The sequence below is a fragment of the Cantharellus anzutake genome, assembly GCF_015039405.1.
Source record: "Cantharellus anzutake strain C23 chromosome Unknown EI90scaffold_13, whole genome shotgun sequence".
Classification (NCBI taxonomy): domain Eukaryota; kingdom Fungi; phylum Basidiomycota; class Agaricomycetes; order Cantharellales; family Hydnaceae; genus Cantharellus; species Cantharellus anzutake.
In genome coordinates, this window is record NW_024066963.1 from 633,745 (window position 1) to 774,549 (window position 140,805).

Genomic DNA, 140,805 nt, shown 5'->3' on the forward strand with positions numbered 1-140,805 from the left:
CGGAGGCCCGGAGTCGGGAGCATAGGTGTTGCGTAATCGTCTGGAAGGTGCCGAGGTTGGGGTCGGACCCGGAATGTTCCGGAGTCGGACTGAAGGTGGTGTCCGAGCCGGAGGTGGGATAACCTCTTGGGAGTTGGCAAGGAGAAGGTGACGGAAGGGAAGTAGGGCTCCGGAAGTCGGAGTTCGGAGTTCCGGGAGCCCGGAGCGGAGGTCGGGATTGTATGGATATGACACTTCAAATGGATGGTGGCGGCGAGTATTTTTCTACCAAATTCACTGAATATCTAAAGAGTATCGGCATTGTTCATGAGAAGATGAATCCACACACACTGCAGGAAAATGGGGTAGCCGAAAGGGTCAACAGGACCCTGGTGACAATGAGTATTGCCATGTTGAAGAGCATTGAGTTGAAACTGGGCCGCTCTGCTTGGCCATACACATTGCAACATGCTGCACTAATAAAGAACGCCTCTCCCCACTCTGCATTACCTGACGACATCTCTCCCTATGAATGTTACTTTGGTAATAAACCAAACCTTTCAACACTACATACCTTTGGCTGCAAAGCCACACTCCACATTCATCACGACCTCCATCGTAAGCTGGATGACCGCTCCATTCCTGGCATTCACCTTGGATTGGCTCAAGGGAAGAAGGCATTTGTAATTTACGATCCCAAGACTCAGAAACTTCACGAGTCCAGGGATGTTCACTTCTTCAAAGAGTCGGATAAGGAATCAGAGTGCATGACAATTGAGGTAGAATCACCTGATTCCCCATCACATGTGATTGCTCCTGGGAAGAATGATGGAATGGATAAGGTTGAGGGAGATGGAAATGGAGGAGGGGAAGATCGAGAAGATTGAGAGGGAGAAAGGGGTGAGAGTGAGGATGAAGATGGATTAGATGGAGAGAACCCACTGACACCTGTCCCTGAACCCAATGTTCAACTGCTTGAACCACATCAATGTCATATCCGTACATACCCGATCCTGATCTAACTCCTGGACCCCCATCTTCACCACCTCCAGAGTCCTACCCTACCACCGTCCGTTCTGATATTCACCTTCGGACCTGACACCACTCCTCTCACCCCTCATGCTACCTCCACCCTTCTGTCCTTCTCCTACCCTATCTCCATCTGCTCCGATGCTCACCTCAGACTGAACACCACTCCTCTCGCTACCCTCCTCCTCTCACTCCTCCTCTCACTCCTCCTCTCACTCCTCCTCTTACCCCTCACTCCTCCTCCACCCTTCTGTCACTCTCCTACCCTTCTCCCATCCACTCCGATACTCACCTTCAGACCTGACACCTTTCCTCTCCTCCACTCCTCTCCCCTTTCCTCTGACCCTCTTCTGCCGACCCTCTGCCAAGTTACGACCTTCTGCTGCTGTCCCTTACCCTGTACTCGGACACTGCTCGTACCTTCGCTCCGAGATTCCATCATAGTTCCGACCTCGGACTTTGACTCCACCTCGGCTTAAGTCCATTGCATTGGTGACCTCATACTACGTAAACACCATTGCCAATATTCCTTGGACTTCCAACCCTGCCTCCGTAACCTCTGTAACCTCCATAACCTCTGTAATAACCTCTGAGCTCCATGGATCATACTCAGCACTTTCGCTGCTTGTAATGTATCTTTCATGTTTTCCCCTCATCCTTATTTGGACTACTGCTTCTTCCCATTCTAGCCAGTTAGTCATCATTTCACTTCACCTCATCCTCCTGCCCCTCTGGGCTTCACCCTCCCTATCTCCTTTTGGATGTACCACAGGTTCTGACCTATGACCTTTGGTACCACTCCGCTTTCATCTTCCCTTTGTCCCATTCGGATGCCTTTGTTCTGATTTGGATCCTCCTTGTTTTCCTTGTGCTTTCGCCCTCTCCATTATATACTGGCGCTTGTACATACTCATTTTAGGCCCTTAGTCTAAAATCGACCTGAAATGCCCCCTAGAGACTTCCTGCTCACCACCTCTGAAATTAAGGACCAAATGGACAAACAGCAATGGCACAGCGCTCTGCTTGAGTCGCTGAGGCCAAGGTCCCTCCTTGCTAAGTCTCCGGTTCCCCTCTGGAATCGTCTGCCCTTGCCCAGTTCTAACAGTCGATCAACACGTATACGTTGTGTGCCTATCCCGGATGACAACATCCGATATGAGGCCTCATCCTACAACAGAATGCAAAATGCCCCTGAGCTAGTGGGCGTAACTTGGGTGATGTCGGCAACAACAATGATACTGTGTACCTATAAGGAAGCTATGGATCGCCATGATTTGAATTTGTGGCTTGAGGCCTGCACTGAAGAGCTTAGTGCATTGAAGGAGACAGGGACTTACCTTCCCATATGAAAGAGTCAAGTTGACCCTCATAATGTTGTGGGATCTAAATGGGTATTCGCATTGAAGAAGGGGGCCAATGGGGAAATAGAGTGATACAAAGCTCACATCATCGTGAAGGGTTTTAGTCAAATTTATGCAATTGATTATGAGGAGACTTTCGCACCCATCGTTAAGTGGGCCTCCATATGGATTCTCCTCACATTAGGTGCCCATCTAGATCTGGAGATCCACCAGATGGATGTGAAGACTGCATTCCTAAATGGCAAACTCAAACACAACATTTTTATGCAACCCCCTCCTGGATCTATTGATTATGGGCAGAATGTCAGGGCACACCTGCGTGACCTGGGTCCACCTGGACCCACCTGGCCACACCACACCTGCTCCCCGCTGTCCAACCCTCTCCCTCCTCCTTCCTCCCTCTCTCCCCCTTTCCTTTCTCTCTTTCTTCTCCTTTCTTTATCTCATTCCTCCTATCTTCCTTTTCTTGTTTATTCCCTTCTATCTACACGGACCACCTTCCTTTGTATCAATGTACTATTGACCTGTCCGGCCCACACACCCCGGATGGCTTCCCGCTATGCCCAGCATGGGCGCACGCAGTGGACGCTCTTGGGATCCCCCATGGGGACACCCAGATGCCTGCAGCTGTCTCTGAGGACGACATGGCACTCATCATGTGACTCAAGCCACATGTACATAAATGTACCTGAAGTGGGAACCGAAGAAGTAACCTTCTTCTCACATTCTCCACTTCAGTCTAAGTGGCCAGGGACTGCTGTCCCTTCCCGGACCTGCCAGCACGCACGCCTGGTTCGCACCCTGCGAGGGCCCTTCTGCCGGGCGATACATCCGGACCCCCTCTACCCTGGACACGTCCCTGACACAGAAAGACGTAGTGTGGAAGCAGAAAAGTTTGTATGGTCTCAAACAAGCACCGCAAGCATGGTACACGAAAGCCAAAGAAGAGTTGAATAAACTCGGCTTCACCCGATCAAACTCAGATCATGCTGTCTTTATTTTTACTTATCGGGCAACCTTCTGTATCATTGCGCTCTATGTTGATGACTTGATGATCCTATCCAACCATCTCCCCCTCCTTCGAAAGAAGAAGAAGCAATTAATGTCCACATTCTGATGAAGGACTTGGGGGAGATTCACTGGTTTCTTGGACTGGAGATCACACACAATCACCAACAGTGACTACTCTTCATCTCTCAATCATGCTATATCACTGATGTCGTTGATCACTTTGGATTCAATGGCTCTCATAACGTCTCGACACCCATGTCCTCTAATGTAAAAAACCTGACCCTGACATCAACACCCACGCTATGCTCAGGACTCGCCCCAACATCAGTTTCGCCATTACCACACTAAGTCAGTACTCTTCTAATCCAGGAGAGGAACACTGGACTGCTGTCAACCAACTACTTTGCTACCTCAATGTGTCAAAACATCTCAAGTTAGTCTATGACAGTAATTCCACTAATGACAACAAAACCGGGTACTCAGATTCTAATTGAGATGGCGACTCAAGGGACTATTGGTCCATCTCCGGTTTCGTTTTTATTATGGCAGGAGCTGCTGTCAGCTGGAGTTCAAAGAAGCAAGCTTCGATTGCTCTTTCTAGCACAGAAGGCAAGTACATGGCTACAACACACATGGCTAAAGAGGCTCTTTGGATACAGCAGTTCCTCTGTGACATAAACCTACCCCTCACCGAACCGACAACCCTCTTAGTCGACAACCAAGGCGCAATCACGCTTGCAACAAATCCCACATTCCATGCCTGAATGAAGCATATCAGCATATGGCAACACTTCATCTGCAAACATGTTGAAAAATGCGAAATCTCTCTTGAGTACATACTGACCGATGATCAAGTTGCGGATGTTCTAACGAAAGCATCTTATGTCAAACATTCGAAATTCCGAGTTGCTATGGGATTGCATGAGCAGGTCCACATCAAGTGGGTGTGTTGAAATCTCGTTTTTTCTTGGTACACTGTGGACTGTCCATTGAGTCCATCAGACCATATTTCTTGTGCACGGACATTTCCTTGAAGGATTGCCTGATGCTTCCGTTTTTGGAGTCCATGTTGATGGACACAGTTGTGGATGGCTTAAAAGCCATGAGAATGAAAATTTTCTCTCTCTCACCCTCAGTTCATGTATCTAGAACTGAGTGCTTACATGATGCTAGTTCATAATTCCAATATCTCTTGTCTCATATGTCATCTCACATGTTTTAGCACCTTCATGTACTGTACTCACATGACCAACTACCTGTCACACATCATGCTAACAAAAAGGTCTGGCTCAAATTGCCACTTTGTCATGCATCACGCTGAGAAAAAGGTTGGGTGGCACAAAAACCTAATGCTGACCTAGTGGTTATGCAGATGAATTTGAAATTTCCTTTTTGGGGAATTTATACATTCAAAAATTGAAAATCGCCATTTCCATTTCTTCATCCAAATTACATGCCGGTCTGACTTGCCTTCTGCAGCCAAGGTTGCAGTCTTGAAGACTGGAGGATGAAGGGATTAAGGTATCTCATCCAGGAGGATATCAGACTCAGCTTCCTCAGTGTAAGTTGATACCACCTGCAGGCCACCATCAATCACCTCAAGCCCATCCACTGCATGCCCAGCCAGATGTTCAAAGACTTCTTCCACCATTACTGTCATGGCCATGCATTCTGGCCTGTTAGCCACCCATCCTGATGCTTCCCAAGCCTGTTCCTGCTGCACAAGTGTGAGCACAAGCCCTGACCTCATCCCTATCCTCCCTGAGGGCTCCCTGCTCACCCTCCCCACTTGCCTGTTGTAATATCAACAATCAGTTCCGACAGTGGAGTGGTGAGGGATATGATTGTTGGTGGTGGAAGTGAAGTTTGGGGACCCATCTTTTACACCCCATTTTCTTTCTTTGTGTGACAGGCCCACCACTGGTGTAGATTTGTCAGGGACAGCTCCGAAAGCGGCGAGGTCCCGGTGCAAGGGACTCGATGGGACAGATGTTAGCTATACATAGCGGCGGTCCCATTGTGGGGTGAGCATCCCTGACCACTTAGTCTGAAGTGGGAAGTTGAGAAGAAGGCTGCTTCTTCTGTTCCCACCCCAGGCGCTATTATATACATGCGGTGTAGGGAAAGTTCCGAGGACATCATCAACAACTAAAGAATGACCCTCACATGCATGGACACTTGACCCTTGTATGATAGCAAGTTGGAATGGGAGGAAAGAGTAATTGAAGGAGTTAATCAAGGTTGTGTGTATCACTTGGATTCAACACCATGTTGAAGGTCATGTGACAAGTTAAACACTTTAACTGGTAAGGTGACCACACTTCAGCCTCAGTCTTGGCACAAGTTTCCCTGTGCATGGACATTCACCAGATGTTCCCATGGCTGTGGAACAAGGGGGATCCAACATGCATTACATTTTTATGACATTTTTTTGGACTGTTTATGTTAAAACATACTTTGAAGAACATTTCCTCACATTCTTACACTATATGGATTATATGAACCTATGAACAACTACCTAGAAATATTTTCTAGACAGAACTATATGACACCCTAACTGAGTCATTTTTGACCAAGTCACTTTGGTTGAGTCATAATATGGTTGAGTCATTTCTTGAAAATAGAAATGCACAGCCTGAAACCAATTCAGACTGAGTCATACACAGCCCCATCACATCTAACCAAGTCATTTTGGTTGAGTCATATCTGACTAAGTCATCTGGGCAAGTCATTAGGACTTTCTAGAACAAAAGCTTGTAAATACTCTATTGCATGTAAATAGTGCAAAGCGTGGGAAAGAAAGGTCTTGAAAGGTATAAAAGGACCATGATTTCGCTCACTTTGCAGCCCCTCAGAGAAGTAAGAAAATAGAGTAATATTTCTCTCAAGCACTTCTGGTTCTCACTCCAGTGCGAAAAAGTGATAGAAACAGTTAAGATTGCCTCTGTTCAAAAGGCAGCAACAGTAAGAGAAGTAAGAAAATAGAGTAATATTTCTCTCAAGCACTTCTGAGTGCAAAAAAGTGATAAGACAGTTAAGTTTGCCACTGTACAAAAGGCAACAACAGTGTGATAAGTGAGATAGGAGATTTATAGGCGTCTAAGTAAGACACTTAGAAGCAGTTTGTTACTACTGAACAAAAAGTGACAGTGTGAAGGGAGAAAATAGTAGTATCTCTCCACACATAGGAGTAATCACTTCCTAAACTAAAAAGTGGTAGAATTAGGTGAATTCTGACTGAGAGCTGAACAGACCAGAGTCGGCTCAGACAGACAGAATTATTTGAACAGCTCTGCAGGGTGTTTGATTGTTTGATTTTTCTATAGCACACTAAACTGTTGAAAAAGCAACCAAAACACTAACACAGCACTGTACTCAACAGGTACACTCCCCCACAACCAGGAACAGGGAAAACTGCACTCTCAGTTCCGCTCCTTCAGTGGTTGGGGTCATGTGGGAGGAGCCACATCATCCCCACACACAGCTGCACTTCCCTGGGAATCTCCATGGGAGATCCTGGAGGTGTGTCGCTCTGTAAGTGGGAATGTGTGCAGCGAGTGTGGCGATCAGGGGAGTGGGGTTAGGTGTGCAGTGATACATAGAGAAGGGGAAGTCGACTGTGGAACAGAAATAGAAAGAAAGAAAAAAGGGAAAAGGAGAAAGGGGGATTGATAGCGGGGGGAGCAGAGTAGGGCGGCACAGTGTGGGGTCAGGTGGGGTGTGCCCTGACAAGATTCCGTATAAAAAGGGAGCTCTTTGGCTCCCTCTCCCTCAGATCTCTAATACAAGTCTGAGGTGAGAATATTTCTTATTGCTTTTACAATGTGTCTGATGATGTACTTAACCGACGCAGAACTTACATGTCATAGGTACAGTCTTAATCTAGATCTCTAATACGAGTCTGAGAACTTACATGTCATAGCCTTATAATTAAAAGGTTATGAGCCCAGAGATGGCCAACTCAAACAATTGTCAGGGGATGGTGTCAGGGCACACACCCTGACTAGCCCGGACCCGGACCCGCATCCGGACCCGCTTCCACCCAGTGCACTTCCCACACATGTGCATGCTTGTCAGGGCACACCCGCCTGACCCGGGCCCACCCGGGCCCACCCGGCCACACCACACCCGCTCCCCACTGTCTATCCCCCTCCCCCCTCCTTCCTCCCTCTCCTCCCCTTTCTTTTCCCTTTTCTTTCCCCTTTCTTTATTTCATTCTTCTCATCTTCCTCTTCCTGTTTATTTCTTTCTATCTACACGGACCACCTTCCTTTGTATCGATGTACTATTGACCCGTCCGGCCCACACACCCTGGACGGCTTCCCGCTGTGCCCAGCACGCGCGCATGTAGCGGACGCTCTCGGGATCCCCCACGGGGACACCCGGATGCCTGCGGCTGCCTCTGAGGATGACGTGGCACCTGTCATGTGACTCAAGCCGCATGTACATAAATGTACCTGAAGTGGGAACCGAAGAAGTAACCTTCTTCTCACATTCTCCACTTCAGGTAAGTAGTATAGTTTTCCCCTTTAATAATAATAACACATTCTCCACTTCAGTCTGAGTGGCCAGGGACCACTGTCCCGGATCGGGCCCGCCAGTATGCACGCCCGCTCCACACCCTGCGACGGCCTCAGTGCCGGATATTACCCCCGGGCCCTCTCGACCCCGGACGCGTCCCTGACAACGCTCCATGCGCCGCATGCTCTGGGCCCGGTTCCTACCCCTTCATGTGACTTCCAGGTATCCCCGGAAGTTTTGCTGATATTGGGGCCACTGTGGGAAGATGAGAAGTTAGCTTCCTTCTCATCTTCTTACCCACAGTAGAGTTGTGCCCTGGACAGGGCTGGTTACACTACAGGCTGTGGACCATAGGGGAGGGTCATGGGGACCTGGGAGTCGTCCCCTGACAGATGGATGCTGGGTCCCCATGACCCTGTCAGGGATGGCTTGAGGAAGGCAGAGGTAGCGGTGTAGCGCTCGGCGCTAGCGGCCTGGATGGTGGTGGGGCAGTGAGACGGTATAGTGGGCAGCCCTCACTCAGGCTTACGTCCCTGTGTGGCTTCTTAGGCTGAAGCAGGAAATGTATTGTTATTAGGGTGGGAAGCTAGACTAAACTAGGGTACTTGCCTGAAGTGGGAAATGAGAAGAAGGTTACTTCTTCAGTCCTGCTTTGGCTTAGTTTATATACATGTGTGAATGGGTCACGTGGAGGTGCCATGTCACCCTCAGATGAAGCCGGGTTACCATGGGTGGCTCCGTGGTCGATCCCGAGTGTTGGAGGGGAAGTACAAGTAGGAGTGCGCGGTGCGTCCGGCATTGCGGTGCCCCTACAGGGTGCTCAGTGTCAGACACGTCCATGCTACAAGGGTAGGAAAGAAAGAGAGATCGTCTGTATAAAGATAGAAAAGGAGAAGAAGGAAAGAAGAGAGAATGAGAGGATGAGACAAAAGGAAAAGGAGGTGGCAGCGGCAGTGGCGGCAGCGGCAGCATGCCCTGACAGACCCCTCTCTCTACAACCCACAACCTAACTGTGTCAGGGCACACCTGCCCCACCCAGCTCCACCTGGCTCCACCCGGCTCCACCCGGTTCCACTCCACCTGCTATCCCCTTCCCCCCTTCGTATTTCCTCCTCCTACTTCCCCCTCTTTCCATTCTTCCTCTGTATCATTCTTTATTCTTTCTATTCTATTTACATGGACGACTTTCCTTGATCAATGTACCATTGACCTGTCCACAGTCCATGCACGACACACCCAGCCCTGGAGGCTCCAGATGACCCCCAGGTGCACCCAGCATGTGTGCCTGCAGTGGATCTCTTCAGGATCCCCCACAGGGATACCTGGATGGCTGGGGCTGTGCATGAGGACGACGTGGCAATCCTCATGGGACCCAAGCACCATGTATATATAAACATACCTGGGGTGGAAACCAGAGAAGCAGTCTTCTTCTCACCATTGGACATCTGCCTGCACTGGACCCGCTGCCACACATGCCCGCTTCATACCCACCGGGCCCTCAGTGCTGGGCGATATACCCAGACGCTCTCAACCCCGGACTGGTCCCTGACAAACTGTAAACAGCCTAGTTTCAGGGCACAACTACTGTGGGTAAGAAAGTGAGAAGAAGGTTAATGTAAGGCCGGTTGGGGTGCCGGCCTTGGTGACTCCTCAATCCTCAGGCTGTCAAGAACATAGACTGTATGGAGCTAGTATTCAACAGGGGGGGAGGAGAGGAGCAGAGCTCCTTTTCCCAACCCTGGATGCTATAGATGTACATACAGGTGTTTTACATTGTTTATTACGAGAAATAATAAAGAATAAGAAATTGTCAGGGACTGGTCCGGGGTCGAGAGCGTCCGGGTATATCACCTGGCGCTGAGGGCCCAGTGGGGTATGGAGCGGGTGCATACAGCAACGGGTCCGGTGCAGGCAGGTGTCCCTGAAGTGGGAATGGTGAGAAGAAGACTGCTTCTCTGGTTCCCTGTCAGGGACTGACCCAGGGTCGAGAGTGTCTGGGTGTGTCACCTGGTGCTGAGGGCTCGGTAGGGTGTGACGCAGGCATGTGTAGCAATGGGCCCGATGCAGATAGATGTCCCTGGCCACTCAGGCTGAAGTGGGAAATGTGAGAAGAAGGCTACTTCTCAGTTCCCACTTAGGCTATGTTTATATACATGCAGTTGAGGCCATGTGGGAGGCGCCATGTCATCTACAGACACAGCCATGCCCATCCAGGTATCTCTGTGAGAGATCCTAGGAGCATCCGGTGCATGGGAAGTTGCCCAGTGCACCCGGGTCCGGGCGTGTTGCATCGCAGTTGAGTCAATGGTACATTGATATAAGGAAAGTCGTCCATGTAATGTAGAGGTACCAGGTGGAGGACGACTGGATTGGGTGGGTCCGGGCCAGGCGGAGCAGGGTCAGGTGGGTGTGCCCTGACACCCAGATGTAACACCCAGTAGAAGGACCCTCTCAGGGAGCGAAGTGGGTGTGCATGCTGATGGGCCCGATGTGGGACTGCAGTCCCTGGCCACTTAGACTGAAGTGGAAAATGTGAGAAGAAGGTTACTTCTTCAGTTCCCACTTCAGGTACATGCGGCTTGGGTCACATGACGGGTGCCATGTCATCCTTGGAGAGAGCTGCAGCCATCTGGGTGTCCCCATGGGGGATCCCAAGAGTGTCCGCTGCAGGCATGTGTGCTAGGCATAGTGGGAAGCTATCCGGGGTGTCTGAGCTGGACAGGCTAACAGTACAATGATACAAAGGAAAGTGGTCCATGTAAATAGAAAGAATAAACAGAAAGGGAGAATGAAACAAAGGAGAAAGAGGAAAGAGAGAAAAGGGAAGAAGGAGAAGGAGAAGAGGGAGGAAGGAGGAGGGAGAGGGATGGGTAACTGTCAGGGATGCATCCAGGGTAGAGGGGGTCTAGATGTATCGCCCAGCAGAGGGGCCCTTGCAGGGTGTAAACTGGGCATGCATACTGGCAGGTCTGGAAAGGGACAGCAGTCCCTGGCCACTCAGACTGAAGTGGAGAATGTGAGAAGAAGGTTACTTCTTTGGTTCCCACTTCAGGTACATTTATGTACATGCAGCTTGAGTCACATGATGGGTGCCACGTCATCCTCGGAGACAGCTGCGGCCATCTGGGTGTCCCTGTGGGGGATCCCAAGAGCATCCACTGCATGTGCGCATGCTGGGCACAGCAAGAAGCCATCCAGGGTGTCTGGGCCAGACGGGTCAATAGTACATTGATACAAAGGAAAGTGGTCCATGTAGATAGAAGGAATAAACAGGAAGAGAAAGATGAGAAGAATGAAATAAAGAAAGGAGAAGAAAGAGAGAGAAGAAAAAGGGAAAGAGGGAGGAGGGAGGAAGGAGAGGGATGGACAGCGGGGTAGCGGGTGAGGTGTGGCTGGGTGGGTCTGGGTGGACCTGGGTCAGGTGGGTGGGCCCTGACAGTAATGGGGGAGTGGGTGAGGTGGGCCTGGGTGGGCCCAGGTGGAGCTGGGTCAGGCAGGTGTGCCCTGACAAGACCTCAGTTTAGAGCGACTTTAGCTCCAGTTTAGAACTTTGCAATAGGGTGTTCACAGTGCTCTGGGCTGAAGTGCATCAAAAGTGCCTTGGTCCCAGCTCCCCTAAGTCCATTACCACGCTGTATTATGTAACAACTGCACAAGCTTGGGCAACTCTCTGAGTCGCATAAGTGCTGCATCCTTTGTGTGTTACTGCAATTTGATCCAACTGTCTGACAGCACCCTTCCTCCACCTTTGTTTTAATCCGTGTCTCACATTGTACATATGTTACTATGGCTGTCTCCCTGCACTTGCAGCAACTCTCAAAATGAACAATACCCCATCCAATCTGCCTGTTTATTGAAGCACCCTAGCTCACCAGTCACTGCCCAGTCCAATGTTGAGAATGAGTGACATTACAACCTATGATCATGTAGCTACAATACATGAACACAGGTTGGTTGGGATTGTGGAAAATATGAGTGGATGTTCCTTCACCTCAGTCTCATGTTGGAGAACTGGGGGAGGGGGCATGGATGTGGTATGAACGCAATGTTTGTGCTCTGTCATGAGGTCAAAGCGTCTGCAACATGGTAATTGCATGAAAGAGAACAAGGAGAAAGAGACAAGCCATGTACTCCATAAAGTAAATAAGCTATACATGCGGTCTCAGTCTTGAACAAGAGAACTGAGTTTATTGTTCCTTTACCTATATGCGCAGTCTGTAAATACAGTCAGAACTCACATACAAGGAATAAAGTAAAAGAAAAAGGATATCACCTCAGTCTCAAACAAGAGAACTGAGGGGGTGTGAAAAATTTCCATGCACAGTGTGTTTTATACACCTAGCACTAATATCGCTTATAGCGACTCCTGCTATAACCGGCAATGAAGAGCACATCAAGACAAAAAGGTATATATGATATCCTCAATTGATATCACGTCAATAAAGAAAATATCAGTATGCATGGACATTGATATTCCAATACTCCATGTCCCTAGCAGCCTATACTATGATAGTTCCCATTGAAGTCCAAGACCATGTTGGAGTCGGTGACAGTGGAGACAGTGGAGACAAGATGATGGTGATGGGGTTGATGAAAGCAGACAGGTGATCTGGGATGAGGAACTGTATAGTAGACACACTCTCAGGGCTCGCAGATTTATCAGCAGTAAGCCCGAGTTTAGATTCAGTTTAGAAAATTGTCAGGGGACAACTCCTGGGTCCCCATGACCCTCCCCTATGGTCCACAGTCTCTGGTGTAACCAGCCCTGTCCAGGGCACAACTGTCAGGGTCGTGCATGCTCACAACGAAGAAGGCCCCAGAAACCTAGTTGATATCAAAGCTGGGGGACATGCCCATGCCAGCACAAGGTCTTATATACACGATAGAGGCAGCTATCAGGCAACTAACTAATAACCGGTAGCAATGGATCAAAGAAGATAGAAGATCATGCAGCATCATAACTGACAGCTGCAGACTGGATCAAACTGGAGATCAAGAAGCGAAAAGAAGAAGAAGTTGATGGGAATACAGGTCATGTGGCAATGTGCTACTTTACGCTAGCGACCTGAAGATGTGCCCTGACAACAACCTACTGTGGGTCAGAGATGAGAAGGAAGTTAACTTCTCATCTTCCCACAGTGGCCACAATAGATCGCAAACTTCTGGAGATATCTGGAAGTCACATGAGACCTGAGACCCGAGGTCTGGGCCATCCGGCCACACTGAGCATCTGGCACAGGGCACGTGCAGGAAGTGCAACAGCCAGGTGCAGGTGCGAGTGTGGGTGTGGATGCGGGTATGGGCTAGGTCAGGGTGTGTGCCCTGACAAAAATTAACTTTAGGCCAATTGGGGCTCTTGAGCCCCAAGTCAAAGTGGCCGGTTTAGATGCAGTTTAGGTCCAGTTTTGTCACTCACGTGCCACTTTAGAAATTTCACTTTGGATCCAGTTTAGCCCACTTTAGTCAACTGTGAAACCCCCTATTGAAAAGTTGAAGAACAATGGAAAGAATTATTGGATTTGGTCCATCTGCTGCTGCATGGTGCTCATAGACAGAGGTCTCTGGAGCATTGTAAACCCTAAGGCAACAACCTCTAATCACCCCACTCCTATCTCTACTTCTGCTGCTGCTCCACTATCCCCATGGCTTCACAAACTCCTCTGCTCCACAAACATCTACAGCTCCCTCTCCAAACCCTACCCAAGTTTGGGATGAAAAGGATGAGAGAGCGCTAGTGCAGATCTGTCTCATGCTTGAAGAAAACCCACTTAACATTGCCAAAGACAAGAAAAGTGCAAATGAGGCTTGGGTAGCATTAGAGAAGCGCTTTGTCAGACAAGGGGCTCTGGATGCCTTGGACCTGGCTTATGATCTACACCACATCAAACTGGATGACTCCAAACCTTTGGAGCCTCAGATCAATCAGATGCGGATACTGTGCCAACAACTGGATTCACTCAGTGACACTATAACAGATGCAAAATTTGCACTGATTATTGCCAAAGCTCTTCCACCTGCATATAAACCACTCAAGACTATAGCTATAGCCAATACTCAGGATGCATTGACACTAGCTTGTGAAACCCTCATAGGCCAGATCATCAGAGAAGAAAAGTCTATTAAAAGCGAGGAGGCCAAGTGTGAGGCCCTGGCCCATGTCTATATTCTGCCCACAACATCAATTGATGTGTGTTGTTCGATAATTATGTCATGATGCTAATTTAGCGTTGTGGAAGCTTCTCTATTTATTTGTGCCAAGAATGCATTAGAATGTAGAAAAACCCTCGGGGTAGCTGTAAAAGGTGGATCAGCCTTTACTTCTACTGTTAGAACAAGCGGATTCGGACGACTCCGGAATGGAACCAGAGACTTAGCATGGAAGGACCTTGGCCTCAGTGACTCAGGCGGAGCGCTGTGCCATTGCTGGTTGTCCTAGGGGTCCCTAATTTCGGATCTAGCAGAGGGAAAGTCTCTTGGGGGGAATTCAGGTCGATTTTGAACTGAGGTTACAAGTTACTATGTACATTGTATGTAAGGAGGGGTCCGGAATCAAAAGGAGCGAGGGTACTCCAAAAGGAGACAAAGGGAGCTGAAAGGAGGGTCAACACCGAGGGTCAAGGGTTTGACTCAATGGTGTTTCTCAAAGGAGGAAGGAAGGAGGATGGGAGTGGGGAATGGCCAGCTGACTGAATAGAAAGGAAGCAGCAGCCCAAATAGGAATGAGAGAGTATAGCGGAATTGAATGGAGCTGTCAGAGACCAGGTCGAGATGAAGGAAAGTCTCCATGGCAGAGGGCCAAGGCCTCAGCGACTTATGCCAAGAGCGCTGTGCCAAGTAACACGTCCGTGCCCTAACTTACTAACTGGCAACCAGAACTGAAAGGGGGTAAACTCTAGTCAATTTTATTACTGAAGTGTAACCTATGTACAAGTTGGATATATATATGGTTACAGCGAAGACGGGTCCGCAAATGGCGGAGCTGAATGGAGCAGAGCTAATGGGGTTAAACATTAGCCGACTGAATATTACCGACGAGTCGGGTTGCAGGGTTAACGGAAAGGCAGGCGTTAACCCAGAAATGGAAAGGAGGGATAGGCCCGAAGGCAGGCTCTGCAGGGCAGGCGAGTGTATTGCCCAACGGAGGTGGGAGTGCGCTAGCAGACATAGGAGCTGTCCGGAAGTCTTTGGGGCTCCGTACATAGGGAGGCATAGGTAATAAATTGAAAGGAGGGGGTGGTGACCATCGAGGGGTACCAAGGGGATTGCGGAATACAGAAGCTCCGAGGTTAGTGGAGAAGGAGCGGAGGTAGACCGGAGGGATCGGAGGTACCAGAAGTCATTGGCCAGGGATGGATATGACAGGAGCAATGCAATAGTTGCAAGGTCCGACATAAGTCCGGAAAGTCCGAACTCGGAAGTTAAACTCCGGAATATTGGCAAACATAATTAAATGGAATGAGCTAACCAATACAATGGGTATAAGTGGAGGTGGGGTCAAAGTCCGAGGTCGGAGCTAAGACCGGGGGTTCCGGAGATGGAGACACAAATGGGATTCCGGAGCAGGGGTCCGGAGTCGGGAGCATAGGTTTTGCATACTCGTCTGGGAGGTGTCGAGGTTGAGGTCGGACTTGAAATGTCCCAGAGTCGGACCAAAGGTGGTGTCGGAGCTGGAGGTGGGATAACCTCTTGGGAGTCGGCAAGGAGAAGGTGACGGAAGGGAAGTAGGGCTCTGGAAGTCGGAGTTCGGAGTTCCGGGAGCCTGGAGTGGAGGTCGGGATTGTATGGATATGACAATCTCCTCATTTGAGGAGAAGTCCACTCTGATTCTGTCATGAGCGATCATTTCCCTCTTCCATTCGAGGGGAATGTAGTTTAGGAACCTGGCATTGAAGGATGCCTGGGCTGGCAGTGTCACCATCTGGGACGCTGCTTTAGACAGTTCTAAGTAGAACTGTTTTAGGCCTTTTTCTGCTTCGTATTTAACGTTGCAGTACTTCTTTGTCACGTTCAATGCAGCAGAGGCTTTAATGAAGGTTCTCATCAATATGTTGAGAACTTCGAGGAACATGCCCTCGTCTCCTCTGAGGAGAGTTTCATCTCGGAGTCTTATTCTGAGGTCGAATGCGGGTCCCCCTAATCCGCAAATCAAGCAGTCCAGATGGACTTCATCGAATTGGGGACCTTGGTATCCTTGCAAGGCGAGGAATCCCAGTAGTTCTGTGAATCACTGCCAGAACGATTCCATGTTGTTCTCCCCTGACAATTTCTTGTCAGGAAAAGCCAGCCCATTTTTTAGAGCTTCAGGCTTCACTCCCTCTGGGTAGGGAGTGAGTATTCTTCAGCCATTCTTATGGCCTTTTCATACCATTTCTCCAGGTACTCCTCTTGCTCCCCTGCCTTCACGGGGTCGCTATCCAATGGAGATCTCTCCTTTGGGGGGGTTTTCGCTGGGGGGAATCTTCCTTGCAGCATTTCTTTGGTTTCAGGCAAATTTGCCTGAAGTTGTATTTGGATTCTCTCATTGTTTTGAGAGAGTGTAGTTGTGTTACCTCTCTGTTCAAGAGGTTCATCGAAGGTGGACATTTGGCCAAACCTTTGGTATGTGCCGATTCTCCTCCTAATTTCTGAATGATGCCTTCTTTCGGCATTGTCTTCTCCTATCCTTGGGAGAAGCATCTCCTTAGCATCTCTGTTGAGTTGCTGGTGATACTCCAGTGTGCTTTCACTGGTGGTTCTTTTCGTGAATTTTTCACAAGTTCTGTTTTTGTCCTGGCCCGTGGCCCAGGGGTATTTTTTTTTTGTTTCCTCACTATTTTGTGAGAAGTTTATCTCCTTCAGCAAGTCTGTCTGCTTGCTGATTTTTTCAGTCAATGCGTCGATTGCGTTGGCCATTCTTTCTAGAGTTATCTGTCATATCCATACAATTCCGACCTCCGCTCCGGGCTCCCGGAACTCCGAACTCCGACTTCCGGAGCCCTACTTCCCTTCTGTCACCTTCTCCTTGCCAACTCCCAAGAGGTTATCCCACCTCCGGCTCGGACACCACCTTCGGTCCGACTCCGGAACATTCCAGGTCCGACCCCAACCTCAACACCTTCCAGACGAGTACGCAAAACCTATGCTCCCAACTCCGGACCTCCACTCCGGAATCCTGTGCGTCTCCGTCTCCGGAACCTCCGGTCTTAGCTCCGACCTCGGACTTTGACCCCACCTCCGCTTATACCCATTGTATTGGTTAGCTCATTCCATTTAATTACCTTTGCCAATATTCCGGAGTTTAACTTCCGAGTTTGGACTTTCCGGACTTACCTTGGACCTTGCAACTATTGCATTGTCCTATTCAATTCCGCTATTCTCCCTCATTCCTATTTGGGCTGCTGCTTCCTTTCTATTCAGTCAGCTAGCCATTCCCCACTCCCAACCTCCTTCCTTCCTCCTTGGGCCTTGGCCCTTCATTCCTCCTTTGAGAAACACCATTGAGTCAAACCCTTGACCCTCGGTGTTGTTCCTCTTTTCATCTCCCTTTGTCTCCTTTCATCCTACCCTCACTCCTTTTGATTCCGGACCCCTCCTTATATACAATGTACATAGTAACTTGTAACCTCAGTCCGAAATCGACATGAATTCCCCCCAAGAGACTTTCCCTCTGCTAGATCCGAAATTAGGACAACCAGCAATGGCACAGCGCTCCGCCTGAGTCGCTGAGGCCAAGGTCCTTCCACGCTAAGTCTCCGATTCCATTCCGGAGTCGTCCGAGTCCGCCCGATTCTAACATTATCTCTAGATGAGCCATGCTATTGTGGTTCATTTCCTCAATCTTTTTTTGGATCGAGTTTATTGCGTTTATTATGCACAATTCCTGGTTTTCCAGGAGGAAGTTTGGTTGGGCGAGCAGTGACTCTCCCCAGTTGACATTGCCGCTTCTGGGGGTTCCAGAAGGGGTTCTTGGAGTGAACACTCCATGCTCACTTTGTTTAGGCAAGGCTGTTGCAGAGAGTGCTTCCCTTTCATAGAGGGGTCTGTTCGCTGGTTTTTCCTTCTTTTCCATAAGGCTTCCTCAGTGAACTCCCTCATTTCGGTTCGCCTCCTCTTCATTATCTCAGAGACCTCCTCCCAGGTTGGCAACCTTGCCTTGTCTGGCATGGTGTGGGGTAGTGTAAACAGCAGAAGTTCTTTTGGAGCTTCCACACTGTGGGAGATCTTGCTCTCAGGGCGTTTTTTTGTGCCTTCTCAGGCTGGAAGCCTGAGAAGAAGTTGGTCTTCGTTTTCCGTCCTCCATTCGGACGGAACCTGGAACAAGTCCAGTAGTTTTTCAGATAGCCGACGCAGAGGCTCTTCCCTTTGTTTCCCTTTGTCTGCCTTTGGGGCTTGACTTGGGGACATGGGGGAGGACTCCAGGGGATAGTTGGGCCCTGGAGTTTCCTGCAACTCTATCTGATCAGCTTTTTGGGCTGATTGTTCGGTGCTTACATGTTTATCGTGCAAGTCAATCACCTCCTGAGGAGGTGAGGGATCTTCCCCAGCTTGGGTTAGATTGGTATGTCATAGAGTTCTAGGGGTATTGGGCCCTGCTGTCATATCCGTGCATACCGGACCCCAACCCGACTTCCGGACCTCCACCCTCTTCACCTCCGGAGTCATAACCTACCGCTGCCTTTCCGATACTCACCTTCGGTCTTGGCAACACACCCCTCCTCTTACCTCTCCGACCCCTTCTCCGTCCGTTCCGATACTCATCTCGGACCGAACATCGCCCTACTCGCCACCCTTCCTACAACTCCACTCCCCCCTCACCACACCTCCACCCTCCCGTCATCCCCTACGCTTTCTCCGTCCGTTCTGATATCCACCTTCGGACCTGACTACTCTTCCTTACCTGTCCCCTCTCTCCTTCCTCCGTCACTCCTCCGCCACCCTTCCGCCAAGTTACGACCATCTACCGCTGTTCCGTACTTCACACTCGGACACCGTTCGTACCTTACTCCAAGCCTCCGTCATAGTCCATACCTCGGACTTTGACTCCACCTCGGTCTTAGTCCATTGCATTGGTGACCTCATACTACGTAAACACCATTGCCAATATTCCTCGGACTTCCAACCCCGCCTCTGTAAGCTCCGTAAGCTCCGCAACCCCCGAGCTTCGCGGACCGCCTCCAGCACTCTCGCCGTTTGTAATGTATTTCTCGCAATTCCCCCTCATCCCTATTTGGACTACTGCTTCCTTCTATTCTAGCCAGTTAGTCATCACCCCCACTTCCCCTCATCCTCCTGCCCCTCTGGGCCTCGCCCACTCTACCTCCTTTCGGATGTATCACAGGTCTTGCCCTATGACCTTCGGTACCGCTCCGCTCCCTCTAACCCTTTGTTCCCGTTCGGACGTCTTCGTTCCGATTCGGTCACCCTTTGTTTCTCCTTGTGCTTTTGCCCCTTCCTTATATATATCGGCGCTTGTACATACTCATCTGGTTTCAGTCCGAAATCGACCTGAAATGCCCCCAAGAGACTTCCTGCTCACCTACTGTGAAATTAAGGACCAAATGGACAAACAGCAATGGCACAGCGCTCCACTTGAGTCGCTGAGGCCAAGGTCCCTCCACGCTAAGTCTCCGATTCCACTCCGGAGTCGTCCGTTTCTGCCCATCTCTAACACCTGCACTTACTCCACGTAAGTTTCTAAAACCTTCAGGGGCCAGCCCTGAGGTGGTTGCTTTTACCGGATCGTGTTGATCCTTGTTGTTGTCTGACAATGGCTGTTGATTTGAATCTCCCATGATGGGAGATTGCGGTTTCTTAATGAACTGCTCGTTCCTTTTTAACATTGCTGCAGACGCGACCTTGCCCTTGCAGGCATGTTTAGGCACCATTGGCACTACCGAGTCAGATTTTTGTGGGTTGTGTTGTAAAACACACCTCATACACTTAAAAAAGTGTGAGGTCTCAGTGGGTAGCTCAGCACACAGAGCTGTAAGTGATACAATGGTGTGTATTTTACGGTAGTGTGTAAGCAGTTACCTGGAGGTTACCACTTACCCACATGACCATATGTATCTTAATTACATATGGCTCGGGGTTTGGGGCTATTGCCCTGACAGAAGTGTCCTGTCACGACTGACAAATCCCAGGGCTCTGTCAGCAGCAAATCAATGCCAATAGGTGAATCTGTGGGGCCCGGCCTCTGTCCAGGGGCAGCCCTACCTCAGAGCTGGACACTTGCAGTGTCCCAGGCAGCCAGGTGCTGGATCCTATCCCAAGCTCCTCAAACTCACTAAGCGGGGATTGAGTTGTCATGTATTATGGAAGGTAGCTACAACTTGCCTAAGCAGGGATTGAGTTAAGAAGGGTAAGTTTCCCTATTCCCTGCTTGGCTGCTATAAAAGGGAAATGTACTGTACAGTTCGTAACGTTGTAACGGGTCTATCAATCTAGACTCGTGGCTCAGGTGTAGGGGGGGGTGGGTCTCTCTCTATCTCTCAGGTAGATGTGGGTCCTGCGAGTACGGTGCTGATACTCTGTCTAACCTCTAACTAACTGTCTGTACAGTTGTCATGGAAGAGTCCGATACAAATATAAAAGGAAAGTCACATGTGTGAATGAATGAAAATAGTAAGGAAAATAAAGAACAAGTTATATCTCCTCAACCACTCCACCAAATCCGACGATCTTGGACTCGTCAGAACCATCTCCACAGTCTCTACAACTCCTACTATTACCACGACTCACCAATCCTAGTCCCTGCTGCAGTAGGGGGTGAAATGTGTGATAAGTGTTGGTTTGACCTGCACGGACTTGTCCCCACAACAACGTGACTATGGGTAGAAGCCGAGCATGTTCCTGCAATGCGGAAAAGGTGTCACATGGGTTAAGGCGAGTTGCTCACCTTGACCCACATGATTTTTCCCACAGGTTCGCATGTGGGCTGTAGTTGGGAGAGATGTGTAAAGATGGGAGGATCAGGGAAGTGGGGGGAGGTCAGGGAAGGTGGTTCTGGGGTTGTATGGTCAGGTGTGGTTGCCCTGACAAAGTCTCTAGGGGGCATTTCAGGTCGATTTAAGACTGAAGGTCCAAAATGAGTATGTACAAGCACCAGTATATAATGGGGAGGGTGAAAGCACAAGGGAAACAAAGGGGGTCCAAACGGGAACAAAGGGATGACAGAAGCAGAGCGGTACCAAAGGTCATAGGGCAGAACCTGTGGTACATCCGAAAGGAGGTAGGGAGGGCAAAGCCCAGAGAGGCAGGAGGATGAGGTGAAGTGGGGATGATGACTAACTGGCTAGAATGGGAAGAAGCAGCAGTCCAAATAGGGATGAGGGGAAAACATGAAAGATACATTACAAGCGGCAAAAGTGCCAAGTATGATCCGTGGAGCTTGGGGGTTATGGAGCTTATGGAGGTTACAGAGGTGGGGATGAACATCCGAGGAATATTGGCAATGGTGTTTACGTAGTATGAGGTCACCAATGCAATGGACTTAAGCTGAGGTGGAGTCAAAGTCCGAGGTCGGAACTATGATGGAATCTTGGAGCGAAGGTACAAGCGGTGTTCAAGTACAGGGTACAGGACAGTGGCGGAAGGTCGTAACTTGCTGGAGGGTTGGCAGGAGAGGGTCAGAGGAAGGAGAGAGGAGAGAGAGGAACAGGGAGAGGAGTGGAGGAGAGGGAAGTTGTCAGGTCTGAAGGTGAGTATCAGAGCAGACGGGAGAAGGGTAGGAGAGTGATGGAAGGGTGGAGGTGTCATGAGGAGGAAGAGGAGGAGTGTGAGGAGGAGGGTGGTGAGAGGAGTGGTGTTCGGTCTGAGGTGAGTATCGGAGCGGATGAGGATAAGGTAGGAGAAGGACAGAAGGGTGGAGGTGGCATGAGGGGTGAGGGGAGGTGTGGTGTCAGGTCCGAAGGTGAATATTGGAATGGATGGTGGTAGGGTAGGACTCTGGAGGTGGTGAAGATGGGGGTCCAGGAGTCGGTTCGGGATCAGGTATGTACGGATATGACAGTATGCATGTGTGCAGCATATGCCCTTGGGATCCCCCATGGGGACACCCAGGTGACTGCAGCTGTATGTGGGGTGATGTGGCAGACCTCATGTGACCCAAGCTGCATGTATATAAACACACCTGGAGTGGGAACCGAAGAAGTAACCTTCTTCTCAACATTCCCACTTCACTCTAAGTGGCCAGGGACCATTGTCCCATGTCGGGCCCATCAGTACGCATGCCCATTCTGCACCCTGTGAAGGCCTCAGCACTGGGCAATACATCTGGGCCCCTTCAACCCTGGATGCATCCCTGAGAGTATTCCATGCCTGAGAATTCCCATTCTCAGTCAAATCTCCACCAAATTTCACACAATTGGTATCATTAGAAAGCTATGGATGAGGAGAGTCGAATGTGTCAGAGACTGGATGCAGGATGAGGGAGACGTCCCCATGGTGGAGGGCTTCGGCCTCAGCGACTTAGACCAAGAGTGCTGTGCCTAGTTACATGTCTGTGCCCAAATTTACTTAGCTGGCAACGAGAACTAGAAGGGGGATAACTCTAGTTGATTTTATCACTAGGGTGTAACCTATCTACAAGTCACTGTACTGGCACGACCAACAACCTCTTCCCACAGCCTCCAGGAGTTACCGGAGCCATAAATCAATTCAATTTTGTTGATTTTTAATTCAATCCAAGACCTTCGTGTGATGTGTGACAGGTTGTTGGTCATGTTAGTACAGTATGTATATATAGTTACATGGGGGGCAGGCCCATGAATGATGGGACCAAGTGGAGCCGAGCTAATGGGGTCACATGTTAGCTGACTGAATATTACCAATGAGTTGGGTTACGGGTTTAGTGGATTGATGGCTATAACCCAGAAATGGAAAGGAGGGATCAGCCCGAAGGTAGGCTTGCAGGGCAAGCAACTAAATTGCCCAGCAGAGGTGGGAGTGCACTAGCAGACATCAGAGCTGTCTGGAGGCCTTTGGGGCTCCATACTTAGCGAGGCGTAGGTAATATATTGGATTGAGGGGGTGGTGACCATCAGGGGAGTCAGAGGTGGTTGTGGAATCTGGAGGCTCCAAGATTAGTGATGAAGGAGCGGAGGTGATCTGGAAGGAGCGGAGGGAGTGGAGGGTGATGGCTATGACAGAATGGAATAAAGGGATGGAGTTTTGATGCAGTGTTTGGAGTGATATGAGGAAGTTTGTGTTTTTCTTTTCATTTTCTTTTGTTGATTGGAATTTTATTCTAAGCCAACGGCAGCCAAACCTTACCGCTGTTGTTGGTGGAGGCTTAGCTCAGCCAAACCCATATATTTCAGACTCTTTTCACAAGTTGTATGTTTGCTGTATGGGTATATGTACATAGCAATTGAAACGGAATAGACAATTCCCCCCTCTCCCTCCATTTTTGAAGTCTGTGTACTTAGTGTGTTGTGGGCAGCCACTCGACTGGTAAGGGCAACAGAGGCCCTTAGGGAAATCCACCACAACAAGAAATTGAAGATTACATAGTGTTACCTTGAGTTCTCCCCCTAGTTGATTTCATGGACCTGTCAATCATGACACCCCTAGCACCTACTTTTTCCCTAATCCTTTGGGGAGTGAGTGAGAGTGCTTTCCTACCATCTTCAGAGTTTTGCTCTCTGCTCCCACTTGCAATGCAAGGACATGCTGACCCAGACCCTGCAGTGGAACCTGGGGACAGGATTTATGCCTCTATCATCCCTCCAGGGTAGGGACACAAACTGAGAGCAACCACAACACCATCTCAGTGGATGGCCCAGGAAGCCCATGAACTAGAGGTGGAGCCTGTGCCATTTGAGATGCTAGTCCCAGAACAACGGTACCAGGACTTCTGAGACATATTCTCAAAGGAGGCCTTCAACCAGCTACCCCTGTGGAAGCCCTGGGACCACACAATAGACCTAGTGCCAGACACCAAACTCCCTAAGTCTCTCTTGGGTGTTCTCATTTGTCTTCTATTATGTATATAAGTCCTGTACTGTAGTTGATGGCACCTCAGTGCAAAATCAACAAGACTATCCCCCAGAGTTCATGCCCCTCGTTCTGAAGTTAAGGACCAAACTCTTAAGCGTTACCGAACATAGGCACAGCACTCCTCTCTGAGTCGCTGAGGCCATGGTCCTCCTGCCCATTCTCTACCTCCAGCCTCCTTGTCCAGGGACACTGCCCCTCCTTGCTGTGTCTTTGACAAGGGGGAGGAAAAGGAGGTACCAGGTGAGGTGGAGGTGGGTCAGGCAGGTGTGCCCTGACAAATACATATCTTGATTATCTGTGCACAGGGAAACTTGGACCAAATAATTCCAAGACTCCTCCAATGACTTCTTTAGCATTTATATCATTTAACTAGCCCATATTGTTATGGAAATGGGAGTTTCCCATTTTTAGCCTCTTATGGGCTCTATGCAGTACAATATCACGTGACATGTATATAATAAGAACCTAACCAACTATTACTACCCAAAAACCCCATGTTCATGTTACTGTAAACTCAACTGTTACAACACCTGTTACATTAACTGTAACATCTTCTCAACGTCATGGCTCCCTCCTGCACCTGAACGCTATAGAAATGGGCCAATTAGGCCTCATTTTTATAACACATATTCTCTCGGAATTTTACTGAGACTAGCTTGCATGTGAGCATCTGCATAGTTCATATCATCCCATGACTCCCATCATGCCTGATAATCAGAATATCTCCACAACCACTGAACCGATTAGGGTGAAATTCAACACTGAGTTTTTCTGGATTTAATGACTCCAAGATTGTCCTCTTCCATCAACTTTTGACCTTGTTCCCATGGTCATGGTCAAGTGCATGGACTTTGCACATGAGGACATCTCAGGTTGAATTTCTCCACCAAATCTCAACCAATTCCTTTGCAGAAAGGCTCTTCCGGTTCGTACGAAACCCTCTTTCTTCTTTCTTATTACTCCCCCTATAATTCCTTGTTCCTAATAATGTCAAGGGCAGGAGCCCAATTTTGACGTATTTGCTGCATAAGGTTCCATGAAATTGAGCACACCTGTTATGCACTCCTACAGTGCTGGCACCGGTGTGGGTGCAGCTGGGGGTTGGTTCTGGGCTTGGCTCTCCATGATGGCCTGCAGCTCTTGGAATTGGGACAGCAGCTCATCTGTCAGGGCACACACCCTGACTAGCCCGGACCTGGACCCGTGTCTGGACCCGCTTCCACCTGCTGCGCTTCCCGCATGCGTGCACGCTCTGCACACCACATGCTCCGGGCCCAGTTCCTACCCCTTCATGTGACTTCTGGGTATCCCCGGAAGTTTTGCTGATATTGTGGCCACTGTGGGAAGATGAGAAGTTAGCTTCCTTCTCATCTCCTTACCCACAGTAGGCAAGTGTATTCTACATTGCCTTTATCTATACATCTCCTTACCCACAGTAGATTGTGCCCTGGATAGGGCTGGCCAGACCTGAGGCTTTGGGCCATAGGGGAGGGTCATGGGGACCTGGGAGTCATCCCCTGACATCATCGTACTGCTCTTCAGTCACCATAGCAGGAGAGATAGGGGAGGCAGGGGAAATGAGGTTAAAGCCTTCTTCTGCTGTCAGGGACAGCTTGGAAAGTGGCAAAGTCCCAGCACAAGGGACTTGATGGGACAAGTGTCAGCTATGCATAGTGGCGGTCCTGTTGTGGGGTGAGCATCCCCAACCACTTGGTCTGAAGTTGTTAGAATGTGCGGATTCAGACGACTCCGGAATGGAATCGGAGACTTAGCATGGAAGGACCTCGGCCTCAGCGACTCAGGCGGAGCGCTGTGCCATTGCTGGTTGTCCTAGGGGTCCCTAATTTCGGATCTAGCAGAGGGAAAGTCTCTTGGGGGAATTCATGTCGATTTCGGACTGAGGTTACAAGTTACTAGGTACATTGTATATAAGGAGGGGTCCGGAATCAAAAGGAACAAGGGTAGGACGAAAGGAGACAAAGGGAGATGGAAAGAGGAACAACACCGAGGGTCAAGGGTTTGACTCAATGGTGTTTCCCAAAGGAGGAATGAAGGGCCAAGGCCCAAGGAGGAAGGAAGGAGGTTGGGAGTGGGGAATGGCTAGCTGACTGAATAGAAAGGAAGCAGCAGCCCAAATAGGAATGAAGGAGAGTAGCGGGATTGAATAGGACAATGCAATAGTTGCAAGGTCCGAGGTAAGTCCGGAAAGTCCGAACTCGGAAGTTAAACTCCGGAATATTGGCAAAGGTAATTAAATGGAATGAGCTAACCAATACAATGGGTATAAGCGGAGGTGGGGTCAAAGTCCGAGGTCGGAGCTAAGACCGGAGGTTCCGGAGACGGAGACGCAAACGGGATTCCGGAGTGGAGGTCCGGAGTCGGGAGCATAGGTTTTGCGTACTCATCTGGAAGGTGTTGAGGTTGGGGTCAGACCCGGAATGGTCCGGAGTCGGACCAAAGGTGGTGTCCGAGCCGGAGGTGGGATAACCTCTTGGGAGTCGGCAAGGAGAGTGACGGAAGGGAAGTAGGGCTCCGGAAGTCGGAGTTCGGAGTTCCAGGAGCCCGGAGCGGAGGTCGGGATTGTATGGATATGACAGAAGTGGGAAATTGAGAAGAAGGCTGCTTCTTCTGTTCCCACCCCAGGCACTATTATATATATGTGGTTAAGGTCACATGGAGGGAGTCACGTCATCTCCACACACAGCTGCACCTCTCTGGGTGTCTCTGTGGGAGATCCTGGAAGTGTGCCGCTGTGTGGGTGGAAATGTGCATGGCAGGTGCAGCGATTGGGGGAGTGGCATTAGGTGTGTAGTGATACATAGAGTCGACTGTAGAACAGAGATAGAGAGGAAGAAGGAACAGGAAAGAAGGAACAGGGAGTGATAGAAGGGGGAGTGGAGTAGGGCAGGGCAGTGTGGGATGTGGCATGGGGTCAGGTGGGGTATGCCTTGACACCAATTGATCAGCTGCTGTATTTAGCCTTGATGCAACATCCGCATTGGCAGAGTGAGCCTTCACATGATGAACAATGACATCCAGATTACTCAACACCTGTTCTAGCCAATGATCCCACAAGCACGCTGTAGGAGAAATAATGGTCACCCAATGAAAACTCATTATGGAAATATGTCAGATAAACCACAAAAAACCCCATACAACAAGTAGATATCAGAAAATAAAGGAACCTGAATTTTAACGAGTTTTTACGAATTATTACGACTACATACAATAAATTGGAAGAAAGAAAATTAATAAAAATACTTCAAGCTTAGCACCAACAAGATGGAATGCTTGGGAGAATTTATAGCGAATATTGAAGAAGGAACTAGGACAATCGAGCAAGATTTGACTATAAAACCAACCAGAGAACCTCCATGGAAACTACTTTCACACACCTGTCAGAGACCAGATTCGAGACAAGGGAGAGTCTCCATAGTGGAGGGCTTCAGCCTCAGCGACTTCTGCCAAGAGCGCTGTGCCTAGTGACACGTTGTTGTGGGGACAACTCCGTGTACCGCAAAAAGTCGGATTCTGCGGAATTTGGCCACCAACATATACCACATACCCTCTGACGCTCCCGATGTTCATTCTATCACTATCCAACACTCCACAAACTCATTCCTTATTTTTCCCTATTTTCCCCATCATTCCCGACAACCCCAAGCAAAATTCCCACGCCCAACCATGCCGCCAATTTCACCCCCTCTCCACATCTCAAGAACCACTGCACCAAATGGGATGAATAAGGGCTCGTTGGAAAGCTGGAGACGAGGAGGTTGCTGACGGGAGGATAGGAGGGTGCTGTGGCGAACTGTTGCGGAGTTAATCTTCACAATTCCCATTTCGGACCCGTTGTCACATTTTCCCCATTCACTCATATTTCTTTTATTGTTTCTTTGTTCCCAATTGGATATTCATCATTTACGGTTGCCTAACGGCCCGTTTACATTCCCCCAGTCCATTCATTTCATTTCCAACATATATAAACTAGATAACAGCTTGTACATAACAAGTTAGTATTGAATAGACCCGTGAAGGGACAAGCAGAAGTTGCATCCAAGTGGCAAAGACACCATCCACGACCCTAACGCCCCCTCTGAGCTAGTTGCTCACGTCTAAGACCCCTCACATCATAATACTCAGCCTTGACGTCCAAGAGAGACGTAGGTGAGTGTTTGTTTGAGGTTTTTGCAGACTCAGTAGCACCCATGGACCAAAACCCGGCCCAACGAACCACACCCGCGCACACTACCACCCTCCCCCTTCTCTCTGTCTCGAGTCTAGGCGATAGACCCGTTACAACGTCCGTGCCCTAACTTACTGACTGGCAATCAGAACCGAAGGGGGGGTAACTCTAGTTGATTTTATTACTGGAGTGTAACCTATGTACAAGTTGGATATATATGGTTACAGCGAAGACGGGTCCGCAATTGGTGGAGCCGAACGGAGCGGAGCTAACAGGGTTAAACATTAGCCGACTGAATATTACCGACAAGTCAGGTCGCGGGGTTAGCGGAAAGGCAGGCGATAACCCAGAAACAGAAAGGAGGGATAGGCCCGAAGGTGGGCTCTGCAGGGCAGGTGAGTGTATTGCCCAGTGGAGGCAGGAGTGCGCTAGCGGATGTCGGAGCTGTCCGGAAGTCTTTGGGGCTCCATACTTAGGGAGGCATAGGTAATAAATTGAAATGAGGGGGTGGTGACCATCAAGGGGTACCGAGAGGGTTGCGGAATACGGGAGCTCCGAGGTTAGTGAGGAAGGAGCGGAGTTAGACCGGAGGGATCGGAGGGACCGGAAGTCGATGGCTGGGGATGGATATGACAACACCCACACACATAGCCGAGGCTGGAAGTACCACTGAACAAGGATTCCTTAGGAACCAATGAAAAATTAAAAGTCGTGTTTATAATAGGGAATGTAGATGTCCCCAAACGGACCCAATGAATGTAATTTCAGGGAAAACTACCAATAGATGACAGAGATATGACCAAAACTCTCAGAAAACGAGGACAACGTTTAAAAGGAAAGCATGAAGAACAAGCAGTAACGACCAAGACGAGCTTGACGGCCCATTAGAAGGGAAGGGATCTATTCTTAATCCACCCAAATTTTCATAATAAAAGGTTCACGCATCAATGAGATATTCATTAACGGGATGAGTGACATCAAAGACATGGCTCAGGGAAAAGACGACGTTCACATAGGATCCATATTTAAAACACACAACGAAATTTACACGGAAATTATGATAAATCGGAAACTATAGTTATGCAAAGTTTCAGCCCAAACGGTCCAGCTGTTGCGAAGTTACACCAATGACAGGAATATAGAAATCCACATCATGCTTAAAGACATGTGAGGTCGGAACCAAGATCCGCACTTCAGCAGATGGTGAAGACCAATTTCTGTCCAAATAAGGAAGACCCCGCTCAAAACAAAGCACGGAAAGTACAAAACCACCTTAGATCATGAGGGAAAAATCTGAAATAAATCATGGAAGCCCATATTGAGGATACAAACACCTGCGCATACAATAAATTCCGAACAATTAAACAGAAATGGCACCCGCATACAAATGAGTATGAGAACAACACATGTGATTACTGAATGTGTGTGCGAACTTTTGCTAACTCGACAAATACCAAGAAATAGAGTACAACTTTAGTACCATTGGAAAGGTGGGAATAAATGGAAATTTATGATGCCGAGAACGTGAAAAACCATTCAGAAATGAATGAGATACAAAGACATGAAGCTAGTAATCTGAATACGTGCAGGAAGACAGCTTCTAGAGGTCCCAAGCCCCAAATAAAATACATAAAAATATGATATCTTGAGGACGACCTATTATAACAACGGGCAATACATATGAAGGACTGGGATGCAATAATACAAAGGGCAATCAGGGGAGATGGACAAAATCCATGAAATCCACTAAACTATGATGGACCATGGCAGGAATTTTAGGGAACGATATACAGTACTAATGAAGCAGAGAGCTATAACACATTCATTTGATCAATTCTTGACTACTAGCAACTTTTTCTTTCAGTTCTAAACCTGAATAATCCACTCATTTATCATTTCAAGTCTCATTTCAACTAAATGTCACCAGATAAAAATAGAATAAATCAGCTGAAGGTCTCAGCACAGCCGTACATGCAGTAATGTGAAGTTTGAGTTCAGAATGACTGAGTCATAGCAAACTAAATGGTAAATAAGAGGAATTTGACACTGCGACAAATGCAGCACAGTCAAGTTCTAATTAAACCATTAAAATAGCTTAGGCAAGGAAGGACAATAAGGATTCTAGGTGCAGTCTGACTGCAGTAGAACTATAGCGTGAAAATTTCATTTTTATTCAGTTTGAGGAAAATACACTGTAAATAAATCCTGTAAATACGAGGTAGAGCATGAAAAAGGAAGGCAACCCAAGGAGTATAAAAGGGAGACCCTTTCTGCGACTTTTTGCCCCCCTCAGAGAAGTAAGAAAATAGATTATTATTTTTCTCAAGCATTTCTGGTTATCACTCCAGTGCAAAAAAGTGATATACAGATAAGATTGCCACTGTAGTAAAAGGCAGCAAATAGGGAGAGGAATATTAAGTAAATATTTCAACAGGAGAGCTGGTTAACACTCCAGATTTCAAAGTGTAAACACAAAACAGTTATTTTGCTACTGTTAAAACAAGCAATAAAAATAACACAAAAATAAGACAAGGTCAAGGGACACTTCAGACACAATCTAAACCCATTAACTGAGTAGAATCTTTGAAAATTCACCAAGTAGAAGATTTAATTCAAGTTAAAATCCAAATTAAACGATCCTACACAGAATTACACCCAGACAAATTGAGAAATTACAATAGAGGAACAGCTCCACAGGGCTTTGTTCACCTGTAAGTCAATTCTCAGAAACTTTAGACTAACCCATAAAATAATATTAGCCAAAACACTCGGATTGGTACTATAATTACAATGAATTTAAGTAGTACACTTCCCCATCCTAACTAAAGAACCAGGGAACAGCTTGGTGGTGGTCTCGTTTGAACCTCCCAACTGACCTTCCTTCGTTCCCCCCCCCCAACACCGGTTTATAAGACCAGAAATTTGGAGGGAGAGTGCCTGAATGGAGATCTTGGATCAGCTGAACAGAGTGTAGGTGGTCTGAGAATATTACAACATTATCTGAAGTTTGATGATGTCAAAAACCCCGAAAGAGGGCATGAGTCCGAATGCAGGTGGGGCTCAACTAGAGGGGTTCCAAGAGCTCCGGTAGTGGATTGAAGCTTCTCCAGGAAGCCCAAGTCTGCTGGGTGGTACAAGAGGCTCTAAGAAGGATGTGGCCTCAGTGACTTGGAGGGAGCACTGTGCCTCTGTTACATCTCAGTTAGTCCATTTATTTCATGTGTCAGAGGTATCTTGTAGGAGGGGGGTCAGGATTCACTCATAGAGGGGCTTGGGGGTAACTTTTAGTCGAGATTAGAACCGAGGTACAAAGAGTTCTAATCTACAGGTATATATAGAAGGAGGAAGAGAAGGACTTTAGTCAAAGTCCGAGTGATACTGACAAACACTGAAAGGTGCTGAATGATATCCTTAACGGGGAACCGGGGTGTCGGGTCGAGGAGGGCGGAGTAGAAGGCTGGAGGATGAATGGGAACGAGAAATGGGTAAGAGGAGGTTAGCTGACTGAATGGAAAGAAGACAACAGTCATACTATAAATGGAAGGTGACTAATTTGTGATGACGTGAGTGGGGTCACCAGAGGATGCAGGTAGCACCGAAGGTGGAGTTACATATCCAAAGGATGTTGGGTGACTCCAATAAATGAAATGGGAGGGGGAATGGTTTAGAGGTATGTGTCAGGGCACAGCCTAACCAGCTACCCTGACTCCCTATGCCGGAAGGGAGTTGCCATAAGACGATCTGGAGTGATCTGAAGAATGCAGGTAATTTCGCTTAGCTCTTGCTTAGTGTCCCGCTTCTATCTTCCATCCACATGTCACCCCTTTCCCACACCTCGCTTACGATTATCCAAATGAATATCTATCTTTTCATGTCATCATTCTACCGGTTATTTCTTATCTCATTGTAGCCACACTCTAGTGGGTAGCGGTACCCATGTATATAACCCCTATCTCCACTGAGGGTGGCACCTCAGTGTTAACAATGACTAGGATTCTCAGGAACACCCTCTTCGTTGTGAACTGACATGCAGTCCCTGACAGTATGTCATGGGATGTCGGAGATCCATCATGAGGTCGGAGCAAATCCAGAGTCTCTGAATGTTCCAACTCAGGACCAAGCTTCTGGGATGGGAGTGGCCAAGGTAAAGTGTGCTGCAAACCAGGCCGGAGCTGAGACAGTTGGGAAGGAAGGTGACTTGGGAGGTGGGGAGTTATGGTGTAGGGGATGATGAGGTTGTTAGGAAGGTGTGATGAGGTGGGAGAGTACAGGGTCAGGATTCCGGGATATGACAGATGAGATAAAATGGTGGCCATTACTAGAGCCAATACTTCTGCATCAAGGCTGGAAGCATTGAGGCCAGTAATGTGAAGTGACAGGGATGAGGGACCCACTACAACACTGGACACCAAAGGACCCAGGTCTTGTATGGCTGAACCGTTGTAATGGGTCTATCCAACTAGACTCGTGGCTCAGGTCTGGGGGGGTAGGTCTCTCTCTATCTCTCAAGTAGGATGGTCCTTTTGAGTACAGTGCTGATACTCTGTCTAATCTTTAACTAACTGTCTGTACAGTTGTCATGGAAGAGTCCGATACAAATATAAAAGGAAAGTCACATGCGTGAATGAATGGAAATAGTAAGGAAACTAAAGAACAAGTCATATCTCCTCAACCACTCCACCAAATCGGACGATCTTCGACTCGTCAGAACCATCTCCACAGTCTCTACAACTCCTACTATTACCATGACTCACCAATCCTAGTCCCTGATGCAGTAGGGGGTGAAATGTGTGATAAGGGTTGGTTTGACCTGCATGGACTTGTCCCCACAACACCGTCTGTAGCCCAATAATTGTTGCAAGGGAATTCCAGGAGAGACTGGTTACTGAAGATTCAATTTGCTGCTCAAATACACTCCTCAGCCGACAAACGTTGTTCATCACAAGGAACTGTGAACTCTGAAGGACCGACTGACAATTGCCATAGATTGAGTGACAATAACCATGCTGACACTGTCACATAATTATAGCCCTGTGGAATGAATTGATGGAAAGGATTAGACACATTCACACAAAAGGTTTGAGGAAGTGAGGATAGTCCAGAGTATTGCCAAGATCCCCATGCAGACAGCTTTGCAAAGGGAGAACCCCAATGGGTGCAAAGTATTGAAGACAGAGGGGCAGAAGGGGAGAGTTTTGCAATGTGGGACAGTGAAACGTCACCCAAAACCAAATATGATTGATCAGAGGGGAGAACCTGAAGACCCAACTCTTTGATGTGTGGTGAAGGAGCAGAGCTGGATCACCTTATGTAACCAATTTCCTACGTCCAATAACGATATTAGAGTTGTGCTGATGTGCTTACTGACCGTGTTTTGGTTGCCAGATATATAATTGTTCACTGTATAAACTACAATAAACACCCCCCAACGATCTCACCTGACAAGTAGATCGTCTATGGATAAAATTCTATATTGACTTTACTATAATTTCTAGTCAATATTACACCTAAATATACCACTTTTCAGTAGGATGTGATTTTCCTGATAATTTACTGAAGAAAAACTACTAATAAAATAATTCTGCAATAAATGTTACTCAATACAGGAGTGACCAAACTGCTCTTTCTATCGCTTAGAGTGCGTGCTAGTTATCTGGCAGGTTCAGGATCGCTCACTTTTCTCCTGTGGTGTGATAACCAAGTATTGCTGAGAGATTATTCAATTAAGAAGTCCCTCCACCAAATTCTCACTAATTCTCACTATGACACCTTTATTTAGCTGTGTCTAACTGACCCTAACTCACGCTTAGAGTGACGTGTTAGTTTTATATTAGCTAACAACTAATATTTGCTTTTATCTTTTGGAGCAAACAAACCATCCACTGGTGAGGAGAATTAAACTTTTATTTCTACCTGAGGTTTGAGAGGGGGCAGAAGCGGCGGCCTTTTATGCTTTTCAGAGGCCTCTCTACTCCCACGCCTCGCACTAGTTACATGTGCTACATTTGTATTATAGATAGTTCTAGAATAATATAGGGGCTTGGGCTGTGTAAGCTTAATAATGGACTTAGGACATGACTCAGCAATAAGTAATACAGTTCTTTGTCTTTTGGGCCGATCTTAGCGGGGCCTTTTAGTGCTAAAGCTATGCTTTACACCACCTTAATTACGAATGGTTATCTTTAGAAATGACTTGGCTATAAAGGAACTTTCTAGACTGTTCTCTAATTCACCCCTTTTTGTGAAGCCACATCATTACCAATATTCTAGAGCCTTCCCAATTGATTAAAAGTTTTGTGGACTTTTGAATCACTTCATGCTTATGATCTGAGATCCAGATCATCAATCATTCCTTTGTTCCGATTTATTTGGGCTTAAAATCACAAAGTTTTGATGAATCATGGGAAAATACACAAGATCCAGTTTTTTAGCATTTTCTCCTCTTCTGATGTGATCAAAAAGTGTCCGTCCACGCTGGGAAATACTCTGCCATATGGCATTTGGTCCGCCAGACTTCTGGGCGCCAATATATTTTCCTTGAGTCACATTACTTTTTGTAAGAATTAGCAAATAAATATATATGAATTATAAAATGTTTCGCCGTTTGAGTGATATCTCCGTCAGTGTTGAAGCTTTTAGAATGAAACAAAACCGTGGATAAAGTTAAGAAACAGTCCTTTTAGATGGTAAAAAGACTACAGTCAAAAGTTTACTGGTTCTCGAGATATTCACATTTCTTTCCCAATGTTCCCTCTTATTCTGCCATCTATGTGCTATTTTCTTGTTGTAGGGATATACTCTTTGAATATTATATTTTCCTACACCTATGCCAGATTCTAGGCATGCTTGTAGTAGCTTAAATCTCATGCTACATGGGTGTGGATAATTATCTTCTAATGTCCATCCAGTCTCATAAAGATCATGAGATCTGTTAAACATTTGAACTTGTCACCTGATTGTTGACTATTCTGATACATCATTGTTTTATTCTTTGAATATTATTTCTCCTACAGTGTGCTTAGATGAGCACCTAGCCTCTGGTTCATTCATCCTGCTACTTCCACCCACATGGCACCAGTCCTCTGTGTCCACAAAAAGGATGGATCCCTCCATCTTTGCGTTGACTTCCGAGGGCTGAATAAGATCACCAAGAAAGATTGCTACCCACTTCCCCACATCTCAGACCTCCTTGACACACCTAGCCATGCCACTGTCTATACCAGACTTGACCTCCAGCATGCTTACCACCTGGTTCATATTGCAGCAGGTGACAAGTGGAAGACTTCCTTCTGCATGTACTATGGTTCTTACGAGTGGCCCATCATGCCATTTGGTCTCACAAATGCACCTGTGGCCTTCCAGTGATTTGTCAACACAATCTTTGCCAACCCCTTGGATGTTTCTGTGGTAGTCTACCCAGATGACATCCTTACCTATTCAGAAGACATGGCTTCACACCAGGAGCATGTCTGAGAAGTTCTTAGGAGACTCTGCAAACACAGCCTATATGCCAATCCAAAGAAATGCGAATTTCATATGGAATATCTCAGATATTGCCTTTCTCCCTCCAGACTCACCATGTCCATTGAGAAGGTCAAAGCCATCCAAGATTGGCCTGAGCCCCATAAAGTCAAGGATGTCCTTCCTTGGCTTCACTAACTTCTATCAGCATTTCATCCACCAATACTCTGACATTTGGTCCCCTTGACATGCCTCACACGTAAAGGAGCCCCCTGGCTCTTCTCTGATGACTGTCGTTGTAACGGGTCTATCCAGCTAGACTCGTAACTCAGGTCTGGGGGGGTAAGTCTCTCTCTAGTGTCAGACAGATGTAGTGGGGTCCTTGGGTACGGTGCTGATAACCCTCTCTAACTACTGTACAGCGGGTCCCGGAAGAGTCCGATACAAATAGAAAAGGAAAGTCACATGCATGAATGAATGAAAATAGTAAAGATAATAAAGAAAATGTCATACCTCCTCAACAACCCCACCAAATCCAACGATCTTAGACTCGTCAGAACCACCTCTACAACCTCTACAACTCCTACTATTACCCCCACTCACCAATCCTAATCCCTGATGCAGTAAAGGGTGAAGTGTGCAATGAGGCTCGTTTTAACCCTGTCACAACCCGACATATCCGTCACTTCCATCAATGCATCCTAGTGCCACTTGGCCTGTCCTGCCCACTATCTTCATCCATCCGTCCACCCGTCACCCTCATCCACACTTCCTCCCCCACATGCATACCTCCCAACCTAGGTTGCCCGCTTCGTTGTTGTCTGCTCACCAGCTGGACAGCTTGCTAGACGGCTGGATGGTCTTTTCTCTTTTGTCCACTTGCAGACTATTGTTCCTCCTTTTGTTTCTTGCTTTCCTTTTGTTGACCAAGTTTGCCAATATTAATTATTTGTTTCTTTCTTCATTCATTAATATCGCACTTGATCTGCCACTCCTTCTGGGCTGGTCTTATTTAGTTACTTGTGTTTATAATGCATGTAGGTTACACCAGATGTACCTCAGTTCGTATATCGACTTGGATTCCCCCTCTAAACTCTTATCCTCATCGTAAGGCTCCTGTCTGAAATTGGGACACCAACATAAGAACGAAGCGCAGCGCTCCACCCGAGTCACTGAAGCTAAAGTCCTGCCCCTCTGACCTTATGAGCCTGGATGACCTTGTGCACCTTGCGGGTCACCCGGATACGTGTCTGGCATGTTCCTGACAAACCCGCACAGACTTGTCCCCACAACATTGTTCTGCTTTCAACACTCTGAAAGAAGCCTTCACATCAGCCCCCATCCTGATGCATTGGGTACCCAACACCCCCCTCATTGTAGAAACTGACACCTCCAATTACATGATCTCCAGAATCCTCTCCATCCGTTGTGATGATGGAGAGATTTGCCCTGTCGCTTTCCACTTGAGAACCCTTTCGGTCCCAGAGCTCAACTACAACACCCATGATAAGGAACTGCTCACCATTCACAATGCATTCCGATCTTGGCATCACTACCTTGAAGGTTCCAGAACCCCAATCAATGTTGTCACTGACCACAAGAACCTTGAGTATTTCTCCACCACCAAACTCTTGACCTGGTGACAAGCCCACTGGTCAGAGTTCCTCTCCCAATTCCACATGACTGTCCAATTCTGTCCTGGAAGACTCAGAGTAAAACCAGATGCATTGACTAGATGCTGGGATGTCTATCCCAAAGAAGGGGATATGGACTATGCTTGCATCAATCTGCAGAACTTCCAACCAATATTCACTTCAGAGCAGCTCACTGCATCCTTACAAGCCACATTCTTAGCTGCCACAGTAATCAGGGCAGCTGTACTTGTCAACACAGAGGCTCTCCATCAAGACATCCTATCATCCCTCTCCTCTGACACCACAATCTCTCCTCATCTCGCTTCCCCCAACCTCCCCAATTCCCACTGGTCCATTGATGCTGAAGGCCTGTTAAGGCTGGACAACCGCATTTACATTCCGGACTCGAAATTACAAACACAACCACCAGCTCTCTGGACACTTTGGTCAAAACCAGACTCTGGAGCTAGTCCATCATGATTATACCTTGCCAGGTATTTGTACCTTTGTCAAGAACTACATGTCTTCTTGTACTTCTTGTGCCCACACCAAAGTTCCTCATCATAAGCCTTACAGCTTTGTAAGGGGTTGGTGTAGGTTCCAACCCCAGTTCTCCTCAATCCTCAGGTCATCAATAAAGTTGAGCTGTATGGAGCTTTAATTATCAACAATGGGGAGGAAAAGGAGTTCTGTTCCTTTTCCCAAATTCCCATGTTATTGTATATACATTGTTTATACATGTTTATTATGAGACACATATAGAATGAAGATAGGAATTAAGGGGTGGGGTTACCACTCCTTACAGGCTTACTCAAACAACTCCCTATCCCCAAATGCCCTTGGAACTCCATTGACATGGATTTCATCAAACAGCTACCCTCCTCTTCCAGATTCACTTCCATCTTGGTCATCGTGGACCACCTGTCCAAACAGTGCATCTTCATCCCTACCCACGATACCATCACCTCTCCAGAACTGGCCAAGCTATTCCTCCTCCACATGTTCCCCAAGCATGGAGTTCCTTCCCATGTCACCTCTGACAGGGGTCCGGAGTTTGTTTCTCATTTTTTCTGTTCACTTGGTAAAGCCCTCAACATCCACCTCCACTTCACCTCCAGTTACCATCCAGAAGGAGACAGACAGACCAAACGGATGAACCAGATGCTTAAGCAGTACCTGCACATCTATAGTAACTATCAGCAGGATAATTGGTCCGAACTCCTACCTCTTGCAGAGTTTGCATACAATAACGCTCCAAATGCCACCACAGGCGTCTCTCTGTTCTTTGCCAATAAGGGCTACCATCCAAACATCACTGTTCACCTGGAGCAAGACTTGACATCAGTATGCACCCAAGAGTACTTGGTGGATCTTGACTCCCTCCATCACTTCCTCTGCGAGGAAATGCACCATGCTCAGATCCATTACCAGGGCCCGGCAGACTCCCATCACAGTCCTTCCCCAGCTTTCAAGGTAGGAACTTTGGTCCATGTAAAGGCCAAGTATTTCCGCTCCACCCGACCTTCCAAAAAGCTCTCAGAGAAAAACCTCGGCCTGTTTGAGATCATCACCTGCATTGGAACCCACTCCCTCACTCTCTGCCTGCCAGAAAACATGCAAGCCATCCACCCAGTATTCTATGTCTCACAGATTGAACCCTCCATCCCAAACATCATTCTGAACCACCACCAACCACCTCCGCCTCCAATAGAAATCGAAGGCAAAATGGAGTTTGAGATTGAGGAGATACTCGACTCCAAGATCGACTGATGTGGATGCAACAAGCTGCTCTACCTGGTCAAGTGGTTAGGCTATGAAGGGACCAATGAGGAGACACAATGGCTCCTTGCTGGCAAACTCGATCACACCTCCAACCTCATCAAAGCAACTCTCGGTACCCAGAAAAGCCTAGACCTGAAACTCCTTAAGAATTCCGACCCCTCTCCATCTCTCCTTTCTCTCCACTCCTCATTTCCATTTTCATTTTTTTTCTGTAAGTACAGCTCCCTCAGCTTACTAATTCTAGGCCTTCAAGGGTTCAGGCCTAAGAAGGAGATACTGTCATATCCATCCACGGCCATCATCCTCCACTACCTCCAGTCCTTCCAGATTACCTCCACTCCTTCATCACTAACCTCAGAGCCTCCGTATTCTGCAATCACCTCCATCTCCCTTGATGGTCACCACCCCTTCAATTCAATATATTACCTTACACCTCCCTGAGTACAGAGTCCTGAAGGCCTCCAGACAGCTCTGATGTCAGCTAGCACACCCCTGCCTTGGCGGGGCAATTCACTTGCTGTCCTGCAAGTCTACCTTCAGGCCAATCCCTCCTTTCCATTTCTGGTTATAGCCCACCACCCTGCTAACCCTGTAACCCAACTCATTGGTAATATTCAGTCAGCTAACATGTAACTCTGTTAGCTCTGCTCTGCTCGGTCCCACCATTCACGGGCCTGCCCCCTATGTAACTATATATACATAACTTGTAGATAGGTTACACCCTAGTGATAAAATTGACTAGAGTTTCCCTCTTCTAGATCTCTTTGCCAGTTAGTAAGTTAGGGCATGGATGTGTAACTAGGCACAGTGCTCCTGGTTTAGTTGCTGAGGCCAAAGCCCTCCACCATGGGGACATCTCCTTCGTCCCACATCTGGTCTCTGACATCAACCACTGCCAAGATGACTGGGCAGACTGGGTCCTGCTAGCAGAGTTTGTCGAAATTGTATCCGGTGCGACTACTGGACTTATCCAGAGCTCCAATTCAAATGGCTTCAAATCCAGGTCACATGGCAAGGACATAAAATCATGGACAAGCCTCGTATTGAACCCAGGACATCTAGCGTGCATCCATACACTACTTGCCCCTGAGCCATGCCGGTATAGGCTGTTAAACTCTATACTATTGGGAACATATTATATTCTCCAACAGAGTTTGCCTATAATAACCATGTTGTAGGAGGGTAGCCATGGGCACCCCAACACCAGCTAAATATCAGGTCCTTCATGTCAGGGCACACACCCTGACCTAGTCCATACCCACATCCACACCCGCACTCACACCCACACCCACACCCACAACCAGCTGTTGCACTTCCCATGTGTGCCCTGTGCCAGACACTCCATGTGGCCGGATGCCCTGGGCCCCGGGTCTTGGGTCTCATGTGACTTCCGGGTATCCCCGGAAGTTTTTGATATTGTGGCCACTGTGGGAAGATGAGAAGATGAGAAATTAACTTCCTTCTCATCTCTGACCCACAGTAGGCAAGTTGTATATACATACTTTTATGACCATCTCTGACCCACAGTAGTAGGATTGTGCCCTGGATAGGGCTGGCTAGACTTGAGCTGTGGGCCATAGGGGAGGGTCATGGGGACCCAGGAGTCATCCCCTGACACTTCATGAGGAGTAAATGTTAGAAAAACATACAGTGGAAAATTGGCTAGGACTTAGGTGATGAGGTTATAGTATGGATGGTAGAGGACATCGAGGCAATTCCTACGCACGTTACGCGAGGAGAATAGGTGAAGTATTCACAGAGATATGTGGATTCCAGTTGTGTATCGCAATGTGTGTCACATGTTCATTGTGCATGCGTGAGAAATGGGGTCCCTGGCATCCCTCAGGCTTTAAAAAAATAGGAATAAATATTCATTGTTTATGGTATGGCTGCTCGGGAGGATGTGCCAATTTTGGGACCATGGAGACATGTGGTTGGAAAGTTAGGGAAAATGTGCTGGATATTCCCCACCTCAACGCTATCTCACTCAATTCTCCATCAAATTGGATGTGGTTTGTTGCGTTGGATAGCTGTAGTTTAGGCGAGTTGGTTGACATGAAGGGAGCGCAGTTGTGGTTGTGTTGAGTGGTTTGGGCTGGAGATGCAGGTTGGGTTTTCTGCAGCTACTTTCTATTGTTTTATATTTTGTTGCTTGTGATATTGTGTTTCCTTTTCTATTTTCTCTTGCGATGTGACCAGATGAGTCATATGGAACATGCTGGAAGCTTGCAGACGTGTTTGCAGGGTCATTTGTATATAATATTGGCTAGTTACATTTTGATACAGAGATTTCCCCTCCACTATGTTTAGATCTGGTCACCAAGTGAAGTGTGCTGGAGGTGTGGTCAAGTGCAGTAGTCTTGAGGGAGGCAAGGTAGCCTCACAGTGTCCTCAGGGAGATCCACACTGAGTTTTAAAGGACCCCAAGTCCCAGTTGAGTTTTGAGTTCAGTCTTGATTCTGTCCCAGGAAGCTGCTTGCTGGCCCCCTTTTTCATTTCTCATCCTGCTGGGTGGGAGTAGATGTGGTGTGAAGTAGTAGAGGTTCAGGTGGTGGTGGTGGTAGGTTGGTGTGCTGCTGTGCTGTGCATCCATTCCCAATCCTTTGCCCCCAATTGTCAGGGACTCGTCCAGGATCGAGGAGGACAATGGTCCCTGGCCACTTAGACTGAAGTGGAAAGTTGAGAAGAAGGCTACTTCTTTGGTTCCCACTTCAGGTTCATTAATATACATGTGGCTTGGGTCACATGACAGGTGCCACATCACCCTTGCACACAGCTGTAACCACCTGGGTGTCTCTGGGAGATCCTGAGGGCATCCGGTGCACATGCTGGGCACAGCGGGAAGTCACCTGAGGTGCCTGGGCCAGGTGTGTCATGGGTGCGCTGCAGATGGGTCAATGGTACATTGATACAAAGGAAGGTTGTCCATGTAGAATAAAGAGAAAATAAAGAAGTAAAATAGGAAGAAAGTGAGGAAGCAGGAATGAGGTGAGAAGAAGGAAAAGAGGGAGGAGGTGAGGAGGGATGGACGGTGGGGTACCGGGTCAGGTTGGGCCGGGTGGAGCCGGGTCAGGCGGGTGTGCCCTGACACCAATACCCCTCCTTGTGCTTCACTTCCCCACTTGCAGAGCCGCGTCCACTCCTCCACCCACCAAACCTGTCATATCCATCTATGGCCATTGTCCTCCACTACCTTCGATCCTTCCAGACTACCTCCACTCCTTTGTCACTAACCTCAGAGCCCCCATATTCCGCAATCACCTCTGACTCCCTTGATGGTCACCACCCCCTCAATTCAATATATTACCTATGCCTCCCTAAGTACGGAACCCCAAAGGCCTCTGGACAGCTCCAATGTCCACTAGCACACTCCCGCCCCCACTGGGCAATTCACTTGCTTGCCCTGCAAGTCTACCTTTGGGCCTATCCCTCCTTTCCATTTCTGGGTCATAGCCTGCTTCTCCGCTAACCCCATAACCCGACTCATCAGTAATATTCAGTTGGCTAACGTTTAACTCTGTTAGCTCTGCTCCGCTTGGTCCCGTCATTCACGGGCCCACCCTCACTGTAACGATATATACATAACTTGTAAATAGGTTACACCCTAGTGATAAAATTGACTAGAGTTAATCCCTTTAGTTCTCACTGCCAGTAAGTAAATTAGGGCACAGACGTGTAACTAGGCACAGCGCTCCTGGTCTGAGTCACTGAGGCTGAAGCCCTCCGCCACAGAGACATCTCCTTTGTCTCACATCTGGCCTGTAGAAGCCACTGATGCCTTCTCATCAAGGATGATGAAGATGCAGGAAGAGGTGAAGGCAGCACTAAAGCACGCGATGGACGAGATGGCCCACTACTATGATCAGAACCATGAGGCAGCCCCTATGTACCAAGAAGGTGACCGGGTCTGGCTCAGCACCCAGAATTACACAACTGACCACCCAACCAAGAAGCTGGACCATAGATGGACTGGCCCCTTCATGATTGTTAAAGTCATCTCCCCCACCGCTGTCAAACTCCAGCTCACCACCTGACAAAGAGAGATCCACCCAGTTGTATCCATGATGAACATCAGACTGCACTGCCCTGACAAAATCGCAGAATGCCCCACTGACCCCCACCTGGGCCCAGACCTTGTAGATGGAGAAGAGTATGAGGTCAAGAAAATCCTGGACTCTAAGTGGCTATGCCAAAAACTCCGGTACCTGGTAAAGTATACAGGCTGGCCACACTCGGAAAATCAATGGCTCACGCATGACCACCTGACCCATGCCTCCAACCTAGCTGAGGAGTTCCATCAAATGCACCCCCACACCCCATGGAGAGAAAAAGAGAACTGCCCAGCCACTTTGAGGCAAAGCAGCTTAAAGGGGGGTGATGTCAGGGCATACCCTGCCTGACCCCGCACCACATCCCATGCCACCCTGCCCTACTCCGCTCCCCCCACTATCACTCCCTGTTTCTCTATCTCTGTTCTTGTCAGGGCATACCCCACCTGACCCCACACTGCCACTACCCTACTCCACTCCCCCACTACCACTCCCCATTCCTCCTCCTTCCCTTTTCTTCTTCCTCTCTATTTCTGTTCCATGGTCGACTTCCCTTTTCTCAATGTATCACTACACATCTAATTGTCAGGGGACACGTGTGCTTGCACAGGTTGCTCTGATAACCTAGTTGTGATTAAAGCCAGGGGAAAGGGATGTCCCCATCTTAGGGTCAGCTATGTCATATCCTGGAATTCTGACCCTGCTCACTCCCACCACACCACACCTTCCTAACAACTTCACCATCCTGCCCACCATAACTCCCCACTCCCCAAGTCACCTTCCTTCTTAACTGTCTCAGCCCCAGCCTGTTTGTGGCACACCGAACCTTGGCCACTCCCATCCCGGAAGCTCGGTCCTGAGTCAGCACATTTGGAGACTCCGGATTTGCTCCAATGTCCTGATGGACCTCCGACATGTGACATACCCCTAAACCATTTCCCCACCCATTTCATTTATTGCAGTCACCCAACATCCTTTGGATACGTAACTCCACTTTCGGAGCCACCTGCATCCTTCGGTGACCCCACTCACATCATCACTTATTAGTCACCTTCCATTCATAGCACGACTATCTTCTTCTTACGATTCAGTTGGCTAACCCCCTCTTACCCATTTCTCGTTCCCATTCATCTTCCGGCCTCTTACTCCACCCTCCTTGATCCGACACCTCGGTTCCCCGTTAAAGATATCGTTTGGGACCTTTTGGTACCTCTTGGTATCATTCAGCACCTTTCGGTGTTTTTCTATTACCATTTGGACTTTGACTAAGTCCTTTCCATTCGTCCTTATAAATACCTGTAGAGTAGAACCTGTAGTTTTCCTTAGTTCTAATCTCAACTAAAATGTTACCCAAAGTCCCTCTGAAGTGAATCCGGACCCCTTTCTACAAGATACCTCAGACATAAGAAATACAAGGACTAACTGAGATGTAATGGAGGCACGGCACTCCCTCCGAGTCACTGAGGCCACATCCTTCTTAGAGCCTCTTGTACCATCCAGCAGAACTGGGCCTCCTGGAGAAGCTTCAGTTCACTACCAGAGCTCTCGGATCCCCTCTAGTTGAGCCCTGCCTGCATTTGGACTCACGCATTTTCCCCTATGATCCGGGTTTTTGACAAGCTATATACATGTAGAGTCCGGCAATAAGGAAACCAAATGGATTGCCGATAGAATCACATGATCATAGAATGTTCCAGAACAATGCCAGAGATGATCCAGGCCACTGGGGCTTAGGTAAGTGGAGTAGACGGGATTTGCCAGCATACTTCCCACGCACATATGCGCAGCCGGCATAGGGTCCAGGGTCATTGCTGATCCCTGACACTAATGCCACTCCCCCAACCACCACACCCACCATGCACATTTCTGCCCACACAGTGGCACACCTCCAGGATCTCCCATGGAGACACCCAGATGTCAGGGCATACACCCTGACCTAGCCCATTCCTGCATCCACACCTGCACTCGCACCCACACCTGCACCCACACCTGCCTGTTGCACTTCCCACACATGCCCTGGGCCCCGGGTCTCGGGTCTCATGTGACTTCCGGATATCTCCGGAAGTTTTTGATCTATTGTGGCCACTGTGGGAAGATGAGAAGTTAACTTCCTTCTCATCTCTGACCCACAGTAGGTTGTGCCCTAGATAGGGCTGGTTACACCTGAGGCTGTTGTCACAACCCAGCATTCCCTGGAGTCAGAGGACCTCCTCCCCGACCTTTTCCCATGCCTGAACACTCCCCACTTACTCCACTCACCACCCATCGCCATCTAACCACTTCCCACCACTTCTCCATGACCCCTCTACTAATTGTCATTGAATGACCTAGCGGTGCAGAGCGCCACGACCTTTTGTCCCGTGTTTTCTGCACCCTGTTATCTTGCAGCGAAGGTCATGTTTGACCTTTGCTGTCTTGAACACATGCTTCTTGTTTGTTTTCCTTCTTCTTTGCCTGCAATCTCTGTGAGATCTGGCAACTTATTCTCTATTCAGTTCCCTTGTTATGGAAATGGGAATTTCCCATTTTAGACTCTTATGGGTTCTGTATCATGTGATTTATATAGTAATATAGTTTAAGAAATGAATAATCAACAAAAACCCGCTGCCACACTACCTGTTCAACAACATGTTAAACCATCTGTGAAACAACCTGTAAACCCTTATGTCCAACCCCCTTCCCTATTCCTGCGCCAGAACGGACGAAAATGGGCGCTTCCGGCCCCATTTTTGTAACATCCCTAGTGCTTATATACAGCTTGTAACTATTGCTTGTACGGTAGTTCGAAATCAACTAGAACTTCTCCCTAAGCTTACATCTGTTCCCCGTAAGACCTCCACCTTCTAAAGTATCGGGACCGCGTCAAGAACGAGGCACAACGCTCCTCCCTGAGTCGTTGAAGCCAAAATCCCGGCCCGCTGAAGGAGAGAACGAAGGAAGGTCAGTTGGGAGGTTCAAACGAGACCACCACCAAGCTGTTCCCTGGTTCTTTAGTTAGGATGGGGAAGGTACTAGTATTATTTGTTGTAAATATAGTACCAATCTGAGTGTTTTGGCTAATTCTATTTTTATGGGTTAGTCTAAAATTTCTGGGAATTTGTCAGGGACCGGTCCGGGGTCAAGAGCATCCGGGTATATCGCCTGGCGCTGAGGGCCCGGTGGGGTATGAAGCAAGCATGTACAGCAATGGGTCCGGTGCAGGCAGATGTCCCTGAAGTGGGAATGGTGAGAAGAAGACTGCTTCTCTGGTTCCCACCCCAGGTATGTTTATATACATGGTGCTCAGGTCACATGAGAGTTGCCACATTGTCCCCATGCACAGCCCCAGCCACCTGGGTATCCCCATGGGGGATCCCAAAGGGATCCGCTGCAGGCATGTGTGCTGGGTGTACTGTCAGGGCCCGGCCTCAGACTCGGAGGCTCCCTGACCTCAACCCCCATCTGGCCTGTCCTCACACTATGCGGGGCATGAGATGAGAAGAAGGGTAAAGGTCTCATCTCCCCGCATGGTTGCTATATAAAGGAATGGGTCACATGCCCACAACTATACAGCTCTTAGAGTTGTGTAGTGTGACCCGGAGGGAACATCCAGGTGGCAGTGCCCAGTAAGTGTGGGAACGTTCTGGGCAAGTTGCTCGCCCAGAACTGTGGCTGTGACCCGTGGGAACATTCTGGGCGAGCTGCTCGCTCAGAAAGTTCCCACGCTATCCTGTGCACGTGTGTGTACACAACACACAAAGGCAACAACAAGGCAACAGTCAAAGAATAAAAGGGGGTAAAGTAGGTGGGGAGTCCGGGGCACCCTAAGGCAGGGTGCTGAACCCTGACATGTACCCAGGGGTCGTCCGGAGCATCCGGGGCTGGGTGCATCGTGCATGGGTTGTGGGTGGGTTAGTAGTACATCAATCAAGGAAAGTCATCTGTGTAAATAGAAATAGAAAGAATAGAGAATGAGACAGAGAAGAAATAGGAAGAGGGGGAAGTGGAGGGAGGAGGAGATAGGAAGGGGGAGAAGGGGGTAGCGGGTGGAGTGGAGCCGGGTGGAGCCAGGTGAGGTGGGTGTGCCCTGACAGAATTGACTTACAGATAAACTGAGCCCTGCAGAGCTGTTCCTTTATTGAAATTTCTTAATTTGTCTAGGTGTAATTCTGTGTAGTGTTGTTCAATTTGGAAATTAAATCTTCTACTTGGTGAACTTTCAAAGATTCTACTAAGTTCATGGATTTAGATTGTGTCTGGAGTGTCCCTTGAGTTTGTTTTATTTTTGTCTTATTTTATTGCTTGTTTTAACAGTAGCAAAATAACGGTTTTGTGTTTACACTTTGAAATCTGGAGTGTTAACCAGCTCTCCTGTTGAAATATTTACTTAATATTTCTCTCCTTAATTGCTGCCTTTTACTACAGTGGCAATCTTAACTGTATATCACTTTTTCATGCTGGAGTGACAACCAGAAATGCTTGAGAAAAATAATACTCTATTTTCTTACTTCTCTGAGGGGGGCGAAAAGTTGCAGAAAGGGTCTTCCTTTTATACTCCTTGGGTCGCCTTCCTTTTTCATGCTCTACCTCGTATTTACAGGATTTATTTACAGTGTATTTTTCTCAAACTGAATAAAGAATGAAATTTTCACGCTATAGTTCTACTGCGCTTTGCTGCACTGAACTGCAGTCAGACTGCGCCTAGAATCCTTATTGTCCTTCCTCACCTAAGCTATTTTAATTAAAACTTGACTGCGCTGCAATTGTCACAGTTTCCTATTTCGAATTCCTCATATTTACCATTAAATTTTGCTATGACTTGGTGATTCTGAATTCAAACTTCGCATTACTATGTGTACGGCTGTGCTGAGACCTTCAGCTGATTTATTCCATTTTTATTCAGCGACATTTAGTTAAAATGAGACTTGAAATGGTAAATGAGTGAATTATTCAGGTTTAAAACTAAAAGAAAAAGTTGCTAGTAGTCAAGAATTACTCAAACGAATGTATTATAGCTCTCCCCTTCATTAGAATATCGTTCCCTAAAATTCCCACCATGGTCCATCATAGTTTAGTGGTTTTCGTGGATTTCATTCATCTTCCCTGATTCCCCTTTGTATTATCACATCCTTATCCTCCATATGTATTGTTCGTTGTTATAGTAGGTCGTCCTCGGAGATATCATATTTTTATGTATTTTATTTAGGGCTCTGGACCTCTTGAAGCTGTCTTCCCACGCATTTTCAGGTTTCTAACTTCATGTCCTTGTATCTTATTCATTTCTGGATAGTTTTTCATGTTCTTGGTATCACAAATTTTCATTTATTCCCACCTTTCCAATGGTACTAAAGTTGTGCTCTATTTCCTGGTATTCGTTGAGTTAGCAAAAGTTCTCATGCACATTTGGTAATCACGTGCATCGTTCCCATAGTCGTTTGTATGCAGGCACCATTTCTGTTTAATTGTTCAGGATTTATGGTATGCATGGGTGTTTGTATCCTTCATATGGCTTCCGTGATTTATTTCAGATTTTTCCCTCATGATCTAAGGTTGTTTTGCACTTTCCGTGCTTTGTTTTGACTGGGCTCTTCCTTATTTGGATGGAAATTGGTCTTTTCGATCTGCCAAAGTGTGGATCTCAGTTCCAATGGGCTGGGTCCCTTCGCATTGCCACCCTCACGTGTCATTAAACATGATGTGGATTTCTATATTCCCATCATTGGTATAACTTTACAACGGCTGGACCGTTTGGGCTGAAAATTTGCATAACTATAGTTTCCTATTTTTCATAACTTCCGTGTAAATTTCGTTGTATGTTTTAATTATGGATCCTTCGTAAGCATCAGCTTTTCCCTGAGTCCGGACTTTTGATGTTGCTATTCCCATTATTGGATATCTCATTAATGTGTGATTCTTTTATCATGAGAATTTGGGTGGATTAAGATTAGATCCCTTCCTTTCTAATGGGTTATCAAGCTCGTCTCGGTCGTTACTGGTTGTTCTTCACGCTTGCTTTTAAAACGTTGTCCTCTTTTTCTGGGAGCTTTTGTCATATCTCCGTCATTTATGGGTAGTTTTCCCTGTAATTACTTTTATTGGGTCCGTTTGGGGGACATCTACATTTCTTATTATAAACACGACTTTGAATTTTGCATTAGTTCTTGAGGAATCCTTGTTCTGTGGTACTTCCATCCTTGGCTACGTGTGTGGACATGGGAAAGTAGTTTCCATGGAGGTTCTTTAATTGTTTTTATAGTCAAATCTTGGTCGATTGTCCTAATTCTTTGTTTAATATTTGCTATAAATTCCCCCGAGAATTTCGTCTTGTTGATGCTAAGCTTGAAGTATTTTTGCTAATTTTCTTTCTTTCAATTTATCACGTATTGTCGTAATAATTCATAAAAAATCGTTAGAATTCATTAAAATTCAGGTCCTTCTATTTTCTAATATCTACTTGTCGTATGAGGTTTTGTGATTTATCTGGCATATTTCCATAAGGGTTTTCATAGTGTGACCGTTATTTCTCCTACACCGCTTGCCTAAGTAGCCTCGACCTCGAGATCAGTGGGGTTATTCCTTGCTAAAGCTCGGTCATGGGTAGGACACCTGTATCACTAGCGGCCAACGTTCAGTCACCTACAGCTACCATCGGCGAAGCTTCACATGGTTCTGACAGCTGTGGACCATAGGGGAGGGTCATGGGGACCCAGGAGTCGTCCCCTGACACCAGAGAGGTGCAGCTGTGTGTGGAGATGATGTGGCTCCCTCCACATGACCTTAACCACATGTATATAATAGTGCCTGGGGAGAAGAAGCAGCCTTCTTCTCAATTTCCCACTTCAGACCAAGTGGTCAGGGATGCTCACCCCACAACAGGACCGCCGCTATGCATAGCCGACACTTGTCCCATCGAGTCCCTCATGCCGGGACTTTGCCACTTTCGGAGCTGTCCCTGATGCAGCCGATGTGCATTGTGTCCCATTGCATTCCACCTTTGCACCATTGTGTCAGGGACCTGTCCAGGGTTGAGGCAGTCTGGGCATAGCATCCGGTGCTGAGGACCTCATGGGGGTGGATCAGGCATGCATACCGGTGGGCCCGATGCAGGACAGCTGTCCCTGGCCACTTAGACTGAAGTGGGAATGATGAGAAGAAGGTTACTTCTTCAGTTCCCACCCCAGGTGTGTTTACATATATACATGTGGCTTGGGTCACATGAGGTCTGCCACATCACCCCACATACAGCCACAGTCATCCGGGTGTCCCCATGGGGGATCCTGAGGGTGTATGCTGCACGTGCACGTACTGGGTTGCACCCTGAGGCCATCTGGGGCTGGGTTTGTCATGCACATGTTGCAGGTGGGTCAATAGTACATGGATATAAAGGAAGGTCATCCATGTAAGATAGAAATAGAAATAGAGGAAGAGGTGGAGAGAAGGAGGAGCAGGAAAGGAGAACATGAAATAAAGAAAGGGGGAAGAGAGGGGGGCACCAGGTGGAGGCAGGTCGGGTGGGTGTGCCCTGACACATTGCCCTCTTTCATGATGGATGACTTCATGGTCTGGAATCCTGGTCGTGGGTTTGTACAGGCCAATTTAGTCTCTTATTGTGCCTCCCAGTTGACTGCAAGGACTCACCATGAGTTGTCAGCCAGGCTGGATTTTCATCTCCCAGATCCCAAGTTCTGTTCCTGCCCATCCTTCCCATATGAGAGATCCATCGGTGGCTACTCGGCATCTGTCCAGCTATACCTTTGATCTGGTCAGTTACCCTCTAATTCACTGTTGTTTTTCAGGGGACTGAGTCAGAGTGGCTGATGTCGCTTTGGTTACCAGTGTTCGGAATCTCCATGTCTGTCAGGGATCAGGAATGACCCTGGACCCTATGCTGGCTGCACATATGCACATGGGAAGTATTCTGGCAATTCCTGTCTACTCCACTTACCTAAGCCCTGGTGGCCCAGATCATCTCCGGCATTGTTCTGGAACATTCTATGATCATGTGATTCTATCGGCAATCTGTTTGGTTTCCTTATTGCCGGACTCTACATGTATATAGGATGGGGACATTCCTTTCCCCCAGCTTTAATCACAACTAGGTTATCGGAGCAACCTGCACAAGCACACACGTTCCCTGACAATGTCATCTTTTTGTCAAGTGTCCAGTTTTCGAGAGTTACCGGTTGTCCTCTTTGGCTGACATTGATTGTTTGTTGAAGGAGGTGATGGAGGATGTGCTGTTAGTGATGCAAGGTTCAATCTGTTGGTTGTCAGGGGACGACTCCCAGGTCCCCATGACCCTCCCCTATTGTTACAGATACAGAGTCTCCAACAACCATATCCATTGCATAGTCAAAGACCTCCCTTTTTCATCGCTCCCTCTCTCTCTCTCTTTCGCTCTCTATCCCGATACCTTACTATCCTTACCCATTCTACTCCATTCCCCCCCCCTCATGCAAAGCTTTCCCCATTGGGGTTTTGGTGCTGGCTGAGGTTGTTTGTGTTTCATGGGATTTCCCACAACCTTTCCTATTGTAGATAGTCACATGTCATGTACGGAAACTGCCGAAGGCGGTTCCCACGAACTACAACTACACTCTACAACTGTCTTGTGTGCCATCCCTTGTAACAACTCCCTCTTGTGACTCAACTGAACCTGTGTGCTTGTACAACTCTCAACATGTCCTATAAGTCTGGTTATATCGAGTCCTCTAGCGGTTCTCACTGTGAGAACTCGAAGTCGCAAGTCGAAGACTCTCAACTTGTGTATCATCCTATGGAACCTGTATCCTACGGGACTTCATCACTCAGCTCTCCCCCAGTGCCCAACGGACAATGTCATACAACGATCTTAGAGATTGTGAATACTCTGAGGCCCATATTCCCGTGATGCCGGTACGCTCGCTATGTTAGAACGTGCGGATTCGGACGACTCCGGAGTGGAATCGGAGACTTAGCATGGAAGGACCTTGGCCTCAGCGACTCAGGCGGAGCGCTGTGCCATTGCTGGTTGTCCTAGGGGTCCCTAATTTCGGATCTAGCAGAGGGGAAGTCTCTTGGGGGAATTCATGTCGATTTCGGACTAAACCAAAACGAGTATGTACAAGCGCCGATATATATAATGGAAGGGGCAAAAGCACAAGGAGAACAAAGGGTGACCGAATCGGAACGAAGACGTCCGAACGGGAACAAAGGGTAGAAGGAGCGGAGCGGTACTGAAGGTCATAAGGCAGGACCTGTGATATGTCCGAAAGGAGGTAGGGAGGGCGAGGCCCAGAGGGGCAGGAGGATGAGGGGAAGTGGGGATGATGACTAACTGGCTAGAATAGGAAGAAGCAGTAGTCCAAATAGGGATGAGGGGAAAACGCGAGAAATACATTACAAGCGGCGAGAGTGCCAAAGGTGATCCACAAAGCTTGGGGGTTGCGGAGCTTACGGAGGTTACGGAGGTGGGGTTGAAAGTCCGAGGGATATTGGCAATGGTGTTCACGTAGTATGAGGTCACCAATGCAATGGACTAAGACCGAGGTGGAGTCAAAGTCCGAGGTAGGGACTCTGATGGAGGCTCGGAGTAAGGTATGAGTGGTGTCCGAGTGCGAAGTACGGAACAGCGGTGGAAGGTCGTAACTTGGCGGAAGGGTGGCGGAGGAGTAACAGAGGGAGAAGAGAGGGGAAAGGTAAGGAAGAGGGAGTGGCGGAAAGGAGAGTAGTCAGGTCCGAAGGTGAGTATCGGAGCGGACAGGGGAAGCGTAGGGGGATGACGGGAGGGTGGAGGTGTTGTGAAGGGGGAGCGGAGTAGTAGGAGGGTGGCGAGTGGGGCGGTGTTCGGTCCGAGATGAGTATCGGAGCGGACAGAGATAGGGTCGGAGAGGTAAGGGGGAGGTGTGTTGCCAAGACCGAAGATGAGTATCGGAATGGCAGCGGTAGGTTATGACTCCGGAGGTGAAGAGGGTGGAGGTCCGGAAGTCGGGTCGGGGTCGGGTATGCACGGATATGACACGCTACATGAGTGCCAAGTAGCCGCCCATCCATCGTCTGTTCCCTCCCTTGTCAGTCATCGTACCTCCTCACTGTACACTCATGTTAACAACCCGCTACCAGTATGTTTGCGCTGCGAATGCCAAGTAACCGATGGCAACAATACAAAACCTTCACCTATCTTACGAGTCATGACCATGCACATGGTATGCTCCATTGAGGAGTGCCAAGTACCCGTGGCTGACCCGTCCATCCTGTTGTCTCCAATTACACACCATCAATTCCTTAATAGCTCACTCCATCATGAACTACAATCGATGGGAATTCAATCATCTGCTCTCATGCAAGACTGGGAACACTCATCGATTACACATCCCGTTATGGTACAGACTAGATACAACAATCATCATCCCTCTATAAGAATGGATCAAGAAGGGAGGAATTCTCCCCATCCTCGTAACACCTATGGTCCACAGAGTCTGGTGTAACCAGCCCTGTCCAGGGCACAACCTACTGTGGGTCAGAGATGAGAAGGAAGTTAACTTCTCATCTTCCCACAGTGGCCACAATAGATCGAAAACTTCCGGAGATATCCAGAAGTCACATGAGACCCGAGACCCGGGGCCCAGGGCATCCAGCCGCACGGAGCATCCGGCACAGGGTGCGCACAGGAAGTGCTGTCAGAATATCAACACTCATTGACAACAGCCGAGCTGCAGTGTGGATTGGGGAGTTTTTTACTTTAACTTAATATCATCATGACTAACAACAACTATATCCTTTTTGTTTCAGAATCGCGATACCACGCACTCCCAATTTTCTTTGTCTTATATTGCCAGTTGTCACTGGCAATTGCTTTAAGCAATATTGGCTCCAGTTGTATAAGTTACACTGGATGCCGTAATTTTTCTCCCTCCCTCGGTTCTCCATTACAAGACTGAGGTGATACCATTTTTTTCCTATCTGTTTACTAGTTCTCCATTACGAGACTGAGTTATGCATGATAGCTCCTATTTCATTAAGTGCAACATGTCAAAAACCCTGAAAGAGGGTGTGAGTCCAAATGCAGGTGGGGCTCAACTAGAGGGGTTCCAAGAGCTCCAGTAGTGGACTGAAGCTTCTCCAGGAAGCCCAAGTCTGCTGAGTGGTACAAGAGGCTCTAAGAAGGATGCGGCCTCAGCGACTCGGAGGGAGCGCTGTGCCTCCGTTACGTCTCAGTTAGTCCATTTATTTCATGTGTCAGAGGTATCTTGTAGGAGGGGGTCAGGATTCACTCATAGAGGGACTTGGGGTAACTTTTAGTCGAGATTAGAACTGGGGTACAATGGGTTCTAATCTACAAGTATTTATATATGGAGGAAGGAGAAGGACTTTAGTCAAAGTCTGAGTGATAATGGAAAACACTGAAAGTGTCAGAGACCAGACTTGAGATGAAGGAATGTCTCCGTAACGGAGGGCTTCGGCCTCAGCGACTTCTGCCAAGAGCGCTGTGCCTAGTGACACGTCTGTGCCCTAACTTACTGACTGGCAATTAGAACCTAGGGGGTAACTCTAGTTGATTTTTCTACTGGGGCGTAACCTATGTACAAGTAGGATATATATATGGTTACAGCGGAGACGGTTCCGCAATTGGCGGAGCCGAACAGAGCAGAGCTAACGGGGTTAAGACATTAGCTGACTGAATATTACCGACGAGTCGGTTCGCGGGGTTAGCGGAAAGGCAGGCGTTAACCCAGAAACGGAAAGGAGGGATAGGCCCGAAGGTGGGCTCTGCAGGGCAGGCGAGTGTATTGCCCAGCGGAGGTGGGGGTGCGCTAGCGGACGTCGGAGCTGTCCGGAAGTCTTCGGGGCTCCGTACTTAGGGAGGCATAGGTAATAAATTGAAATGAGGGGGTGGTGACCATCGAGGGACGCCGAGAGGATTGCGGGATACGGGGGCTCCGAGGTTAGTGAGGGAGGAGCGGAGTTGGATCGGAGGGACCGGAGGGACTGGAAGTCGATGGCCGGGGATGGATATGACAGAAAGGTGCCGAATGATACTGAAAGGTACCGAAAGGTCCCAAACAATATCCTTAACAGGGAACCAAGGTGTTGGGTCAAGAAGGCCAGAGTAGAAGGCCAGAGGATGAATGGGAATGAGAAATGGGTAAGAGGAAGTTAGCCGACTGAATGCAAAGAAGACAACAGTCGTACTATAAATGGAAGGCGACTAATTTGTGATGATGTGAGTGGGATCACCAGAGGATGTGGATAACTCCAAAGGTGGAGTTACATATCCAAAGGATGTTGGGTGACTCCAGTAAGTGAAATGGGAGGGGGAATGGTTTAGAGGTATGTCACAGGATGTCAGAGATCCATCAGGAGGTCGGAGCAAATCCAGAGTCTCTGAATGTTCCAACTCGGGACTGAGCTTCCGGGATGGGAGTGGCCAAGGTAAAGTGTGCCGCAAACCAGGCCGGAGCTGAGACAGTTGGGAAGGAAGGGGACTTGGGAGGTGAGTTATGGTGTAGGGGATGATGAGGTTGTTAGGAAGGTGTGATGAGGTGGGAGAGTATGGGGTCGGGATTCCAGGATATGACACAACAGCCAGGTGTGGGTGCAGGTGTGGGTGCGAGTGCAGGTGTGGATGCGGGTATGGGCTGGGTCAGGGTGTATGCCCTGACATTGGTGCATCCCATCGCTGCTTTCCAATGACACTTCACTCTCTTGGCCACATGGTTCTAATAGGTGGTTCTTGGGTCATACTCCTTTTTTGAAAATGGATTTCCCTGACCTTCCAGAATCTCTTGCAAATGCATTGTGTCACATATGGCATATTGCTTTCATACAACTGGTTGGTCATATTTGGGGCCATGTCCAAAGATCCTTTAATTCTCATATTTCTCATCCCCGGGTTGGTGTGTTCTAGTTGATCTGGATTCCTGCCGTGCTTGGTTTGTTATTTGGTGGATCGGTCAATGAGGCCTAACCACTTAGTTATGTCCTTAGCTGTATTTAGCGGAGTTGTCCGAATGATATTGTAATATTGTAATATTAAGTCACATGCTTCAACCATCGGTATGGGGAAGTCACCCCCCACTCAGCCTTTCGGACATTTCCGATAGGGTCTTAAACTTTGCTAGTTAGCCTCTGCAACTAATAAGGTTACTCAGTAAATGAATCAATGACTAGGTACAAGAAGCAAGCTAGGAAAGGGGGAACCATTGTGCAGCCAGGTCACACAGCATGTGTCCACTTCGAAGTCACCAAAAACATGCCCTCAACTTTGTAGTTCTCGTTCCCCATTGTCAGGGCACACACCCTGACTAGCCCGGACCCGGACCCGCATCCGGACCCGCTTCCACCCACCGCGCTTCCCACATGCATGCACGCTCTGCATGCTGCATGCTCCGGGCCTGGTTCCTACCCTTTCATGTGACTTCCGGGTATCCCTGGAAGTTTTGCTGATATTGTGGCCACTGTGGGAAGATGAGAAGTTAGCTTCCTTCTCATCTTCTTACCCACAGTAGGTTGTGCCCTGGATAGGGCTGGTTACACCACAGGGCTGTGGACCATAGGGGAGGGTCATGGGGACCCGGGAGTCATCCCCTGACACCTGTGGCCAGCCCTTGACTACTGCCTTGGCATGGTCCCTTAACTTAGCCTTTAGATTGGGGGGAGACTTTGAACCATCTCGACCTTCAGAAATGGCTAATATCTGTGCAACTTGTCCAGCTGCCATGCTTGTGCTACTCAGGACCTTCGTCATGGCTTTGCCACCGATCCATGTGCTTCTAATCTTGACACCAGGGGCGAAGACATCAATAGCAGGCCCATAGTTGGACTTGGGTGCCATTTTGTCTGTACACCCATCAATGTTGCCAATGGTGATAGCTTCAGCAACAGAGGAAGGACTCCAATCATTTGCATCCGTTCTTTCATTTCCTGCAGCTACTACAACATGCAGCCCATGGCCGATGGCATTCTTAACGGCATCATTACATGTGCAAGAATATGGGGCTGCTACAGCCATCACAGCGATGGATGGACGATCCATCAATTGATAGGAATAGTTGATTCCTGATATAGCATCAACGACTCATCCAACACCCGCATCAGACACAACTTTGACCAAAGTAACAGTGGCAGAACTCGCTAGGCTATTCCCCACCCCAATTGCTATCCCTGCAACATGCATGCCATGACCATTATGGTCCTTGGGGTTGTAACCTGGGCCGAAGGTCTGCACACAAAAGTAGGTATGAGTAATCCATATTGCTTGGAGGGATTCTTACACCACCCAGTTTAACACAGCCACCAAACCAGTCATGGTCAGGGTTCACTCCAGTATCTATCAAAAAAATATTTATTCCGATTCCGCCCCCCAAAGGGCTTCTTCCTTCAAGCCCAATTGGGTCAACTTCCATTTCAACCAAAACATCATTGGGCTCCATTGCATTCTCTTCATCCAGTTCATGGACATCATAGCCAATGGAAACAATTCCATCAGCTTCAACATACTCGATGTCAGGGCAATTGAGAATCTGAGTCAGGGGTGCTCCAGTTGCATGTGCAGAGTAGCCATTTAGGACTACAAACATGAGCGTAATGTGCAGGGAACATTCTCCAATAAACTTACTTGCTTCATGATACCAGTAACTGATTAAAAATTCTAACCCGGGGCTCCAGGCAGATATCTGAGTAATACTGTTGATATGTTCTTCCATATTTGTACCAGATTTCAACACCCTACAGAACGAGTCATCCAGTGTAATACTATGCCTGTGTGTAGGACATACACGATATACGAATCAGGAACCACTGGGTGGTCTGGCATCCTGATACAACCAATGGTGGCAGCGAGAGCTCTTCTGGTAGTGGAAGCAAATATAGTGGCTAGAATGATGCTGGTCATGAACTTCATTGCTTCAGCCAGCGAATGGGCTGTGAAGAAGTTAGAACTGGGGAACTGGGAAGGAAGGACCGACGCCAAGCTGAGAAGTTCTTCAAAGGGCCATACATATAGTGTACCAGCACTAGCGGATCGGATGACACTCGAATATCCGCAGATTTATCCGAAAATCCGCGGATGCGGATTTGGCTTTTGAGAAGTTAATATCCATGGTTTCTAATCCTCATATCTGCGAATTCAATGTCGCCCACTACCCTAGATATCCCTCCTATGTTTCCATATTTTTTCCAGTTTTTTTCAAGTCCTATCTAACCACACCGGCCTGTTATTTCCAAATTAGGCATCCAACATCGATGTTTTCCATCAGTTTTCCACCAATATGAACAAATTTGGTATTGCTAGAAAGCTCCCATCAAGGACATTCTAACAAAAGTGGTTGGTCTGCATATCTCGGAGCCTAGACTGCATATCCATGGATTTCTAACCACCAGAGATTCAATTTTTGTCAACTTTTTGTTTCAAATCTCCAAAAATCCGTGGATTCTAATCCTGATCTGATCTGCTAGGAGCCATATATACAACTTGATGCAGCTTAATTGTTTTGCTTGGAAACAGGCTGGGCATTGATTCCGACCACTTTGTGAGTAAGGGACTAAATGTTGACCTGTTTGGATGGCCTTATCCCTGTGAGAACTTATTCAATAGGTGCTAAGTAAATGTTTTGGTCACAAGTTTACTTAAACTGAGTCATCACTGGGGTTCTGACACTTCTCACGTTCATCAGGTGCCTTTCCCACCAAATCAATATGTTGTCCAAATTTATTGTTATACTGTACTGGCACAACAACAACCAGTCATGCATCATCCAGTTTGGAGCGTGACACCAGACATCTGACCGGCAAGCTTGAGTGATGCGTGACAGCCAACAGGCCGAGGCCAGAACTGCATGACACAACCCCTCTGGGTGTGCCCGGTGAAGGAGAGAATGAAGGAAGGTCAGTTGGGAGGTTCAAACGAGACCACCACCAAGCTGTTCCCTGGTTCTTTAGTTAGGATGGGGAAGTGTACTAGTAATATTTGTTATATTTATAGTACCAATCCGAGTGTTTTGGCTAATTCTATTTTTATGGGTTAGTCTAAAGTTTCTGGGAATTGACTTACAGATAAACCAAGCCCTGCGGAGCTGTTCCTTTATTGAAATTTCTTAATTTGTCTAGGTGTAATTCTGTGTAGCGTTGTTCAATTTGGAATTTAACTTGAGTTAAATCTTCTACTTGGTGAAGTTTCAACGATTCTACTTAGTTAATGGATTTGGATTGTGTCTGGAGTGTCCCTTGAGTTTGTTTTATTTTTGTCTTATTTTATTGCTTGTTTTAACAGTAGCAAAATAACTGTTTTGTGTTTACACTTTGAAATCTGGGGGGTGAAAAGTTGCAGAAAGGGTCTCCCTTTTATACTCCTTGGGTCGCCTTCCTTTTTCATGCTCTACCTCATATTTACAGGATTTATTCACAGTGTATTTTTCTCAAACTTAATAAAAAATGAAATTTTCATGCTATAGTTCTACTGCGCTTTGCTGCACTGAACTGCGGCTCTACTGCAGTCAGACTGCACCTAGAATCCTTATTGTCCTTCCTCGCCTAAGGTATTTTTAATGGTTAATTAGAACTTGACTGTGCTGCATTTGTCGCAGTTTCCTATTTCAAATTCCTCATATTTACCATTAAATTTGCTATGACTCGGTGATTCTGAATTCAAACTTCGCATTTATATGCATATGGCTGTGCTGAGACCTTCAGCTGATTTATTCCATTTTTATTCAGCGACATTTAGTTAAAATGAGACTTGAAATGGTAAATGAGTGAATTATTCAGGTTTAAAACTGAAATAAAAAGTTGCTAGTAGTCATGAATTGCTCAAACGAATGTATTATAGCTCTCCACTTCATTATAATATCATTCCCTAAAATTCCCACCATGGTCCATCATAGTTTAGTGGTTTTCGTGGTTTTCGTTCATCTTCCCTGATTCCCCTTTGTATTATCACATCCTAATCCTCCAGATGTATTGTTAGTTGTTATAGTAGGTCGTCCTCGAAGATATTATATTTTTATGTATTTTATTTAGGGCTCTGGACTTCTTTAAGCTGTATTCCCACATGTTTTCAGGTTTCTAACTTCATGTCCTTGTATCTCATTCATTTCTGGATGGTTTTTCACGTTCTTGGTATCATAAATTTTCATTTATTCCCACCTTTCCAATGGTACTGAATTTGTGTTCTATTTCCTGGTATTCGTTGAGTTAGTAAAAGTTCGCATGCACATTCAGTAATCACGTGCATTGTTCCCATAGTCGTTTGTATGCAGGCGCTGTTTCTGTTTAATTGTTCAGGATTTATGGTATGCACGGGTGTTTATATCCTTCATATGGGCTTCCGTGATTTATTTCAGATTTTTCCCTCATGATCTAAGGTTGTTTTGCACTTTCCATGCTTTGTTTTGACTGGGCTCTTCCTTATTTGGATGGAAATTGGTCTTCACGATCTGCTGAAGTGTGAATCTCAGTTCTGACGGCCGGTTCCCTTCGCATTGCCACCCTCACGTGTCATTAAACATGATGCAGATCTCTATATTCCCATCATTGGTATAACTTCACAACGGCTGGACTGTTTGGGCTGAAATTTTGCATAACTATAGTTCCCTATTTTTCATACTTTTGACGTCACTGTACCCATTATTGGATATCTCATTAATGTGTGATCCATTTATTATAAAAATCTCGGTGGACTAAGATTAGATCCCTTCCTTTCTAATGGGCCATCAAGCTCGTTTCGGTTGTTACTGGTTGTTCTTCGCGCTTGCTTTTAAAACGTTGTCCTCGTTTTCCAGGAGTTTTAGTCATATCTCCGTCATTTATGGGTAGTTTTCTCTGTAATTACTTTCATTGGGTCCGTTTGGGGGACATCTACATTTCCTATCATAAACACGACTTTGAATTTTGCATTAGTTCCTGAGGAATCCTTGTTCCGTGGTACTTCCATCCTCGGCTACATGTGCAGACATGGGAAAGTAGTTTCCATGGAGGTTCTCTGGCTATTTTTATAGTCAAATATTGGTTGATTGTCCTAATTCTTGGTTTAATATTTGCTATAAATTCCCCCGAGAATTCCATCTTGTTGATGCTAAGCTTGAAGTATTTTCTTTCTTCCATTTTATCATATGTAGTCATAATAATTCGTAAAATCTCGTTAAAATTCGTTAAAATTCAGGTCCTTCTATTTTCTCATATCTACTTGTCATATGGGGTTTTGTGATTTATCTGGCATATTTCCATAATGGGTTTCCATAGTGTGACCAGTATTTCTCCTACACCAGACAATGGGTTTTCTATTTTATATCCGAGAGAATTTGATAATATTTGAATTTTGAAATGGAAATTCTCATGTCCACGCGTCCAAATTTTCTGCACGGTATTATGGATGGATTTGTGCTTGCCAGCCATATTGCAGCTTGTGCTGGGGAAACTATCACATACAACAATACCCCTATATGTATTTCTCATTGGACCCTACTTCCCCCACGAAACCCTGTCAATCAGGGAATTCATCTCATTCAAGCTCCCTCCTGTTCAAACTTGCATAAAAAACCCAAGCTCACACCTCAGTAGCAAACCACCAACTATGGAAATCCTCTCAGAAGGTGACGTTCGCTTGGTGGATCATCCTAGCCCACTTAATATGAAGAAGCTCATTGCAAAGTTGGATGCAGATGATGAGAGCCTTCTTACCTCAGTTGAGATTGGCTCTTGCCACATCCCAATAATTATCCTTGAAATCTGGAGAATTCACCTCCATCTATGGGATCTCCAGAGCCTTTGGAAAGACTCACTTCAGCAGGCAGGGGATTTGGCAGTGCAGTGCCATAGTCAGTGGTCAGCCATAAAGGCAGCTCTGCAGAGACTTACTGTCAGGGTTCAGCACCCTGCCTTAGGGTGCCCCGGACTCCCCACCTACTTTACCACCTTTTATTCTTTGACTGTTGCCTTGTTGTTGCCTTTGTGTGTTGTGTACACGCGCATGCACGGGATAGCGTGGGAACTTTCTGAGCGAGCAGCTCACCCAGAATGTTCCCACGGGTCACAGCCACAGTTCTGGGCGAGCAACTCGCCCAGAACGTTCCCACGCTTACTGGGCACTGCCACCTGGATGTTCCCTCTGGGTCACACTACACAACTCCAGGAGCTGTATAGTTGTGGGCATGTGACCCATTCCTTTATATAGCAACCATGCGGGGAGATGAGACCTTTACCCTTCTTCTCATCTCATGCCCCACATAGGCAAGTGTATATATTATCTTTCCTTTTACTATACATCTCATGCCCTGCATAGTGTGAGGACAGGCCAGATGGGGGTTGAGGTCAGGGAGCCTCCGAGTCCAAGGCCGGGCCCTGACACTTACCTCATGCCAATGGAATGAAGAAATCCGAGGGTTTTCGAGCATTGGAAGGAGTGGTATTGGCATCTTGATGCGATATCTCTCCAACTCATGCCTAGTCACGACTGATATCATTCACCACATCAAGGTCTTGCAAAGCAATGTGGAAATGACAAACCCGATGGTCCGGCTCATGTCTCCACTTGAAACCCAACACATTGCTGCATGTGCCTCTCAGGGAAACACTACTCTGGGCACTTACAAGCACCTTCCAACATACAAAGGACTCCGTCACCTTGGAGGTGAACTCATATCTGGAGTGATCACTCACTGTGGCAGCGTCGTTCATGTTAATCAAAACCATTGGATTTCCTTCATAATCAGTTCGGAAGACTCCACCATCTATCTTGCCGACTCCCTCCATACTGGTCCATCAAAAGTAACAGTGGAAGCTACAGGGATTATTCAATGGTGGTTGAATGCATCCTATTTGTGTTCAAATAAGCCAGTGATATTGTTCCGAGTTGTTTCACTCACAATGGCATACCAAAATGATGCCACATCTTGCAGTTTTTTTGCATTGAATGCATTAGCAAACCATCTCCTCCTGACCCAATATCCACTTCACACAGACAGTGACGCAACTCACCTACAAGTCAACTTTTTAAATAATATTCTTGATTGTCACACAAAAACCGTGAGTGAAACCAGCCAAAGAAGAGCGAATCAAACTTACTAATTGGCACGCTAGCATACAACTCACCTTATGCCACCCAGTGAGGAGTTGCACTTGGAGGCTCCAGCCTTCAGCCATAAAACATGTAGGAAAAAGAGCCTGGGGGATCCTATGGAGGATGGAAAGACTGGACTGTTCTGCTACTTCCACCGAATAACCCACAAAGAATACCATGAACAAACCTTGGCCCAACTTGAAAACATGAATGAGAGAACCCAAGAACTGCAGAAGACCGCACAACTCAAGAAAATGAGGTGGCAGCAGCAGCAACGGGAGCTAGCTACTATAAGACAGCAGCGACACCGTGCAAGGCTGGCAGCAGAGAGACAGGTGTGTATAGATGACTTACATGTGGCACAAAAAATGCCTGATATTCACGCCTCAGGCCACACCACAAAACAGAGAATCCACAGTTGCTGAGATGTCCAGACCAAAAAGGGCAATTCAGCAGTGGCTAAAGGAACATAAGCAGCAGAAAGGAACATACTATCTGAAGCTCTCTAGGCAGAGAGTTCGTAAGTTTTCAGTAGCTACCAACTGGTTCCAACCAATGTTCTGGACGATAATTGGCAAGGTAGCAGAAACAGTCGGCCAGGAGATGAGCCTGACAAAGATAGTGAAAGGTTGTCAAAGAAGGAGTTGGAAGTTATTCCATCTACTAAGGGCCGAGGTAGTGGGGAAGTGGATTGATCAGAGTGGGTCACGGCCATGTTGGTTGACAGCTGTGCTTGCAAAGGTTGTGAAGGGAAACTGCCTAGGTGGCTCTATCACTCGAAAAGGAATGCTGGTTAGTGGACGATTAGCGTTTAACACTGATTTGGACTCACATAAATGATGTAGGCATCCTACCCAGAAATGATCGACAAGATCAAACAGATGCTATTGAACATTCGACAGGCAGGCACTGCTCTTGATGTCCACCAGATCCGTGGTGTGATTGTCACGCATATCCAGTACACTCACCCTGAGATATTCAGGACTGTCATCAAGAGAGATGGAAGTACATTTGCTGCAAGCATGAAGTGGGTTCGGAAGTTTATTGCTGAGGGGATGAACTGGACATTGTGTCGAGCAACACATGCCTCCAAGAAAATCCCCGCCAATGCCCAATATCAGCTTCATGCCTCACTCCCCTGCCATGCATACTCTGTCCATCACTATTCGATTCTGGGTAATCTGCGAGTCAACTCCAATCAAACACAAGTTATTTACCAGCAAGGCTCAGATTCAACTTACAAATGGAAAGGGTCTCAACAAGTTTCTACTGTTGGCCTGGATGAGAAGCGAGCATTCACCCTCAATGTGGCTATTTCTGCAAGTGGGGTTCTTCTGCCATTCCAGGCAATCTTTAAGGGGAAAACTAAGGCTAGTCTCCCTAGCATGAACTCACTCTCCCACAATGAAGCCACTCGACTTGGATTCTTCTTTGAGTTCTCAGGCACTGACAATTACTGGGCAAATCTGGGGACAATGAAGTCATTTGTTATTAATATTCTTGTCCCATACTTCACTGCTGAGAAGAAGCGTCTGTCGCTTGATCCACTACAAGAATGCATCTGGCAACTCGACGTCTGGTCTGTTCATGCATCCCTTGAGTTCCGAACTTGGATGTTTGACAACTATCATTGGATTATCCTTGATTACATCCCTGGAGGCTGCATGTGTCATATCCATTCCTGGCCATCGACTTCCGGTCCCTCCGATCCCTCCGGTCTACCTCCGCTCCTTCCTCACTAACCTCGGAGCTCCCATATTCCGCAATCCTCTCGGTACCCCTCGATGGTCACCACCCCCTCCTTTCAATTTATTACCTACGCCTCCCTAAGTATGGAGCCTGTCACGGCCGTGCATTCCGGCCCGTTCCCCGCCCGTCCCAATGCCGCCCGAGCCCGTTCCCGCTATGCGAGCATGAGCGCAAGCCCTGACCTCAGCCCTATCCTCCCTGAGGACTCCCTGCTCACTTCCCCACTTGCCCCTAGGCTCCCCTACACTTGGCCGACTCCCCTGCTGCTGAACCAACCTTCCCACCCTGAGTCCACCTCCGGCACTGTGCCCAGCGCGACTCCCCTACCCCGCCCACTTGGCCCCTACAGGGCCGCTATCATCCCCGTGCCCAACTCCGGCCCAACTCCGAGTCCAGCGCCGCTATGGTACCATCGCCGCTATCGCGGCCCTACGCTCTTTCCTTTATTTATCTGTTATTGTTTGTTTTGACCCTCGGTCATTGCCGGCCGCTATGCGGCCAACCCCGCTCCTTCTTCTTGTTTGCTTCCGGACCCTTCAGCCTCCGGCCCGGGTCCGCTCCCATTCATTTCTTCTTCCTATATATATCCTGTATGATACTTTATTGTACCTTAGCTCTAATATCGATTTGACCACGACCCCTAAGTCCTGACCCCAGCAAGGCAACCCCAGTGAGTCTGAAATGAGGGCCAAGAGACAGCTAGGGGGCACAGCACTCCCTTTAGAGTTGCTGAGGCCGAATGCCCTACCCTCGGGCCTTGTTCACAGCATCACGGCCATCGCGGCCTATAGCGGCCTGCAACGGCGACCTTCGGTGCCGACCCCGGACCAGTGTCTAACAGAGCCCCAAAGACTTCCGGACAGCTCCGACGTCCGCTAGCGCACTCCCACCTCCACTGGGCAATACACTCGCCTGCCCTGCAGAGCCCACCTTCGGGCCTATCCCTCCTTTCCGTTTCTGGGTTATTGCCTGCCTTTCCGCTAACCCCGTGACCCGACTCGTCAGTAATATTTGTTGGAATTTGTACACGTGGTCTTGGGAACCTAAATATGGACATTCTGGGAGTCGAACCGCAGAACCCTGCATAGGTACCAAGAGTGTGTTACCATTACACTAAATGCCTGCATTAGGCGGAGGTGGTTTCTTACACACCCCCTTCACATTGGATTGAGCCCATGATCCACATGTGACCCTAACCACCGGGCTTCCAACAGCCCGTGAGCCATCACCCCTTGAATTCATATTCAGGCTGGACTTACTGCTAATCTCCTACATGTCCCCACATCATGTGGTCTGAAGCAGCTGGATTTGGGTCCTTAGTGCTCTGAGCCACCCCCTGAAACTTTGTCAGGCCGGCTAATTTAATGCTTGACTTCACGTGCCCATCTCACGTGGCAGCAACCGGATTTGGGTGTGCTTGGTGACTTCCGTAGAATGTCCACCATGTTGGAATTTGTACACATGGTCTTGGGAACCTAAATGCTAAAATATGGATATTCTGGGAGTCGAACCGCAGAACCCTGCATAGGTACCAAGAGTGTGTTACCATTACACTAAATGCCTGCATTAGGTGGAGGTGGTTTCTTACACAATATTCAGTCAGCTAATGTTTAACCCCGTTAGCTCTGCTCCGTTCGGCTCCACCATTTGCGGACCCATCTTCGCTGTAACCATATATATATCCAACTTGTACATAGGTTACACTTCAGTAATAAAATCGACTAGAGTTATCCCCCTTCAGTTCTAATTGCCAGTTAGTAAGTTAGGGCATGGACATGTCACTAGGCACAGCGCTCTTGGCATAAGTCACTGAGGCCGAAGCCCTCCGCCACGGAGACTTTCCTTCATCTTGAACCTGGTCTCTGACAGCATGGGCCTTTGGCAACCATGTGATGTTGGTATTCAGTGCATGCTTAAGCTTGCTGTGAAGCATTCACAACAAACTGCTGTTGGAAAACAGCATGCTAGCGTGGCCGTGCGAGTTTTCATACAGCCACATTCCCACGGCCGAGCGAGGAACTCGCCTGGCCAGCCACATCTATTTATTCATTCTTTTGTATTCTTTTCGGACTATCCCACTCCCAAACTACGTGGGAATTACCGCTCTTTGAATCACTTTTTCCCTCAGTTCTCTTTCACATTATTTGCTTGAGACTGAGGTTAGCAACATCATTCCTTTATTTCAATCTATACTTATATACTGTATATTACCTCTAGTTGCCCCGCTTCGCTAGGTAATATATTCTAGTTCTCTTTTGCATTATTTGGTTGAGACTGAGTTGCCCTGCTTCGCTAGCAATCTCATATTACTTTAACTGCTATCATACATGAAGTCTACTCTCAATTGCAGGGAGGTGCTGGCCCATGCGATATCTTGCTTGACACAAGGCTTGGAACACTCAGAGACCGTGTTCCTGCAACTCTGGTTGATGTGTACTATTCAATAAATAACCCTCAACAAATCCAGAAGGCAAGTTACAGCTTCTAGTATACTTAATAACGTGGCCACATCTAATATTTTATAGGCTTTTGAACTGTGCCGTTCAGGTGAATTCAATCTTTCGCAGACTGGCCTTACATCTCCCTTGCTACAGGCTGTTCTCAATGATCTTCCACAACAGGACCCCACCCTTGCTCAAGCCATAGCCATGCCACGCAAGCATCCTACTGGTGACTGTGGGATTCATCCTAACTCTACTATGGTGGTACATGAAGGATAGTTCTCAGAAGCCATGGAGGATGATGTGGAGGTGATGTTGGAGGAAGTTTATGAACATCTTGACACCGGAACCTTGCCTGACGGCCTTGCCAATGTGAACGGTGGCCTTCAGTTGGGTTGGAATGCTGCTGAAGAGGACAATGTGGAATCCATTGGAGAATTCACTGTGGTAGTTGGGTCTGAAGTTGGTAGTGGTGAGTTGGGACAGGGTAAGCGGCTTAAACGGGCAAGAAACCTGGAGACAGAGATGGAAGGGTACCGCTTTTAACGATGTAGTTGCTGGTTTTTGAAAAATTTGAATTGAAAAATTGCACAGCCACTGGATCTACTCAAAGTGCGTGACACCGGACATTGGGCCGGCAGGCCTGTGTGATGCATGATAAATTCCAAAAGAATGCCAACCGGCAGGGTCAGCGTGATGCGTGACCAGTTGTTGGTCATGCCAGTACAGTATTGTTATATCACTCATCCATGCATCGCCGCTTTGAACAGCTGGCTTTGAGCTCCAAGTAGTTTGCCTTCCACCCGAATAGAGAGGGCTCCTTATGTATGCACATGCCGCTGGGAGCGCTGAAACCGTATCGAAGGTTGCGCTGAGCTACGTAAGACCGGGCTGGTGGGGTCACCAGGAAAGATATGGAGAATGCGCTCCTCCGTTGAGTCCGTAGTTCTTGGATACCCAACAATCACTCCTGGTATAATGGGCATAGAATTTTTGGGTAATTCTAGTTACTGGAGACTAATATTATCAAATGACAGCAGTGTATTGGCCGTTTCAAATGTGAGCGCTTTCTCCTCTTCATCAAGGAGCAGGGTGATTTTCTATCGGAATGAGAAGGACCCCACCATCAATTGAGTCATTCAGCATCGTGGGGACCTGAACGAGAAGAAACAAGTTTTCTTACATGTCCATGCATCTTGCTCAATGCCAATGTCGCACAAATTATGGAATGAAAGGAACATGTTACAAAAATGGGGCCGGAAGCACCCATTTTCGTCCATTCTGGCGCAGGAATAGGGAAGGGGGTTGGACATAAGGGTTTACAGGTTGTTTCACAGATGGTTTAACATGTTGTTGAACAGGTAGTGTGGCAGCGGGTTTTTGTTGATTATTGATTGGTTAAACTCTATTACTATACAAATCATGTGATACAGAACCCATAAGAGTCTAAAATGGGAAATTCCCATTTCCATAACAGAACACATCTCGGCGATCACCAAAAGAATGGGCCAGACCAAAGGAATCAACTGGCCAGCAAATATGGGCCTACACCACGTAATGGCAGCCCCACTAACCAAAATCAAAGATTCCAAAGGAAGGACAAAAGCGGGCGCGACCCGACTTTATAAAATCATCTCCACAGAATGCGCTTGGCTAGTGTGGAAGCTGAGGTGCAAAAGAGTCTTTGGTAACGAAGATGGCGAGGCCGGCAATATCCCCCCCCCAATGAAGCCATCGGCACCTTCCTAACCACCCTAAATGAAAGACTGAAGCAAGACAGATGCCTCACGAATAGGAAAAAATACCGCAAAAACGCAATATCAGGTAAACTTGTCCTACACACCTGGAGCGGAATCCTACAGAACGAGGCGCGCCTCCCTGAGAACTGGCTCAAGAGCAACGGGGTTTTAGTGGGTATACCCGACCCGCCAAGGTCAGGTGAGCCCCACACAGAGCATTTTATTAATGCCGGTGCGTAAAGCATTTCCCCGAGGTGGCAGTCTCAGTATCATACAGACGCGTCGTCCCGACCTTCCCGGAAGGACCAGCCTTCCCCCACAAACCCCCAGGCAATCTTTGCCCGCGAAAGCTACGGGGGTTCCACCAAAAAAAAAAGAAAGAAAGAAAGGAACACATCTCCCCATTCATTCATCGCAGCTTCGCATGACACCAGTTGGTGATACTTAGACAAAGAAGGATTGGTGCCATGATTCCGCTTCAGCAGTGCCTGCAGCATGCAGGGAGGACGGTGGGGTGGCTTGGTAGCTATACTGAGGCCAACTGGCTTTGGCTTCACGTGAGTGTGCAAGCCAGCCGCAATCGGACTGAACGACTGACCCCCCGCCTGTAACTCACGCATGCTGCCTGGTTAGAACTAGTCTCTGAACAGTTACTTCACTTCTTCGCCACTTGTAGTAATCTGTGCTTGCGTGAGTTCGCCCACCGTTGTGAGCCACCATCTGCTGTCTAACTTGGGCTTGTAGCCCTGCTTCAGCTTCGCTCGCCTCAGTTTTTGCACATAGATCTGATCTTGCGTCGCTGACTGCTTATGCCACTCGATGGAAACCCAGAACTTGCCGTTAGCAATTCCGAAGCACTCGCAGTGCTGCCACCATGCAACGACTCGACGAAGTTGTTCGTCGGCTCGCAAACCAAATTCCACCTCACGAAGCCTGAAGCATCCTCGACTTGCTGCCTGGGATGGTTGCCTAACCAGTATTCACCGTACCGAAGAAAGGGTCCTCCAAGCTCCGTCTTAGTGCAGGAGAGAAACCCCCGAACTCACTGATTCCAGGGGCTTCGTCACTCTCGACAATAACTATCAACCTTCGGACCGAAATGCGCAGAGTGGAGGCCGAAAACCAGTCTACCTCTGGGAATCCGATGCATCTCAGGAATGCAAGCAACCTTGATCGATGGCATGTTGACCGCTGCGCTGTCTTCGGTAATCAGGCATCAGGATAGCTATGGTGCTTGTTCTTTGGATTAGTTTGCTAGATTGCTATCCGCGTCTATGGCATCCCTGGTATTTTGCATCTTTCAGCCACGAACTGGTGCTCTATCCCCCTTATGGCTGGGTCAGGCCCAGGGATCGAGCACGATTTCTCACGCTTCTGGATGACATCGGGTTCCACACGAAGCCGGAAAACAATTCTATGTCTGGGAAACAGCTCGAAATTATCGGGTTCCTGGTTAACTATTTCGATGTCTGCCGAAGCGAAAGACAATTCATGCCGGCAACCACTGCGAATGTGGTTGCGGATCCTTGGGTATGCGAACTGAGCTTTCAATGTATCCCCCCTTCTAAACCCACACTCAACTCTTCCTACAGTAACATCGCAGACAAAACATTCATGAACCAATCGATTTGCGTGAACAAACAAGTGCGCAACGACTTGCTCTAGTTTGTGGACTCAGTGGATCATATGGAAGGCGTCCGGATTTCTGGGTGCCGAGTCTTGGGGATCCAAAGAAGGGGACGTGGAGCTTTGGTCTGATGCATGCAAAATTGGGTTGGCTTTCTGGGCAATTGTCCTCGCTGACTTCTCATTCAACATCTTTTACAACGAAGAAATAACTGTTTTCGCGGCCCTTGAATGGATAGCAACGCTCCTACCAAAACCTAAACGTGTTGCAATTCACACCGACTCGACAAATTTTTCAATTCGCTCCGTGCAACAGATCTGTACAACCTGACCTTGATGACTGCCATCACGATCTGTGTCGAATCACGATCTGTCGACAACGGTATTGACTAAATTGAGAATGTTCCACGTCGACGGAAAACGTAACATTATCGCTGGTGCTCTGTCAAGACGCAATTTCGAACTCGCGAAAAGTCTAGTGCCAAACATTATTATCATGCCTCCGGCGCTGCAGATGTCTTCGTTAATATCATATATCACCACTTTCTGCGACATTCGCAAATTCCCTGTGCGTCCTACACTAGACACGACGACATTCTATATCATGTTTGTGTGTGCCCACATTCAGCTGACCTCTGTGTCTTCTTACCTTTCTAGAACTTGCGCTGAGCTTGAATCCTACTGGCCCGATGTGCGAAATATCCGGGCCTCAAAGCTAGTCTCGCGCACTTTGGCCGGCTCTTCGAAGACGTTTCGAACTCCATCACGTAAACGTGCCCTCCCCAAGGATGATTGGCGGTCATTGCTCGGAGAACTGATGAACAATGATTCTCATCAATTGTGCAATTACCAGGCGATCTATCGTTAAATTCAACCCTATTCCCCCACTTTTCTCCATGCATAAAGCTTTAGCCTACTCCTTTACAAGTATTTCAAAACATTCCTACACGTTCTTGGTTTATTGGATGTTTGCGTAACACAGTCGCTTCGAACGATGTCGCTGAGCACTCCACAAATCTGCTATTCTGTCCGTGCAATGGCGTCCGCCACTGGCCCGTGCCCACTACCCGACTAGTTCAGACCAATTAGATCCCAAATGGTTCACAACACTGCACGACTTATTTATTGTTGGGAACCATGTATACCACATTCACAAACTTTTATTTACTAACGCGCGTAGAAAGGGATTGGATATTGGATTGTGAAAGAGGGGCGAGCATGGAGGCCCCTTGTACACAGGAAAGCAACGAAGGGCAATGAGAAGAATGCGTCCAGACGAGCACACTAGTTTAGTAAAGACTGACCTAAATAAAATGAATATGCGGCATCTGCACAATGATATTCATTGCCTTGAACTCTTCACTGACATCTTCATCGTTCTCCTTCAACATTTGACCGTCCTTATTCGGGATGTAAATTTTCTCATCAAGTGGCCTGACCCGCTTAGCCCAGTCTGGTGTTTCTTCAAAGACTTTCGGGCGTGCCTCGAGCTCAGAAAAATCAAGTACGATAGCAGGTGCGTCCCTGGGCAAGCCAGTCGCAATGCGTCGGTTGAAAGCGGCACACATCAACTGGGTAAGGACAGCAAGAACGGCAAGACGAACGGGGTCTGCGTCGTCTGCGTATGCGGGGTCAGGAAGGGAAGAGACGGCCCAGCCGGGGTGGGCGCAGCAGAAGTACTCGAGCTCGTTTCGGAATTGGACATTCCAATCGAGGATAAAGAACTCATAAAGACGGTAGAAGGAGGCTGAGGGGGTGTCGGGGTAGGAGCCACCGAGGAGACGGGAGAGGAGACGCGGGGGGACGCGTGAACGTCGGTAGGAGGAAGGGTGTGTGGCAGTGTAACGGGCACGAGCGCAGGAGCAATCTGCGAGGATGTCTGAGACGGTCGGTGGGAGGGGCTCGGGATGGTTGGTGGTCATCGGTGCAATTTGGTGCAATGTTGAATATTACAGCAAGGTGCAAAAAAATCGACGCGCCCAATTTGGATGAATGTCCGTGCAGGTCATGTGATAGTCATGTGATTATCCAGAAATGGCAGAAAATAAATGATGATCGACTTGCAGTTTCCTAAATAGGATTGATCACATGACCTGATCGACCATTATCCAAATCTGTTGCGCCGTTTGTTTTGCACCTTGCTGTAATGTTGTTCGCACCCACTGCATACTCGTGACCCAATCAATATGAAAAGTGTGTGCCAGTCAACCTACCTTCTTAGATAGTATTTGGGAGTTTGAGTGCACTTGTACACTAGTGGTTGTACTGGGGAGTTTTACCCAAGGCCCGAGATCAGCTCTGCATGGGGTGCTCGTGACTGGATTTTCAATTATCCTTATTGCCAGCGTGGAAGTACGCCACCTTGGTGCCACCGCAAGAACGTTCCATGATTCCTCATTGTCTTCTTAGAATCGGCTCTTTAACATAGACCCCAGCTGGTCTAAGACCGCAAGCTTCCTATAAATTATGCATCACTCACAACACTCCAAAGTCCGCACATCGCACATCCACCATGGGCAACTGTCTCTCAGCCAATGACACCATCACCCTCCGGGATCTGGTCCTACGACCTGGGACAGCCGAAGTGCAGATGACAGCTGCCACCATCAAGCAAGGTCTTACTACCGTTGCAAGCGTACTCAAAGCCAAGGGACTTAATGTGTCCATCATTGCTGTCGGCGGAGCCGTCAACACGCTGTACCTGCAGACCCGCGCGTCCACAGGCGATGTGGACTTCTTCTACCGCACAAAAACAAAGCACGAGGACGTCACGCAGCTGATTACAGCTGCCGACTCTGCGCGCAAGACATTGAAGCTCGATGATCAATGGTTGAACAACCACACAGCGCTGTTCATCGAGGTTCGTTTCATTTTTCTCCTTCCCACACATGAACCTTTCCTTGTGTACTGACGTATATGTATATTTTTTTCTCTTTATTTTTGCAGGAAGGCACGATCCAGAGATTGTACGACGAAGCCGTGACTCAGAATGATGTTGTCTTCAATGCCCCAGGGCTCAAAGTGTATGCCGCACCATGGCGGTACGCGCTCGGGGCGAAGCTCGACCGTCTGTCGAAAACCGGAGCGCGCCCGTATGACATGAGCGATGCTGTTGACTATCTCGACCGACTAATTAGGAAGCGAGGCGGGCAAGCACCAGTGAAGAGATCGGAGCTGAAGGCGTGGGCAAACGAGTTCAAGTTTACAGCCCCGTCGGATGATTTGATAAATAGGTTGGGAGATGAGTATAAAAAGAAATACGGCAAGGCTGGGATTATGAATGCGTAGTGGCTTTCCTGCTTTCCTGAGTGGAGGTGTTTGTTTACCACTAGGAAAACCCATCGAAGTGTTACGCCTGAAAGATTGTCAACATGGAATACTCCGCTAGCAGCGCTAATTTAGGCTATTCAGCAAAGGGACTAGATAGGGAACGGCTAGGACTGATTTTTATTCTATCTCACACGCCCAAGTGTCCGAGTACTTCTCCGCTTGCAAATTGGCCCAGTGGTTCAAGTGTTTCCAGCATCGAAAAATGAAAATGGTGTTGTCTCACAGCAGACGTTAAGTAGCTGTCAAGAATCTTGGCTTGCCGTCTTTCTTCTCACAAGCCTTACAAGAAATCGGGAAACATTGGATTTCTTTTCTCACCTCCAAAAATGTCCAGGATAAACGCGCTTTAGTTGGTCTGGCAGCATACCTGGACAGTCTCCGTATAAAGGCACTGCTGGAATATATGTGCGCTGTCCGTCATGGCCTCTCCATACCTGGGGCCGAATTCTCGTCTGTTAGGAGGCGCCTGCGAACATTCCGACGAATGCGCATTCATCCTGGTCCTGTGTTTCGTGCCGATTACAACCCAACGGCAACAGACGCAGGACGCACGGGTGGCTCGATCGGATGATGCCTTCTTTTGCCAGCAAGCTAGGAGGTTCATATCTTAGTGCAGATATATTCGATCCCCCTGCAGCAATGTGGGCGTTCATCCATTCTAAACTGGATGGGTTTCCGTGAGAGGAAGTTAATCGGAAGGCTTGGGTGTGACCGTAACTGTAACTTGCCTCCTGAGGGTGAACTATCAAATCAGTCAGCGATTAAGCATGTCACCTCCCTTCAAAGTCGATCCATTGGAGGGACTCGTACCACGCTATGTGACTGTCAAGCAAGTAGGAAATATCTTGGTCAGTCGCCATATTATATCCGAGATGGGGTTTCTCGGTCTAACTACGTATTTCAGCATGGAAACACTAATCCGTTTACGAAACTACCCTATTCTTCTAAATATAAGAGGATTTTGGAATCTCGAAAAAAGCTCCCGATTTTTACTAAAATCAACGAATTTTATGATTTGGTAATTTAAGAACGACATATTGCTCATCTCCGCAGCGCGCCAAACGTCTCTCTGCATCTAGCTAAAGAAGACTCAGGTCATGGTCTTGATCGGGGAAACTGGCTCAGGGAAAACCACTCAGTTTGTTATTCCACCTACTCCACCTCTATCCCAATGGTTGACGAGCTCGTGAAGAATACCTCAGTTTGTTGTTTACTCCGATCTGCCGCACACCAGAGGGAAATTAGTGGGGTGTACCCAGCCGCGCCGGATCGCTGCAATGTCTGTAGCGCGGCGCGTCGCGGACGAACTGGACGGTACGTGTCTCCATATTTTTGTAGCGCTGATCTCACAGCTATCTACAGTCCAACTTGGAAAGGAGGTGGGATATACCATCCGTTTTGAGGATATGACCGAGCCAGGAAAGACCTTCCTCAAGCATATGACCGATGGTATGCTGCTTCGAGAAGTCATGTCCGACCCCACACTCTCTCGCTATTCCACGATCATTCTTGATGAAGTCCACGAGCGCACCTTAGCCACCGATATTCTCATGGGCCTTCTAAAAGACATCGTACGGAAACGATCGGATTTCAAGTTGATTGTTATGAGTGCCACTCTCGATGCGCTCAAGTTCCAAACTTACTTCAGTTTGGAGCCTGGGAAGCTTGCCCCCTTGCTTAAAGTCCCTGGCCGCACATTCCCCGTTGAAACCTTCTATACGCAACAGCCCGAACCAGACTACGTTGAGGCTGCGATTCGCACAGTCCTCATGATACATCAAGCTGAAGAGCCGGGGGATATCCTAGTCTTCTTAACAGGAGAAGAGGAGATTGAAGATTCCTGTCGCAAGATCAGAATAGAGGCGGATGACCTCCAAAAGAACAACCCCAATCTTGTTGGACCCTTGGTTTGTATACCTCTATATGCATCACTACCTCCGATGCAGCAGCAGCGAATTTTCGACGACCCGCCACCTCCTGTGAAAGATGGAGGGCCTTCGGGACGAAAAGTAGTCGTTTCAACAAACATTGCAGAAACATCGCTAACAATCGATGGAATTGTGTAAGTACCCTGACGTTCAGCCTGCGAATCGCACCAACTGTAAGTCATTTTTCAGATACGTTGTTGATCCCGGTTTCTCGAAACAGAAAGTCTACAATCCTCGCATCCGAGTTGAATCTTTGCTCGTTTCTCCGATCTCTAAAGCGTCGGCCCAGCAGCGAGCAGGTCGTGCGGGTCGAACTCGGCCAGGAAAATGCTTTCGATTATACACCGAGAAGGATTTCATGTCGGAACTGGAAGAGCAGACGCATCCAGAAATACTTCGATCCAACCTTTCCAACACTGTTCTTGAATTGATTAAACTCGGAATAACCGACTTAGTGCACTTTGACTACATGGACAGTCCAGCTCCGGAAACGATTATGCGTGCTTTAGAGCTATTGAACTATCTCCGTGCATTGGACGATGACGGAGATTTGACAGACCTCGGGAGAATCATGGCAGAGTTCCCACTGGATCCTCAAGTCAGTCACATTGGATTTGTGACCCTTGCCACTTCTCACAATTTCGTCCATTAGCTTTCGAAGCTATTGATATCAAGTGTTGAATTTTCTTGCAGCAATGAGGTTCTAACTATTGCTTCCATGCTTTCTGGTATGTGGGCGTCCGAAGTAATCACCAGTGGTTGCTCACCCCCGTATGTCATAATAGCCCCAGCCGTTTTCATTCGTCCCCACGACCGACGCGCCGAAGCCGATGCAGCTAAAGCCCTATTTACCATTCCAGAGAGTGACCATCTTACACTCCTGAACGTGTATAACAATTATATGCATAGTAAGCAAAGTATATCTCGTGATTCTCGTTTTATATTTGATCATCTTGCAATTGGATAGATATGCAAGATAAAAAATGGGCATGGAATAATTATTTGGCCGACAGGGCGCTCACTCAGGCCCAAAACATACGGACACAGCTTAAATCCATGATGGAGAAGCACGATATTGACCTTGTATCCACTACGGACCAAGAGAAACTTTACGTCAATATTCGGAAATCCTTAGTTTGCGCTTTCTTCATGCAGATCGCGCGCAAAGAAAATCAGCGAAAGACGTATTCAACAGTCAAGGACAGCCAAGTATGTTCACACATGTCAATGCTGGTGCTAGCAAGGGGTTGATAGCTGTTCCAATAGCTTGTCCGATTACATCCTACTTGTGGCCTCGATTCGGAACCGGAATGGGTTCTCTTTAACGAATTCGTATTGACCGGCCAACCTTACATCCGTACGGTGACTACTGTACAGGGCGAATGGTAATTGCGCCACGGCACTGAAGGGATCACAGGAGCTTATTATTCACTGTTCTAGGCTGCTCGAATTCGCCTCCCAATACTTTGATCTCAAGACATTCCCCGACGGAGAGACGAAACGACCGCTACAACGAATCATTAACAAGAGGAGGGCCATCGTCATGAAGGACAATGATGCTGGGGTTCGCATTAAGAGGAGGAAGGCCAGTGTTCTTGATTGTCGCGACAAGAAGACCGCAGGGAAGGCCGGAGGTGGCAATAAGAACATGGATTCGACTGTGGGTGCGAACAATTCAGGTGATAGGAGGAGGGTCTCGAGTAAGGACGATATTAATAGCCACAGTAAGGAGGGAGTTGCGAAGAAAATCGGTGGTTACGATAGGGAGGGGGCCGCTGAAAAGGATGATAATATTACAGAACTTGAAGGCGACAAAAAAATTGGCACGCCCGATTTAGATGCACAACTCAGCCAGTTGACGATTTAGGAGAATGGTGCGCGCTCGTCGTTTATTTGCTGATGATCGAAAAAGGGCTGTGGAATTAATCATGGTCGCTGTAATTTAGGATATCATGCCTCCCAATTTCTTGGCGATGACATCGCAACACTCGAAACAGCACTAGTTGAGATGAATTATAGATTATTGCATGCGATCTTCTCCCCCCCCCCCCAGCCCCATTCGCAATCCTGCCCATCATTTACTCCTTGTCTGACCTACGTTCTCCAAAGGCACCACGGCGTCTTTCCAACAAGCACATCATCTAACGCATAACCCGAATGATCTAAAAAAGCAATCAGATCCACACACCTCTCAGCCCTCTCGATCGTAACTTCTATCCCAGTTGCCAATCTGGAAATCATTTTCCGCGGTGCTACAGAACATCTTCGAAACCATTTCATGAGTATCCCACCAGCGCTGCGAACATGAAGCCCTAAAAATCCTCCCTTACGCCCTTTAAGCTTCTAGACCGAGATCGAGGGACAGTATCCAGACATTCCCTATCCCGCTTCGGTCTTCACTGGAGACAGATGAGCAAAACGGTAGTTCCATTGGCTGGGGTTACTACTAATTCCAAACCGCAATCGAAAGTATTGGGATATAAAATAGGTGCCCTCGTAACTTTGTCGGTGGAAGGCAGGTGTTCCTAGGGACCTTGCCTGGGCAACATCATTTCTCCCCGGGTTGGGGCCAGCCCAAAATGGAGCTTGACAGGTGAGCAGCAATTCTGAATCTATCCCGGGGATGTCAGAGGAAAGGTCGACGTCCCACTATAGAGGCGCACGGGCTTGCGAGCCGCCACGGATTGCTCATTATTGCCATTTTATCATGATTGTGGATAGGCGGCGTTGTAGGCTTAAAGGCCACTCATCGCGATTGTTTTCACTCTCTTCAGTTCTACTATCGTAAACTAAGGTGAGACCGCACTTCTTGATGTTGAAGTTGTTGTACGCTGTGGACTACTCAACTATGTCCCACGGACAATACTTCTTGCGCACGGACTTTTCCCTACAGGATTGTCCGATGTTTCCGTTTATGGAGTCCATGTTGATGTACGCAGTCGAGGATGTCTTAAAAGCCACCTCGCGCAATTTTTCTCTCTTCTCTCCTCAGTTCACGTACTTGGAACTGAGGTGAGGTCTCTATCTCTTGAAAGGGGGTCTTGTATGTTCTAACTTTGTACATACTTTCCTAGCGCTTATACGCCGTTAGTTCATAATCTCAATACTAGACTACTTACTGAATGCCGTGTAACTATCTAGCGCTGACGTACCGCTAGTTTCTCGTGGGGGAGTGACCACGGTACACTGTGGAATAATCGGCTGGTGGAGTGGCGCTCTGATTTGAGAGTTGCCTCCACTACGGGTGAGAGAATGTCTCCCGTATGTTGCGTCGAGTCAGTCATAGCATCGTCGACTGCCAGTCCTCTCTACACGATCAATAATATCTTTCTCAAATGGAAAAATCTGGGTGATCATCTGGAGGCCAGGTTTGTATACGAGACCTGTTATTTCTTTGGGATCATGGCTTCGCTCTCACTGGCAAGACCACGTCTCAGTTAGCAGTGAATCAGCATCCCCCGATTCCGAGTCAAATGGCTTCCGTTCGCCTTCGCAGCATTTGCTGTTCCTCCCAAGAGTACGTTGCCATGGCCGCAGAACGTGCAGAGGCCAAGCCACCCCTCAGAGCACCTCGGCCCTTAGGTTGGGAAATGCACTACTATGTTGTGTGACTGTGAATCGATCATCAATACATCGTGTGGTTCGGGCATGCTGCTTATCTCGCTTGACTCGCGTTCTTGTGAAGAATTGGTTCTCTCAGACCGTTGAGTACGACGTCTTCCGTAGAGTCTCGTTCGTGAACAAGCTGTATAAAGAGAGCGCAATACGAGTAATTTGTGTAGGGTATCCCATTGACCAGTATTGGGCACAAGGTCAACATCGTGTCTCTTGACTTGTGTTCAAATGGTCTGGGCCCGACGGACCGCACTGCCAGACAAACTAATATCCTACCTCTGTCCTGTGTCTACACGAGTGCAGGGTTATTTAGGTACGTGGTAGCAGTCATAGGACATGCAGCGCCCACCCTGCATAGGTTTTCAGGAGACCCGGCCATGAGAATATTGATAGCTAAAGTCCAAGAACGATTATGGTGGGGAACCGGGTATGACACCCCGAGGTGGCATTCCATTAGTCATACGCTGGAGGAAAGTCGTGCCTGACAAGCTTTGTCATGTCACCAGAACGAGCGGTATATCCCCTCCTTCCAAGATATTTATGAGATAAGCGCTATGGATGCCTGGAGGCATATTACCATAGCGATTTCATCTGTGGTGCACCTTGCCGCCGACATTGCAGCGACGTCTATAGAGGCTGGTATCCTGCCTAGCAGCGACGTACTCGGCGTGAGCACCTCCCGATGTGCGGTAAATTATAAACAAGGTATTCCTCGCGAACCCGCCAATACTTGAGCAGAGACAAGGCAATAATCACGGAGAGGTTAATTGTTCCGAGCCGATTTCTCAGTAAGCCGTTCATCAGCACGGCGCGGCTGCAGATCCTCAAACTGCGGATCAGATCTAAGTAATTTAATTTGTGTAAATAAGGGCTTCAAAATTAAAACTAAACTAACCGTGAGCACTGATGCTGATTTCAACAGGCTACCCAATTCCACCAAACTTGTGACCCTGACTCGGAACTGGAATGAGCAACGAGTTCGAACAAACGTTCCATTTTAACATTTGCACGGTGATCGCTGTCCAATTTCAATGGCGGCATTCAAGCAATCACCGGCCGCGGCCTATCATTGTTCAATTTATTTTCGTCTTCCAATATTTTGGTCTGAGGACTTTGGGGAGATGAAACGGGCGCTATGAAGAGTCGTTAAGGCTGCGGAGAAGAACGATGGCATTAATGGCCGTAACAAGCGATGAGCCGCTGGCTCGAAGAAGGGCCGAAGGAAGCGAGAGCTACGATCTACTAGAGGCAGAAAGGAATAGAATAATTGGGTGTACAACTGTCGTTGTAGATTATTGTACACGATCTTGTGCTTCCCATCCCTCGGCATCCTGCCCAGGGGCACATTTCCATCATTATCTGACCCATAACGCCACTTCCATGAGACGCTGTTTCGCAGATCCTTCTGGAAGTTCGAGCTCTTCTATCCGATCCTCAAGTATCTCGACATCACGTTCGAAGCCTCTGCACCGGTTGCCAATCTGAACGACCATTTTCCGCTCTTCTAGGGGAAGGTTGTCCTCGAAGCCTCCCACATGAACACCTCGTCCACGCTGCTCTGCAGGGGGCCCCCGTTGTCTCCAGCAGGCTTCTTGGCTATCGAGAAACAGAGTTCGAACCATCGCGTTATCCGCATGCTTCTCATCCTTCCGCCAAGTGAAGGAGCGTATTTCTGATCTTCGTCAGGACAGAAAGCATTGGGATATAAAAAGGTGTGATACTTAGGGTGCTCTCGTACTTGACACGAAGCGCACTCCGCCTCCCCTTCGGAAGGTCTGAAGAAGCTGATGGTGATGGTTTGGGCTCTCCATACGCTTCATGACTTTTGGGATCACGACGAGAGGTATTCTTGGAGACTCAGATGGGAAAGAGCATCGTGGCTCGACTCGTTCGGGAAGGTAACCGATGACGATGAGCCAACGCCAGTTCTAAATCCACTTTCGGAAGCGAACGCAGTCTATTTGATCCCGTCGTAGGGAAATCGCGCTGGCAGGGTGCATCAGAATTACCATTATTATGGGAGGACGGCGGTCGGCTTTCCATCGGGTCAGTTCCAGCGTTCGATTCAAGCTCGTCAGCAGAAATGGAGGGCGGGATGAGAATTCGAGCGGCGTTGTTGTTTTCCTGTAATAAGGATTGTGTCTTTGAGGAAGGACGATGTTCTGAACTCAGTACCGATTGCCAACGTTCTTCTACATGATCTTCCCAGAATGAAAGTCCTTCCAGAAAGTTGGCCGGCCATCTGAAGTTCACAGATTTCTCTACGCAATCTATTATTTCTCGAGGGCCATGGCCAAATGGCGTTATCCGTCCATTTCACGTACGTGCTCGTGGACCCATCAGAACCAGGCTCTGGGACAGCGTTGAGATGCTTCAGGATAGACAAGAGTGTATTTGCTTTGCACACCCCTGCTCCACAGCAACGGGTCTTCCCACACCTTGACCAACAAGATAGCGTGTCTCAAGGAGATAAATAGTGCGATGTTGGTAAGCGTCGGACTCGGGGTTTATATTCTATACTGATAGAGGCTGGTAACCTGCCTAGGTTTATATATACTTTCCCTTTATCGATATAAGGCCCTCCAGCCTGCTTCGGAGCTCCCGGGACCTTATAAACCCTCCGAGTCTCGAAGTGTTCACTGTTCATCGTGACAGGCCAATAATCAATTACGAACTCCTTCACTGGAATGAGACCAGGAGTAACATCCGTCACCTTCCTAGCGCGTGGCGGTACCTCAGTGCTGAACGGTCGCCATGAATATCGGATCCGTGCAATACAGCAGTGCCGTAGAACCGACCCCGCATAAACAACCAATAACAACGCGTGAAAGCTGTCAACGACAGCGGGGTCCCTTGTGGTCGTTTTCAAAAAAAATCTGGGGGGGTCTCGATTTTGGCGAAACAGACTTAAGTAAGTCCCTCTCAAAATCGGCGAATTTAGTTTATCCATGGCCCAAGGCTGGTCTCGTAGATAATTGTCCTGCCGCACCGGCAAAATCAAAACCGGTTGATTTCAAACAGCTGTAAGCTTGAAAAATGCCTTTCGCACCTTCGCTGGTGCATATATTCCAGCCACCCCCTTGGGATCCTGCCTACCACCCCCTGTCAATGCGGCCACCCGTTCGTCTTCATTCTTGTGGCTAATCATGCCTTATCCTAGAGAGTACGTAAAACTCTGGAGATAGTGCGTTGGAAGACGCTGAAGTAACTAGTACCTACTCAGCTAGTGGCTCAATTATTGGACATTGAAAGTCTTGATTACTTAAGAGGAGTGAGTTTTTGACATAAAGAAGTTCATGCACTTAGTACACTGCCCCCCACCCATGACTTCTGATCTTTTTTTTCCGGGAGGCCTGGACTCCCAACACCTGACCCACCCTAGAAGCCGCGTTACCACGAGTGCGGATGAATTCCACCAAAATGGGAGGAAGGGAGCATGATGGTGATGCCATTATCCTAACGTCCGTGTCTACGCCCGTTGGCATATAACAGGCGTGTACAATGGGTTACATTATTTAAACATCATAGCAAGCTCAAATTTATCATCCCCACTGCTGGTATCCCATCCACAATCCCGTACCCAGTTCACTGGTCGCGAGTGTCTAGGATAGCCAGACCCTTCTAATCGCTCCTTGGAGTAAAATAGCACGCGGCAGTGTGAGTCAAAGCGCAAGCCCTTGGAGCCCCGCGTGGCACGTTTGAATCAGGTGGTCGTTAAGGTTGGGACATGGTGTTGTACGAGTAAGACGACGAGGCTATCGTTAGCGGCGGCGTGTATGGGTAGCAAGGAGGTGCATATCTAAAATTCTGTGGTGTGGCCATCGGGGGGTTAAAGGCGCTCCGTCGGCCAAGCCTAGAGGAAAACCATAGCGGCATAAGAAAAAAGTATAAATTAGAGGGACAGTGGAGAAGAAGGTAAAGGGATAACATGTTTGGCACCCACCACGTGCAACCACTACTTACGTCGCCTTAGCAGTTGTCCACATACATATCTCTTGGAACTCCAGTCATCAGACTTGAGTTGTGGACGAGCGCAGGTAGTTCCTGGACCACGACAAAGTGGACGTCCATCCTGGGGAATTCATCCCAACCAGTGGACCTTCGAACGCCGGTAATTGCATCACGAAATATAGCCAGAAGTAGCACTTGGTACCCAATGATCTATATATCATATTCGTAGGAGCCGACGAGTTCAAGCACTAGCTCCGGGGTTTCAGAGGAGAGGGTGCGTCCAGCCTCGCTGTTGACGTGGATGACGGAGATTGGCAGAAATTCATGATTAAGAGTGGGCGACTGTGTGGCCGCCATTCATTCTGGGAGGGGTGCAGGGGGTAGCAGTAAGAAATACTTCACATATAGGACCTTCGAATGTGGCAGTCGACTGATGAGCCTATCGTTTTCCAAAGGGCGGGAATATCTCAGCTCCAAGACCCTACCTCATGATCACCTCGCCTCATTAGTATGCCTTGTCAAAGTAGTTAACGGTCAGCCGTTTCAGTAGCGGCCAATTCGCCTAGAGACTGGCGCTGATGTTGTCGTTCGCATATAATACTACATTACGCTAATGTGCCAGCATTCAACCATCCCTAACTCTGCCCCAATATCCACACTCCCCAAGCGATATTATCCTAATATCGTGGTAAGGTGTCTGTGTTGCCCGTGACGGTTCCATGTTGCAGGGTCACGGCAAGGTGCTGGGACGAGGCTCCACAATTAGTTGACGGAGGGGCATGCTCCAAATCGGTCCAAATCGGTTCCTTCCACCAACGTGTCGATTATATGCGAGATATTGGGTACTTGCGCCCTTACCCGGAGGGCCAGACCATGCAGAAAATACTCTCAATCGCATGCGCCGCAGCTATCTAACCGTTACCATCTTGAACAACTCTGTACCAGCTCGCATATGACGTGATGAATCAATATTTGACCGCTGCCGCTGATATTGCCACTATTCTCACCGTTGACGTCACGGTTCTTCCCCAATTTACAACGAACTACTCCTGGTGGGTCATTCTAAGACTGGGGGACATAAGATAGTGAGGAACGGCATGGTGATCCGCATGTTTGCAACAAGGCACCTTTGATGGGTACATGTAGTCTGCATTTCGATGAGACTTCCATATTCGGTTCCAACAGATGTTTTGGTCAGGAATCAGGGAGACATACCAAAAACGACATGTGAGATACCCCTGTGCAGATTTCCCAATGTGGAGACCATTTCTTGATACAAAAGATAGTCAATATCTTGGGTGTATCGCACCATTAAATTATGTTGATCCACAACGACACCATAGCGATTGGGAGTGTGGGAGTGATGGCTGCCAGGAAAGTAGGCCATCAACCAGTTAGCATGGGATCATTCGCACTTAATCTTGGGCCAGTGACACGCGCCAAGGCTAACCACTGGCTCAGGTCAATGGGAATGAGAGTCGGAAACGCCTGAAAAGTCGAAACTCCGCATGCAGTTCCTCTCAGCACTCTGGCAATCATGATGGATCACAGCCAACCCAGAGGTATCCATTCCTGCCTTCTGCGCATGAGCACCTGGCGCCCGCGTGGCATCGCTTGAGGTGCAAATACAAGTTTCTTCCGGGGATGAATCGGGATAGTGGGGAGGGCGGCCCGCCTCCGCGTTGCATTCCCACATTCAATTAAAATGACTCAACTTCCAAATCGGACCATCTCGAGGTGAAATGTCTCCCTCAGTCGGAGCCGCGTCATCACATCAAATCGTTCCCTCCCAACATCAATAACTCCTGGAGCCTCGGAGCCGCATCAACACATCAAACAGGGTCCGTTCCTCCCAACAACATTAATCACCATAACTTCCAGAGCCACGGTCCCGCCATCTAATGGGCGGAGGGAATCTCGACTACACACTAACCCGAAAGGATCGCAGCAAGGGAAATAATGAGCAAGTACGTCATTTTTGCCAGGGGGATGGGGTTCGAGAAAATTGTCCCAACGGGAGCCCCAAAGACGCGAAAGGGAACAAATGATGAGATGCTTCGGGCACAATATCTGGCAGTGGCCCAGTCTTGCTCAAAGCAGTGTTCACATCCGTTCGCTGAATCCTGCCAACCGCTTGAACTGCACTCCCATGTTGACGTGATAAAAAAGGGTCGCTTTCTCCGTTCGCAGAAGGCGGTGAAGAGGCAACAAAGTGGTCTGCATAGTTGCCGAGGAATTCCTCAAATCCCTCAGGGATATTGAAGAGTTCGTTGGATAAACGGTCGCCAAAACTTAGATCCGCTTCGGCTGCATTGAACGAAACTCGAAGCATGGCGAGGTCTGATGAGGAATAAAGATATTTTTTTCAGTTAGACTTGCGTGTTTGTCCGTGGTAGCGAAGCATGCATACCAGAAGATGAATTACCATTAATGCTTGGTAACATGTTGCTTCCGGCTGATTTTTGAACGGACTCATCATCAATTCCGAACGGCGTGCCACTGTCGAATACAAGGGCTCCGTCAAGGAAACCTAGAACGGCAAACAGGATAAATGTCAGCGCCGAGAATCAATGACCTGTATTTCCTGCGAGACTAACCGGTGATACCCAACGCCGCACCTTCTGGAACGTCCGAAACCGACATGGTATCACTGATGTTGTTCGGGTCTAGGCTTCGTTCTGCATCCACGTTTATTGGTGTGCTTCCATACTGCGCCTTGTTGTGGTTTAGGGGTAACAAGGGGGGGACAGTAAGCCGCGTGTGAACTGTGTGTGGGGCCGGTCCTCTCGGGGAGCTGTTTCCACCAGAGTGGGACCTTGAACCATCGCCACCACTATGTCCGTGAGGTTTATGACGACACCATGAGGAAGTTGCCCATTGCTTCATGAGCTCGACGTCTCGAAGGTCTACTCAAGAAAAATGTGAGAAACCGTTCCCAAAAAATGCAGATTAGTTTTTCCACAAGAAAGCTGAATAAAGAGTAATCTACAACATCAGCGGCTGAAGAAAACTACACCAAGGCCGCAGCAGGAGATGCAGAAATGGTTTAAGCACTCACGAGTCAATCGGCTATCTGGATGGTTCCCTTCCCCAACGTCAAAATCAAACACCCCAGAACTTTGTTGATCAAGGATCCTCTTGACGACTCCAACTCCTTCCCAATAGGTACTCATCCTAGCGAGTATCTCCTTACATTTTCCGAGATTGCTCTCGCTCCATTGAAGCTGATGCATATGCACCATAGATGAAGTACTTGATGGGGGCTTCATCACTAACTCCCTCTCCGCCAGGAAGCCGCGCGCTGCCGCAAGGATTGGTAAATCCAAGAACGGATTCGCCAATAGGGAATTCTCGTCGACTTCGTTCGCTAACAGCACCATGTCGACAATGGAACGCGCAGACTGCAACGGGACAAGAGCCACAATCCCAGACCCCGCGAGATTGTGGAGGAAACGCAAAGGTTAGCGATCGTCAAATGAAATGAGAATGGGTGCAAAGAACTACAAAAAAGCCTCACACGAGGAAATCCGATAACGGAAGAAAGGCGCGATGGATCGAGCGCGCGGAAGAAGCGAATAATAACTCACCGAACGACTTAGGTCGACATTACTTGCAATGGGGAGTGTTACGTTGGGAGAAAAACTCCGCAATAAGGCAGGCCGTTGGAGAAGAATAATCACTGAGTGGAACATTAGATGCATCAATAGGAAGGTGGCGGCTTGATTGTCGTTTGAAAACCTCCGAAAATTCTGAATGGTGAAGACCAGAGACGGCGGGAGAGATTGGTAAAAGTTGACCATTTGGGACTGGAGTTCCGAGAGCTCCACATCAACGGGATGTTCGGAAGCTTTCCGTTTGACGAGATTATTCAGAATGTCACCCATCTTCCCACGCAGCTGCACAAGGCAACATAAATTCCCAAATACAAAGGATGCTGGCGGTGCCCTGGTGAAATGTTCTCCCACAGAAGGGTCGCAGGAGGGCAGTGCAGTGTCAAACTGGCAAGAGACAGATTTCAGTAAGACGCAGAAAGAGTGAACAAAGAGCCACCATTCCCAACCTGATTGTCGGGGATGGCGATAGGCCGCCCCGTACCTAGGTGACCATAAAGATAACGGCCACGAGGGTGTTTAGCTACGGCATCACCAAGGGCCAACTCTGAGATGGGAGGCACGCACCCCAGGAATTAATTCTGTCAATCAATACGACGGCCCACCATGTCAGCCGTACGGCCTCCCGATCCTCATTGCTGGAAGCCATTTGAACGGTGGTCTCGAATCCAAAGCCGAGATCCATAGCCATACCCACAGCCATCTGAAGGACGGACGTAATGAATGATCGATGACTATAATCTTTGAAATTGTACTCACTCGGCTGTACATCCAGAGTCCTGGGTAACCCGAAAAGGTGGTAAGAGATTGCCTTGAAGGTCAGGTGATGAAGAGGGGGCACTGACCGCTATCGCGCCCACTCCCAAACTCTGCCCATGCTATAAGAATTAGCGATTGAAGGATTTCCAGTGACGGCCAGGAGAGCATATGAACCAACAGTGACTGTCACCGAACATCAGTTAAGCAGTTAAAGGGGATTGGGGACTTGGCGGCATGTAATTAACATACCTTAGCCATATCACAGTAAGGTTCACCAGCTGAGCCCCTGGATCCCCCGACCAGAAGCCTCTCTTTGTCACTGAATCGCGCGGCGAGGCCGCATATGCAATTCGCCAGAATGGCGGATAATGATCCTTCTCTGACTTTGGCCACTATGGTTTCACGCTTCAAGAATGGAAAATGGCAGGCCATACGATCAAAGAAGAGTGTGATGAGGTGCATGAGGAATTCTGACGATGGATAGCGGATTCGCTGAGGGTCAAATAAGTCAGTTCTGTTGATCGCTGGCTCTATGGTTTTCACGCTCTCAATTGGAAGGCCGCCAAAATAATCTGCGTGAACAGGAAGATAATTGGGAAAATTCATGTCTAATGCAGGGCCAAATCCGTTTTTGTATGTGTTTGAACTGTTGATGGGGTTGGGTGGCGGTAAGTGATGGGTTCCAAGGGTAGATGTTAGGGCTACGCACTCGTTCAAAGTCCCCAATATGGATGGGGGTAAAGAAGCCCGTGTCTGCGAGGGCGTGGAGGCAGAAACATCGACATCTGAATCTGTGGCCGTGGCGTCGTCCGGCAGTGTGAGAGCATGAACTTGGGCCTTGCAGTACCTGAGATGACTGGAACGTGAAAATGGGCTCGATCATGACAGGGGAATGGGGGGTGGGGATTTACCCAGAAGTATTTGCCGTTGGTCCGAAATAACTGAAGTACAGACAATAAATTTTTGAGACGTTGCGATGGATGGTTTTCAGCTAGTGACTACAAAAATGCAGACAAAAATGGCTCACCGGAAGAAAGGGACTGTGATTCGTCTGAGCGCTCCTCGGCCGCTGACCGGGTGTGGAGGGGAATAAGTTTCGGACTGGACCTCGTTGTGAGCGTGGCTAGTGGTTGAGCCGAAACCGAAACCGCCTGGGCCATTTGGTTGCGGAATTGTAAGTGGGGACGAGTGTTGTCTTTTCCTTCGTCTGGTAGGCTCGAGATCCTCCACACCTGCGGAGCTCGCGCCCACTGCAAGGCGAGGCTTTTCCGACATCGACACGCCCCGCTCGGCGTGGTACCGATCCCTGTCCGAAAAGAGACATGGTGTTGCAGCCAGCGCGCAAGCATCGCACTTGGGCGATTCCCCGGTCTCGGACGAAGTGACACACTTGATCTTTTTGGCACGACTAGGGTCAGAGTAGGTGGATCGACAGCGTGTTCTTGGATGAGGAACCAAAGAAACGGCCGCGTACCACGAGTCGCAGGCAGTGACAAGACGCGCGCGCTTGCGTTGATTGTTCCTCGATGGGTCCGCATTAGGATCCTCGAGGATGAACCTGAAAGCTTGGTCTCGCATGACCTTCAGGAGGGGTAGTGGGACGCAGATGGAGAACAGGATGCAAAGCCCTGAGAGCCAGAAAGGCATGTATTGCTGCCAGCCGTGGGCCTCCGCATTCATGAAAGAGGAGGGCTCAATACATTTCTGATAGCAATAATTCTACCATGCTTGGTGAGTGAATGGCTGGATGTTGAATTATCCGACTTTAACATTTGCGAATTTTATCTCGGCGGAACGACAATGCGGCCTGTACGAAAAACCCATGGTTTTCAGTAACCGTATTAAGCAGGTCACAACTCGAACTCATTTCCCGTCCCGACCCGAGAAGCACGAGTTTTTTGTCTAGCCCAACAACTCACACTGATTGTCTTGGATGCAGTCGCCCTCGTTATTGAGCGAGGGCGATGAACAAGATTAGATAATACACGCAAGCTCAAGGTTACCTCTTTGGTGTACTGGTGAATCCCAGCATTCACGGTGTTAGATCCGGAAATGTCGTTCCATATCTCCGTTATTTGCATCCAAATAAACGTTATACTAGTGCTGTGACCAATCACGTGCTTATCGTGACCAAGCGTGTGAGTACTCTGCAGCCACATCGGCCTATTTGTCTTCCACATCACAATTGCTACCCCACAGTTGAGTGCGATGGCGACCCCCGTTAGGCGTGATATAAGGGATACCAAGCTGTTTGAATGTGCATGGGAGGTTGCAAATAAGGTGCCTCTGATTCCCCAGCTTTTCTTGGGAGCTTAAATTTCGGTAGCTTATTGCGTCAGTCGCGTAGGTCGGCGGAATTTACACCGTTCTTAAGACCAAAGTCCCTGTCACCATTAAGGAGTATGGTGATAGATACTGTCTTATTGGACCATTATCGTACAAGACGGCTCCTATGGAGGTCGAGGCTCTGGAACCGACCGATCCCGAGATGGTAGCCACTCTCAAGGCAATGCGCGACCGCGGAGTCAAAGTTCTCTACGGAAGATGGCTTATCGAAGGCGCACCTAGAGTCATTCTTTTCGATACTAGCAGCCAATCCCACAAAATTGACGAATGGAAAGGCGACCTATGGAACTTAGCTGGCATCCCCACCCCACCAAACGACAATGAGACGAACGAGGCAATTGTGTTTGGTTACCTTGTAGCATGGTTCCTCGGCGAATACACCATTAATAATGTCCACCAGGTGAATACCCTTATTTGACCAAAAAACAAACTCAATTCTTATTTACGTGCTTCCTCGCAAAATCGACGCTCTGCGTTGTTTTTGCCGAAGGCTGTCATTGCACACTTCCATGAGTGGCAAGCTGGGGTAGCTATTCCCCTCTGTCGTAAACGGCAGATTGACGTGACGACCGTTTTTACAACGCACGCAACGCTCCTCGGCCGGTACCTCTGTGCTGGTGCTGTTGATTTCTACAACAATCTCCAATATTTTGATGTGGACCACGAAGCTGGGAAGCGCGGTATCTATCATCGATATTGTATTGAGCGATCAGCAGCCCATTGCACCGATGTCTTTACAACGGTCTCCCATATCACCGCCTACGAGTCTGAGCACCTATTGAAGAGGAAACCGGATGGAGTTGTGCCAAATGGTCTAAATGTCGTCAAGTTCCAGGCCATGCATGAATTCCAGAACTTGCATGCTACTGCTAAGGCTAAAATTGATGATTTTATCCGTGGTCATTTCTATGGACATTACGATTTCGACTTAAACAATACACTCTACGCAAGTCACCCTCTGCCTTGCACCATTTTTAGACTTTGTGGACTTATCCCCATTTACCCAGATGTTCACAGCTGGACGGTACGAATACCGCAACAAGGGGGTGGACATGTTCATAGAAGCTTTGGCACGTCTCAACTACCGCCTTCAGCAATCTGGAACCAACACTACTGTTGTTGCATTCATTATTATGCCTGCGGCCACTAATTCATACACCATTGAGGCCCTGAAAGGCCAGGCTGTAACGAAACAGTTGCGCGACACGGTCACTGAGATTCAGCATCGCATTGGGAACCGTCTCTTCGAGCATGCAGCACGGTACAATGATAGCGCTCCCGATTCAACGCTTGTTCCCGACATGAGCCAACTTCTCTCGGACGAAGATCGCGTTTTGCTCAAGCGCCGTATCTTCGCACTCAAAAGGAACTCATTTCCGCCTGTCACGACACATAATATGGCAGACGACGCAGCGGACCCGATTTTATTACAAATTCGGCGCGTTCAGCTCTTCAATCGCTCATCTGATCGTGTCAAGGTCATTTTTCACCCTGATTTCCTTAATGCGCATAACCCAATTCTTGGATTGGATTATGAAGAATTTGTTAGAGGATGCCATTTGGGAGTATTTGCCAGTTACTATGAGCCGTGGGGATACACGCCTGCTGAATGTACTGTGGTATGTGTCAATCTGTTTGGTTTACTTAGGGTCGTAATGATGGCCTGGGTGATGGTTCAGATGGGCATCCCATCAATCACCACTAATTTGTCAGGGTTTGGCTCGTTCATGCAGGATCTAATTGAGAAACCCGAAGTAAGAGTGGCCCTTGATTGACCTAGACGCTTGATCATTACACCGATGTTCACTTCCTTAGGAGGAAGGTATCTACATTGTAGATCGCCGTAAGCAATCCCTGGAGGATTCTGTTCGGCAGGTATGGCCAGCTCTGTCACGGATCAAAAGCACCCACCTGACTCCAACTTGAAGCTGGCCGAATACATGGTCAGCTTCGCCAGCAAGACCCGTCGTCAGCGGATTAATCAGCGTAACCGTGTTGAGCGCCTCTCCCCTTTGCTCGATTGGAAGAATTTAGGTATCGAATACTCCAAAGCTAGACAACTCGCCCTTCGTCGTGCGTATCCCGACGCCTTCGAGAGCGAGGAAGATGGCATCTCGTACGGTAATGAGGAGGATTATTTCAGCGGGGGAACCTTTACTGCTGGACAAGGTGGAGGTGGAGGTGCTGGGTTCTCTGTGCCTGGAACGCCGACCTTCCGTGGCGCTGCCACCCCTGGTGATATGGGTACCCTTACCGAAGAGGTTCGTTCACTTCGTGCCGAGTTCTTTGGGTGGACACTAAAGGCTTGTAACAGATGCAGAGTCTGAGCACGAGCGATTATCGTGGCGGTGAGATATGGCACAGTTCCATCTTCCGGCCAGAAGATGAGGAAGACAGCTATCCTTAGTGAGTTGGTGTTGCTATTATGAAAGAAATCATCATTTATCATCATGTTCACAGTCCATTGGTTATGAAAGTTCGTACTCGAGCCAACTCCGTCAGATCCGGCGCCAGTACCCCCGGAAGTGCAAACAACAGGAGTCTAAGCGAGCGGGACCTCCAGAAGGCTGACGCTGCACTTAGTCACCATAAAGCCAATGATTAATAGATTGACGCAACGCGAGAGAGTTTTAGTATTTTGTTGCTAATTCTTGAGCGCCATTATGCTTAACCCTGCCTCACGGACGGAGCTAGGTATAATTATCCTCCCCATCCCTCATTTGTAGTTTCTTCACTGTTGACCTGTCACACAAGCCCGGCCTTCCTTCTCGTGTTCCTACACTGTCATTTAACTTCCAATGTTCTCTTTGTTTTCTGATCATCATCGCTTGTTCTCCCCCTCCATTTATATCATGGTCCAAGTGTCGCAACGATTCGGTTATCCATAATACCCCTCACATGGTGGTTTGCCACCCCCACCTGTTTCCTCTCACAATGCAAACCAATATTATTGTGTTCCATCTGATTTTCTATCCACATCGTGAAGGAGATTATTTGCGAGAATCATGAAATTTCCTTGCATGGGTACTTCCACAGAATTAGCAAGGGCGACATATCACACCGGAGTTTCCGATCGCCGTGCAAGTTAAGTAATTAAATACTCAGCGAAGGTGAATCAGCTTGTGCTTCGGAGGAAGGCCGATTGATCCTTCCCCCCAGCGACTCGTATCCCAGCAACGACTTGGTGTGCCTTTTGAGGGCTAGGATAAACAAATCGTGGGGAGGCAAATAGTAGCTTAGACAGCTTGCCTCGATGGAAGGTATTAGGCGTTTTAATTTTGCCAACACCACAGAGGGTGGGAAAATTAAAAATTGGTGATCAATGATCAGCATATGATTACTACGGAATAAGGGAAAAGATTCGTGATGATAGGAGTTGAGAGCGTCGCCTTCGCAATTACATAACGCCAGAACGGATGAAATTGAAAGCACTAGGACGAAGGACGACAAAGTCGTTGTTTCCTATTTGCGCAAGCTCAGTTCCGTTGGCTCCCCTCCTGGTAGATCATCACGTTGAATGCTCAACAGGTCCAGGCGCGGCCAGGAGGCCGAATGGTGATCGGTTACCCGGTATAGAATTGTCGGTCCGACTGGGTTAGATACTATGTATCACATTCGCATCTTAACTGATTTGGACGTGCCGAAAAACAGGTACGCTTGATGCCTGGTCCTTCCTGAGCAACATCGACAGCGACGTCAAGCCGCAAAAGCGTGGAGGCAGGGTAAATCGTAACCTCCCACCCGCAAGTTTCTTCGTTGTTCCCAGAGTGATGTACACTCTCACGCGCGGCTCCTCATCTTTGAGACCTGCAGTTTCTCGAAGTCGATGGTCCTTTGTTTAGCTTTACCATAAGGTGCAACAGGCCTAGGCATAGGTGTGGTCACACTGCGTCCATGATGGGATGTTCTGTTTGGCGATGTCAGGGTTGCAAGAGCCTCGTTTTTGTGGTGAGGGTCATTTTTGGGCTTCGACGTTGACACTACTCGAACTACGATTACAGTGCCACAACATTGGGCTTGGAGCTGACCCTCTCCCAGAACCAAAATATTTTCTGACCAGACCATTGGTGGATCTAGCGAGTGCTTGGGTTCACGGCCAAGAGTGACCCATCAACTACGATATTCTGCCCGTTGGTATACCATCCGGCTCTGGAAACTAAATATAACGCAGTACCAGCTATTTCCTCGGCACTAAGGGTCTTATCAGTGCACTCCGATTTCGAAACTTGGATCCCGCAATTAACTCACATTCCAGTTCTTCCAGACGGCACCGGAACTGTCGAACCTGATACTTTCTGGGTCTGTTCGGGCCCAAACACCTGGCCTTCACCGCCTGTCATTTCCGTCGCGAATAAGCCCGGCGCGATAGCATTCACTGTATAACTCCATAAGAGACCGAACAAGCCTTTTTGATAGTCTTCGGTATGTGCCTCGGATTTTCAAGCCTTTCGCTGCGAACTCTGTTGCAAGCATGACGTTCAGGTGATCCCCCGCTGCTTTTGAGGCGTTGTATGCAAACTAAGGAGTGAGGTGAGCTGCCTCCCCATGAGTTGGATCAGACCTCTTACGTGATTCTGAGCCATCTTGTAACTACCACTGATCGAGGTTATATTAACTACGCTTGCGCTCCAATCTCCTCCGACCTTTGACCCCTTGTCTAGCAGACCGAGGAAAGCGGTTGTTACAAAATAAATCGATGCCAGGTTGATGCTGAATAGCTGCTGCCAGTCCTCAAAGGATTCGTGGTCAAAAAGCGCCCTTCCAAGCGTTTCCGCGTCCTTTCGCTGCGGCGCGGAAGGGTCCCCGAACCATAAGGTCTTGGGCCCTACTTGTCCTGCACTTTCAATCCGGGATTTATTACAATATTCCATCCGAAAGGTGATGACGGGGATCGCTTACTTGTTAATGAGGACATCGAGTCTGCCGTCGTTTTCTGACCTGATCACTTCCACAGCATTCAAGATACTCTCCTTTGAAGTGACATCTAGATCAATGCTGCACAACTTTAAGCATATATGGCCAGGCAGGGCGTATGCGAATGCAGTCAACATCAGGTTCGTACTTACGGGATGATGCGTCCTGCCAAACCCTTCCCATGAGACTCAGCAGCACTTTCGATAACGTTCTTTCTTCTCGATCCAATATAGGTCTTCGCCCCATTTACGGCCAGTCCCTTGGCCATCATCAATCCACTATTTTAACGACCCGAAAGCAGAGATCGAGGGCAAATCGGAGTCGCGTTAATATTGTACTCATGCGGACGCGGACTCCAACACACATTCCTGTGCCTCCTCCCGTAACCAATACGACCTTCCCCTTCAGCCCGAAGAGAGCCTCAGCAGTCAGATTCTCAGCTAGAATGTGTGACATGTCTGGTATAGGAGCCCACTGTAAAGGCCTGTTGGTTGCTTACAAAAGGAAATGGTAAGTTGGATTCCGCAACCGTATTGAGGCTGTGGCGATCACCGGGCCGGGGGTATTTCATGCACCAGAAGCTGCTCCGTCAATACATAGTCCTTGACCTTGAATGGTGACAACTTTGTATGTGGACAGCTTTTGCATTGGATTACGCGAGACCTTTTGACCAACAGGAATATGATTTCATTCGAATCCCCAACTGGCTACTTGAGGAACATCTGGAAATACGTGGTGCTCTGAAGTTCCTGCATCCCACGACACATTGTCCACACACTTCTTCCGTGGAAGAAGTGTGGACCGGGGTCTTGTAACGCAGGAAAGTCCCAAGGTCTTCGTGCAACTCGCCTATATAAACCGCAGGGATAGTACCAGAATTAACTTCTGTCTGATTTACGATCTCCCCCTTTCTTCCATTTTGCCAATCTCTAATGCTCTCATCCCCAAAATCGGAAGATCATAGGACCAGATACGTTTCGTTAGAGTTCAAGCAATTGTCAGAAACAGCCAAAGGGAAGAATACAGAACAGCTAAATGCACTAGAACATGAAAACGACGCATTCTGAGATGGATGGTTGAGCGACAGCATCCCCTGACTTAAATAAGAATTGGCGGCTGGTACCAGGAAGGCCGTACATGGCACCGAAATCATATAATGAGCTGCACACCTATAATCATGAGACACAAGTGGTGAAGTTATCCTCGTGTTTAAGTCTGCGAATGCCCTCGCGGTATCTGGCACGCGCCCGTAGATAACTTCCATTCTTTGCACTTGTCAGAGGGAGCTTGACCGACCATATGCCCCTGAGTCTCAATACATCAACTGGACCATTGTCGCCGGTTTGGTCCTGGATGCTTCCGTGAAGGATTTCGTATCCTCTTGTGGTGTACTTTTCCCGTATCAGGTGCACCGCACGCCAAGGGGTCCCGTTGACCCATCCTCGGCGAGAGAAGGTTTCAGGGAAGAGGCAGTACATCCCTTCGGAAGAAATGAAATTCATTACGAACGAATGGTGGTAATCGGACGCGATGAACTGTGCGGGACTACACCGTAGAGGTATGGAGACGTCAATTTGCAATTCGCCTTTCTTGTACCGTTTGTAATCGAAGGGATCGGGCATGTACCCGGAAGGAAGGGGGGCGATTGCGTCAAGTTTGTAACCTTCATTGCATAGGTAAGTGTCTAAGATGGGACAGAATACCCTAGACACGATAACGTCGAAGTCGCCCGGTTCCCATGATTCACTGTTGAGAATGCACAAAACGGTGGACCCTCCGACGAGAGCGCCTGATTGGTGCAAACAGTCCGCGAAGGCGCACGGGTCCGAGAAGTACTTGCCAAAAGAAGAGAATACCCTTCGGAGAAGGACATTCACGCTATCGCTGTCATAATATGTTTGCGGCGGGGCGAGGGCCGCATCCATTGCGGTAATGGACATTGCATCCGAAAACGAGTAAACATGAAGTCGAATGTCGTCATTCTTGAGAACTCGGTAGCTGGATTGCTTGCTTGTGACGGTCGTTTCACTTGTCTTGATCTGAATAAGTATATGAGCGGTCATCGCCTCTAAATCTACAAGGCCCCATAGGTCCTGCGTCCATCGTGATAGTTGTCCTTTTACAACTGGAAAAAAAGCATGAGTGAACAACACACAGTTCATTTGAGTAGCCCACCGTGAACACTGTCAGCACGGGTGAAGGTGCATGAAAAGTCCTCGCACCCGTTGAAAAGACGGGTTTCGGGGTCTAATTCATACTCGTGCACGGCCAGTCGGAAGGATGCAAAGATTCCGACATCCGGACGAACGTGTTCATCAAAACTTCTCTCGATGAAAATAAAAAGCTCCCGATCGTGCCAAGGATGAGCGGATACCAAAGGATCGGGATGGGCGAGAGAAACAGCTTTCGTGGGGTCTGTTAGGTCTAGGGCCTTTATAAGGAATCGAGCACTGACCGAAAGATATTTTCCATTCCTCAGGCTGCCATGAGCCTATCCTGAGGTAAAATCTGTCCAAGTAATGCTGTGGCATGCCGAGAGCACCACAGGATACCAGATCGGAAACCGGGACGATGTCCCAGTCCTTATGGACGCTGGATCTCTTGAGCCATTGGGTAAATGCATCGGCGTAGTCTTGCAAGGGACGGCCGAGATCGCCTGAATAAGTGGAGCGAATCTACAATGAGAACCGCGTCATTTCGATCGCCACCCAGGGTATCTGACCGCGCACTGGCCGATTTTGTGACAGGAGTTCCATACTAGTGTTTCTTGCCCCAATGGGCTGGAGCGAACGAGGATGATGGGCGAATAGAGCTGGTTTTGTAAATTGCCTCGCGACACCTTGTTTCCGCAACACCCCGAAGCCGATTCAGACAGCTACTTGCACTGGCTCGACCTCGCAGGGTAATCTCCAATCAGAGCTGCTTCAGCAGTATTAGGAGATGCGGTGCACAAGTGCTTTATCGCCTGTCAAAGGTCATTCCAGCAAAGACTGATGATCGTATAATAGAGGCTGGTGACCTGGGACCGGGTTCCCACGGTCCTAATAATGCAAGATACAAGAAATGCATGTACATTTGCTCGACACGCAAAACGAATGAAGCCTACGGCTACCATTAAAACGAGTTACAGAAGTTGCAGAGGAGTTTGGGTGATGGAGATGCCGGGGGGGGGGGGCGCGCTTGACGTCTGATAGGCACAAATTTGGCACGAGAGTACGTAAACGCAATAGCGAGTCGTGTCTATGCATGCGTGATGCAGTCCATGCGCACCAAGTGTCAAAGTGTTCAACATGAAGCTGCAATAGAACTTATTCCGTTTCCGTTTCCGAGCAACCAACAGGTCTTTACAGTGGATTTCTATACCTTTCCTAAGATTGCAGGAGGCATACGAGATGGAAAATGACTCCGTTGCGCTCTGCCGTTGTCTTGTGTCTGTAGGCTCTGAGTCCTACACCGTGGATTTGGCTTGGTCACTTGTGAATCTAGGTACTTCACTCGCCGTCCATAGAACATACACGATGGAATTGGCTCGAGCGCCCCAGAACACCGGGGTGCTGCTCGGTGGTCTTGCCATCCATCCGGCTTCATGCACCCCGGATTTAGCTCAAGCGCTCCAAAATCTTAAAATATCGCTCGACAAGCTCGGATGGCACTCCGAGGCACTGCCAGTGATCGATGAAAGTGTCACACTCTGGCACAAGCGCCTAGTTGCCGTCAATCCGACTTCATACAGCCCGGACTTAGCTCGGTCACTCGGGAATCTAGACACATCACTCACCAATCTCGGACGCCATTCTGAGGTGCTCCCGGTAATGAAAGAAAGCGTGAGGCTCTGGCGCGAGCTTGTTGCCGTCCATCCGTCATCATGCACCCCAGATTTGGCTCAAGCGCTCAAATGGACACTTGACGAATTCGGATGGTATATACTCCGAGGCTCCCGATGATTGAAAAAAGTGTCAAACTATGCATATGGCGGAAGCTGGTTACTGTCCATCCCACTTTATATACTCCTGGTTTGGCTCGAGGGTTTCCCAATCTTCACTAGTCACTTCGCAGAATTGAGTGGTATTGCGAGGCGCTCCCCGTGATCGATTGAAGTATTACTAAAAAAAACTTGAATGGCGCTCTTTATAAATGAGGAAAGGTCCAAACTCTTATGCCAGGAGCTTTTATTCATCCAATACCGCCCATCTCGTGCTTGGCCCATCATTCCGCGGTTTCAGCAGCTCGTTACAAAAACTCTCGGCATTATGCCAAGATCTTATGTCTCATTGAGAAACCCGCTCTTACTTGCCCTTCGCTGTGTATGACTCATCCAACACCGGACGCATCTGATTTAGCGTTGGCATTGGGAACTCTGACACAATGCATGCGGCGTGGGGGCTCCGCAACCGTATTGAGGCTGTCGCGACCGGGCCGGTGAGTGATGATAACTTTGTGTTTTTGCATGTGGACAGCTTTTGCGCGCGAGATCTTTAATTCGACCAACAGGAAAATGGTTTCATTCCCCAACTAGCTACTTGAAGGTCGAGAATCTGGAAATGCATGGTTGTTTTCAAGTTCCTGCATCCCACGACACATTGTCCACACTGTCTGGGGTCTTGTAATACTAAAAAGCTCCATGACGTGCCTAGAGGGCACAGATCTGAGATAGAACCGAGACTTGTTACGTACCTGTCTGCATGATTTTATGATCTCTCCCTTTCTTCCATTTTGCCAATCTCTGACACACTCATCGATCCCCAAAATTGGAAGACCATAGGACCAGATGTATTTCGTTAAAGTTCAAGTATTTGCCAGAAACAGCCAATAAGATACACCAGAACATCAAAACGATGCATTCTGAGATGAATGGTTGAGCGACAGCAATCCCCTGAACTGGCGGCTGGTACCGGGCAGCGGTACCTAACATAGTAAAAGAACTGCACACCTGGCCATAATCTGAGACACAAATGGCGAACTCATCCTCGTGTTTAAGTTTGCGAAGAATGGCTGAGTGGGCGCATGCCCTCGCGGTATTTGGCACGCGCCCGTAGGTAACGTTCATTTTTTGCGCTCGTCAGAGGGAGCTTGACCGACCATATGCCCCTGAGTCTCAATATATCAACTGGACCAGTTTGGTCCTGGATGCTTCCGGGAAGGATTTCGTATCCTCTTGCGATATACTTTGCCCGTACCAGGTGCACCCTTCGTCGGAGGGGACCATTGACCCATCCTCGGCGAGAGAAGGTTTCAGGGAAGAGGCAGTATATCCCTTCAGAAGAAATGAAATTCATCACGAACGAATGATGGTAATCGGACACGATGAACTGTGCGGGACTACACCATAGAGATATGGAGACGTCAATTTGCAATTCGCCTTTCTTGTACCGTTCGTAATCGAAGGTATCGATGGGTGCGGGCATGTACTCGGAACGATGGGGGGGTTTGGGTCAAGCTCGTAACCTTCCTTGCGTAGGTAAGTGATTAAGATGGGACAGAATACCCTAGACACGATAACGTCGAGGTCGCCCGGTTCCCATGATTCACTGTTAAGAATGCACAGAACGGTGGACCCTCCGACGAGAGCGCCTGATTGGTGCAAACAGTCCGCGAAGGCGCACGGGTCCGAGAAGTACTTGCCAAAAGAAGAGAATACCCTTCGGAGAAGGACATTCACACTGTCGCTGTCATAATCCGCCCGTGTTTTTGGCGGAGCGAGGGCCGCATCCATCGCGGCAATGGACACTGCATCCAAAAACGAGCAAACATGAAGTCGAATGTCGTCATTCTTGAGAAATCGGGAGCTGGATCGCTTGCTTGTGACGGTCATCTCACTTGTTTCGATCTGAATAAGTATACGAGCGGTCGACGCCCCCGAATCTACGAGGCCCCACAGGTTATGCGTCCATCGTAATAGTTGTCCTTTTACGACTGAAAAAAAAGCATGAGCGAACAACACACGATTCATTTGAGTAGCCCACCGTGAACACTGTTAGCACGGGTGAAGGTGCATGAAAAGTCCTCAATGCACCCTTTGAAAATCCTGGTTTCAGGGTTCATTTCATGCTCGTCTAAGGCTAGTCGGAAAGACGCAGAGATCCCCACGTCCGGACGAACGCGTTCATCAAAACTTCTCTCGATGAAAATAAAAAGCTCCCGATCGTGCCAAGGACGAACGGATACTAAAGGATCGGGATGGGCAAGAGAAACAGCTTTCGTGGGATCTGTCAGATTTGAGGACTTCATAAGAAACCAAATACTAACCCAATGATATTTTCCATTTCTCATGCTGCCATGAGCCTATCCTGAGGTAAAATCTGTCCAAGTAATGCTGTGACATGCTGGGAGCACCACCGGATACCAGATCGGAAGCTGGGACGGTGTCCCAGTCCTTACGGACGCTGGATCTATTGAACCATTGGTTAAAAGCGTCGGCGTAGTCTTGCAAGGGACGGCTAAGATCGCTTGCATAAATGGAGCGAATCTACGATGAGAACTGTGTCATTTTCGATCGCCGCCCAGGTTATCTGACCGCGTACTGAATGATTTTGGGACAGGAGTTCCATACTAGTGTTTCTTTCCCCAATGGTCCAGAGCGAACGAGGATGATGGTCGAACAGAACGGGCCTTGCAAATTGCCTCGTGAAACCTTGTTTCCACAGCACCCCGAAGCCGATTCAAACAGCTAACATCAAGCCACCTTACACTGGCTTGACCTTGCAGGGTAATCTCCAATCAGAGCTGCTTCCGCAGTACTAGGAGATGCAGTGCACAAGTATTCTATCGCCTGTCAGAGGCCATTCCAATAAAGGCTGAGGATCGTGACCTGCTGGTTCTGGAACCAAATTCACACGATCATTTTGAATTGCATGCAGGGACAACCCAGTCTTGGCGATTAGGCTTTGGGAACAAAGAAAGAGACAAGATGTGTACATTCGGCATATTTTTATTTTGACACGTGAAATGAATGAAGCCTACGGCTACGATTAGAACGAGTTACAGAAGAGTTTGGGTGATGGACAAGCGAGTGGGTGCGTAATTGTCGAGATGACTGATCAAAACCTGATCCAAACATGCATGATTGGGCGAAGGAAGCTCATGAGAAGCACTAGACACCAAACGGGGTCTGAATTATCGGTCTAGCCAAACACCAAGTTGGATTAATGGCTCGCCCAAGGCGCAACCGCAATTGCTCTGTTGCAAGTCAGTATGGACATCAAAATCAGCTGTCTACTCGGTCGGTACGGGGACGTCCATCACGTTTACACAGGCCCGAGTATATTTTTCGCCTGTTTCTACCCGTTGTCCTGACGTTCTTCTTCGCGACAGGATCAGAGTGACCCATCTGTTCTCCCTGCTAAGTTCAAAATGGCGAACGATCGTCGGTTCTTCAGCAAATCACATTTCCAAGAAGAGCGCTGGGAATACTGCACACTGTTAAAGTGAATTCTGGTCCAGTAAATTCATATTCGAAGTAGGATGGGTGATTTCAAACGTAATATGTTGGACGCTGTCTCGACGTCTGGACGGCTCAAATTTGGCACGAGAGTACGCAACCGTAATAGCGAGTCGTGTCTTTCAAGACCTTCAATGCATGCGTGATGCAGTCCATGCGCACCAAGTGTCAGAGCATTCAACATGAAGCTGCAATAGTATGGTAATCCACGCCGCGTGCATAATGTCAGAGCTTTCAATGCCAACGCTCAATTATCAGATGCGTCCGATGTTGGATGAGCAATACACAGCGAATGGCAAATAGGAGCGGGTTTCTCAATGAAACACAGGGTCTTGGCACAATGCGGAGGGTTTTTGTAATGAGCTACTGAAACATGGGGCTGGACATGAGATGGACGATATCAGATGAATAAAAGCTACCGGCGCAAGAGTTTGAGCCTTTCCTCATTTATAAGGAGCACCTCAGAATGCCATTCAAGTTTTTCTAGTAATACTTCAAGATTGTGGAGCGCTCCCGTCAAATTAGAGGTGTATAATGTCGGATGGATGACGACTAGCTCGCGCCAAAGATTGACACTCTCTTCGATCACGGGAAGCGCCTCGGAATACTGCTCGATTCTGCGAAGCGACCAGTGAAGATTGCGAAGCGCTCGAGCCAAACCAGGGGTATACAAGGTCGGATGGACAGCAACCAGCCTCCGCCATAGTTTGACGCTTTCTTCGATCACCGGAAGCGCCTCGGAGTATCGTCCGAATTCGTCAAGTGTCCAGTTGAGATTGAACAGCGCTTGAGCCAAATCTGGGGTGTATGATGACGGATGGACGGCAACAAGCTCGCGCCAGAGCTTCACACTTTCTTTCATTACCGGGAGCACCTCAGAATGGCGTCCAAGATTGGTGAGTGATGTGTCTAAATTCCCGAGTGACCGAGCCAAGTCCGGGGTGTATAAGGTCGGATTGACGGCAACTAGCTTGCGCCAGAGTGTGACACTTTCATCGATCACTGGCAGCGCCTCGGAATGCCGCCCGAGCTTGTCAAACGATATTTTAAGATTTTGGAGCGCTCGAGCCAAGTCTGGGGTGTGAGGCCGGATGGATGGCAACCAACTTGCGCCAGAGCTTCACACTTTCCTCGATCACTGGGAGTGCCTTGGAAGGTTGCCCAAGACCGCCAAGCAGCACCCCGAGATTCTGAAGCGCCCGAGCCAACTCCACCGTGTATGTTTTATGCACGGCAACCAACTCGCGCCAGAATTCGACACTTTCTGTGATCACCGGAAGCGCTTCGGAATGCCGACCAAGGTTGATGAGTGAAGTGCCTAGAGTCCCAAGTGACCAAGCCAAATCCACGGTATAGGACTCAGAGTCCACAGACACAAGGCAACGGCAGAGCGCAACGGAGTCATTTGCCATCTCATATGCCTCCTGCAATCTTAAGAAAAATGCGAGATTTTTGTGTACATCGCGAAGCACCTTGACCAACGCATGAATAACTTCGTTTGAAGTTTGATCAACGCTCAACTGAAGGAACAATAAGTTTTGGATGAGAACGGGGACACCTCGTGAACGCTGTTGATGATCCACACCTTGGCCCACCGAGGGAACGATGATATACTACTGTATCCTTCCGTTCTCACACAGACCTCCACCCAGTGAATTAATTGCTGATTGAGAAATGAGTAAACCAGCCTATCAAGCATCTTCGGTGGCTCCTGGACTTGGTTGAGGTGATACGTGATATGCCGACATGCATAACGGAACTGTTCTGACAGCGTCTCTTGAGGAATGGGCGGTAGCTTAGCTTTTGCCGCCAAACCCTCGACCAGCTCCAAGTTCTTCATAGAAGAAAGACTCGTATTCAAGATTTCGATGCAGCGCAGGGTTAATCTGGTGTTTTCCTTCCTCGCATCTGGCACGAGATGACGGAGTGTAGGTGGTTGCATATTGGTCCGGTTCACGAGAAACTCCCAAAGGGATTGATGCAAAATACGAATCGGCGTGTCGGGATGCTCAACACCCAAGACGAGGGGCGCAAGTTCAGCCAATGTATGTTGGATGTTCGATTCCAGCAGTGGCGAAAGAACAGCGTCCCACGCCGCAATGGATAGTGGCTGCTGTGCGATTAAGATCGCTCCCATCACAATTGGGTAATCATGCACAAAACCGGCATCCCCCCAATTACACTTCTCCAGAATCCGCGTATACACACTATCCATCACCCCCAGCAGAAGCCATTGGTTGGTCCACACCGGCATCAAGCAATTCCTCCAACAACTTCATAGAAGCACCACTGGCCACCCTCAAGTAGCGGAACACGGCACTAATCCAAATGAACAACCCCCCGGCTCGTTCCAACAGATCTCGGGCCAATTTATTCTCGTCCTTGAGTGCAGCTTTCATACGAGGGCGCTCATTCTTCAGTTTGCGCAGCTGCGCACGGATGTAGATCTTGCAGTCCCGCCTGTTAGCATCATCCGAAAGATTAATGCTGAGGCGATCAACAGAGAAAAAACGTGAGAGATAACGATCAACAAGGTCAAATCGCCTCGAAGTCACGAAGAATTTGATGTTGGAGGGTAATTTGGGCACCTGTTCCCAAAGTATGTCGGCAAGGTGTCCGACCATTTGTTTCTCGCATTCGTCTAGAGCATCAATGACGATCACCACAGGACGGTTGGGAAGCGATGCCTTCAGACAGAGGGGCTCGGCCAGTAACTTCTTGAATTGCGTTGTGAATGGAGCCGTTGTGAGGGTTGGATCTTTCTGGATGACGGACACGATGTAAGATCGATATGCTGGGTCGTGCGTCGCCAGTGATCGAGCCACGCCGCTGAACAAATGGTCCGGCTGCGACTGCTCTCCCACCTTGAAAAAGAAGCTCAATAACAATATCCCTTCTCTCGCACACTCCTCCACGATCGAGTGTGCAACAGATGTTTTGCCCGCACCGGCCACGGCCGTTAGTAGCAACATACGTTTCTCGCTGTCTTCTGCGTTACGACACCAGGTCATAATGCGTTCGATCAAACCAGTCCTGGTGCCTTCCAGGCACGCCTCGGTGGAATCGTGATGGGCAACGATAGGATATTTGAGTTCGTCCAGAACCGAGGAATTGTCTACTCCACGAATGGACCGATCTTGATTACCCGCTATTGTGCCAAATATCAGGTCTGTCCCCAGCTGCATGGTTACGATAATAAGATTAAAATGGCAACATAAGCGCAAGGATTGAGCATAATTTCCTGGAACAATGCCAAAACCTCGTTAAAATCTTTCTCTAAATCACCTATCTTGCTTGGGCTTTTCAGATGAGAGAAGAAGTTACGGACGCTGGACCTCCTTTCCATCTTTCCACGCAGCTGACCAACTTCCGTTTGAATGCGCTGCAATACCCTATGAAGTACCTGTGTCATACAACGGCAAGGGCCTACCTAGAGCAAATGCTACGTACTGGTTCAGTTTTGTGACATTCTCCACCCACGGCGTCGCCTCTTCGCCGGACGCATTATATGAATCGATGGCTGCCACGGCGCCTGCGACATATTCCCCAAAACGCTCCCATTCTTCCTTATTCTCCTTGAACTCCTACCATTGCAAGCATCAACATTCGTTCCTAACTCAGTACAAGTCACTGCTGACTTTGACTTCATTGAGGATAAAGAGTGCGGCATCGGTGGCTGCTTGCAAGGGAGGGAGCACACCTGAGGCAGCATTGACTGCGGTGAGAACTGGTACTACGACATCACCACCCGTCGCAGGAAGGTCGTGAATCCTTTGCTTCAGCGACATGGTGGATGGGAAGAGACCGGACACGCCCCTTATGGAAGTGCCCGCGGCGGATTCCCTACATCATCAAATGACAGCTACTGCATGAAGTTGGAGTGTGGTAGTTGGACGTGGACTGTTTCACGCATTTGCAAAGCGACCATGACAGGAAGTTGTGGATTAACAGGAAATGACAGAACCCCTCATAGTGAACTCCCTCAACAACATCCAAAACCGAATACTACCACATGTCCGACAACCTAGCAGCCCCACTGAGCCAAGGACAGCCCTAAACCAATCACCCAATGGGAAAGCACCCGGCCTCAACGGCATCCCCACGGAACTATATAAAAAACTAGACATAAGATGGAAAAATAAGGAAATGAAAACCGGTCGTGAGCCTACTGACCCTCCTTGCGACCGACATCGAAAGAAACGGCACAACCTGCCCCCAAATATCAGAAGGCTGGCTCTGCCCCCTCTACAAAAAGAAAGACAAGAGGGAAATAGAAAACTACAGACCGGTGACGGTACTCACGCCGAATACACGATCATAACCACGGCCCTAATGAATAAGTTATCCCCCATAGCCCCTCTCCTAATCAACAAATGCCTTCATTAATCTTCGATCAGATCGACCTAATAAACCGCATGACGGACCTTGTGAAATCATTGAACAATACGGCGTCATAATCGCCCTATTAGTCGGAAAAGTTACAGATCCGCAACGTCACGTGATATCCGTTGCGACGCGTTGCAATGCATTGCAATGCATCTCAATGCTTGGGCACCCTGTTACAATGGGACTTCAAATCCATTTTGCATGATATAAATGGCACCTATACTGCATGCCAACAAACACCCAATGTGCTACATAAGTATTTTTAGTCCGGGTTTGTAATGAAAATAAGCTATATGCGCGGTCTCAGTCTCAAGTAAGAGAACTGATTCATTGTTCCTTTACCTATACATATGTGCAGTCTGTAAATACAATCAGAACTTGCATACAAGTAGGGCTCCTAGTGGATCAGATGACACTCAGATATCTGCAGATTTATCCGAAAATTTGTGGATCCGGATTTGGCTTTTGAGAGGATAATATCCGCGGTTTCTAATCTGCAGATAGGTGGATTATCTGTGGATAAAATATATCCCACTTTCCTAGATACCCCTCCTATGTTTCCATATTTCTTTCCAATTTTTCCAAGTCCTATCTAACCACTCAGACCTGTTATTTCCAAATTTGGCATCTGACGTCCATCTTTTGTGCCATTTTCCCCATATCCCTGTCAGTTCTCCACCAATATGGACATATTTGGTATTGTTAGAAAGCTCTCATCAGGGTCATTCTAACAAAATACAATTTTGGAACATATTATCAATAATCTGCGGTTGATCTGCATATCTGTGGATTTCTAACTGCTGGATACTGTCAAAGACCGGATTCAAAGTGGGAAAGATGACTCAGTGTTTCAGAGGGCTGCAGCCTCAGCGACTCAGGCCAGGAGCACTGTGCCCAGTAACATGTTGGGGCCCTAATTTTCGAATGGAAGAGTCTACTAGAAAAGGGGGAAACTTTGGTTGATTATTGACTAGGGTTTCCAGTATCTACAAGTATGGTATATATAGATACATGGGAAGTCTAGGTGGCAGGCCCATAAATGGCAGGGGCTGGTTGGAGCTGACATAACAGGGTCAAGGGTTAGTCAACTGAATATTACTGGCAACTTGGGTTATGGGTTTAATGGATAACAACCCAAAAGGAGAATGGAGGGGGCAGTGTAGGTGGGATAACCTACTATACCCTTCATTACCAGAATATATTTTGCACTATATGTTCCTTATGGGTTTCCCACATGTGAGGACCATCTGCCAATGCTCACAGAGTGTAAACGCATTTTATTTCATTTTTTTGGAGTACAATTCTGCATAAGGTGCTAGTACTGCTCCAGCCCAAAAATTTCATTTGGTGCTGCTGGTTGCCAAGAGACAAGCAAGTGCTCAGAAAATAGAGAAAAATAATAAATATGGATTTCCCAAGTTTCATCCAGATCGACCCAGCTGTTGAGGAGTAACAGTGGTGATGATTTCTTACCTTACTGTGAGGTTCTGCACAATGTTGAAAGGCATGTGAGGGTGGTGGTGTTGAGAGTCCCATGCAGCAGAGCTGAGATCTGTACTTTGGGAGATTGCAAAACTGGTTTTCAGCCCAAAATGGAAATCACAAGCCATACTGAAGTAAACAAACTATCAAAATGCACTCTGGAGTGCCCGGAAAATTTCAGAAAAATCACAAAACATGCAAACACAGATTTAGTTGACCTAGGAACTTTTCTGGACACTTTCTGGGATGTCTAACCCTGCACACAGGCCAATTTTACAATTCTCATGCCCACCACTCAGTCAAATCTCAACCATTTGGGACAAATTTGGTATTGACAGAAACCTATGGACCAGGGGAATCGAATGGAGAGGTTGGGAAGGGATGCTATGGGTAGGAGGAGATGGACAAGGGTAGAAGATGGCAATTATTGGTGGATATGACCTGCTTATTCCTCCTATTTTCTTTTTATTGAACTTCTGCATTGGCCATTGGACTTATCAGCCATACATAACTATCCACATGGTTTCTTTGACAACAATCTTTTGTTTTATATTTTCTTTTCATTTGTTTTTCCACTTTATTACTGTTCCATACATTTATAAGTCCTGTACATGTAGGAATGGAAAGGAGACCTCCCTTTTGACTACAAAGAGACAGTAGTACTGAGAGATCCACCTACGAAGAAGTTCTGAAGCTTGACTTTTTGAATTTTATAAGGAATCCCTGATGATTGTCCAAGATGGACCAGGGGTACGTGTCATATCCATACAACTCTAGACCTCCACTCCTGTTTCTGGACCTCCATCTCCTCCTCCAGAACTCCACATCCTCCACCACCTCCTCCCCCTGTTGGTTGTTGAGAGCCCACTCTACCTCTGGCTCCAACACAATGTCCAACACTACCTCCAGTCCGACTCCGGTTTACTCTGGGTCCAATCCCAACCTCATACCTTCCAGACCAGAGTTTGTGATGCTCCACACCTCTGGCTCCGGACTCCTGTACCGGAACCCCATCACACCTCCACCTCTGGAACTCCAGTCACATCTCCACCTCCAGACTTTGACCTTCTCCTCCATCTTATCTCCTTGTATTCCTTATCGCATTTCATTTATTATGTCTTGCCAATATTCTGGACTTAGACTTCTGACTCCGGACCTCCAGAACTTCGGACCCTGCAGTCTCTACTGTATGGTGTCATTTAATTCTCTTGTTGCCTCCTCCTTATTTAGACAGCTGCTTCCTTTCCATATTAGTCAGCTGTCATTCCCCACAACCCCCTCCACTCCTTCCCCTCTTGGCCTTGCCCTTTTGGGAAGCACCATAGAGTCCCAACTAGGGCTCCGGGTGGATCAGATTATCCTGGATGATCCAGAATTTTCAATCCCAGATGCCGGATTAGGATTGGGGGTCAGGATGTATTCTTGATCCGGGATTGGCATCTGGGATGATCCGAGATGATCTGGGATGGGGGGGCCTCCGAAATTATTGGCCAAGCTTGCGAGGCTTTTGTTTCCAGAGGGGGGTCAGATTTTTTTCCGTGGGAACGAAGCACGTGAAGGTGCATGGCTGTACTGTGTGGGAATGGTCCCCCCGTGAGAAATGGTCCCCCCGTGGGACACCGGATCCAAATGGCTCACACTCGCGCACTGAGCATTTGTACTCACAACACTTGTTTTGCAGGTTGGGATAGTCAGTAAATTTGGAGAAAATAGTAACTATTATTAAGGGTCATTTGTGTATGATTTAAGTAAAATATGAGCTTTTATCTTTGTCAGTGCATAAAGAGGTGGTTGCACGGGTGCAAATGAGGCTGTGCTGCAAACATGCGCTAAACATGCGCAATGTGTGCAACTCTCTGCAACTTCTTGCCACAACTCTCTGTGTGCACTAGGTCCTATTTCTGTGGAGTCTTGTGTGCCCTGGGCTTAGGATATTGCATAAAGAGTACTGTCTGGAGTAGATCTATAAGGTTCAAAGGTCTCTGAAGTGCAACCCCTGCCCCCCAGCCCCTGTGGTAGCCCACACAGCCTGGGATCAGTTCGGCAGTTTAAGACCAGCACCGCTCAGAGCCTGCAAGTTGCAGGGATTCCTGGCCCCTTTTTTCCTTTTGGAAAATACGTCAGCCTTGCTCCATACTGTCAACTTGTGCAGTGGGCCTGTTCCCTGCTTCATGATAAGAAATTTGTTCAATTTGCCTGTAAGAGGGGACCTTTTCTTTACAGAGACCTTATCTGTTTAAATACTGTGTACACACTGAGATAGTAAGTGCAGGAATAGTTATGATTCACACTTTAATGGGATTAATTTAAATATATTCTAGATGCCAACCACAGATGAGATACTCCGTGCAGAGAAGTTGAAGAGGAAAAATGAGAGGAGAAGGCTGGATTGTGCAGCTAGTCAAAGTTTGCTGCACTCTGGGTCATCAGCCCCTTCTGATGGTTCCCAATCAACCATTACCATGTCAAACCCCACTGAGCCTCTCGAACAATCATCCAACCCTTCTGGGTCTTCTCAACAAAGATCTTGGCATAACCGAAACCCATCTATTGGAACACAGCTTGCTCTAGACCTTCAGGAGCTGAATGTTCAGTCTCAAATTAGTTCCAAACCTCCAGAAATACCCCAGAATACACCACATATGTTGTTTCTGTTATCAGCCAGATTCAAAGATTCATTTTTCATATAGAAACTACTCCACCAAACTCTACTGGTCCTAGGCTCCACTCTGAACGCCACACACATACTCCTGAACGGGTGCGCAGACACAACCAGAGGACTCGTGTTGGGTCTCCCACTCCAGGAGCAGTTGATGATGGGATGTATGAGGCTCCCACTGGGCCCCTTGATCCCCTTTCTCTTCCTGGACTACCCTCTCTACCCCCAACCCACCAGCAAAGCTACCAACATGGATCATTTGAAGATCCCTTTCGTGTTCCAGACTCCCCAGAGCCAATGCGACAATGTAATCGTGGACATAATGCACCTATATCGGCATTTGATGGGGGTGGGAACAGGTGTCAAAGATGTGTTGCTTATGACCAGAGGTACAAGGAAGCTCGTCGTAGGGCTATCCAGGAGCAAATGGTAGACCATTCATCACCTCCCCCCTCATCCCCACTCACAGCACCAGAACCAAACTCCAATCAACCCTCTAGACCACCTTCTCCCCCACCTCAATCCCCATCACTAGAAACCCCCCCTCTAGACCACATTCACCCCTGCCTCCATCCTCACCACCAGACCTATCAGAATCACAGTGGGACCAGGGGTTCAATGAAGAAGATTTGAGGAGGGGGTTTGAATATGCTGTAACTTCAGAGGATCAGGCCCTGTTAACAAAATTCCGGGAAGAGCTGATGAAGATTCAGATGGAGCACTGCAATGGCTGCCATGAGACATGGTTTGACCTGAAAGTCAGGAATGGACATTGTGTGAGGTGTAGAAAGGACAACAAGTACACCACAGAAAATGCCATGGATCCTGGCCGCAAACCACAGTTTGTTGTGGATGATCCTTCCTTGGAGCTTACACAGATTGAGGAGATGCTGATTGCCCCTATCCATGTTGTCATGCAAGCCCACACGGTGTATGGCAGACAGATGAAATATTCTGGACATATTTGCAACTTTGTCCGTGATACATCTGAAGTCCGTCAGCTGCTTCCTATCCTGCCTGAGGAGTGTGAAGTCCTCCAGATTCAACGGGAAGGCCCAGACCATGTCCTTGGCCATGATGTTCAGCATCTTTACTATGTTTGGCGTCATGTTGTTCAGCAGTGGCTAGAATGGCTTGTTGAGCACTACCCAGCATATCAACAGGTCACAATTAGTCAGGAGAATCTTTCTCAACTCCCAGAGAATGGCAGTGTTCATGGACGCCTACAGTCCATTAGGATTAGTGAAGTGGGTGATGAAGGAGGGGGTGATGACATTATAGGGCCATCAAATGGGGATGAGACTGATGGTGCACTGGGGGGGAGGGCACTGTTCACATCAGGGTTTATTCCAAATGTGAATGAGGAGCGAGTCTCTGAGTTCCAAAACCTGCGCTTGGCAGCACAAGTGGGACAAGAGCCCATTCTCATGCCACACATTGAGTCTCAGCCAGTCAGTGAATGGCATAACAATCCTATTGCTTCAAGAGCTTTCCCCAGCCTCTTCCCTTCTGGCCAGGCAGACTTTCACACTCCCCATCAAAAACCAGTCTCATTCTCTGAATGGGCATCACACCTAATGCGGTATGAAGATGGTCGCTTTGCAAAGCACCCTCGCTTTCGTTATTGGGCATTAAACACCATCATGCGCACTCAGGCCAAAAAGGACTCCTCATGGTATCTCACCACTCATCCAGATGAACGACAGTGGACAGTAGAGCAGATAAGGGAAATGGTGGAAGATGCTGGGGCTGATCAACTGAGGGAGCTTGCAAAGCGGGTCTCCAGATCAGGGGTGAAACTTGCTGGAACCAAACCATTTTGGATGGCACGTCAGCGAGAACTTACCGCCATGATGTATCAGCTCCATTCACCTCATGCGTTCATCACTGCATCAGCTGCAGACCTCCAATGGCCAGACCTCCACCAGCACATGCCACAGTGGGCAGAATCACAGAATGTTGGGGAGCAGGCAGCATATAGGAAGAGGCGAGAGGACTTGAATGACAATCCTGCCATTGCAGCATACTACTTTGTGAAGAGATGGGAGTTGTTTGTTGATTTGGTCCTCAAAAAAAAGTTCCAAATTGCTGACATGTGGTGGCGGTAAGTCAATGGGTAGTTTACTTGGTTTCATTGTCTAATCCCTATCGAATCCTTAGTTATGAGTGGCAGTTTAGGGGGAGTAGCCATGTGCATGGCTTTATATGGTTGAAGAATGCACCACCTGTTGAGGATTTGGATCTCAATAATCAGGAGACAATTCAGAACTTCATTTCTTTCTGGAATCTGATTGTGTCAACCTGGAATCCTGACATACATGCTTTTTCCCATCAACATGCATCATCCCTATCCTACACTTCACTTGAAGACACACAGAAGGAACTTGCAGAACTCCTTAACCGGGTCCAACGCCATTTGAAGTGCCCTTCTTCATATTGTTCACGATGAAACAAGCACACAAAGGAAGTCCAGTGTCGATTTGGATTCCCAAAGGACCTTGAGGAACTCACTAGGGTTGTCATTGATGAGAAAGGGATCATTGATCTTTGTACAAGGAGAAATGATCCAATCTTGAACTCCTACAATGACACTGTCATCCTAGGATGGTGTGGGAACATTGACTTCCGTCCTGTGACAAGTTTTGGTGCTGTTCTGGCATATGCTGCAAAATATGTCACAAAGGCTGAAACAAAATCCCGAGCATATGATGAAGTCCTGCAAACCATCCTTGACAAGTCTGATGCTTCAGACAGGGTGCAAGGGGTATATCTGAAGCTACTTCAGACCCTCATTACAGAGTGAGACTTCTCTGCCCAAGAGGTCTGCCACCTTCTTCATGGCCTGAGATTGCACCATTCTACACGCTCCTACATATCTGTCCCACTTTCCCCAAGACCCTCACTCCCCCTTGACTTTGAAAATGCAACAAGAGAGTTCAAGACACTCAGGGAGAAGTACAGCTCACGTCCTGAGGGTCTCAAGGATCTTCCCTATATAACATTTCTGCGCAGATATGATCATCACAGCTACAAAGAGCGTGGTGCAAATCCAGAGCGTGCAAATGCTGCAAAAGAACGGGTCATCATCATGTACCCAACCATGCACCCAGACCCTGAAAATCAAGATACCTATCCCCTCTTCTGTTATGCAAAGTTGCTGCTTCATTTTCCATGGAAACTAGGTGATGCTTGGCTGGAGGATGAGGATTGTTGGGTGCAGAAGTGGACCGAGTGGTCTGAAAACCATGAACTTCTAGATGATGGACTACCTTCTTTGGAGCAGAGCAGAACTGGCGATCAGGATGGTGAAGATGATGAGGATGACCTGGAGGACCTCACACAGGAGGAGGGTTTAAACCCAAGAGCTGATTGGCAGCTTGAAGCATTACTTGGGCCCAATCAACAACCAGATGTTGAAATCACAGCGTTGGGAGGGAGGCCTGTGGACTGTCAGCACAACTGGAGCCAGTCTTCACCACCCATTGATATTCTCCGGGATGCTGAAAAGTTCTTGAAGGAGGCAAAAGTCACTGAAGGAGGCAGTTCAGATCTGGAATTCACTCCAGTTGAATACCAGAGGCTGAAAGGCAACCAGAGAATTGTCTTCATTCAGGTTATGGCATACTTCAAAGCACTATTCAGGCACCTGCAAGACCATACCAACCCTAAGCCAAACCCTCTCCACATCAACATTGATGGAAGTGCTGGGACTGGAAAATCCTTCCTCATAGGGGCCATATGCACATCCCTTAATGACCTTGCCACTGGATATGGCATCCTTGGATCCCCTGTTGTGCGTCTTGCACCCACAGGTGTGGCAGCATTTGGAATTAGGGGCTGGACAATCCATTATGCTCTGGGAATTGGTGCCAAGAAGTGGGCAGGGTTAACGAATTCTGGGAAAGCATGTCTTCAAGCCAGGTGGAAGGACATTAAGTTGATTATCCTTGATGAGAAGTCAATGGTTGGGTGTAGAACGGCTGGAAAGGTCATCAGTCGCCTCAAAGATATCTTCCCTGAAGCAGCAGATGACCAACTGGCTGGCATGTCCCTAATCCTCTTTGGAGACTTCTGTCAACTCCCACCAGTTGGTGAAGCCCCTTTGTTTACCACAGCTAATCTGAAGCATGACCTCAGCCGTGTTGGAAATCGTCTCTATCATTCCATTCCTGAGTCGATCACCCTGAAGCAAATCTTCCGCCAAGAAGGTGTGGATAGAGAACAGAGGCATTTCCGTGATTTCCTTCAACGTCTTCGGACCAATGAGGTCACTTTGGATGATTTCAACCAACTTCTGGTTCCACGCATGTGGAATAGTCTTCCCCAACATGAAAGAGAGAGTTTCTCAACAGAAATTCATCTCCTCCCACAGAATGAGCTTGTTGATACATTGAACTTTCATCGATTAGCATCATTAAATAAGCCTGTTGTTCGTATCAAGGCAATAAACCATGGGACAGGGGCAGCAACTGCATCCAAAGAAGAGGCAGAAGGTTTGGACAATGAGATTTTGCTAGCTGAAGGTGCTTCTGTCATGCTCACCCGGAATATTTGGACAGATAAAGGTGAGACATATAAATATATGGTTTTCCCCACAAGGCACTGATGTAATGGCAGGTCTTGTAAATGGTGCTCGTGGAACAGTGGACTGTATTGGATATGCACCTCATGCTGATCCCACAAAAGACATTCCTCTGGTTGTTTTTGTATGCTTCCCAACATACACTGGCCCTGTGGATCCAAGGTGGCAATCTCAAGCCAATCCAGATTGCCCTGTTGTGCCCATTACCCCCTTCACTACATGTTGGGACACTCGAGATGGACACTCACTTTCCCGTACTCAATTTCCACTCACCCTTGCATGGGGTATATCCATCCACAAGAGTCAAGGTCTAACACTTGAAAGGGCAGTGATTGATTTGGGACCAAGTGACTTTGCAGTTGGATTATCATATGTTGCAATCTCACAGGTCAAGTCCATCAAGGGAATTGCATTCAGAACATCATTTGACCTGACCCGTCTCCAAAAAGTCAATAATCCAGAAGGTGGGATTCAGGGAATGTTGCTCCGAGATAATGTTAGACGTGAACAGCTTGATTTTCATGAAAATCCATATGATGATGTTGATGTATCTGAATATGTATTTTTAGATGATGATTGATTGATTGGGTCCTCTTCCTCTGACATCTATACATTATACATGCAGTCACATCCAGCAGCACAGTATTGCATGCCTGGAAAGTAATTGCCCATGGGTTGGGTTGGGGGTTTGGGTTGGTGGTTGGGTCGGGTAGGGGGTTGGGAAGTTGGGTATGGGGCTGTGGTGTGGTGGGAACGTACCTCTTTAATAATGCCATATGGAGCAGAGCAGGACAGCCCCTGCAGTGACCAATGTGGAGTAAGGACAGGGCCAAGTGCAGAACACATGGCTAGCTGTCTCTGATTAATATCAGGTACACTATGATGGCACTTAATAACATTGATTTCCCTGGGTAGCATGTATATATGCAATCCTGCTCCCATTTTTATCAGTCACCTGCCAAGACTTTAACCCACATAGATATGGAGGAGTGTCCATGCACCCTCTCTCTACTGACATCTAGGGCTCCTAGCAGATCAGACCCATATTGGCATATCTTTGTGGGCCAATCTGAATGTCGGGGACATAGCATATGACTACATATACTGTACTGGCACAACCAACAACCACATGGTTTTGGAGCGTGACAGAAATTTGCATCGGACATTCAACCGGAAAGCCCAAGTGATGCATGACAGCCAACTGGTTGAACCTGGAACAGCATGACAAGAGCCAGAAATACCTGAGTGCTAATGGGTCTAGTCTTATATCTGAGTAAATTTGAAAATAAAAATTGAACTGAATAAATCTTGTGTTTCAACTGCAAATTTAAATTTACCCATTTTTTTGGGGGTAAATGAGTCAGACGGGTGAAAAATCTAGAAAAAGAGATGGAAATGTATCACTTTTAGTTTTACATGTGACCAAATCCAATTGAAAAATCACACAGCCACTTGGAGCCACCAAACAGCATGATGCCGGACATTGCAACTGCAAAGCCAGCATGACGTGTGACCAGTTGTTGGTTGTGCCAGTACAGTATCACTGCATGTAGCTGCATCAGCCCATAACTCTCTCACCCCTTTCCCTGATCTGACTCCATCCCTGGATCTGAGTATCTCCCTGTTTTTATTACTTTGTTGCCTATAGTTCTGTTGATCCTTTTTCTTCCAATTGATTCATATCTCTCATGTATATAGCCCTATGTGTTGCTGAGGGTTGGAACCTCAGCTTTGTCTATGACTAGGTCTTTGGGTGATACTTGACTTGGACTGACAAGTGATCCCTGACACTGAATGCACATTTCAATCTGTGGATATGGCTCAGATTCTTGGATTGGGTATGGGGTTTATTTACTGCAACAAATAGACCATTGCCTGAACTAAACACTTTGCATACAAATGAAGATGGCATGTTTAATTTGAAATTGCAGTATGGTTTGTTAGAGGGTTCCTCCCAAACTGGATGGCCAAGCTTGCAGCACAGCGCCGAAGGCGCTGCAAGCTTGGCCATCCAGTTTGAGGGGAACCCTCATAACAATTGTAGCCTGGTTGTATTGTAGCAAAGTCATCCGAGATATTTTAACTCCTGACTCATTGTCCATGCACATTGCTGGCTGCTGTCCAGAGGGGTGTCAAGACTGTTTCCCACGGTCTAGACACACTTTACATAGTTGGATAGCCCTATTGAATAGCTTCCAGAATATACAATTTGAGAGTGAATTGACCAATAAATTATTGAGAAAAATGCAAAATACTTTTTTGGACACGAGTCTGCAAATACTTGTGGCTGTCCAAACTCACTGTCTGTGCACAATGCTGGCCACTGTCCAGAGGGGTGTCAGGGCTGTTTCCCACGGTGTCAACACACTTTATACCAATGGATAGCCCATTTGAATAGCTTCCAGAATATACAATTTGAGACTAAATTGACCAGTAAATTATCGAGAAAAATGCAAAATACTTTTTTGGACACGAGTCTTTTGGGGTAACTCAATGTCTGTACTCATGCTGACCACTGTGTAAAGGGGTGTTGTCACGGCCGTGCATTCCGGCCCGCTCCCCGCCTGTCCCGATGCTGCCCAAGCCCATTCCCGCTATGTGAGCGTGAGCGCAAGCCCCGACCTCAGCCCTATCTTCCCTGAGGACTCCCTGCTCACTCCCCTGCTTGCCCCTAGGCTCCCCTGCACCTGGCCGACTCCCCCACAGCCACACTGACCTTCCCACCCTGAGTCTGCCTCTGGCACCATGCCCAGCATGACTCCTCTACCCCGCCCACTTGGCCCCTACAGGGCCGCTACCATTCCCATGCCCGACTCCGGCCCAACTCCGAGTCCGGCGCCGCTACGATACCATCGCCGCTATCGCAGCCCTACGCTCTTTCCTTTATTTATCTGTTATTGTTTGTTTTGACCCTTGGTCATTGCCCAGACTGAAGTGGGAACTGTGAGTTGTTATTAAAAGGGGAGGCTATGCTACTTACCTGAAGTGGGAACTGTGAGAAGAAGGTTACTTCTTCGGTTCCCACCCCAGGTACCTTTATGTACATGCAGCTTGGGTCACATGAGGTTTGCCACGCCACCCCGCATACAGCCGCAGTCATCCAGGTGTCCCCATGGGGGATCCTGAGGGCATGTGCAGCACGCACACGTGCTGGGTTGCACCGCAAGGCCGTCTGGGTCATCCGGGGCTGGGTGTGTCATGCGTGCGTCGCGGGCAGGTCAATAATACATAGGTATGGGGAAAGGTCGTCTGTGTAGATAAAGATAAGAGAAAGAACAAAGGAATAAAAGAACAAAAGGATAGAAAGAAGAACAGGAGTTGAAGAACTGTGATGAAGGGTGGGGAGTAGAGGTGAGCGGGATACCGGGTCAGGGCGGGTGGAGCCAGGTCAGGCGGGTGTGCCCTGACACACCTCCTGTTTAGGGGTCCGGGTGGATCGGATAGGATGGGATTAGGATCAGAAATCCCAGATCGGGACAACCTCCCAATGGCCAATCCGGATCCACCAGATGAAAATCCCAGATGATCTTGGATGATCCTGGATAATAACATCTTAAGATTTCTTTGTATTTTAACATGTATTTACCTGAATTCCGATCATACAATAAATTTGGAAGCTATATTGGCTGCGATGCCTTAGACAAGGCCTGAGGGTAGGGCATTTGGCCTCAGCAACTCTAAAGGGAGTGCTGTGCCCCCTAGCTGTCTCTTGGCCCTCATTTCAGACTCACTGGGGTTGCCTTGTTGGGGTCAGGACTTAGGGGTCGTGGTCACATGATATTAGAGCTAAGGTACAATAAAGTATCATACAGGATATATATAGGAGGAAGAAATGAATGGGAGCGGACCCGGGCCGGAGGCCGAAGGGTCCGGAAGCAAACAAGAATAAGGAGCGGGGTTGGCCGCATAGCGGCCGCCAGGGACCATTGTCCCAGATTGGGCCTGCCAGTATGCATGCCTGCTCCACACCCCGCGATGGCCTCAGTGCTGGGCATTACCCCCGGGCCCTCTCGACCCCGGACGCGTCCCTGACAGCAGAAGAAGGTTTTAACCTTATCTCCCCCATCTCCCCAGCCATGGTGTCAGAAGAACAGTATGACAACCTGCTGGCCCACTTCCAGGAGCTCCAAGCCATTGTGGAGAGCCAAACCCGCAACCACCCCCCACCTGCACCTGCACCCACACCTGCCCCTGCACCCGCGCCCATACCCACACTCGTGCCTAGACCCAAACCACCGAAGGTCGCTGCCCCCACTCCCTTCTCGGGAGCCAGTGAAGACCTCGACCATTTCAAAGCTGAGTGTGGGATCTACTTCTATGTCCACGCAGCCGAGTTCCCTACCGAACTATCCCAGATCCTCTTCATCCTCTCCTACATGAAGGGAGGACCCGCAGGGGCGTGGGCGACACAATGGACGATCACCCTGTTGACAGCCGGCTCCCCCACCATAACCATGGACAAGTTCAACACAGAACTCGACACCATGTTCCAGGACCCGAACCGGGAGGCTGTCAGGGCCCGGCCTCGGACTCGGAGGCTCCCTGACCTCAGCCCCCATCTAACCTGTCCTCACACTATGCGGGGCATGAGATGTATAGTAAAAGGAAAGATAATATATACACTTGCCTATGCGGGGCATGAGATGAGAAGAAGGGTAAAGGTCTCATCTCCCCGCATGGTTGCTATATAAAGGAATGGGTCACATGCCCACAACTATACAGCTCTTAGAGTTGTGTAGTGTGACCCGGAGGGAACATCCAGGTGGCAGTGCCCAGTAAGCGTGGGAACGTTCTGGGCGAGTTGCTCGCCCAGAACTGTGGCTGTGACCCGTGGGAACATTCTGGGTGAGCTGCTCGCTCAGAAAGTTCCCACGCTATCCCGTGCGCGCGGATACACAACACAGAAAGGCAACAACAAGGCAACAATGAAGGAATGGAAGGAAGGGATTGGTTGGGGAGTCTGGGGCACCCTAGGGCAGGGTGCTGAACCCTGACAGAGGCTGTCATATCCTGGAATCCCGACCCCGCGCACTCCCACCACATCACACCTTCCTAACAACTTCACCATCCCCTACACCATGCCTCCCCACTCCCCAAGTCACCTTCCCTCCTGACTGTCTCAGCTCCGGTCTGGTTGCGGCACACCGAACCTTGGCCACTCCCATCCCGGAAGCTCGGTCCTGAGTCGGAACATTTGGAGACTCCGGATTTGCTCCGATATCCTGACGGACCTCCGACATCCTGTGACACACCCTTAAACCATTTCTCCACCCATTTCATTTATTTGAGTCACCCAACATCCTTCGGATACGCAACTCCACTTTTGGAGTTACCCGCATCCTTCAGTGATCTCACTCACGTCATCACTTATTAGTCACCTTCCATTCTTAGCACGACTATCTTCTTCTTACCATTCAGTTGGCTAACCCCCCTTACCCATTTCTCGTTCCCATTCATTTTCCGGCCTCTTACTCTGCCCTCCATGGTCCGACACCTCAGTTCCCCGTTAAAGATATTGTTCGGGACCTTTCGGTACCTCTCGGTATCATTCGGCACCTTTCGGTGTTGTCCCATTGTCATTTGGACTTTGGCTAAGTCCTTTCCATTCCCCTTTATAAATACCTGTAGATTAGAACCTGTAGTTCCTCAGTTCTAATCTCAACTAAAATGCTACCCAAAGTCCCTCTGAGTGAATCCCATTCCTGTTCTACAAGATACCTCAGACATAAGAAATACAAGGACTAACTGAGACGTAACAGAGGCACAGCGCTCCCTCCGAGTCGCTGAGGCCGCGTCCTTCTTAGAGCCTCTTGTACCATCCAGCAGAACCGGGCTTCCTGGAGAAGCTTCGGTCCACCACCGGAGCTCTCGGATCCCCCTCTAGTTGAGCCCCGCCTGCATTTGGACTCACGCATTTACCCCTACGATCTGGGTTTTTGACAGAGGCCACAGCTTGGCAGAAGTTGGCAGTCATCCACCAAGGGACTGACTCCGTGGATAAGGTCATCCAGGAGTTCGAGATATTGGGACCTGCCTCGAAGCTAGGCGATGTCGGACTGGTCGACCGGTTTGAGCAAGCGATTAACTCCCGGCTCAGGGAGAGTATATACTGCCTCCGCCCCATGCCCACCACTTGGACTGAGTGGAAGCACGAAGCCACGCTTCTGGACAACCAGTGGCGACGTTTCCAAGCCACCCAACCACGCGCCCCCCCACCCAGACCCCCATTTCTGCCAGCTCGACCTCCGCTGACCGCGACCCCATCCCAGGTGTGACCCACACAGACCCCCCCACGACCTGCTCCCACACCTCCGCTCCCCACTCCAGCAGCCCGTCCTATGCCAGGGACGGGCCCCCAGCCGATGGATCTCGACAGGTCAAGGACTGACCAGAGGTGTCATATCCGTGCATACCCGACCCCGACCCGACTTCCGGACCTCCACCCTCTTCACCTCCGGAGTCATAACCTACCACTGCCGTTCTGATACTCACCTTCGGTCCTGGCAACACACCTCCTTACCTCTCCGACCCTATCTCCGTCCGCTCCGATACTCATCTCGGACCGAACACCGCCCCTCTCGCCACCCTCCTACTACTCCGCTCCCCCTTCACAACACCTCCACCCTCCTGTCATCCTCCTACGCTTCCCCCATCCGCTCCGATACTCACCTTCAGACCTGACTACTCTCCTTTCCGCCACTCCTTCTCCCCTTACCTGTCCCCTCTCTCCTCCCTCTGTTACTCCTCCACCACCCTTCCACCAAGTTATGACCTTCCACCGCTGTCCCGTACTTCGCACTCGGACACCGCTCGTACCTTGCTCCGAGCCTCCGTCATAGTCCCTACCTCGGACTTTGACTCCACCTCGGTCTTAGTCCATTGCATTGGTGACCTCATACTACGTAAACACCATTGCCAATATCCCTCGGACTTTCAACCCCGCCTCCGTAACCTCCGTAAGCTCCGCAACCCCCGAGCTTCGTGGATTGCCTTCGGCACTCTCGCCGCTTGTAATGTATTTCTCGCGTTTTCCCCTCATCCCTATTTGGACTACTGCTTCTTCCTATTCTAGCCAGTTAGTCATCATCCCCACTTCCCCTCATCCTCCTGCCCCTCTGGGCCTCACCCTCCCTACCTCTTTTCGGACGTATCACAGGTCCTGCCTTATGACCTTCGGTACCACTCCGCTCCCTCTACCCTTTGTTCCCTTTCAGACGTCTTCATTCCGATTCGGTTACCCTTTGTTTTCCTTGTGCTTTTGCCCCTTCCATTATATATATCGGCGCTTGTACATACTCGTTTTGGTTCAGTCCAAAATCGACCTGAAATGCCCCCTAGAGACTTCCTGCTCACCTACTGTGAAATTAAGGACCAAATGGACAAACAGCAATGGCACAGCGCTCCGCTTGAGTTGCTGAGGCCAAGGTCCCTCCATGCTAAGTCTCCGATTCCACTCCAGAGTCGTCTGTTTCCGCCCGGTTCTAACAAGAGGTGGTGCTACAATTGTAACACCCCGGGTCATCTCGCACGAGAATGCCCACACCCCAGGGTCAGCTGAGTACGACGTCTCCACCCAGAAGACCTGAGAACACTGATGGAAGGGCTGAAGAGACAGTTGACCGAAGGGACAGAGATGGTGGAGGGGGAACCAGAGGTAGAACCTCAGAGGGATTTTCAGGCAGGCAACTGGTAAGGGATGCGTCCCGGCCGCCTGTAGAAGATAGCTCGTGTAAATACCGCAGCATGCGTAAGCCAACGCCAATGCCAAAGTTTCACCGAGTCATCGCAAAGAAAAAGAGGAGAAACGCATCCTCCACCCGTGAGAACGAGAAGACCGCAAGGGCAGTAACGCCCGAGGTAGCAGTCTCCCCCCCAGCCATTTACGTCCTTTCCAAGCAGTCCCCCAGATCCCTTAACCTCACAGTGAAACTGACTGCCCTAACCTCCCTCGCATCAGTATCTGTATCAGCCCTCCTGGACTCAGGAGCCACTGGGAACTTCGTAAGCCCCGAGTTCGTCCGGAAGCACAACCTAGAGACAACCCCCCTCCCCCAGCCCATTCCCGTCTGTAATGTCGATGGAACCCTGAACGAAAATGGAGCTATAACAGAGGAGCTAGAAGCCCTCTTGACCTTCGGGTGACACACAGAGCGGGCACGCTTCGTGGTTGCAAATCTTGGGTGACAGTCCCTCATCATAGGACACTCGTGGTTGCTGCACCACAACCCAGAAGTGGACTGGGTACGACAGAAAGTCGTCATGTCCCGCTGCCCGTCCTCCTGCAGACAACTGTGAATATGAGATGATCAGGACCCTGTACTGGAGCCTGGGGATGGGATCTACACTGCTATCATTCCCCCAAGCTGGGGCCATGACCTGAGAGCCACCACGACCCCCTCGCAGCGGATGGCCCAGGAGGCCCGTGACCCGGAGGCTGAGCCCGCATCGTTTGAGACGCTAGTACCAGAGCACTACCAGGACTTCCGGGACGTGTTCTCCAAAGAAGCCTTTGACCAATTGCCCCCCTGGAAGCCCTGGGACCATGCTATAGACCTGGTACCAGATGCCAAACTGCCCAGGGGGAAGACCTTCCCACTCTCGTGCCCGGAACAGAAAGAGTTGGACGAGTTCCTACGTGAGAACCTACAGAACGGGCGCATATGGCTGTCCAAATCCCCTATGGGAGCACCAGTCTTCTTCGTCAAGAAGAAGGATGGGTCCCTACACCTGGTCCAGGACTACAGGAAGCTGAACGAGATCACAGTGAAGAACTCGTACCTGCTCCCCCTCATCTCGGACATCCTCGCCCGCCTCCGCAACACCAAATACTTCTCAGCCTTAGACCTATGCTGGGGGTTTAACAACGTCCGGATCAAGGACGGAGACGAGTGGAAGGTGGCATTCGTGACCAACCGGGGGCTGTTCGAGCCCATGGTGATGTTCTTTGGCCTGTGTAACTCCCCGGCAACCTTCCAGACCATGATGAATGACATCCTGAGGGATTTCATTGACCGGGAGGTTGTCATCTGTTACATGGACGACATCCTGATCTTCATGGCCACCCTGGAGGAACATCGAAGGGTCGTCCGAGAAGTCCTAGAGACGCTGAGGAGAAGGAGGCTCTTCCTTAGGCCAGAGAAGTGCAAGTTTGAGCGAACCCGGATCGAGTACCTGGGCCTCATTATCTCAGAGGGTAATGTCACGATGGACCCGGTGAAGATCCAGGGAGTCCTCGACTGGCCCCCCCAACCAAGGTGAAAGAGGTACAATCCTTCCTAGGATTCGTAAACTTCTATCGCTGGTTCATCAGAGACTTCTCTGAGAAGGCACGGCCCCCTTCACAGGCTGACCCGGAAGACCCAAACCTGGAACTGGGGCCCGGGTGAAGACGATGCCTTCCGCTGTAGGAGAAATAACGGTCACACTATGGAAACCCATTATGGAAATATGCCAGATAAATCAGAAAACCTCATACGACAAGTAGATATAAGAAAACTGAAGGACACGAATTTTTACGACTTTTTACGAATTATTATGACTATATGCGATAAATCGAAAGAAAAGAAAATAGCAAAAATACTTCAAGCTTACCATCAACGAGATGGAATTCCCGGGGGAATTTATAGCAAATATTAAAACAAGAATTAGGACAATCGACCAAGATTTGACTATAAAAACAATCAGAGAACCTCCATGGAAACTACTTTCCCACATCTGCACACGTAGCCAAGGATGGAAGTACCACGGAACAAGGATTCCTCAGGAACTAATGCAAAATTCAAAGTTGTGTTTATAATAGGAAATGTAGATGTCCCCCAAACGGACCCAATGAGAGTAATTACAGGGGAAACTACCCATAAACGACGGAGATATGACTAAAACTCCTGCAAAACGAGGACAATATCTAAAAGGCAAGCGCGAAAATTAACCAGTAACGACCGAGACAAGCTTGATAGCCCATTAGAAAGGAAGGGATCTAATCTTAATCCTCCCAAATTTTCATAATAAAAGGATCATGCGTTAATGAGATATCCAATAACGGGAATAGCGACATCAAAAGTCTGAGCTCAGGGAAGAGACGATATTTGCGTAGGATCCATAATTAAAACATACAACGAAATTTACACGGAAATTATTAAAAATGGGGAACTATAGTTATGCAAATTTTCAGCCCAAACGGTCCAGCCGTTGTGAAGTTATACCCATGACGGGAATATAGAAATCCGCATCATGTGTAATGACACGTGAGGGTGGCGATGCGCAGGGAACCGGCCGTCGGAACCGAGATCCGCACTTCGGCAGATCACGAAGACCAATTTCCGTCCAAATAAGGAAGAGCCCGGTCAAAACAAAGCATGGAAAGTGCAAAACAACCTTAGATCATGAGGGAAAAATCTGAAATAAATCACAGAAGCCCATATGAAAGAAATAAAAACCCACGCATATCATAAATCCTGAACAATTAAACGGAAACGGCGCCTGCATACGAACGACTATGGGAATGACGCACGTGATTACCGAATGTGCGTGCAAACTTTTGCTAACTCAACGAATACCAGGAAATAGGACACAACCTTAGTACCATTGGAAAGGTGGGAATAAATGAAAATTTATGATACCAAGAACGTGAGAAAACATCCAGAAATGAATGAGATATAGGGACATGAAGTTAGAAACCTGAAAATGCGCGGGAAAACAGCTTCAAGAGGTCCAGAGTCCTAAATAAAATACATAAAAATATGATATCTTCAAGGACGACCTACTATAACAACGAACAATACATATGGAGGATTAGGATGTGATAATACAAAGGGGAATCAGGGAATATGAACGAAATTCACGAAAACCACTAAACTATGATGGACCATGGCGGGAATTTTAGGGAACAATATTCTAATGAGGTGGAGAGCTATAACACATTTGTTTGAGTAATTCTTGACTACTAGCAACTTTTTCTTTCAGTTTTAAACCTGAATAATTCACTCATTTACCATTTCAGTCTCATTTTAACTAAATGTCACTAAATAAAAATGGAATAAATCAGCTGAAGGTCTCAGCACAGCCGTACACATAGTAATGCGAAGTTTGAATTCAGAATCATCAAGTCATAGCAAATTTAATGGTATATATAGGGAATTTGAAATAGGTAACTGCGACAAATGCAGTGCAGCCAAGTTCTAATTAACCATTAAAATAGCTTAGGCGAGGGAGGACAATAAGGATTCTAGGCACAGTCTGACCGCAGTAGAACCGCAGTTCAGCGCAGCAAAAGCGCAGTAGAACTATAGCGTGAAAATTTCATTTTTTATTCAGTTTGAGAAAAATACACTGTAAATAAATCCTGTAAATAGAAGGTAGAGTGTGAAAAAGGAAGGTGACCCAAGGAGTATAAAAGGGAGACCCTTTCTGCGACTTTTCGCCCCCCTTAGAGAAGTAAGAAAATAGAGTATTATTTTTCTCAAGCATTTCTGGTTGTCACTCCAGTGCGAAAAAGTGATATACAGTTAAGATTGCCACTGTAGTAAAAGGCAGCAATTAAGGAGAGAAATATTAAGTAGATATTTCAACAGGAGAGCTGGTTAACACTCCAGATTTCAAAGTGTAAACACAAAACAGTTATCTTGCTACTGTTAAAACAAGCAATAAAATAAGACAAAAATAAAACAAACCCAAGGGACACTCCAGACACAATCCAAATTCATTAACTGAATAGAATCTTTGAAACTTCACCAAGTAGAAGATTAAATTCAAGTTTAAATCCAAATTAAACAACGCTACACAGAAATTACACCTAGACAAATTAATAAATTTCAATAAAGAAACAGCTCCGCAGGGCTCGGTTTATCTGTAAGTCAATTCCCAGGAACTTTAAAACTAACCCATAAAAATAGAATTAGCCAAAACACTCGGATTGGTACTATATTTACAATAAATAGCACTAGTACACTTCCCCATCCTAACTAAAGAACCAGGGAACAGCTTGGTGGTGGTCTCGTTTGAACCTCCCAACTGACCTTCCTTCGTTCTCTCCTTCACCGTGCCCTCAAGGAAGCCGTCACCACAGCCCCCGTCCTCTCTTTCCCTACTGACCACGGCCGCTTCAGGCTCGAGTGCGATGCATCCAACTTTGCAACCAGCACGGTCCTCTCCCAACTCCAACCAGATGGAGAGTTCCACCCGGTAGCATTCATGTCCAAAAGTTTCATGGACGTAGAGCGCAGCTACGAAGTGTATGATAAGGAGATGCTTGCAATCGTCCAAGCCCTCAAGGAATGGCGACACTTTGTGGAAGGTGCTGAGGAGAAAGTCGAGATCTACACTGACCACCATAACCTGGGCTACTTCCGGACGGCCCAGAGGTTAAATCGACATCAGGCCCAATGGTCCCTTTTCCTCTCCTGCTTCCATTTCACCCTTGTCCACCACCCAGGGAAGCTCATGGGGAAACCAGACGCACTCTCTCGCTGCGCTGACCACCCGAAGGGAAGGGACGACAACGAGGGGCTGACCCTCCTCCAACCGGCCTGGTTTGAGGCCTGTGCGACAGAAGCAGTCTCAGTGGAAGGTGAGGAGGCGGATATCCTAGAGAGGGTATGCGGAGTGAAGGATCATGATGAGCGGGTGGTGAAGGCCATGAGGGAACTGGGAGAAGGGACATTAAGGTCGGACAAGTGGGAGAGACAGGGAGAGTTGGTCCTCTACTGAGGCAGGGTGTATGTTCCAAAAGACCCACAACTCCGCCACAATCTGGTACGGCTACACCACGACGTGCGGGCGACGGGACATCCAGGGCGATGGAAAACCCTGGAGCTCATCTCCCGCGACTACTGGTGGCCTTGGATGGCAGAATATGTTGGGCGATATGTACGTACGTACGTACGTACATGGATGCGACACCTGTAACCATGTCAAATCCTTCCCCACACGGAAGGTCGGGAAGCTCACCCCAAATAAAGTCCCCACCCACCGTTGGCAGGTAATCTCGGTAGACATGGTGGGAGAGCTCCCAGAGTCGAAAGGTTATAATGCCATCCTAGTTGTAGTGGACTGTCTGTCCAAACGCATCCACACGATCCCCACCATGACGTCCGTGGACTTGGCTGGTATCGCCCAGCTCTTCCTAGAGCATGTCTGGAAGCACCACAGGCTCCCAGAAGAGATCCTCAGCGACAGAGGGAGCGCCTTCGTCTCACGCTTCTTGAAAGAACTTGCAGATCTCCTGGGGGTCAAGCTAACCCCCTCAACGCCCTATCACCCCCAGACTGACGGACAGACAGAGCGGGTTAACCAGGAAATCGAAGCCTATCTTCAGGTGTTCGTCAACCACCACCAGGATGACTGGGCGGACTGGCTCCCACTGGCAGAATTTGCCTACAACAACCACGTCCACTCGTCCACCTGTTGAACCCCCTTCGAGCTTGACACCGGGCAGCATCCCAGGATGGGGATGGAGCCCACACGTACATTGCAAGAGGGCTCGCAGCTCTCTATGCTGACACAGCTTGTGGGGGACAACTCTCCCTAAACTCTACTTTCTCCACTAAACTCGCTACATTCTCGATCCTTAACTCCATGTGGGTTCTCCAGGATTTCTGCAAGGTCCGGGCTCAGCGTCCACTACTCACTCGTTGTGAGCTAGACAGCTGCCCTTATTCCTACTGTTGGAATTCCACACACTCACACCCTCTCTAGCGCGTCCTAGCACCTTAGAGAAATTGGGGGAGGGGAGAACTTCTCTTCCAGAATCCGGTATGTACAGGATATAAGGAACAATTATTTTTAGAATAATTGATGGGAAATATTGGTACCATATGGCACCTGCATACCTTATTAGGCGAAATAATAAAAAAGGGTAATAGTATCAATAAAAGAATTTTGATCAATAACTGAAATGATGCAAAAATATGAAAATATAAGAAAATAAGCGATATCTCAACGGATTTACGGAAATAAAGGCCAAAATTGGAAACGAAGCCGGAGATAACTCTCACGCAGCCAATGAGCATTTTTACCAATTTATTAGACGCCGTGGGAACGAGTGAGGCAGGAATTCTGGGTTGCCGCTTGAGGTTCCCACGCCCGCACATACTCGTGACCTTCCGTGCCTAACCTGTCCAATGCAGAACTCCATCAAATCTCGACCGATTGGGGCGTTCTTGGTATCGTCAGAATCGTACGAATTAGGACTATTTTTAGGTACCAAATTCCGTACCGAGTTGTCGCATGAATGGAAGTGGTTTTATAGTTGTGAAAACGGGTATCCAAGCCGAGTCTGTGCATGGGCGATTATCCCGCCTACAACATCCGAGGTAGAAGCTGCCAACGCCTTCTCATCCAGGATGATGAAGATGCAGGAAGAGGCGAAGGCAGCCCTGGAGCATGCAGCGGATGAGATGGCCCGCTACTACGACCAGGGTTGAGAGACAGCCCCCAAGTACCAGGAGGGTGACCGAGTCTGGCTCAGCGCCCAAAACTATATGACTGACCACCCAACCAAGAAGCTAGACCATAAGTGGCTAGGCCCCTTCAAAGTCGTCAAGGTCGTCTCCCCGGCTGCTGTCAAGCTCCAGCTCACCACATGGCAAAAGGGAATACACCCAGTTGTATCCGTGACGAACGTAAGACCCTACCGCCTGGATGAGATTGCAGAACGACCCCCGACCCCCGCCCGGGCCCAGAACTTGTAGATGGAGAGGAGGAATATGAAGTGGAGAAAATACTGGACTCTAAGTGGTTACACCGGAAGCTCTGGTATTTAGTAAAGTTCGTGGGTTGGCTGAACTCAGAGAATGAATGACTCCCCCAAGACCAACTAATCCATGCCCCTGACCGGATCGAGGAGTTCCACCAAACACACCCCCATGCCCCAGGAAGGGAGAGAACGAACCCCCTGGCTGCTTCGAGGCGAAGTGGCTTAAGGAGGGGGTGATGTCAGGGCACACCCACCTGACCCGGCTCCACCCGCCCTGACCCGGTATCCTGCTCACCTCTACTCCCCACCCTTCATCATGGTTCCTCAACTCCTGTTCTTCTTTCTATCCTTTTGTTCTTTTATTCCTTTGTGTCAGGGCACAGCCCCTGACCCCACACACCCTCAGGTACCCTTCCCCCATTTTCTCCTATTTTTCCCTTCACTGTTCCACAATCCCGCATGCATGCAGACCCGTGGGAACGTTCTGGGCGAGTTACTCACCCAGAAACCATCACAGCCACGACCGTGGGAACTTTCTGGGCAAGCAGCTCGCCCAGAATCTTCCCACGGGGGGGTGCCAATTATGGAAAGTCGGCAAAGAGCCGAAAACTGTATAGTTCCCGACTCCCATTTGTAGTGGCTTCACAGGAGGTTGAGAAGGTTACCCTTCTTCTCAACTCATTTCCTGTGAAGGCTGGGGCTAGCCCCCTCAGTGAGTTTGAAGATCTCGGACTGGGACTAGATACCCCAGCGACTAGGAGGATCCCCCTGGGCCCGTTGCGGAACGAGGGCCGGGCCCTGACACTTCGTTCTTTCTCCTATCTTTATCTACACGGACGACCTTTCCCCATACCTATGTATTATTGACCCACCCGCGACACGTGCATGACACACCCAGCCCTGGATGACCTGGACGGCCTCGCGGTGCAACCCAGCATGTGCGCATGCTGCACATGCCCTCGGGATCCCCCACGGGGACACCCGGATGACTGTGGCTGTATGAGGGGTGACGTGGCAAGCCTCATGTGACCCAAGCCGCATGTACATAAAGGTACCTGGGGTGGGAACCGAAGAAGTAACCTTCTTGTCATATCCATCCCCAGCCATCGACTTCCGATCCCTCTGATTCCTCTGGTCTACTTCTGCTCCTCCCTCACTAACCTCGGAGCTCCCGTATTCCGCAATCCCCTCAGTACCCCTCAATGGTCACCACCCCCTCCTTTCAATTTATTACCTATGCCTCCCTAAGTACGGAGCCCTGAAGGCTTCCAGACAGCTCCGACGTCTGCTAGCGCACTCCCGCCTCCGCTGGACAATACACTCGCTTGCCCTGCAAAGCCCACCTTTGGGCCTATCCCTCCTTTCCGTTTCTGGGTTATCGCCTGCCTTTCCGCTAACCCCGTAACCCAACTTGTCGGTAATATTCAATTGGCTAATGTCTAAACCCCGTTAGCTCCGCTCCACTCCACCATTTGTGGACCCGCCCTCGCTGTAACTATATATACTTAAACTTGTACATAGGTTACACTCCAGTAATAAAATCGACTAGAGTTTACCCTCTTCAGTTCTGGTGGCCAGTTAGTAAGTTAGGGCACGGACGTGTTTACTAGGCACAGCGCTCCTGGCATAAGTCGCTGAGGCCGAAGCCCTCTGTCACGGAGACACTCTTTTGTCTCGACCCGGTCTCTGACACTCCGACTTCGAAGACACCACAGAACAACCCATAGACCCCGTCCACTTCTTTGGACTCGGTTCCGAGGTCCCCGACTTCGTCGACCCTCCTCCTGCTGATCCTCCCATCCCCACTGTCTGTCATATCCATACAATCCCGACCTCCGCTCCGGGCTCCTGGAACTCCGAACTCCGACTTCCGGAGCCCTACTTCCCTTCTGTCACTTTCTCCTTGCCGACTCCCAAGAGGTTATCCCACCTCCGGCTCAGACACCACCTTCAGTCCGACTCCGGAACATTCCGGGTCTGACCCCAACCTCGACACCTTCCAGACGAGTATGCAAAACCTATGCTCCCGACTCCGGACCTCTGCTCCGGAATCCCGTTCGCATCTCCATCTCCGGAACCTCCGGTCTTAGCTCCGACCTCGGACTTTGACCCCACCTCCACTTATACCCATTGTATTGGTTAGCTCATTCCATTTAATTATGTTTGCCAATATTCCGGAGTTTAACTTCCGAGTTCGGACTTTCCGGACTTATGTCGGACCTTGCAACTATTGCATTGCTCCATTTCAATTCCGCTATTCTCCCTCATTCCTATTTGGGCTGCTGCTTCCTTCTATTCAGTCAGCTAGCCATTCCCGACTCCCATCCTCCTTCCTTCCTCCTTGGGCCTTGGCCCTTCATTCCTCCTTTGAGAAACACCATTGAGTCATACCCTTGACCCTCGGTGTTGTTCCTCTTTCCATCTCCCTTTGTCTCCTTTCGTCCTACCCTTGTTCCTTTTGATTCCGGACCCCTCCTTATATACAATGTACCTAGTAACTTGTAACCTCAGTCCGAAATCGACATGAATTCCCCCAAGAGACTTTCCCTCTGCTAGATCCGAAATTAGGGACCCCCAGGACAACCAGCAATGGCACAGCGCTCCACCTGAGTCGCTGAGGCCGAGGTCCTTCCATGCTAAGTCTCCGATTCCACTCCGGAGTCGTCCGAATCTGCACGTTCTAACACTGTCCCAACCACCGACGATGCCGAACCCATCCCCAACATGGCTATTGCACAATTAGCCCAAGCCATTGCCAGCTTGGCTCGTCACACCGGTCGTCCACCACCTCCACCATCCTCTGCTCTCCGGACCAAGGTCCATGAGCCTGAACAGTTCGACAGGAAAGATCCCCGAGAACTCCGAGTATTTCTGGTCCAATGTGAACTCAATTTCCAGGACCGTCCCCTCACTTTTGCTAGTGACCGTGCTAAGGTCATCTTTGCGCAGTCCTACCTCAAGGGAATGGCCCTCGATTGGTTCGAGCCGGATCTATTATTCGACCAAAATTCTACTCTTCGTCTGCGATGGATGAATAACTACCAAGAGTTCGTCAACGAACTTCAAACCAACTTCGGTCCTCACGATCCTGTGGGCGATGCCGAAGTTCAACTAATGACCCTGGACATGAAGGACAGTGAAGGAGAGAACAAAGGAAGGTCAGTTGGGAGGTTCAAATGAGACCACCACCAAGCTGTTCCCTGGTTCTTTAGTTAGGATGGGGAAGTGTACTAGTGTTATTTATTGTAAATATAGTACCAATCCGAGTGTTTTGGCTAATTCTATTTTTATGGGTTAGTTTTAAAGTTCCTGGGAATTGACTTACAGATAAACCGAGCCCTGCGGAGCTGTTTCTTTATTGAAATTTCTTAATTTGTCTAGTGTAATTCTGTGTAGCGTTGTTTTAATTTGGAATTTAACTTGAATTTAATCTTCTACTTGGTGAAGTTTCAAAGATTCTATTCAGTTAATGGATTTGGATTGTGTCTGGAGTGTCCCTTGGGTTTGTTTTATTTTTGTCTTATTTTATTGCTTGTTTTAACAGTAGCAAGATAACTGTTTTGTGTTTACACTTTGAAATCTGGAGTGTGAACCAGCTCTCCTGTTGAAATATTTACTTAATATTTCTCTCCTTAATTGCTGCCTTTTACTACAGTGGCAATCTTAACTGTATATCACTTTTTCGTGCTGGAGTGACAACCAGAAATGCTTGAGAAAAATAATACTCTATTTTCTTACTTCTCTAAGGGGGGCGAAAAGTCGCAGAAAGGGTCTCCCTTTTATACTCCTTGGGTCACCTTCCTTTTTCACACTCTACCTTCTATTTACAGGATTTATTTACAGTGTATTTTTCTCAAACTGAATAAAAAATGAAATTTTCATGCTATAGTTCTACTGCACTTTTGCTGCGCTGAACTGCGGTTCTACTGCGGTCAGACTGCGCCTAGAATCCTTATTGTCCTCCCTTGCCTAAGCTATTTTAATGGTTAATTAGAACTTGGCTGCACTGCATTTGTCGCAGTTACCTATTTCAAATTCCCTATATATACCATTAAATTTGCTATGACTTGATGATTCTGAATTCAAACTTCGCATTACTATGCGTACGGCTGTGCTGAGACCTTCAGCTGATTTATTCCATTTTTATTTAGTGACATTTAGTTAAAATGAGACTGAAATGGTAAATGAGTGAATTATTCAGGTTTAAAACTGAAAGAAAAAGTTGCTAGTAGTCAAGAATTACTCAAACGAATGTGTTATAGCTCTCCACCTCATTAGAATATTGTTCCCTAAAATTCCCGCCATGGTCCGTCATAGTTTAGTGGTTTTCGTGAATTTCGTTCATATTCCCTGATTCCCCTTTGTATTATCACATCCTAATCCTCCATATGTATTGTTCGTTGTTATAGTAGGTCGTCCTTGAAGATATCATATTTCTATGTATTTTATTTAGGACTCTGGACCTCTTGAAGCTGTTTTCCTGCGCATTTTCAGGTTTCTAACTTCATGTCCTTGTATCTCATTCATTTCTGGATGTCTTCTCACGTTCTTGGTATCATAAATTTTCATTTATTCCCACCTTTCCAATGGTACTAAGGTTGTGTCCTATTTCCTGGTATTCGTTGAGTTAGCAAAAGTTCGCGCGCACATTCGGTAATCATGTGTGTCGTTCCCATAGTCGTTCGTATGCGGGCGCTGTTTCCATTTAATTGTTCGGGATTTATGATATGTGTGGGTGTTTATTTCTTTCATATGGGCTTCTGTGATTTATTTCAGATTTTTCCCTCATGATCTAAGGTTGTTTTGCACTTTCCATGCTTTGTTTTGACCGGGCTCTTCCTTATTTGGACGGAAATTGGTCTTCGTGATCTGCCAAAGTGCGGATCTCGGTTCCGACGGCCGGTTCCCTGCACATCGCCACCCTCATGTGTCATTACACATGATGCGGATTTCTATATTCCCGTCATGGGTATAACTTCACAACGGCTGGACCGTTTGGGCTGAAAATTTGCATAACTATAGTTCCCCATTTTTCATAATTTCCGTGTAAATTTCGTTGTATGTTTTAATTATGGATCCTACGCAAACATCGTCTTTTCCCTGAGCTCGGACTTTTGATGTCGCTATTCCCGTTATTGGATATCTCATTAATGCATGATCCTTTTATTATGAAAATTTGGGAGAATTAAGATTAGATCCCTTCCTTTCTAATGGGCTATCAAGCTTGTCTCGGTCGTTACTGGTTAATCTTTGTGCTTGCCTTTTAGACGTTGTCCTCATTTTGCAGGAGTTTTAGTCATATCTCCGTCGTTTATGGGTAGTTTCCCCTGTAATTACTTTCATTGGGTCCGTTTGGGGGACATCTACATTTCCTATTATAGACACGACTTTGAATTTTGCATTAATTCCTGAGGAATCCTTGTTCTGTGGTACTTCCATCCTTGGCTACGTGTGCGGACATGGGAAAGTAGTTTCCATGGAGGTTCTCTGATTGTTTTTATAGTCAAATCTTGGTCGATTGTCCTAATTCTTGGTTTAATATTTGCTATAAATTCCCCCGAGAATTCCGTCTCGTTGATGGTAAGCTTGAAGTATTTTTGCTATTTTTCTTTCTTTCGATTTATCGCATATAGTCATAATAATTCGTAAAAATTCGTTAAAATTCAGGTCCTTCTATTTTCTCATATCTACTTGTCGTATGAGGTTTTGTGATTTATCTGGCATATTTCCATAATGGGTTTCCATAGTGTGACCGTTATTTCTCCTACAACGGGCACCACATCAATAAATATGTCGTCGAGTTCAACCGACATGCCTCTCAACTTCATGGTTACGGAGAAGCCGCGCTTCATCGTTTTTTCTATAACGGATTGCCGGAACGTATCAAGGACAATATTGCCAGAGTAGGTAAACCTTCTACTCTTTCGGAACTTCGCACCTTGTCACAAACTCTTGATGCGCGCTATTGGGAGCGTAAATCTGAAGTTACCCGTCACGCAAAACCCTCCTCCTCTAACGTTTTCGACAAGTCCAACGCCGCTTCTCACCCCGACCCCGACCCATCCTCCTCCTCTTTCAACTCCGCTTCCGGTAGCAAGCCTCCGAAGGACAACAAGAAGTCCAAGGCCAGCTCCGCTAAACCGGACCTTTCCTCTAAACTCGGAGACAACAGCAAGCTCACACTACAAGAGCGTAAGCGTCGTCTCGACAAGAAACTTTGTATGTTCTGTGGTCAGTCTGGCCATATGGTCAAGGATTGCCCCAAGTCTTCTTCTCACACGTCTAAGGCCCGTTCGGCCCAGACCAAGGAGCAAGGATCCGCTTCTGCAGAAGCAAAAAATTAGTCCGCATGGACCGGGGGTTGCGATCCTTCCTTCCGTGCGCTCAAAGAAGTGTGTTTAAATGCGTCTTCCATCTCCAACTTATCCTCCCTCCATATTCCCGTTTCTTTTTCTCTTTCAAATGGTCTATTTTCCCCTCTCAATGTTGACCCTTCGGTTAATGTTCTACCCGTTGTAGATAGTGTTGCTGATGTACCACTCTCTCCTCTGCCCCCTCCAACTACTTCCGTAGATCGATCCACCTCTCTCCATTTCTCTTCTCCTGTTCCTTCTTCTCCGTCCAATAATAGGACACAAAATAAACTTTTTCGCTCCTATGAGAACGTACCCGCACTCATAGACTCTGGGTCTTTGGACTGCTTCATCAACAACACATTCGTAAAGAAGTTGGCCTTGAAGACATACCAGATTAAACCCCTACAACTACGCCTATTTGATGGTAACACCAACTCAATCATAACCTGTTGAAGGAGGAGAACAGAAATCCTATAAAAGGCTGTTCTTTCTTCTGATACTTATATGTTAGTATTGGTACTTTAACTCAACCACTGTAGTGTTTTGGTTGCTTTGTGTATTGATATTTGTATGTGTTACTAATTGTTTGTGTGTGTATGTAACTCTCAGGGTTCAATTCACTTGTCTACCTGATTGTTCCACACGAAAATCGCGCTATAGACCTACTATTTTTAGTCGTTTCACCTCTGTCTTGTCACTTTTAACTCGGAGCGACTCCAACCGACTTGACTCAACATCACTATTTCTTAACTTCTTCTTAACTTTTTACTGAGGGTTGATCACTTTTACTCAGATGTGATCTGAACTGCACACTTATACTAATAAAACTTAATTTTTATTAGGATGCCTTATGACCTATGAGCCAGAGCATGTAGGGGAGAGGAGTAAAGAAGGAAGAGGGGTCAGACCAGAAATGTGGTCTTTTATACCTTTCCTAAGGGCTCTGTTTTCACATGTCACTTTACTATTTACATTGCTGAGTAATCTTATATTGAGCTTAGTAATCCTCTTATGTAAGCGATCAGCATCCCATTCTGCTTCTAGAACTTTCTGGAAGTTTTGGTGTGGGAATTAGCCGATTGCATTGCCTAACACCTGTCATGACCTTGTTTACCCTTGTTTACTCACTTTATTCTAAGTCACATGTCATGGGGTTATTTGTTAGCTTAAGAGTGTAGCTTTCCGTCGGTATAAACAACAGTAAACTATGAGGATTATTTATGAAGATATGAATTTTTCAAGATTTAATTTTGAGGTTCTCCAGATTGCTTTGGCATTAGCTCATCCATTTTCCTACGATTAATTCTGAATAAATTATGCCTTGTTCCTGGACTCAAACTCTTTAGTTTCGCATTTCTAGCTCATCTGTTTCTTCCACAAACTCAGGATGTTTGAGCCAGTCTTCTCTGCAAGTGTGTTTTAATCTTGTTAAATCCATTTCTCTCTCAATTCTTCAGATTTTAACATGAAACCTTTTTGTACACAGACCTATACTTCAACTCTTTAAGACCGACAAAGATTCATATTTTTCCCTATTTTTCTCGTATAAATATTTTCAATTCTTTCATCTTTTCCTCGTACCCGACCATTTTTCATTATGTGAATTCCTTAATTTCCTTCCGATTTCTCTTTGTCATTCGTTTCGTACGTTCGTAAAACTATTTTCCCACGTTACCACGAATTTCTAATATTTTATTTGATACAGGAAACCTTGTTTTTGTTTCCATGTGAGTTTATTTGCTGTTTTTCTTCATTTTCTGAACCATCTTTTAATCCCTAGACTTGAAAGTTCGTGTAGATACTCATCCCATTGACTCTGTTCTTCAGTATGTTTCCGATAATTTATTTCAATTCATTTCACTGAGTTATGATTTTATTACTATTTTTATTTCTGGTCCATGGAGGTTGTATGATTTTTATCCAATTTTCTGTGATGGTTTCTGGTTGTTTTAGTGTTGTAACTTTTATATTCCTACACCGTGCCGTTGATATTCCCCTCCACTTTGCTTCCGGAAACATCACCCCCATGACTTTCTTTGTCACATTGCTGGATGGATCTTGTTCCTTAGTCCTAGGACACAACTGGCTTACCCACTACAATCCATTGATTGACTGGGTCTCAAGCAGTATTACGTTCCGAACTTCCAAACCTACCAAGACAGTTACTCCGAGCTCTCCCCCATCGTCTCCGGTACTATTGCCATCGTCTGACATCCAACCATCTGATGTTTTGCCAGCACCTCAGTCACAGGCTCCTACTCCTCCGTTACCATCTATCGAGTTCATCAGCCGTTCCGCATTCGCAAAGGCTTGTCGACTTGAAGGATCGGTATCCTTCAGCCTAACCATCCCTTCCGAGGAAAGCTGCTTGAGGGCTGCCTCATCCCACACCGATTCCGTCGACCTCTCAGCCGTTCCAAAGGAGTATCACGAGTTTGCGGATGTGTTCAGTAAGAGCAAAGCCTCGATGCTGGCACTGCACCGTGAGTACGACCTGAAGATCGACCTTGAGGAAGGCACTTCACCACCCTTGGGTACTATGTACTCTCTCTCTACTTCGGAACTCGAGGCCCTCTGGGCGTTCTTAGATGAACACCTGGCCTCCGGGTTCATTCGTCCCGCTACTTCCGCTCACACGGCACCGGTCCTCTTCGTCTGCAAGAAGGATGGATCCCTCTGTCTCTGCGTTGACTTCCAAGGGCTGAACAAGATCACCAAAAAGGATTGCTACCCACTCCCCCGCATCTCCGACCTCCTTGACGCACCTAGCCGTGCCATGGTCTACACCAGACTTGACCTCCGGCATGCTTACCACCTGGTTCGCATTGCAGCAGGCGATGAATGGAAGACCTCCTTCTGCATGTGCTATGGTTCCTATGAGTGGCTGGTCATGCCATTCGGTCTCACAAATGCACCCACGGCCTTCCAGCGATTCATCAACATGATCTTTGCCAACCTCTTGGACGTTTCTGTGGTAGTCTACCTAGACGACATCCTTACCTACTCGGAAGACATGGCTTCACATCAGGATCATGTCCGAGAAGTTCTTAGGAGACTCCGCAAACATGGCCTATACGCCAATCCGAAGAAATGCAAGTTTCATACAGACACTACGGAATATCTCGGATACTGCCTCTCTCCCTCCGGACTCACCATGTCCATCAAGAAGGTCAAAGCCATCCAAGATTGGCCCGAGCCCCGTAAAGTCAAGGATGTCCAATCCTTCCTTGGCTTCGCTAACTTCTATCGGTGTTTCATCCACCAATACTCCAACATTGTGGTCCCCTTGATGCGCCTCATGCGTAAAGGAGCCCCCTGGTTGTTCTCTGATGATTGTCGCTGAAGGAGCGGAGCTGGATCACCTTCTGTAACCAGTTTCCTACGTCCAATAACGATATTAGAGTTTGTGCTGATTTGCATACTGACCGTGTTTTGGTTGCCAAATTATAATTGTTCACTGTCTAAACAACAATAAACACCCCCCAACGATCTCACCTGATGTATAGATCGTCTACGGATAAAATTCTATATTGACTTTACTATGATTTCTAGTCAATATTACACCTAGATATACCACTTTTCAGTAGGACGTGATTTTCCTGATAATTTACTGAAGGAAAACTACTAATAAAATAATTCTGCAATAAATGTTACTCAATACAGGAGTGACCAAACTGCTCTTTCTATCGCTTAGAGTGCGTGCTAGTTATCTAGCAGGTTCAGGATCGCTCACTTTTCTCCTGTGGTGTGATAACCAAGTATTGCTGAGAGATTATTCAATTAAGAAGTCCCTCCACCAAATTCTCACTAATTCTCACTATGACACTTTTGTTCAGCTGTGTCTAACTGACCCTAACTCACGCTTAGAGTGACGTGTTAGTTTTATATTAGCTAACAACTAATATTTGCTTTTATCTTTTGGAGCAAATGAACCAACCACTGGTGAGGAGAATTAAACTTTTATTTCCACCTGAGGTTTGAGAGGGGGCAGAAGCGGCGGCCTTTTATGCTTTTCAGAGGCCTCTCTACTCCCACGCCTCGCACTAGTTACATGTGCTACATTTGTATTATAGATAGTTCTAGAATGATATAGGGGCTTGGGCTGTGTAAGCTTAATAATGGACTTAGGACATGACTCAGCAATAAGTAATTCATTTCTTTGTCTTTTGGGCCGATCTTAGCGGGATCTTGTAGCGCTA

At 48.0% G+C, this 140,805-nt stretch overlaps 16 protein-coding genes and 1 non-coding gene across 17 annotated transcripts; 5 read left to right on the forward strand and 12 right to left on the reverse strand.

The window, feature by feature from the left end:
• Positions 1-26,144: 26,144 nt before the first annotated feature.
• EI90DRAFT_3120429 (uncharacterized protein) lies at positions 26,145-28,089 on the reverse strand (the record flags this gene model as incomplete). The annotated part of the gene is made up of 2 exons (XM_039063312.1): positions 26,145-26,284; positions 27,993-28,089. The coding sequence occupies 2 exons, from the start codon at positions 28,087-28,089 to the stop codon at positions 26,145-26,147; spliced, it is 237 nt and encodes a 78-aa protein (XP_038918593.1).
• Positions 28,090-56,603: 28,514 nt separating this feature from the next.
• On the reverse strand, positions 56,604-56,972 carry EI90DRAFT_2811815 (peptidase S8/S53 domain-containing protein; the record flags this gene model as incomplete). Its single annotated transcript, XM_039053539.1, has 1 exon — positions 56,604-56,972. A coding segment is annotated over one exon (369 nt), but the record flags the coding sequence as incomplete, so codon positions are not given.
• Positions 56,973-57,026: 54 nt separating this feature from the next.
• Positions 57,027-57,851, reverse strand: EI90DRAFT_3014628 (peptidase S8/S53 domain-containing protein; the record flags this gene model as incomplete). The annotated part of the gene is made up of 4 exons (XM_039056800.1): positions 57,027-57,170; positions 57,223-57,518; positions 57,567-57,676; positions 57,727-57,851. 4 exons carry the CDS (start codon positions 57,849-57,851, stop codon positions 57,027-57,029), a joined length of 675 nt encoding a protein of 224 aa, XP_038918595.1.
• Positions 57,852-65,801: 7,950 nt separating this feature from the next.
• Positions 65,802-65,874, reverse strand: EI90DRAFT_t90. Its single transcript has one exon. It is a non-coding gene; the product is annotated as a tRNA-Thr (tRNA).
• A 1,202-nt stretch (positions 65,875-67,076) lies between these two features.
• EI90DRAFT_3152990 (uncharacterized protein) lies at positions 67,077-67,679 on the forward strand (the record flags this gene model as incomplete). The annotated part of the gene is made up of 2 exons (XM_039065834.1): positions 67,077-67,221; positions 67,277-67,679. A coding segment is annotated over exon 2 (195 nt), but the record flags the coding sequence as incomplete, so codon positions are not given.
• Positions 67,680-71,572: 3,893 nt separating this feature from the next.
• On the reverse strand, positions 71,573-72,855 carry EI90DRAFT_3048094 (uncharacterized protein). The gene is made up of 3 exons (XM_039059599.1): positions 72,771-72,855; positions 72,704-72,719; positions 71,573-72,509 (listed from the first exon to the last, which is right to left on the reverse strand). Exon 3 carries the CDS (start codon positions 72,477-72,479, stop codon positions 71,862-71,864), a length of 618 nt encoding a protein of 205 aa, XP_038918597.1. The 5' UTR covers positions 72,480-72,509; positions 72,704-72,719; positions 72,771-72,855; the 3' UTR covers positions 71,573-71,861.
• EI90DRAFT_3152992 (uncharacterized protein) lies at positions 72,748-74,060 on the forward strand. Its single transcript, XM_039065835.1, has 2 exons — positions 72,748-73,417; positions 73,504-74,060. The coding sequence occupies exons 1-2, from the start codon at positions 73,070-73,072 to the stop codon at positions 73,843-73,845; spliced, it is 690 nt and encodes a 229-aa protein (XP_038918598.1). The 5' UTR covers positions 72,748-73,069; the 3' UTR covers positions 73,846-74,060.
• A 420-nt stretch (positions 74,061-74,480) lies between these two features.
• EI90DRAFT_3280077 (P-loop containing nucleoside triphosphate hydrolase protein) lies at positions 74,481-77,682 on the forward strand (the record flags this gene model as incomplete). Its single annotated transcript, XM_039066728.1, has 12 exons — positions 74,481-74,735; positions 74,792-74,905; positions 74,967-75,025; positions 75,080-75,201; positions 75,250-75,949; positions 76,005-76,413; positions 76,468-76,543; positions 76,601-76,723; positions 76,783-77,024; positions 77,082-77,200; positions 77,256-77,406; positions 77,428-77,682. The coding sequence occupies exons 1-12, from the start codon at positions 74,655-74,657 to the stop codon at positions 77,680-77,682; spliced, it is 2,451 nt and encodes an 816-aa protein (XP_038918599.1). The 5' UTR covers positions 74,481-74,654.
• A 3,967-nt stretch (positions 77,683-81,649) lies between these two features.
• Positions 81,650-82,524, reverse strand: EI90DRAFT_325474 (uncharacterized protein). The gene has a single exon (XM_039066592.1). The coding sequence runs from the start codon at positions 82,378-82,380 to the stop codon at positions 81,892-81,894; it is 489 nt and encodes a 162-aa protein (XP_038918600.1). The 5' UTR covers positions 82,381-82,524; the 3' UTR covers positions 81,650-81,891.
• Positions 82,525-82,845: 321 nt separating this feature from the next.
• On the reverse strand, positions 82,846-83,495 carry EI90DRAFT_3048106 (uncharacterized protein). The gene is made up of 2 exons (XM_039059600.1): positions 83,394-83,495; positions 82,846-83,283 (listed from the first exon to the last, which is right to left on the reverse strand). The coding sequence occupies exons 1-2, from the start codon at positions 83,414-83,416 to the stop codon at positions 83,145-83,147; spliced, it is 162 nt and encodes a 53-aa protein (XP_038918601.1). The 5' UTR covers positions 83,417-83,495; the 3' UTR covers positions 82,846-83,144.
• Positions 83,496-85,353: 1,858 nt separating this feature from the next.
• EI90DRAFT_3014634 (fungal-specific transcription factor domain-containing protein) lies at positions 85,354-89,398 on the reverse strand (the record flags this gene model as incomplete). Its single annotated transcript, XM_039056801.1, has 13 exons — positions 85,354-85,721; positions 85,792-85,911; positions 85,979-86,287; positions 86,440-86,782; positions 86,969-87,379; positions 87,442-87,476; positions 87,560-87,695; positions 87,752-87,771; positions 87,838-87,934; positions 88,001-88,397; positions 88,461-88,598; positions 88,663-88,692; positions 88,779-89,398. 13 exons carry the CDS (start codon positions 89,396-89,398, stop codon positions 85,354-85,356), a joined length of 3,024 nt encoding a protein of 1,007 aa, XP_038918602.1.
• Positions 89,399-89,959: 561 nt separating this feature from the next.
• On the forward strand, positions 89,960-92,702 carry EI90DRAFT_2913417 (glycogen synthase; the record flags this gene model as incomplete). The annotated part of the gene is made up of 9 exons (XM_039054497.1): positions 89,960-90,031; positions 90,099-90,497; positions 90,588-91,047; positions 91,076-91,716; positions 91,777-91,851; positions 91,913-91,972; positions 92,026-92,358; positions 92,412-92,503; positions 92,558-92,702. The coding sequence occupies 9 exons, from the start codon at positions 89,960-89,962 to the stop codon at positions 92,700-92,702; spliced, it is 2,277 nt and encodes a 758-aa protein (XP_038918603.1).
• A 1,643-nt stretch (positions 92,703-94,345) lies between these two features.
• EI90DRAFT_3048122 (uncharacterized protein) lies at positions 94,346-95,481 on the reverse strand. The gene is made up of 5 exons (XM_039059601.1): positions 95,376-95,481; positions 95,164-95,289; positions 94,997-95,092; positions 94,666-94,936; positions 94,346-94,615 (listed from the first exon to the last, which is right to left on the reverse strand). Exons 1-5 carry the CDS (start codon positions 95,465-95,467, stop codon positions 94,424-94,426), a joined length of 777 nt encoding a protein of 258 aa, XP_038918604.1. The 5' UTR covers positions 95,468-95,481; the 3' UTR covers positions 94,346-94,423.
• Positions 95,482-96,186: 705 nt separating this feature from the next.
• Positions 96,187-97,767, reverse strand: EI90DRAFT_3120442 (uncharacterized protein; the record flags this gene model as incomplete). The annotated part of the gene is made up of 4 exons (XM_039063313.1): positions 96,187-97,136; positions 97,187-97,502; positions 97,564-97,686; positions 97,741-97,767. 4 exons carry the CDS (start codon positions 97,765-97,767, stop codon positions 96,187-96,189), a joined length of 1,416 nt encoding a protein of 471 aa, XP_038918605.1.
• Positions 97,768-98,147: 380 nt separating this feature from the next.
• On the forward strand, positions 98,148-99,007 carry EI90DRAFT_3048129 (uncharacterized protein). Its single transcript, XM_039059602.1, has 2 exons — positions 98,148-98,734; positions 98,790-99,007. The coding sequence occupies exons 1-2, from the start codon at positions 98,404-98,406 to the stop codon at positions 98,822-98,824; spliced, it is 366 nt and encodes a 121-aa protein (XP_038918606.1). The 5' UTR covers positions 98,148-98,403; the 3' UTR covers positions 98,825-99,007.
• A 516-nt stretch (positions 99,008-99,523) lies between these two features.
• EI90DRAFT_3048130 (uncharacterized protein) lies at positions 99,524-101,840 on the reverse strand. Its single transcript, XM_039059603.1, has 6 exons — positions 101,533-101,840; positions 101,258-101,477; positions 100,975-101,205; positions 100,497-100,924; positions 100,053-100,419; positions 99,524-99,916 (listed from the first exon to the last, which is right to left on the reverse strand). Exons 1-6 carry the CDS (start codon positions 101,557-101,559, stop codon positions 99,744-99,746), a joined length of 1,446 nt encoding a protein of 481 aa, XP_038918607.1. The 5' UTR covers positions 101,560-101,840; the 3' UTR covers positions 99,524-99,743.
• Positions 101,841-102,676: 836 nt separating this feature from the next.
• Positions 102,677-106,033, reverse strand: EI90DRAFT_3048134 (uncharacterized protein). The gene is made up of 5 exons (XM_039059604.1): positions 105,900-106,033; positions 104,696-105,841; positions 104,035-104,634; positions 103,576-103,969; positions 102,677-103,523 (listed from the first exon to the last, which is right to left on the reverse strand). The coding sequence occupies exons 2-5, from the start codon at positions 105,632-105,634 to the stop codon at positions 102,865-102,867; spliced, it is 2,592 nt and encodes an 863-aa protein (XP_038918608.1). The 5' UTR covers positions 105,635-105,841; positions 105,900-106,033; the 3' UTR covers positions 102,677-102,864.
• Positions 106,034-140,805: the final 34,772 nt, after the last annotated feature.

Coding starts and splice junctions, on each gene's coding strand:
- EI90DRAFT_3048094 (XM_039059599.1), bottom strand. CDS start 72,479: ATGACCACCAACCATCCCGAGCCCCTCCCACCGACCGTCTCAGACATC.
- EI90DRAFT_3152992 (XM_039065835.1), top strand. CDS start 73,070: ATGGGCAACTGTCTCTCAGCCAATGACACCATCACCCTCCGGGATCTG. Junction 73,418..73,503: donor ACACAGCGCTGTTCATCGAG/GTTCGTTTCATT, acceptor TTATTTTTGCAG/GAAGGCACGATCCAGAGATT.
- EI90DRAFT_325474 (XM_039066592.1), bottom strand. CDS start 82,380: ATGGATAAACTAAATTCGCCGATTTTGAGAGGGACTTACTTAAGTCTG.
- EI90DRAFT_3048106 (XM_039059600.1), bottom strand. CDS start 83,416: ATGTGGACAACTGCTAAGGCGAC. Junction 83,284..83,393: donor TGGACAACTGCTAAGGCGAC/GTAAGTAGTGGT, acceptor GTTTTCCTCTAG/GCTTGGCCGACGGAGCGCCT.
- EI90DRAFT_3048122 (XM_039059601.1), bottom strand. CDS start 95,467: ATGTCACACATTCTAGCTGAGAATCTGACTGCTGAGGCTCTCTTCGGG. Junction 95,093..95,163: donor TTGGCAGGACGCATCATCCC/GTAAGTACGAAC, acceptor AAAGTTGTGCAG/CATTGATCTAGATGTCACTT. Junction 94,937..94,996: donor CTCGATGTCCTCATTAACAA/GTAAGCGATCCC, acceptor CCGGATTGAAAG/TGCAGGACAAGTAGGGCCCA.
- EI90DRAFT_3048129 (XM_039059602.1), top strand. CDS start 98,404: ATGGAAAATGACTCCGTTGCGCTCTGCCGTTGTCTTGTGTCTGTAGGC. Junction 98,735..98,789: donor CCTAGTTGCCGTCAATCCGA/CTTCATACAGCC, acceptor CACATCACTCAC/CAATCTCGGACGCCATTCTG.
- EI90DRAFT_3048130 (XM_039059603.1), bottom strand. CDS start 101,559: ATGGAACTCCTGTCCCAAAATCATTCA. Junction 100,925..100,974: donor CCGTGCTAACAGTGTTCACG/GTGGGCTACTCA, acceptor CTTTTTTTTCAG/TCGTAAAAGGACAACTATTA. Junction 100,420..100,496: donor TCGACGTTATCGTGTCTAGG/GTATTCTGTCCC, acceptor CATCGTTCCGAG/TACATGCCCGCACCCATCGA.
- EI90DRAFT_3048134 (XM_039059604.1), bottom strand. CDS start 105,634: ATGCAGCTGGGGACAGACCTGATATTTGGCACAATAGCGGGTAATCAA. Junction 104,635..104,695: donor AGGAATTGCTTGATGCCGGT/GTGGACCAACCA, acceptor CGGATTCTGGAG/AAGTGTAATTGGGGGGATGC. Junction 103,970..104,034: donor CGTTCCCTCGGTGGGCCAAG/GTGTGGATCATC, acceptor TTGTTCCTTCAG/TTGAGCGTTGATCAAACTTC.